Source organism: Megalopta genalis, chromosome 3 (genome assembly GCF_051020955.1).
Source record: "Megalopta genalis isolate 19385.01 chromosome 3, iyMegGena1_principal, whole genome shotgun sequence".
Lineage (NCBI taxonomy): Eukaryota > Metazoa > Arthropoda > Insecta > Hymenoptera > Halictidae > Megalopta > Megalopta genalis.
In genome coordinates, this window is record NC_135015.1 from 22,441,094 (window position 1) to 22,576,431 (window position 135,338).

Below are 135,338 nucleotides of genomic sequence, written 5' to 3' on the forward strand. Positions count from 1 at the left end.
TAGGATATTGGGATATTATTGGGATATATTATCCTTCGATGGGTCAATTTTGTCAACGAACGCGATAGCTTTTTATTTTGTTATCGTATACGGGTCGGGTACCGCGCGCGTTCGTCTCTTTAACAACTTCCATTCTTATAAAAGGTTATATCGTAGGGCTTGTTAATACCGAATTTTTAATAAACATATTTGTATAATATTTCGTACTCTGCGTATACGTTTATGAAACCTATTTCAATTACCCAATTAACTTCGTAACAACTATCAAAAGCTGTTAATAACTTGGGTTACCTTGTCACGATTATCGCAAGACATGCATTATGCATGCTCGAAACAACGTTCAAATGCATGTTCTAAACCAACGAGATAGTTTTGTAGCCTCGATAGGATAACAAACGCTTCTGCTATTCTTTCAAAGTAAATACACACGTATATATAAATATATATATATATATATATATATGTATGTATATATACATATCTATCGGACACGCTACACAGGCTCGTTAAAAAAAAATATTTCGAATTCAAATTATGCATCGTATTTACACGTACACGTATGTATGCGATATCTAAAAGTGTAATTATAGCAGAGAAATATCTTCCGGTCATCGAGATTCGCTGGTAATTAACGTTTCGAAAGGAAACGGCTAATGTGCAATAAAACGAAGAGTCGAGTCACGATAAAAAATCGTACGTACGACGTTCGTAAAACGATCGTAAAACAAACCTTCGTCGAGGTTATGAGAAATTTTGGACGTTAAAAATATTATTCGGTCGAAACTGTAAATTTCGAGCTTCAATTTCGATAACGACGATAAAGACGAGAGGACGAAGCGACGAGCGCGACCTCGAGGAACCGTCGGCACACCGCACGATAAATTATCTTGCAGAAAAATAAGAAACCGGTAGCGCAAGACCGATTGAAAGAAAAATAGAGAAAGACGCGCGAGAACGGCACGTGCGACGATACAGGTGAATCAAAGTATGCGAATCGGCCCCGTATCGGCGCGTAAAAGGCGATCGGAGTACGCGTGCGCACAGGGGTGTTGTGACAGGTTGTCATAGCGACGACATCTCGACGCCGTCGGACCGAACGGGCGCGGGAACCGGGAACCGGGAACTAGGAACTGGGAACGTCGGACGTGTGGCCAGACGTCGCGATGCATCTGTGAGGTGCGAACCGCCGTCGGTGCAACGGCTGACGGCTGACGGCTGACGGCACGGCGCCTCGCTGTTACCGAACATGCATCGAACACGCGAACGAATTTCTCGGTTTTTATCGCGTCGTTGCGATCCTGATCGCGGTCGCGATCGCGATCCCGAGCCTCGTCTCGTCGACGATCGAGGAATCGCTGTCAATTTCCCCTGCAGGCTGTGTTCCGTCTCCGCGAGTCGTGCGGGAACGTCGCGACGGTAGGAGTACGAGCGCATAGATAACGGTGAGTCTTCTTTTCGAATCGCATTCTCTTGTTCGAAGTATGTTGCAACGAGGGGTTATCGGCACGTTTCTTCTTCGAAGAAACCGCTTCCGTTTCACGGCCGTACAATCTCATTATCCGCGTTTCGAATTTATTTCGAATTCCTGGTTTTCCTGGCCGTATAATTCCTGCTTTTATCGGGGAGTCCGCGTATAATATGGCAATCGCGTTTCTTAGAACGCGCGGGTTGTAGGAAAAGAGAGAAAGTAAAAGTAAACACGGGGATGTAGATTACGAACAAACGGGTTTTTTAACGAGACGTCGGCCGGTGTTGCGTACGCGATCGTCCTCTGTCGCGGGGGTTATCGGCCGGTGTCACGGAAACGCGATTAAAACGCGTATCGTTATCGTTCTATCTTCGAGCGGGAGTATATTTTTAGCAACAGCGACGTCTCCGAAAATCGAAGCAACGAATCTTCTCCCGTTTTTATCGTCGGTAAGCTGCTGTTCCATTTTAAATCGATGAAATCCGATGTTTGCGCTATCTTATATCCACGCTGTTTCTCTTAGCATATTTTTAATCGACCGTCGTTGGTTCGCGGCCAAGATTCGAAACGACTTTCCGCTGGATCGCGGAATCTTCGCTCGAAGCGTTTCCAGCAGCGGTCGGAAGGCCGGAGAGTCGGAGCAGATGGGACGATGGAAAACGTCTTACCCGATACGTTTCAACGTACGTTCGTACGTTGCACGTACATTTTTCTCACCGAACAGTCGATCGAACAGTTTTTCGCTACGGGCTGGACAGAGGGACGATATTTGTCAAAGTCTGGTCGAAAATAGACGCGGCGCGGCGCTAGACCGCCGAAAGATCGACAGCGAGTCGTTCGTAGAGGCGAGACGAACGATTTGATCGGGACTCGAAGGGCGTAGGAAGGTAAAAGGAGCAATCGATAACCTAAATTACCTCGAGCTCGCAGAAGTTTTCGAGGGACTGCGTTACGGTTACGGACGTGTTCGTAATCACGGTTGTAAAGTGGAGCACGAACGTGACCCGGCAGACGCGCGTCGCGGCTCCGACGATGCCGTCCGCGGCATGTCGGCGAGCGACAACGGTTGTCACCTTTCAGGGGCGTTACACGCCGTCGTTTACGTACCGCCGCGACGACGGTCTCGTTGATCGAAGAAAGATGCACGCGTGTGCGAATAAAAATCACCTTAAGAATTACGAAGAATATAACTTTGATCCGAAAGAATCGATCGCACCGTATCGATCTCGCGTTGCCGTACAACCGCGTAAGAAATATAATATTTCTCGCGTGGTTGCGAGAAAAGTGGACGGATACCACCTTTGTACACGCGGTAATCTACAACTCCCGATAATCGTTGTCGCATCGTCGACCACGTTTGTTCGACGTTACGACGTTTCGTTAGAAACCAGTCATCGGTTTTCCTCGAACCGGATTACGCGGTACCTTGAAAACAGGGACTTTATACCCACGCGATTGCCCTTGATCGATATCCATCGTGCCGAGTCTTGTCGTTTCGTCGCGTTCTCGTCGCGTTGTCGTCGCGTTCTCGTCGCGTTCTCGTCGCGTTCTCGTCGCGTTCTCGTTGCGAGCGCTCGACCGACGCGCGTCCACGATCTAAAAGGATTTTCCAATTTTTCGGACGCTGCTTCTTCTTTTCTCGTTTTACAATCGGATCCAGCTTATCCGTACTCGCGTCGCGTCTTGGTTCGCGTTTTAAAAGTCGGGCGGTCGAAAGGTTACAGCTTTACGATCGGACGGACGCTCTTTCTCGCGCGCGTCGATTGGAAAATCGGGGCGCGTTCGATGCATCCGTCGATACCGCGCGTTCGCGCGAAATAACTCGCCTTCCCCTGGCACGCGACATCGAAGTCGAACCAAAACGTACACCGAAACTCGTTTCGCGCATAGAGCCGAGAGCAACGATAGCTCGAATTTCATCGCGTTAGATTCTAAGTTGTCGCGTAACCGATCCTCGAAAGCTGGCAAACGTTCGTTTCCGTGCGGACGATCGTCGATTCGCTCGTCGGCGAGCCGTCTCGACGGTAGTCGGTGGTCGGTCGGTCTCCGTTCGACGGTCGCTCGCGCGAGCAAACGACTCCGCGCGATAGACAAAGTTCGCCGGTGAAACGAGGTTGTTCCGTGCGCGCGATCCAAAGTCCTAAATAGATAGCGGCGCGGCGCGCGGCACGGTTCGTTCTTTCGGGAGCACGTGCAGGCACCTTCCGCTGTTTCATCGATACTCCCTCTGGTTACCGCATCCGCAATGGCACGGGCAGTTTCGCTATGCGCCGAACTTTCGTAGCCGCACAGGCGCGAACCGCGATCGTTCGCCGACGCTCGCCGACCCTCGATGAAAGCTCGTCGCCGCGCGACGTTTATGTAGGCCAGGGGGCCGACGCGATGCCAATATTTGCGAGCAGTCGACGCGATCGCCCGTCGGCCGCGATCGCCCGCCCAGGCGAGGCCGACGGAATCGTTCGATCGGATTTGAATTCCGCGCGGCTAGAATTATCTGGTTCGGTTGCAGCGCTTCGGCGGATGTTCTTATTTCCATAGCAATTGGCAAATGTAATCGGCAATTCCGTAGGTACCGCGAAGAGCGGCCGATCGAGAAAGGAACGTACCGCGGGCTCCTGCGCGCGGCAACCGGCGTCGACCGCCCCTATCGCGCGGCAACGCGCCGCACAATTTTCCCCGTCGAGCCGCGTCCCGCCTTGCGCGCGTGCACCGAAATCGCGTTTCTATTTATCGGCTGTAACACCGGGGCCGATCCGGCAACCGGCAACCGCGATTCGATTCGCGCCGTAATTAACATCGAGATCGTAATTACATTTCTGTCGACGTCGCGGCGTCGCAGGTGGCTCTGTCACCTTCCGTCACGGGGAAATCGGCTGCCGTTGGACCGTCGCGTCGCTCGAGGCGCGAGACCGATCGGCGCCGAGAACGCGCGGGTGCGTTCTCTCTCCCTTTCCGTCTCTCTCTCTCTCCGATAGGAACCGATCGAATCGTTTCGAACGTTTATTTCGACCGCGATCGTATAATTTTTGGTAATTCCTGGTAAATAAATCGCCGTTGTTTCGAAAACTCGACGTACAAAACTGAAAACGGTTGGAAACATTGCCCCGCTGTGCACAGTTCCGAAAATAGACCAAGGAATGGCTGGAGAATAGATCGCGCCGGTAATTCTTCGAACGAATTTGGACTCGGCGAATTTGATCCGTCTTTCTTTTTGCCCCGACCACGGTGCCCCCCTCGCGGGGGTTGACAGCGATCGTCGCGCGGACGTCGCGCGCCGATCGGCGGTCTACCAACCCTCCGTCTCGCCGACATTATGTATTTAACACAAGGTCCCTTTGTCCGCGGTTGAAATTGGGTCTGGGCATTCCGGTTTGCCGAGCCCACGAAAAAGATGATTAATCGCGTCGCGGCGCGACGCCGGTCGAATATGGCTCGATCGCGACACTCGACGCGGCCGCGCCGCGTCCCGTCGCGACACCGACCGATTGACAACCACTGTACAAACTCGGTAATTTAGTGTCACGGCCGTGTACGGCGAAACACGATCCGATCTCTCTCCCGTCTACTCGGAGGTCTTGCATCTTTCGCGCGATACACCGCGCCGCGCGTATCTCGATGGGCTACGCGAACGCTCTCGAATATTTATCACGGCATTACCGCCGAGCGCGGAGCGCCGAGCGCGGAGCGCCAAGCTCCGTTGCACGGAGTGAGACGGCCGACCGAAACGGTCCGTGACATCACAGGCTGCAAATGCATTCGCGTTCATCCCCTTCCAGAGGCCGGCTTTCGATTCGCGCGTCCGCTTACGGAACTTTTGCCTCGGATGCGACCACGAGAGAGGCCCTTCTCCTTTTTCCTCCTCCGGCGACCTCCGAGGCCCAGCTTCCTTTTAACGTAAATCGATGCGACGCGGGGACGTCCTCGCTCGTGCTCGCCGATCCGAGATCGACCCTCCTTGGCCCACTCTCGCGGTTTCTGAGCTCGCGCTTTCTTTCCACTCGTCGTCAACGCGTTTCTTACGGCACGGTTAAATTACTTCCGAAACCTACAGCGGTGAAAACGGAGCGGCGAAGCGTTCGCGCTTTACGAGACCGGTCCGGATCGCGCGGCGTCGAGCCACGCCGAGCAAGAGATACGGTATCGCGTATTTTCGAACCTCGACGTCCCCCCCGAAGGGACACGGAACGGCAAGGATGATCTTGGCAACTTTTTCTTCGCACCGTTTATCAAACCGGTCGAGCCGCTCGACCGTCGTCGCCACGGCCGAGGCCGGCCGAACGCGGATCCGTTCCGCCTCGTTGACCACATTATTGCGCGATTTCCGCGGTTTGCGCAGTAACGACATCGGTGTCGGTATCGGTATCGGTATCGTTGTCGTTCGGCGATGCCCTCGACGACTTCGTTCGTTATCGCGAGGCATCCGTATCGCGCGATCCGAAGCGTTCGGTAATTCGTAAATCGTAAACCGTAAACTATTCGGAAAATCGAGTCGGATCTCGCGGGCGCGTACTCGCTCGTCGAACGTTCCAACGCGGCTACTGGAATTACGATGGACTCTGGCCGCCGGCGACTCGACGACAACTACCCTCGACAGCGGGTCGATCGTCCGCGAACGCGTAATTTTAGGAGGATCTCGATTTCGGATTGCCGGGTCGCGAGTTTCGAGAACGGCCGTCCGCGTTTCCGCGAAGAGCGAAGACGGGAGAACGGGTCGGAGCACGTCGCCGTCGTCTTAAAAGCGAAATTGCAAAAGTTTCCCTTTCAACGTTGATCGATGAGAGAACGCGCGCCGTACCGTGCTTCGTTACGGCGCGATCCGTTGCGAGGCAGGGACGCGGCGCGACGGAGAGCGGCTGGCAGAGGGCAGGAGAGGGGCAGGAGGAAGGCGTCTTTCGAGTCGACCGAGCTTTCGATTCCCTCGGGAGCGGCGGAGAGAGTCTCGGGGCTCTCGGAAAAGGGTAGCCTGATTCGCGCGAGGCGATTGACTTTTTCTTCAAATATACTTAACCCTGTTAACCATAAAGATCGACGGCCACCCGTGAGAATCGATCGATTTCGATACCGCGCACGTAACGTTGCGACAGATAGGCGTCGCGAGAACTCGCTCGATCGAGGCGTCGCGTCGTCTCGCCTCGCCTCGTCTCGCCTCGACTCGCCTCGCCTCGCGGCCGCGGCCGCGACGCGCTGGAATTCGATCGCGGCCTTCCCAACTCATCGGGGAATCCGCGATCTCGGCTGCCGAGAAGGAATCGGAAAGAGATCTTTTCTTCTCGCCGGATCGATCGGCCGGTTCGCCGCGATCGAGAGTTCGAGCGCCGAACGTTTAAACGCCGCGTCGGTTCGGGTTCGCCTTGGGTCCGTTGCTTCCAATTTTCTTCGCGCGAAGCGTTTCAAACGGGCACGGTTTCGCCGTTCCTCTCGGTCGGAGAGTCCCGAGGAATCTAGGCTTTCGGTTCGGTACGGTCGGTTTCGTTTCGTCGTTTTTCCACCGTACGCGAAGAGTTTTCGCGCAAGCTGTCCCGCGAACGGCGCGATTTCCTCGACTCCTCGCTACGCGTAAAACGCTTCGAGGTACGGACTGCCTTAAAAAGAAGCGGTTCCGACGATCCGACTCCCTCTCTCTCTCTCTCTCTCTCTCTCTCCGCGGAGAGCGCGACTTTTCGAACCTTTTTTATACGGAGCGCCTCGACCGAATAGGTTTCCTTTCTCGAATACGGGGCACCGAATCTGGAATAATCCGGATCACGGCGACGGTCGTCGTTTTCGCATGCGCGCCGACGGTCGTTGATTTACCGTGCGCCGCGTCGTGGCTGATCGCGCCGTTAACGAGCCAGAAGACACGAAGGAATTGTCGTCGGATCGCTCGGTACCGGTGCTCGAAAAGACTTATCGCCAGTGTCACGGCCGCGTTTCCGGGAACGCCGAAACCGTGGCCCCTGCAACTTCCATCGACGTTCACGGACGAGCATCTCGGTTCCCGTTGCATAACGTCGTTGCGCAACCGCGGCGATTTCGTCGGGTTCGACGATGGCATCGTCGGGCGTCGGGCGTCGCGTCGCCGGGCTTTCGTTGCGACCGCGCCGTTGCCCGTTTCGTTTCGATTCGATTCGTTGCATTGCGCGAGAATCCGAGGAAACGCGGAAGAATCCGACCTTGCCGCGGAAAAATCTGCCGGTGACGCAGCAGGAAACGCGTTCGACGCTCGAACGGCCGACGGAACAACGCAACTCGGATCGCGATCGTCGCGCCGATTTAGCGACGGCTACGCGCGGGCTGCGGCACGACGATGATCGCGATCCCTCTTCGGCTATTCGGTACCTTTAACCGTCGATTCTCTCAGATTTCTCGGATTTCGATGCACGCACCTCGAACATTCTTATTCCACGTCCTCTCGAGGCAATTACCGCGAGCTCGGCGATCGTTGTTTCAACCTTTGTCGACGCAAAAGATAATTGACCCAAGAAAGAACGTGTATTCTCTCTCTCTCTCTGCTAGATCACGGTACAAAGTAAGGAAAAGATCGAGGTCGTTCGCGCGCGCGCGATCACGATTTCGGCGAAAACCGCGGACGCCCGATAAGGCGGCGTAGCCTCGTCCTTTGGAGAACGCGTCGCTACGCTCGCGCTCCGGAGCTCCAAAAAATCGGGATCGCCGAGTGCATACGATCGATCTCGATATCTCGTCGATCGAATTCGATTAAGGAGCGAAAGTACCACGCCCGTCCGCGCTCGTTTCCCGTAAAAAGCGTCGTCGGGTCACGGCGTGGGTAGGAAGCCTGCGCGCCGCCATGCGCGATCGAGCAACTTCGGTGCTCCGTATTTGGCGAATGCGTCGAAGACCGTGGGCGAACCGGTAACCGGCGACCGGCGACCGGCGACCGGCGACCGGCGACCAGCGATCGACAACCGCTCGGCCGCGTCATCCCAGGGAACCGCACCGGACGAACCTATCCGCTCCGCCATTGCTATCGTCCCGAGCAAGCGCGGGCCGAACGAATCCCGACCCGCTCGCGTTCTTCTTCTTCTTCTTCTTCTTCTTTTTCCGCGTGGTTAGGTAAACGCGTCGATTTTCCTCGAATTGGCGAGTCACCGCCGAAAATGGACGACGCTCGAAGAAACGATGTTTCCAATTTTATTCCCGACAACGAACGACGCGAAGATGATCGCGTCGGGCGCCTCGACGCTTGGAAACCGAACCGATTGGCTCATTTTTTACGAGGCTCGCGTTCGGAATTTAGTTTCCCGAAAACGTATTACTCGTTTCAAGAAATTCGTTCGTAGCCTGGACTACGGACAGAAAAAGTCCAAGGTTTTTCCAGAGGCGTCGAGAAGGACCGGAAACTGGTCGGCAAAGATTTCGACGAAATTCAAAGACCAGCGGCTCGCGCGAGGAACGGTAACGATCGTTTTCTTCCTCCGATTCGCTCGCGGCTCGGACACCTTCGAGTCTCGAGGATCGAGGAGACGACGCAGCTGGTTGCAGCCTGTAAACTAAACTGTAAGGCGAGGCGTACGTCATCGCTCGGTTTACATAGCCGCGACATCACCGAGAGCGAGACCGAAGCGACGCAGGGACCGGTTCTTCGAAGGCTCGAAGGTGTACCCCTCGATCCTCGCCGCGCCTCGCCTCGCCGCGCCTTCGTCGGAGAATCGGAGCTCGTTCGTTTCGTATTCCGGCTCGATCGCGAGCCGCGAGATCCACGTTTCCGAAGGCTCGCGGAGAACGCCTTGCCGCGAATAACCCTGTTACCATTGGACGGTTTTTCCCAAATTCGCGCATTTCGCGATAGTCGAGCTCGCTCGACGTCCTCCGACCGAAGGACGACGCGTTCCATCCGTCGACGATTCTTCGGATCGATTCGCGAAGGGCTCCCCTTTGTTCGCTCGCGTGCAAGAACAGCCGCGAGGGAAGTTTAAATCGACACCGTCCGAGCAGCGCGATCTCCGTTCTCTCCGGCTCGAGGAAGTAGCAGCAGCAGGAGAGAGAGAGAGAGAGAGAGAGAGAGAGAGAGAGAGAGAGAAAGGGAGAGGGAGAAAGAGAAAGCGAGATCGACCGAAAGGACGCAGTCGGCGGGTCTCGCACTCGACGTCGAATCGCTAAAGTCTCGCGCGGGGGCGAAAATTGCATCGGACGTGGGCGACGCGCGGTACGCGGGCTCGTCGCCGACGCGATCGCGGCGAAAAGCGAGGGAGACGAACCCGGTACCGCGGCGGAGAGCGCTCTCGAGCCCGAAAGAGAAACCCGGAGCGTCGAGTACTTTGCGAGAGCGGAACGAGCCGCGTAAAAATAGAGAGCCGCGCGTTTGCGAGCCGCGTTCGCCGCGGAAGAGACGCGCGTCGCGTGCCGTAAGGTGCAAACGTTTCGGCAGGGGTAGCTCGTAACCGCGATCCGATGCCGGACGGAACGTATTTTTCGCCCGCCGACGGCCGATCCGAGGTCTCGGATCGTCGATCTTCGAACCGCTGCCGTTTCGCGAGGACGAACCGTAGGAGAGCTTTCTAGAGCTCGTTTCGAAGCGCGAAACCTCTGCTTTTATACCATCGAAAAAACCCCGAACGATCGACGAACGATCTTTTCTCCGAGTTTCTCGTCGCCCTCCGAACGAAATTCCTCCCGTCGGCGATACAGCCGAAGAATCGTCGCCAAATTTCAGTCGCGACAACTCGTTCCAACCCTCCTCGACACGGAAGTCGGCCGAGTAGGATCGTTATAAATTGGGAGCGCTACAGGTGGAGCGGCGCGTCGTTGGGTTATGCTGAGAGGAGGTACGCGACGGGTGTCTGGCAGCGTTACGCGATATCTCGAACGAATCCACGATCGACGACGCGCGCTCTCGTCTCCGGCGCTCGACTCGGGTCTCGAATCGTCCCGAGTTTCGAGTGGGTCCGAAGTCGAGCGCGAGACCGCGAAAACGAAAACGAAAACGAAAACGAAAACAAAAACGAAAAGGAGAAATAAAAGAAAAAGGCGAACGAGTCGCGAGATAGGAGAACGCGTGCTAGATACGTTCGGCGAGCGATCGCGAGCATCGGGAGAGCCGGTTATACAATACTGTTGACACGGTGTTTGTACCGTGTACTCTGCCGACGCGCGACGGTGTCGAGCGTGTTGCGCGTTGCGTGTTGCTCGTCGCGTGTCGCTCGTCGCGTGCACCGGCCGACCGTGCCAGCGAGACGTGTTCCGCGGGCATCGATGGATCGGTGGTTCGACGGATCGACGGATCGACGAATCGAGGTCGCCGAGGACCTAGGAGTCCTCGACGCTGCCGACGCTATCGCGGGGTCGAAGCGTCCGGTTTCGCGCGATAAATTCGTCGATTCGAGCATACGTCGACGACGGAAATATCGAAAAGTCCGAATCGAATCTCGAGTCGCTGTCGCGGCCCGCGAAAGATTTTGGGACGTTCCATTAAAAATTAATGGAACGACGAAGCAGAATGCAGCGGTCGATCGAATTTCCGTGCGAGCTCCTCCGGCCGAACGATCGACGCGTCGCGATCTTCGCCGCGGGGTCGGCACGGGGTCGGCGCGGGTTGCCGCTCTCTCTCTCTCTCTCTCTCTCTCTCTCTCTCTCTCTCTCTCTCGGAGAAAGTCGTGTTAGTTTTATGCGCCTCGTTGTACGATGTCGGCGCCGAGAGCGCGCGAGTTCTCCTCGTTAATTGGCTCGCTCCTCGCGAACGGAGCGTCTCGCGATCGCGCCTCGTACCGTTCGAGACGATTCGACGCGAGAGTAAAATCTAGTTTCTCGCTGCGTCCTTCCTCGCGAGAGCGCGCACCGATCCGTCGAAGACGTTCCGTCGGCGTGGAGCGCGCGAACAACTCGGAGCAAGGTTGCATCGCGGACGCTTCGTCGACGAAGTCGATCGCGAATTTTGCTCGTCGATCGACGGTTGCTCGCTCCGCGAGCACGTTTCGACGTTTCGTTGGAACAGCTTTGTTTACAAACAATCGGTGCGCAAACATTTCCGAGACGGGAAGCGACGAGACAGAGTACCCGCGCCATCGTTCTCCCGAGCGTTCGAGCGCTCGGCCGCTTTTTCAACGAGACGCGCGCGTCGCGATCGAGCCTCGTCTCGAACGAATTTAAAAACGATAATTACGGATTTCTTCGACGAATCGTTCCGTCGAAAGGGCCAGCTTCTACCCACGCGCGCCGAGCACGATAAGACTGCGAGACTCGGGGGATCGTGCGCGCGGTCCGAGGCGGGTACGACGAGGGGGCCGCGGGCACGGGATGTAACACGGTATGGTAACATCCCGCGTCCCACGCCGCGCAGCGCCGAGCCGAACCGAACCGACTCGGCCGAGCCGTGCGACACGCGAGAGAGAAAAACGGAGAAAACGGAGAAGAGAGAGCGAGAGAGAGAAAAAACAAGAGAGAAAAAAGAGAAGAGAGAGAGAGAGGAGACAACGCGCGGGATCGGGATGGAAAGAGAGAAAAGTACAGCGCGCGAAGGAGGGAGAGGCCGGTAGGATCGGCGTTCTCCAGGCAAAAGAAGCGTGTGCGGTTCGTGTACAGGCGCGGAGCGTACGCCGTTGGCGTTGGCAATGGTAGCGACAGAGAGGAACGTAGCACGGCGGTGCGGTCACTAGGGCCAGCGAGCGATCGCCGATGCCACATCGACTCGCGGTACCGGACCGAGAGCATCGGTTCGACGGTAACACTTTTGCCATTGGTAACGCTTCGACGATTCGCGCGCTACGCCATCGCGATCGCTTTCCGCGGCCGGAACCTTCCGCGACGCGCACGAGCCTCGAACTTCGACAGACTGAGAGACACTGTGAAACGCGGGACTGAAGCGATAGAAAGAGAACGAGAGAGAGAGAGAGAGAGAGAGAGAGAGAGAGAGAGAGAGAGAGAGAGAGAGAGAGACGGCGGAACAAGAAACGAATCACAGGTACGCACGCCGAGCTAGCGGCTCTCTTCGGGGACGCAGGGGAACGAGTTTGCAAACGGGGCCGGTCACGGCGCGGCCTCAGTCTGAGCCGGGAGATCGCCGCAGTTCACAGGACTACCGAAGCGCGTGTGACTCCAGTAACCGTTCCATCGAGTTTTCGTTCGTCGTCGCTCGCGTTTCGTTTCCGTTTCCGATTCTGTTTCCGTTTCGGTCGCGTTTCGTTTTCGCGGGGTGTTCGTTTCGCATGAGAGTTCGCGAAAAGCCTGCGAACGCGTCGGCATGACCGTACACAAGAAGACCGGAGGCTCCTCGAAGACGAGGAGCGGCAAAGGCAAGGAGACGGCCACCGTCGCGTCCGGCTCGTCGGGCGCGACCACGACGGAGACCGTCGAGGTGGTGTCGTCGACGAGCGTCGTCGAGGAGGCGACGCGGGTCGTCGAGAGCGAGTCGAGGAGCAGCGTGACCGAGGTGACCAGCGCCAGCAGGGAGACTATCTTGGACTCGAAGGGCGACGCGATCGAGAAGATCGAGAAGATCGAGAAGATCGAGAGAGGAGGGCCGCGGAGCTTCGGGCAGAGCAAGAGCGGCTACAAGACGGGGAAGAGCTCGCAGGATTTGATCGCCGCGGAGCAATCGCAGGCACGGACGCGGACGCGGTCGACGAGACAGGGCAAAAAGGTCGACGGTCCGAGAAGCAGCGGGGAGACGACGATCCGCTCGGACCTCGTTTACGGCCAGACCGGCGAAACGTCGGAGAGTCGCAGCGAGTCCCGAACGGAGATCGTGCAGAAGTCGACCTCCTCGGCCACCGTCGTGGAGACGTCCTCCGCGGAGGACTATCGGCACCAGCATATTTCCAAGAGTACGATCGGCAACGGCAACGGCAACGGCACCGACGGAGCGGCGGACCGCGAGCCCCGGACGCGCGCATCCGTCAGATCTTACGAGAACAGATCGGCCAGCGAGGAGGTTCGCGAAGAGACCACCAAGGACGGCCAAACCGTTTCCAGCACGACCAGGATCCGGGAATCGGACGAACGATTCGACGACAACGGCAGAACCACCGGCTCCCGAAGCCGCTTCGTCGACAGAGAGACCGCGGGAGTCGACGACAGGGTCGAGTCCTCCGTCGGTGAAAGCCCGAAGAGCGGAGCGAGGGAAATCGTCGGCCGCTGCAACAAACCGGGCCAGTCGGCGTGGGACGGCACGTTCGTCGGCGAAAGTCCGTCGCCGACCAGAGACCGCGGCGTCGAGAGAAACGTCGCGACGTCCGCGCCCTCGGCTCGCCGCGGCGACATTCGCGGCGACATTCGCGGCGACATTCGCGGCGACATTCGCGACGAGGCGAAAGCGGATCGGTCGGTCTCGAAAGCCGAAGCGCGGTCCGTGTCGCGGACCACCGAGTCCAGCGTCGAAGTCTCCTCCGTCTCGTCGGTCTCGGTCTCGGTCGCCGAGCAAGCGGCGTTCCGGGACTCGACGAAGATCCTCGTCGACGGGACCGTCGCCTCTTCGGACCGGCCCGGCCGCGAGGACGAGCGCGCTCGGGAGACGCGGAAGCTCGGGACCAGGACCGCCAGACCCGGCGAGTCCTCCTGGGACGGCACTTTCGTCGCGGAGAAGCCTCCGGAGTCCGGCACCGTCTTCCATCGTTCCGGAGGCGACAACGTCGTCGAGTCCACGCGGAGATCGGACTTTCGAGAGAAGAGCGCCGACGGTTCCTACGAGAAGAAGTCCTCCGACGTCGTTCACGTGGTCCACGGTGCGACCGATTCCTCGAGGTTCGTCTCCGAGGAGCGCCGCAACGTTACGGAAGAGTTCCGCGTCGATGGAAAATCGGTCGGCGAGGAGGACGGCCCGAGCCGGAGAGTCGCCAGACCCGGGGACTCGGCGTGGAACGGTCGGTTCGTTCGGGAGCAACCTCGCGACGGCCCGAAACGATCCGGCGAGACCGTCGTCCGGAAGAGCGATCGCGGATCGGACTCCGTGGACGTGCGAGAGCTGTCCGAGGAGCACGTGTCCAGCACGTCCGAGTCGTTCTCGACCTCCTACGTGGTGGAGTACGCCGGCACCGGCGACGAGAAGGCGAGCAAGGTCGAGAAGGCGACCTCCGTGTCGGAGACCATCGTCGAGGAGGACTCCGGGGACGCGAGCTCCCCTCGGAGCCCGGCGCGACCGGACTCGACGACCAGGGCCTACGGACCCGGCCGGTCGACCTGGGACGGCAGCTTCGTCCGCGAGTCGCCGCGGCCGTTCGACCGTCGCGGGAACCTCGACGGTCGCAGAGCCACCGATACCGTGCTGATCAGGGACGTGACGGAGGATCGCGCGTTCGACGAGACCGAGATCTCCTCGGCTTCCTACGTGGTCGAGCATTCGTCCAGCCAGCAGAGCTTCTCGGACGTCAAGGACTCCAGCCTGTCCTCCGTCGAGATCGTCTACGACGCGCAACCCGCGAAAGGAAAGACCGTCGGATTCTCGTCTTGGGACGGCACGTTCGTCTCGGAGAAGCCCGCGGAGCCGATCCGACCGCCGAGCAGGGAGTTTACGGTCGAACCGGTCGAGGTCGGACCTCCCGGAAAGCATCCCGCCGACTCCGCCACGTTCTCGACGGACCGGTCGACGACCGTCCGAGAGAGCTACTCGGACTCCGGCAATCTCGACTTTTCTGCCAGCTCCGCGGAGACGGTCGTCGTTCGCGGCGGCGCCGTCCCCGCGACCGCGAGAAAGACCGTTACCATAAAGGAGCATCCGACGAAGAGTACCGAGGAGGAGAAGAAGCCTCCGGAGAGTTCCGAGAAGATCGAGAAGAAGACCGAGAAGACCGAGAAGACTGGGAAGACCGAGAAGACCGAGAAGACCGACAGGTCCGCGCGACCTACGAAACCAGGAGCCTCCAGCTGGGACGGGTCGTTCGTTCGCGAGAAGCCGGCGAAGGCCGACGAGAGCGCGCCCGCGGACGTCTCCGGCCCTCGTCCGGATAAACCGAGTAGTCCCGACGGGACTCTGGCACCCGACGCTCGGAAGACTCCGGCCGACGGAGTCGGGCGCGCCACTTATCTCACCGAGAAATCGATCGTTTTGTCGGACACCTCGAAGAACGTTCGAACCTCCGAGTTTCTCGCTTCCACCAGCCTCGAGGTTTCGGGCACGAGCGAGGTGTCCTCGACGATCGCGTTCGACGCGGAAGTCGCGAAACGTCCCGGAGAACCCGAGAGATCGCCTTCGGAAGGCGCGCCGCCAACCCGGGCGTCGCCGGCTGGAAAACGGCCCGAAGATGGCAGAAAGTCCCCCGATAAGCGTCCCGAGAGTCCGGAGAAAGCGGACAGGTCGAGCAGGCCGGCGAAGCCGGGTGCCTCCACCTGGGACGGCTCGTTCGTCTACGAGAAGCCGCTGGATTCGAAGAAGAGGCCGGCCGATCGGGACGAGAGACCCGCCGATCTACGAAAATTCCCGAGCGATTCGGTGAAAGACGAGCCGAAGGAGAAACCGAAGGACGAGCCGGAGGATACGTCGAAGGGTAAACCGAAGGACGACGGCGTCGCACGGCGCGTGTCCGTCGCGAAGCACGACGCGAAGGACAATCTCGAAACGATCCACCGATCTTCCTACGAGATCGATCTGTCGTCCAGCTTCGCCTCGACGCGGAACCTCCGCGACGTGCTCGAGGAACGCGTCATCGGTGAATTCACGACGGACGTCCGTAAAGACGCGGTGAGTAACCACCACTCGTCATCGTCGAATCTACTCGTTCGCCGGCGAACGAAGTACGCAGCGAGCCTCTCGTTCGTCCGTTCTTTCGAGACTCGCTCTTCCAACGATCGCGCGCGCGCGCCGATCGTCTAGAAAATAACGCGTCGGCGTTTCGGAGGAAAGGAGGTAAAAACCGAGTCGAGAGCAGCGCACCTCGCGGAAGAGGCTCGGTCGGTGCACGGTGCTCGTTACTTTCGCTTCGAAACCGGGCGAAGGTCGTAGATTCTCGCGCGTTATCCGCATCGAATATAACGCTGACGTAACCGAGTCGGCTCGGAACCGAGAAGAGATACGGAGAACACCGAGGGTTCCGGTTCCGGTTCCGGTTCGCGATCGATTCCGCATCCGTTCCCACAGGTGCGAACGCGCGATCCTCGGACGTTCGGGTCCGTCGTATCGGAAAATGTCGCGAATCCGATTTACTTTCGAACGATCCGCGATTCGTTCGACCATCCTCGGCCCGAGTTACGCGCCGAACCGGCCGGCGTCTCGCCTCCGGATTCCCACGATGGCAATTTCTAATTTCTAATCGCGTCGCAGGGAATAAGCAAAGTCAGTTTCCCTTCGACTTCGGAGTCGCGGACCAACGTTTGTTTTCGCTCCGCGTCGGGTCCCGTCCCGTCCCGTCGCGCCGTCGACGGAGTTTCTCTCGGACGACCTACTAACGCGAGACGGCCCCCGACGCGTTGCAAAACGGAAAAAACTGTCGAGTCGGTGCTTCGTATTCGACTAATTATAACTTGGCGTCACGGACCGTCTTCGCGATTGCGAAACACGTTCCGAACGCCGATAAATCCCGTCCGCGATCCAATTATCTCGAGAACGCGGTTACCCCACGCGGTGGGGTCGGCGTGCAACGGGTTCTTTACCGTTCTCGACAGGGTTGCCGACCGAAGGGACGACGAAAGACTCGTCGTTCGCATCGATCGTCGAAATCGAACGGATTCCCTTCGAGCAGGTTGTTTCGGGGTTGGTTCGCGTTCTCGCGCGCGGCGTTCGAACGGACTCGATTACGCGAACGGGAGAGCAAAGCGATTTCTGTTGCCGCGCGCGGCACGGCAAGCGTCTCTGTTTACAACGATCGTTACACCGTCTCGAACGATTTTCTTGCTCCGAACCGAGTCTGCCGCGACTCACCGTACACACAACACGATTCCGAGGATTTCGGCATCGGAACGGGCGAACAGTCGTCGGACTCGCTCCTACGGGAACGGGCCGCGAACGGGTACCGAGATAACGCGAGGGTGCAAGGGTGCCGACGAAATGGGCGCGTGCGTCTCTCTGCTGTGGCGATTCTCTCGAATCGACAAACTTCTCCGCGACGTCCTGCGCCGTGCGGAGGCAGCGGCAATCGCCTGTAATCGACTTCAATTCGGAGTACGTGGAGCGACGATAATTGCGCGAGTCGCTGCCAAGTTCGGTAGTGATCTCATCGGGTTACCCCGGTTGCCCCGCGGACCTCTTTGCTCCTCGCTCCTCCTCGCTCTCGACGCTCCCCGGTCGAAACGGATCGTCGTCGTCGCGTCGTCGTCGTCGTCGTCTCTCCGGTTATCCCAGGTATCGGGATAATATTCAACGCGCGAGCTTCTCGCGAATATACGGCGGAGTCGTTTCGCGAAAGGTAGACACACGGTGCCTTCGAGAAGAAACTCGTCATCGACGCGTCGTCTCGCGACAGATGCGCGGTGTTTTTAAGAAGGAAGCTTAAGTACGCGGTGAGATAATCTCGCGAAAGATACGCGGGGCGTGTCTTCGAACGTTCGCGGTCGATGGATCTTGGAAAAGATACAGCGTGTCCCGTTCGAAACGAATCTTTCGAACGGCGAATCGGAAAAGTGGCTCGTCGTTGAGACTTCGTTCGCGGAAAAACGTACGATTCTGCACGGAGAGACGCCGTCGATTCGTACGCGGAACGCGTTTTCGAACGCGAGACGCGCCGTAGATCGAGCCGACCTCGTGCGCGCGCGCGCGCACCGTCCACGATCTCGCGATCGACCCGCGTCCGATACGCGAGACAACCTTTGACCCGATTCGTTCGCGACGCGACGGTTTTTTCGCTTCCGTCACGCTCGGATCGACACCGACGCGACGCTCGCGCGCCTCGCGAGCTTCGTCGCTTCGTTTCGCGAAACGATCGATTCGAGTTCCGAATTTCGAAGGGTTCTCTTCGACCGATTCCCGCAATTCGATTCTAGCAAGTTTCTCGGAATTCCTTGAAAGACGAGCATCGAGATGCGCAATTCCAAATTTGGTACGCTCGTCGATCGACGTTCGAAGAATCCGCGCCTTTTTGTCGCGCGATAATCATTTTTCGCGGAAAATACAACGGTGTTCGTAGATACGAGGAAACATCCGTGTACGGCGGTGACCAAGTTTGGAAGCGACGTAATCGGCCGCCGACGGGTCGTTCGATGCTCGACCAATTGGATTTCTCGGCACGATTCGCGATTGGCTTTACTTAACCCATTATATATCGTTGCGATCATCGGCGACACGCTCGGAACTTTTCCCTCGCCGCGCCTCGACCATTGTTGCTCGCGTTCGAGGCCTGCACGTCGACGAGGCGAACGTCGCGGTCTCCAAAAATATCGGTATTTCGAATTTCCAATCTCGAGCGCGTGCCGCTTCTCGCAACCTTGCTCGCGCCGATAATGCCGTCCGTTCGTCGACGACGGAAGAGCCGATCGCGGAATTTACGAGAGCCGAGACGGTTCGACGCGTCGACGCGTTGCCAGTCGGTCGGCCGAATCGCGTACCTTCGACCTCGCGATCGTTGCGCTCTTCGCTGGAAACTCTGCTGGTCGCGCGAACGTTACCGAAGCAGGCCGGAGAGCGTCGCGATCGCGTAACGCGCTAATCGCGCTCCGATGTTACCTCGTACCTGAAACTCGCGTATTCTACGCATACCTTCTACGCGATACCTTTCGTGCTCGATAATTCTCGAATACTCGCTCGAGAAGACGATCGTCGCGGGTCGCGCAGCTGCCGGGCTTCGGAAAACGAAGGACGAGAAGTCTCCGATAAATAGCGTCTCGAACCGATCGAGACGTCGGATCGAGCGAACGGTCGACGAAACGATCGGTATCGGATTCCCCTGCCGGCGTCGCGAATATTCGATCCTCGGAGGGCCTCGATCTTCTTCGCGTATTCCAAAGAATTCGCAATATTCGCGTCGAACATCGGACACCGGACGTCGGTTGTCCCCGTGTACTCGCGTCGCGTTTCGTCTGGTAGATCTACGCGCGGCGCTCGGCGTCCTTGTTAAAACTCGACGCAAAAGACCGCGCTACCATCGCTCGTCGAAGCTCGCAAAATTTCTCGTTCGACGAATTCACGGGGTCGCATCGAATCGCATCGGGTCGCATCGGGTCGCACCGAGTTTCGAGGAAGCCTCGTCGAATTTATGGGAACCGAATTTCCACGCATCGTTTATCCTGCAAGTAAATTCCCGAGTAAATTTTCGTTCGGTTTCGGGAAAGCTTCCGGACTGGACGCGCGAGGCGCGTCGAAAAAACGCGACCGTTTCCATGAATTTCGCTCCGATCGAGCGACCGATGCGCGGCTTAAATAATTCAACGAGCAATTTCGGCGAGCGTATCCCGATGATCGATACGGGGCGTAACCTTCCTGTCTCCGAATAACGATAGAATACCCGCGCGAAGGCGACCCGACATCGCCTTGCTCTAGAACCGATTACAGCCGTTTACCACCCGCTTATGTCCGCTCGATGTTCGCGAAACTGTACTCGTAACTCGATTTTCTGCGTTTACGAGCCCGCACCTACGTACGGGTGTCCCGGTGCGGCGAATGCCGCGGCGACGGCGACGGTTCGATCCTCGCTGGTCGGCGCGAGGTTTCGTTCGTTCCCTTCCACGCGTTTCCGATCGTTTCAACGGGGCCGTCGTCGAGGACGCTCGTCGAGAGCGGCGCTAACCGGAAACGAAGCTACCGAGAAAGAACGTCGCCGCGGAGCTCGTTTCGTCGAAACGAAATCAAATGCGGGAGCGTTGCTCGATAAGCCGTGCGGCACGCGTTCGCGCGAGGATGCGTTCGGCGGCTTTCGACGGCTTTCGACGACGAAACAGAATCCTCGGAGAGAAGTTGCTCCGGGTTACGCGATACCGTATGCCGTGTCCCATCTCGGTGTGCGGCGCGCGGTGTGCAAGCGTACGCGTAGACGCCGTATGCGCCGATCTCGCGTTACCCCGCGTTCCGTTTAGCCAAGCACCGACGTCGGCTTTTCGACCTAGGATAGACGAGAGGCGCTCGTTGCACGCCGTAGCCCGATAATTAACGAGGCAGGAACCGAACCAGCCGATTACCGCTCTCTCGGCGCTACAAAACCCGAAGTAGCCTGTTAGACTTCGATCGGCGCGCGATTCCCTACCCCGATTTTCACCCTTTCCACCGGTGAAAATGAATTTCCTCGTTGATACGCGAGCGCGTTGCCCAGCCTCGACTCGACGGCGACAACGAGAGATTCTATGCATCTCGAATTATGAACTCGCGAAAACGCTCCTCCTCTTCCTGGACGACGAAAGAGATCAAAGATTCGATCGAGTCGAATCGCTCGGTCGACGAGCAAACGAGCGAATCTCTTGCGAAACAGTTATTAAATCCGAGGAGCGATCCGACGATTCAATTGGAAATCGTCGGAGGCGGACGGAACTCGGACAAAAGGCTGTGGACGGCTTTTCAGCGCGGCTAAACCAAGCGCAGCGCGAACCTGCCGAGTGCGCCGAGGAAGGTGTTCGTTGTCGCGCGCACGCGCTCGATTTCCCAGATACGAGCGGTTCGATCGGTTTCCGCCAACGAACGCGACACCTCGACGTTCTTCGCGATCGCAGAAAGAATCGCAAGATGCATCGTGTCGCCTTTTTGTTTCCAGAGCGATGTCACCGTATCAACGACCGAATTCATCGACAAAGAGCAGGCGACTAGCATGGTAGCGCGGGATGTCGTCGACGACGCCCGGTTCGACAAGTTCCCCGGCTCCGTCCCTAGGTCTCCGGCGGATTTTCCACGGAAAAGCTCGCCGGACGGACCGGGTTATCCTCGGGGAATCCCTGGACTCAGAGAGGACGATCGACCGAAGCCGATTCCAGCCGCTGGGAAACCCAGTCGCCCTCCTCGACGGGACGACAGTCCCAAAAGGTACCGTTTTCATACCCGTGTCTCGGCGAAACCCGCGAGACCGGAAAATGGAAGCGAACCTTGAGTTGACCGCGTCGAACCGAATCGAATTTTTACAGAAGCTCCGTCGCCGGGCCGCGATCGCCGGAGAAGCCGCGCGATTATGTCTCGCCCGCGAGCAGACCGGCGGCTGGCAAGCCGAGCAGGCCCGAGTCCAAGCCCGAGCCCGAGCCGGAGCCGGAGCAGAAGCAGGAGCCGGAGGAGAGGCCGGCGGCCGAAAAACCATCTCGGCCGAAGGAGACCGGCGAGAAACCGAGAAGGGGCGATCAGACGCCCGACTCCCTCGAAGAGGACGACGCTGCACGGCCTGGAAAGCTGCCAGACATCCTCTCCAAGATCCCGCTGAAGGAGCAGTGCATCTGCGAGCTCTGCACCTGCGGGTGAGTTCGAGAACATCCGCGATCCACGGTTCACGAAATCGTACCGAACGCTCGTTATCGCGAGTTAGAAGCACCGAGGAACCTTAAAGTCGGCCGGACGCGCGCGCGAAGCTCCCAAAGGGCTAAAAGCGGAAAGATCGCCGACCCATCGGCGGCGTCCACTTTCAGCGGCCGCTCGCGATTAAATTCCACTCTCGGAGTTTGTCTATTAATAGGGACGCGAGTCGAGAAAAAAGTTGTTGTTCGCGCGGAACGTGCTTGGAATTAATAATCGGTCGGTCGAGCGCGGCAACCGAAGCCCGCAGTCGCGGTTTTAGTCGGTCGCGCGGCTCGGCGCGTTGCAGCGAGCTTTCGTCATCGCGACCATGCGTGCGTCAGCTTTTTCCAAGATTCTCCGTCGCTGCGAACGAATACGATACCGCGAGACCGATGCTACAGGACGATTCGCGACGATCGAGACTCGTTCCCGATTCGTCCTCGACGAACGATTTACGACGCGAACGCGACACCGAGGAATTATGGGAGGCGGAAATTATGCCTCGCGCCCGCGGCTCCCCGCCGATCTATTTTCCCGCCTTTCAGGGAACCTCTCGATCGAGCTCGTCGGGGCTCGTTGGTTCCATTCGCTCGTTTACAAACGATCCTTCGTATCGTACGCGTGCCTCCGCCGATTACTCGGTGTAAACACGGTCGCGGAGATCTCGGCTCCGGTTTCCGATAAGAACGTCGCCCGTTGGTTCCGCGTCTTCGCAACTCGCGAGCGCATCCCCTGCAAAAACGGCGAACGATCCGCGCTTCTTTAACCGAACCAACGAAACTTTTCTTTCCCTTCCGATCGAATCGAACGCGTTTATAGCCGCGCGTTTCAGGCCGCGGAGCGTCCAAGATCGGCTCGACGCAAACATCGGTGGGTCGATCGAAGCGATCGAAAGTTTATCGTCGTTGCGTCGCCCGCTTCGAATCGGCCTGTACGCGCGTATCGACGCGAACGCGGCATACGAAGGGAGCGCGCGCGCGCGGCAAAACAGCGAAAAGTGGGACACGAGACAAGCCCTTCTACGGCAGGTTGTTCCGAGCCAATCGCGATCGGCTGTTCGGTCATCTTCCTTATTCGACCAAAAGCCTCGAGGCGAGGCGAGACGAGGCGAAGCGGGTCGTGCCGAGACGATCCGAGTCTCGCCAAGGCAAGGTGATCCTGATTTCGATTTAAGGCGATCCACCCGTGACAGAGTCCGTTTCGTCGGGACCCGCGAAGGACGGGCCCATTGTTCGGCCAAAAATCAAGGATATCGAGGCGACGGCGGCGACGGCGGCGACGGCGGCGACGACGGCCCTGGCGCTTCTCCTTCTTTGGAAATTCTCGAGCGCGCAGAGTCGACCGCGGCTCCTTGGACCAACGCGTTCGACGCGAGAACCGAGCCAATATTTGCGAATTGGGTCACCGTCGAGCTGTTCTCGATCGCGAAATTGATAGCCGTAACCGGAGAACGTACGCGCGAGTGCTTCCGCTCGCAAACATCGATTCCGAAGCTTGTTGTCCCGCGGAGACTCTTTTCCGTCGTTCCGGAGACTCTTTTCCAACGCTCGCACGCGTGTTCGGCGCACGAGGACTGCGCGATCGCATTTCTTCAAATCGATTTCGATCGCGGTTCGAATCCCTTCGTCCTGAAAATTTCTAGCTCGTCGCATTCGGTGCCGTTCGATGTCGCGGATGCGGCAACACACCGACGACCTCCGTCTTCGACGCGAACGCGGAGGAACTTGGCGTCTTCGAATTTTCGAATGTCGGCATTTTGGCAGGGCGCGCTCGGCCTAATCGACGCGGAGATTGCGGGAACGCGCGACTTCCTCGGCTCGTTAATTGCCAATTACGGGATCGCGCGCGGTTCGTCGAACAGCGTTATTCGCCGGTGCCGATGGAATTCGTTGGCCGTTTAAAAACATCGTTGTCGCGCGAGCGCGGCCTCGTTAAAATCCAGCCGGATTTTTGCGTGCAAAAGTCGACTCTACTTATCGAGGCCGGTCAGCACGGAGAACGGCGAAGAAAAGAGCTTCGAACAGGGGGGAATCCGCTCGCTCGGAATCAATCGACGCCGTGGCCGGCCGATACGCGGCGAGGCGATTCGTTTGTCAGCTTTTCAGCCGATCGGTCGACGAACCGTTCAAATTATTGTCGCGACCGTTTCGTCGCTCCGCGAATCCATAGGGAAACTCGCGCTAAACGCCAGAGAAATCGGATCCGATCTTTCGAACGTTTCCTCGCGCGACAACTGTTCCCATTTCCACAGGAATCGATTCCTTCCTTTGAAACGGACCTGTCGCGTTTTCCGACGAGGCGCCGAAACATTTCGGAACTCGATAGATGGAATTATAGTCGAACTCCGGAGCACGGTCGCGGCATCCGATAATTTTTTCGGCGCGCGTCGAGGCTCGGATCCCCGTAATCTTAGTTTTTCCCGCTCTCGTCGATCGATTTCTCTCGCGCGGCCGAAAATGCCGAGGAGGAGCTCGGAAACGATCTCTGTCCCGTCCCGTAATCGTCGGTGACCAGCGGAACGATTCGGTGTACGAGAGAGCGGTCGTTCGAGCAAATGTGTTTCAATTAGGCTTCCTTAACGTGCGGAGCGCACGGAACGTAGCGGACACGGGACGACGGGACGACGGGACTCGGACCGTGACAATGATCGCGTGCGCGACTCCTACGACGTAGCCGTGCGGCCACGGTACTCGCCAGTTTATCAATGGATTAACGGCGGTTATCCACCGGGGAAGACGGTCGTGAATATTCTCGAGCGACGGTTAAATTGCCTCCGACGTCCAATTAGGAGTATCCTGTCGCCTGTAAAGGACCAGCGGGGCGGACCGCCTCCGGTTTCGCGAAATTCCGAAGGATCGCGTCGAACCGCAAACTATAATAACCGAATATCTCCGAATACCCCTCGTCGACGCGCGTACAGGTACGAGCACGGGCACGGGCGCGCGGTAACTCGTGGAAACGCGGTACAATTAGGACGAGCCGTCCGTCCGCGTCGGTTCGTCCAACACCGGAACTATCGAGCACAAATAATACAATTTTACCGTTTCAAATCCTCGGATGCCGATCTTCGCCCTTGGTTAGAAATATCCATCGAAACGCCAACGAACCGGTAGGCGGTCGAAGCTGCTAGGCTATCGTTGTCTAGTTCGGCGAGACGTCGAAGTAGTAGACGCAGGAACGCGTAAAAGAAAATCGATGCGTCAAAATTCGAACTCAACGTAAAGGATTCGATGTACGGGGATTCGATATACCTGCGTACAACGATGTTTTCCTCGTCTCGCTTCGTTTCGATCCGACGCAATTTTACAGATTTTTATCGAGACGACGGTGGCGCCTCTTGCGGCGCAACGTCGAAGCTCGGGTCGGGGACTCGCGCAACGCGAATCATCGTTGCATCGAAACGCTCGAACCGTTGACCAATAACCGAGTTCGAGCGTTTCGCCGCTACCCCGACCGGCGCTGCACGGTACTCTCACCGGAGCTTCGAGATTTCGCCGCGAGTGGCGCCACGAGTCCACGGCTGCGCCATTTTACCACGTTTCGATATTTCGATATTTCGAATAAAAAGTAAACGTTGTCGTCGCGGCACGGGTGCGGGACGTTCGGGTCTCCCTAACGTTTCCGTAACCTCGGATCTCGTTCTTCGGCCGTCGAATTACTCTCCGATGGAAGAGATTCCGCGCGAAATCGTCCAACGTTTTCTAAGACATGTTTTCGCGACGAAGCGCGCGCACGTGTACGGCGCGAAAGGTAAATTGTCTCGACGACTTCCTAATATCGGAATCTTTGGGACTCCCTCCGAGAAAATGTTGTCGTTTCGTTCCAGGCGTCACCGTTGTCCCCACAATCTGGTCCCGCAGGAACATCTAGAGATCCCTCGGGAGTCGGTTCACGCGGTCTCGTCTTACCGCGAGGAATTCGACGAGAAACGCGTCGAGAGGCAGACCGTCTACCACCATGAGGATCATCTGCGGATGGAGGGCGACTTCGTCGGCGAGCGGCGCACGGATTACGTAGCGACGAGGGGCGAGAGGGCTCCGGTCAGGAGACCGCAGGACCACCTGAAACCCGAGGGCGAATTCATCGGCAGGCCGAGGGAGGAGGCGCCGAAATATGGGGACCGTGCGCCGGTCAGAAGACCGCGGGACAACCTCAAGCTCGAAGGGGAATTCGACGGTAAGCTCTCGGTCTCCGTAGAATCGTTCCGAGACGGTAGCCGAATAAAACGGCCACCGTCGAAACTCGCTTCCGTCGTAGAAGTCGACCGCGAACGTGTCGCGGTCGCTCGTTTCGCATATTATATATAATATTATACACGGTCGTACAATATTAAACGACTTTAGCGTTTCTACGACGAATCGGCGACTTCCGGTCGCCGGAAACGGCGTCTCGCGAAACGTTGGCTCGTCGATCCCGTACGATCGAAAGGTAATAATCGCATCGCGGCTGTATCAGGCACGACCACCACGGAGCTGGTGTTCACCGGGACTCCCGGCGAGCGACCGAGCCCGGTTCGTCGGAACACGTACACGAAGGTCGAGGGTGAATTCGTCGACACGACCACCTCGAGATCGGAGTACGTCGATCATCGCTCGGTTCAGCGGACAGAGATCGTCGAGCGGACGGACAACCTCACGGTGGGAGAGGGTGAATTCACGGTAAGCGGGATCGGGGGGAAAGACGTTTCGCGTCCGATTCCTCGCGTCGCGAGGCCGCGCGATCTATCTATCTCATCGTGCTGGAAATCTGCCGCAGGGTGCCTCTCGTTCGAAGGAGGATTTCCACGATTACGACAAGATCGAACGACTGCCTCGGAGGCGGCTGGAGTACACCGCGGACGAGGAGGATCGGTTCTACGGCAAGACCGACGCGATCGAGACCGTCGCGACGACCACGCAGGAACAGTATCGGAGCTTCGATCGGACCGACTACAGGAGCACCGCGGTGATCAGGCGCGAGGACGAACTCCGGCCGGAAGGTCCGTTCGATGGCGTGCCCAGCTCCAAGGACGATTATCGGCTCCCGGCGCCGACCGCGAGGCCGGAGATCCGAAGGCCGAAGGACACGTTGCGGCCCGAGGGGCCCTTCGAAGCTCGACCGAAGGACGATTTCTCGCCGAAGAGGGCCGAGCGGCCGGAACCGAAGAGACCGCGGGACAACTTGCGTCCGGAGGGCCGGTTCGAGGTTCCCGAGAAGCCCGCGATCGGGCCAGTCGAGAGAAGGACGCCGATCAAGCATCCGGACAATCTGCGTCCCGAGGGAGAATTCGAGCGGCCCGAGCACGAAGCGTACAGGCCGGCCGAGCGGCCCGAGCCGAGAAAGCCCGAGGACAACCTGAAGCCCGAGGGCGACTTCGAGCGTCCGCGGCAGCCCGAGAAGGTGGCCCCGGTCGAACGAAGGTCGCCCATCAGGCATCCGGACAATCTGAGGCCCGAGGGAGAGTTCGTCGGCAAGCCGAAGGACGACTACGACGGGACGGTTACGAAGCCCGAGAGGGCGGTGGCGAAGAGGCCGGAGGACAATCTGAGGCCCGAAGGACCGTTCGAGGCTCGGCCGAAGGACGATTACCGACCGGTTCGCGGCGAGAGGGTCGAGACGACGAGACGAACCGACAATCTTCGAATGGAAGGGGACATCGAAACCTACAGGACCAGGGACGAGTTCGCGCGGTTCTTGATTCGCGAGAGGGCCGAGGTGACCAGATACCAGGACAACCTGCGCATGGAGGGCGAGTTCACGGACACGAGAACGAGGGACGACTTCAAGGTTGTTACGAAAGGGGAGCGCGCCGACATCGTCAGGCACCCGGACAATCTGAAAGCCGAGGGCCCGTTCGAGGGTCGACCGCGCGACGATTTCGGCCCGAAGAGAGCCGAGAGACCGGAGGTCAAGAGGCCGGAGGACAACTTGAAGCCGGAGGGAGAATTCGTCGGCCGGCCGAAGGAGGAGGCTCCCGCGAGGGGCGAGAGGGCTCCCGTCGTCAAGCCCGTGGACAACCTGAGACCGGAAGGGGAGTTCGAGAGACCGGAGAAGGCGGCGCCGATGGGGCCGGCCGAGAGAAGAACGCCGATCAAGCACGCGGATAATTTGAAGCCCGAAGGGGAATTCGAGAGACCGAGGCCCGAACAGTTTCGGCCGGCGGAGAGGCCCGTCGTCGAGAAGCCTCGGGACAATCTGCGGCCCGAGGGCGAGATCGAGATGCCGGAGCGCGAGCCGGTCGGTCCGGCCGAAAGGCGCACGCCCATAAAGCATTCCGACAACCTGAAACCGGAAGGCGACTTCGAGAGGCCTCGTCCCGAAGAATTCCGGCCCGCGGAGAGACCCGTCGCGAAGAAACCGCGGGACAATCTGTTTCCGGAAGGCGAGATCGAGATGCCGGAGAGACAACCTTTCGGCCCGGCCGAGAGAAGAAGTCCTATCAAGCGCACCGACAACCTGAGACCCGAAGGGGACTTCGAGAGACCGAGACCCGAAGAGTTTCGGCCCGCGGAGAGGCCCGTGGTTAAAAAGCCCCGTGACAATCTGCGACCCGAGGGCGAGATGGAGATGCCGGAGCGCGAGCCGGTCGGTCCGGCCGAAAGGCGCACGCCCATAAAGCATTCCGACAACTTGAAACCGGAAGGCGATTTCGAGAGGCCCCGTCCCGAAGAGTTCCGGCCCGCGGAGAGACCGGTCGCGAAGAAACCGCTGGACAATCTGCGACCCGAGGGCGATTTCGTCGGTCGGCCGAAAGAGGACGCGCCGACCAGAGGCGAAAGAGCGGAAGTGAAACGACCGGAGGACAACTTGAAGCCGGAGGGAGAGTTCGTCGGCCGGCCGAAGGAGGAGGCTCCTGCGAGGGGCGAGAGGGCTCCTGTCGTCAAGCCCGTGGACAACCTGAGGCCGGAAGGAGATTTCGAGAGACCGGAGAAGGCGGCGCCGATGGGGCCGGCCGAGAGAAGAACGCCGATCAAGCACGCGGATAATTTGAAGCCCGAAGGGGAATTCGAGAGACCGAGGCCCGAACAGTTTCGGCCGGCGGAGAGGCCCGTCGTCGAGAAGCCTCGGGACAATCTGCGGCCCGAGGGCGAGATCGAGATGCCGGAGCGCGAGCCGGTCGGTCCGGCCGAAAGGCGCACGCCCATAAAGCATTCCGACAACCTGAAACCGGAAGGCGACTTCGAGAGGCCTCGTCCCGAAGAATTCCGGCCCGCGGAGAGACCCGTCGCGAAGAAACCGCGGGACAATCTGTTTCCGGAAGGCGAGATCGAGATGCCGGAGAGACAACCTTTCGGCCCGGCCGAGAGAAGAAGTCCTATAAAGCGCACCGACAACCTGAGACCCGAAGGGGACTTCGAGAGACCGAGACCCGAAGAGTTTCGGCCCGCGGAGAGGCCCGTGGTTAAAAAGCCCCGTGACAATCTACGACCCGAGGGCGAGATCGAGATGCCGGAGAGGGAACCGGTCGGTCCGGCCGAAAGGCGCACGCCCATAAAGCACTCCGACAATCTGAAACCGGAAGGCGACTTCGAGAGGCCACGTCCCGAAGAGTTCCGGCCCGCGGAGAGACCGGTCGCGAAGAAACCGCTGGACAATCTGCGACCCGAGGGCGATTTCGTCGGTCGGCCGAAAGAGGACGCGCCGACCAGAGGCGAGAGAGCGGAGGTGAAACGACCGGAGGACAACTTGAAGCCGGAGGGAAGCTTCGTTCGACCGGAGAAGAAGCCGATGGGCCCTGCCGAGCGAAGAAGTCCGATCAAGCACCCGGACAACCTGCGGCCGGAGGGCGAGTTCGAGAGGCCGGAGCACGAGGAGTACAGACCGGCCGAGAGGCCCGAGGCGAAGAAGCCGCGGGACAACCTGAAGCCCGAGGGAGAGTTCGACAGACCGGAGCCGACGCGGGTCGTCGGCCCGGCCGAAAGAAGGACGCCGATCAAACGCGCGGACAACTTGAAGCCGGAGGGCGAGTTCGTCGGGAAGCCGAAGGAGGAGGCTCCGAAGCGCGGGGAACGCGCCGACGCGAAGAAGCCGAGGGACAATCTGCGGCCCGAGGGCGAGTTCGAGCGACCGCGGCCGGAGACGTCGCCCGCGAGGCCCGCCGAGAAGAGGACGCCCATCAGGCATCCCGACAACCTGAAGCCCGAGGGAGAGTTCGTCGTCGAGCCGAAGGACGACTACAAGCCGACCAGGGGAGAAAGGGCGGACGTGAAACGACCGGAGGACAATCTGAGACCCGAGGGTCCGTTCGAAGGACGCCCCAAGGACGATTTTGTTCCCGTGCGCGGCGAGCGGGCCGACGTTACGAAACGCACCGACAATCTGCGAATGGAAGGTAACATCGAGACTTATCGGTCCCGGGACGAGTACACCGATTTCTTGATCAGAGAGCGGACCGAGGTGACCAGATACCAGGACAACCTGCGGATGGAGGGCGAGTTCACGGACGCGAGGACCAGCGACGACTTCAAGCAGCTGGTCAAGATCGAGAGAACGGACGCGGTGAAGCACGAGGACAACTTGAAGCCGGAGGGGCCGTTCGAGGCTCGGCCGAAGGACGATTACTCGCCGCCGAAGAGGGCCGAGAGGCCGGAGATCAAGAAGCCGGAGGACAACTTGAGGCCCGAGGGAGAGTTCGACAGGCCGGAGAAGAAGCCGGCCGGCCCTGCCGAGCGAAGAAGTCCGATCAAGCATCCGGACAACCTGCACCCCGAGGGAGAGTTCGCGGGACGGCCGAAGGAGCAGGCTCCGAGGAGGGGCGAGAGGGCGGAGGTGAAGAAGCCGAGGGACAACCTGAAGCCCGAGGGCGAGTTCGAGCGGCCCGAGAAGAAGCCCGCGGGCCCCGCCGAGCGAAGAAGTCCCATCAAGCATCCGGACAATTTGCATCCGGAGGGAGAGTTCGCGGGACGGCCGAAGGAAGAGGCGCCCACCAAGGGCGAGAGAGCGGACACGAGGCGTCCGGAGGACAACCTGAGGCTCGAGGGCCCGTTCGAGGCGCGACCGAGAGACGACTTCGCCCCGAAGAGGGCCGAGCGGCCCGAGGTCCGCAAGCCGCGGGACAACCTGAAGCCCGAGGGCGAGTTCGACAGACCCGAAAAGTCTCCGGTCGGCCCGGCCGAGAGGAGGGCGCCGATTCGCCACGAGGACAACCTCCACCCCGAAGGAGATTTCGCGGGTCGACCCAAGGACGACTTCGGGCCGAAGCGGGCCGACAGGCCGGCGCAGAAGAAGCCGAAGGACAACCTGAAGCCGGAGGGCGAGTTCGCGGGCAAGCCCAAGGACGATTACGGGCCGACGAGAATCGAGAGGAGGACGGACATCGTGGTGCACAGGGACAACTTGAGGATGGAGGGCGACATCGAGGTGCGCAGATCGAGGGACGACTACAAGGCGGTCTCGAGGATGGAGCGCGTGGACGCGGTGCGCCGGGAGGACAACCTTCGGATAGAGGGCGAGTTCGTGGACGTCGCGAGGCGCGACGACTACCGGGCGACCCGCGGCGAGCGCAGCGAGATCGTGAAACACGAGGACAACCTGAGGCCGGAGGGCGAGTTCGAGAGGCCGCCGGAGACGGCGCCGCTCGGTCCCGCGGAGAGGAGATCGCCGATCAAGCATCCCGACAACCTGAAGCCCGAAGGTCGGTTCGCGCAGAGGCCGAAGACCCCGACGCCCGTCAAAGGCGACCGGGCCGCGACCACGAAGCCCAAGGACAATCTGAAGCCGGAGGGCGAGTTCGAGAGGCCCTCGAGATCTCCGGCCGGTCCCGCCGAGAGAAGATCCCCGATCAAACACCCGGACAATCTGCACCTCGAGGGAGACTTTGTCGGCCGGCCGAGGCAAGACGTTGTTCCGACCAGGGGAGAACGCGCCGACGTCAAGAAGCCGAAGGACAACTTGCACCCGGAAGGGGAGTTCGCGAAGAGGACGCCGCCGCAGACGGTGGTCCCGGCCGAGAGACGCGCTCCCATTCGTCGCGAAGACAATCTCCATCCGGAAGGCGACTTTTACGACTTTGTCCCGAAGAGGGTCTCGCCCGCGAAGAAGCCTCTGGACCTGGATCTGTCGCGGCCGGAGGGCGAGAAGGACGAGCGCGGGTACTGCGCGAACGGCGAGCGCGTCGAGATCGCTCGTCGTCGTCGCGAGGATCGTTCGCGGACCGAGAGAGAGACGTCCGACGTCCGTCGGACCAGAGAAGACTACGAGAAGGTCGAGCGGATCGAGCGGGTCGAGCGGCTCGAGCGGCTCGACGTGCGCAAGCGCGAGGAAAACCTGAAGATCGAGGGCGAGTTCGTCGACGCTCGGCGCAGGGACGATCGCGTCCGCGCGGTCGAGAAGCATCCGGACAATCTGCGGCCCGAGGGCGAGATCGAGTTCGAGCGTCCGCAAAAGTCTCCGACCGGTCCGGCGGAGAGAAGGACGCCCATCAGGCATCCGGACAATCTGAAGCCCGAAGGGGACTTCGAGAGGAGGACGCCGGAAAGGATGGGCCCGGTGGAGCGTCGCGCGCCGATTCGTCGATCCGACAACCTGAAGCCCGAGGGAGACTTCGTCGGAAGACCGCGCGACGATTTCGCGCCGCAGAGGGTCGAGAGGGTGGAAGCGATTCGTCGGGAGGACAATCTGAGGATGACCGGCGAGTTTCGGGACAGCACGTCGCAGAGGTCGACGTACACGGTGGTGCGCGGCGAGCGGGCCGAGATCAAGCGGCACGAGGACAACCTGAAGATCAGCGCCGGCACCATGGAGACCAAGACCACGAACAGGGACGCGTTCGTCCCCGCCCGAAAGGAGGACTCGCCGGCCGGTCGCGCGATCGGCCGCAGACACCACATGGAATCTTCGATCAGCTTGGGCGACGAGGCCGCGACCACGACCACGACCACGACCACCCAACGGAACTACAACACGTTCACGAAGCGCGCCGCCAAGGAGGTGGCCGCCAAGATGGTCTGCTGCACGGAGACGGACGCCGCGAACGTCTCCGCCGAGTCCAGGAGCCTGGAGAACGGAACGACGACGACGACGTCGACCACCGTGAGAAAGATTCAACCCCACGGCGAAGAACAGCCGTCCGACTCGCCGACTTCTCGTTCGGACTTCCGACGGTCCGTCCAGTCGAGCGACCATCGCCAGAGGATTTACAGCAGCGAGCAGCATTCGAGGTCCGAAAACGTGGCGCATTCCCGCCGAACGACGGAGGACAGGTCGCTCGAGCAGCAGAGTCGGAGACAGTCGGAGAGACAGCAGGAGTCCGGCAGGAGGGACTACGTGAACGTCCAACACGCGGAGTCGAGGCAGTCGGCGGCCAGCCGGCAGAAGCAGCTCTACGAGCAGCACACCGTCTCCAGCCAGGCTCGCTACAACTCCAGCCAGAACAGCAGCGCCGAGTTCAGACAGGCGATCTCGGGCCAGTCGTCGGCGGCGGAGAGGTCGCAGCTCGAGCACGCGACCGTCGCGAAGACCAGCCATCACAGGAAGAACGTGATCTCCTGTTCGTCCGCCGACGTGACCAACTCGGTTCTGCATCGGCGCGGCGTCGCCACCTCCACGGAAGCTTTGCACACCATCTCCTCGACCGCCGCCGACCAGAAGAAGAGCATCTCGAACCTGGCGGAGAGCGGCCAGTACATCAGCAACTCGAGCCAGAGCAGCGACAGGAAGAGCCTGACGTCGCTGCACAGAAGCGCCAAGGACGGGAACCCCTGGGCCTCCTCCACGTACGAGAGACCCCAGAGAATCGTGCGGCAGGACAACCTGACGGTGGGCGGTGGCAAGTTCTACTCGCACAGCGAGGCCAAGAGCTACGGGAACTTTAGCAGCCAGAAGGTCGAGCGGGTCCACAGGCAGGCGAACGTGTCCCACATCAGTCTGGGGGACGGCTCCGCCGTCGCCTCGAGCATGTACAGGCGGGAGTACGCGCCGAAGCACGCAGGACCCTGTCCCGCCGCCCTGATCGAGGCCAAGCAGGCGCCGTTCAAGCACACCAGGGACACGCGGAAGCACAAGTTCTACATGCCGGTCGTTTCCAACTGAACGGCTCGCGAGCGCGCGCGCGCCTCTTCGGTACGGTGGTGGGTCGGGTCGCGCAGGCTCCGGGAACCTCCCGTTTTTCCTTTCCTTTCGCTCCGTTTAGCTTAGTTTAGTTTTTAGTTCGGCTTACTTTAAGTTTCGTTTCGATTTTCCATCGAGCCTACTTTCGGAGAATAATTTATTTTACTTTCTCGCGATCCTCCGCGTCCCGCGCCACGATTCAAGATCGCTCCCCGAGGGAGGAACCGCGCGGGGCGCGAGCCGATCTTTCGAACGTTCGCGCTTCGCCCGCTTTGTATCCGTACAAAGGATTCGGGTCTCTCGAGCCGCGAGAGACTCGGCCTGGCCGATGGGAAATTTCTCTTCGCGCTCCGCGGGAAGGATTCCTCCTCCGAGGAAGGACGCGGTCGGACCGCGCGGATCGACAAAATTCAGTTTTCGTTAGCGTTTTCGTTTCGTTTCGTTTCGTTTCGTTCCGTTTCGTTTCGTTTCGGAAAGTCGATCGCGCCTCGTTCGAAAATCCACGGTCCGCGCAGGACGCTTCCGCGACTGCGAATCGTCGCGCGCGTCCAATCCTTTCGATGAAATCGCACCTGCTTTTGTCCGGTCGACTCGCGATCGCGGATTCGACGGCCACCGTCGTCGCGTCGATTCGAAGCGAGACGAACGTCGGACCGCGAGACCGCGACGATCCAACTCGTTTAGGATTTCGTTGATCGCCTTAAGCCACGTGTATTACGAAGCAATAACTAGAGCTTAAATCCGTGATATGGACGGGCCCGGTCCGCCGCCGGCTCGGGCCCCCGTTCTCATACTTACGATTAGAGTAGTCGTAGGCGTTCCCCGTCCGCTTCGATTTTATATTCGATCTTATTCCACGTTGCCGATATATTCGCGTCGCGTCGATCCCCGCCACGCTCCCCTAACCCCGCGGGTTTCGTATTAACCTACCTTCTATATATACAAATATATAGAATATGTTCGGCGAACGCCGCGCGCGCGCGCGCAAACACACACACACACACGCGCACACAGCAATTATTATTTTTCTCGTTTCCTCTATATTTTGTTTCTCCGATTTACTTACCAGATTTATACTCGTATGTTTCTCGATCGAATAAAGATGTTTCGCAATCGATTCGTTGGCTCTCCATTATTCCTTTTCAGGATCGCGGATCGCATTTTTCGAGGGTCCCCGCGCGTGGCGTACATTTTTATAAACGAGCGTCGCGCGCGCCGTACAGCGTTTTCGCAAACGGATTCGCGATCGTCTCTTCGTCGTAGGATAGTCGCGACCAGGAGCTGTTCGCGGACGGCGCGAACAACCGGAGCTCCGTGGGCCGCGAACGAACGATTTCTTTCCGCTTTCGTTACAGACCATCGCTCGTATATGTATGCCGGATTTACGTATTACCGAGCGATGGGGAATCCAACTTTGCGTTTACGAGAAACAACGATACCAGCGAGACGCGCGCTACTCGATCGTCGATGCGCGTCCGCGTAGATATCGGTGGCTTCCGTTTCCCATTTCCTCGTTCGAAGGTGGTAATCTACGATTATTTTCGATCGCGACGGGTCACCGACGCGTCCGAAATGCGTCCGCGTCGAAAACTCGTCGCGTACGTATAATATGTATGCGCGCGTGTACGGAGCACCGTCGCGCGACGATAAAGAGATTATTTCGCGTAACGCGGTTTACTCTCCTCGTCGAGTCCAAAATCCACGATTCGCGGGTTTCCGATCGTTTCCAATCGGCGATCGGAGCTGCGGTATTCGGACGAGCGGTAAGCGCACGACACAGCCGTGCGAAAATCGCGTACGAAATAATCGTCGATCGGAACAAAAGCGTTCTTCTCGATCGACCACGGCTCGTCGCTGCCCAATTCACGCGGCACCGTTGACAGGCCGACACACGCACACGTTTCCCTTGAAAAAGCCCAAACGAATATGAGAGCGAGTTCGCAAGATCGTTCACAGGAGCCGAATCTTCCGCGCTACGATGACCCGTCGACGAGATCATGAACGAACGACTCCGGTACAAACGAGCGCTCGTTCTCGTCCTCGCGGTCGTTCTTCACTCGTCCTTGCCCTGCCGCAGCTTCGAAATTTTCGTCGACGCCCCTAGGTACTCGTTTTTTCCTCCTTTAGCCTCTCGTAAACCAAAAGTTGCGTCGCGACGACCGACGTCTCGACGATTACGATCGAACGGAAGTTGCTCGCGACGCCGAAGTCTTCGACCGTTTTGCCGGATCCGCGATCCGACACCGAGGTCTTCCGCTGCGCACGGATCAGGATCGTTCCGTTTCCTTTCAGCGCTCCGGAGATCGATTTCGCGGAGGAGCAACGCGACGTCGCGGACTCTGCGATCGAGCGGATCTTCCAGAGCCCGAAGAACAGGAGGAACGCCGCGAGCGGGTCGAAGCACGAGATCGGAGCGGAGACGGCCGACAAGGTGGTCTCGCGACGATCGCCGGCGGGCGAGAACCTCGTTCGAGCGAAACGCGAGGGCGCGAGGACAGGGGGGGAACGGAAGGGCCCGAAGGAGGCCGCGAAGGCCGCGGAGAAGCGCTCGGTGGCCGGCCGATCCTCGCCGCGAGCCGTCCGAACGGCCCGAGTCGACCGATCCTCCCGGGACTACGAGGCCGGCCTCGACGACGGGTCGGACTACGCGGAGGAATTCGCGGACGACTCCGTCGCGGGATCGGACTACAAGAACGACGACTCGAAGCTGGCCGAGGACGGGTTCATCGATCGGGACGAGAGGTCGATCCTGTACGACGATCCGGAGGAGAAGGACGTGGCGAAGAGAGGCGTCGCCGGAGCCGAGGACTACGAGGAGCTGAACGATCGAGTCGACGAACCGGAGGATGGCATGGAGGATAGGGGTTCCTCGGAAGAAGCTGCGGAGAAGGGGAGAGCTCGCGGCGACGCCGGACTCGAGAGGGAGCACGCCTCGAAGAAGAGGGAAGTTGCCGCGGCGCCCTCGGGCTCGGATCCGGGCACGGCCTCGAAGAAAGAGAGCGCGGTGGCCGAGGACTCGGCTGGCAAAAAGGATTCCCGGCTGGCCGAGGATCGGCCGGTCGACGCGGAGAAGGAGGTAAAACTGGGCGAAGACCGGACCAAGCCGGACCGGGCGACGACCGGCGACGAGGCGGACCAGTCGAAGCGGAACGTCGTCGTCGACGAGTACAAGCCGATTCCCGACGCCGACGGTTCCAAGCTGGCTCTCCCGGCGAACGATCGGGCGCGGCTGGCGACGGAGGAGGCGAAAGCGCAGGATTCGAGCCCGTCGTGCGACAAGAAGGCGGCCGCCGCCGCCGCCGCCGACGACGAGCCGCCGGATCCGAGCGGAGCCTCGAAGCTCGAAGAAGCGAAGGTGGCCGAGGAGTTGGCACCGGCCGCGGTCGCGGTCGCGGCCAACGCCGAGACGAGTCCCGGCAATCCCGAGAACTCGATCAACCCCGACGGTCCGACGGCGGAACGATCGGCGGAACGGTCCGACAGGGACTACGAGAAGCGAGTCGAGGAACAGATCCAACGCAAGATCGACTCGATCAAGGAGGAGATCAAGCGCGAGATCGCCGAGAGCGAGAAGCTCGAGGAGATAGAGAGCAACAACGCCAAGTTCGACGAGCTTCTCGACCAACGAGAGGACGAGCAGGACGCCGAGCAGGAGCAGCCGGCCGCCGCCGCCGCCGAGGCAGGCACCGCGGAGAAGAGGGCGAATCCTTCGAAAAGGTCTGCCGCGACCTTGGACGGATCCCGGAAGGGAGCCAACGGCGACGAGCGATCGACGAAACGACGAAAGAGGCAGGACGCGGCTAGCTCGGAGAACGTCGGAAGCTCCGCCGGCTCGAGCTCGAAGCTGGCGAAGAAGTCGACCGGCGAGGGAGCGAGCGGGAAACGATTCGTCGCTCCGAGCCTCTCGGCTCGAGGTACGGACGCGATGGCGCCGAGAAAGCGCGACGCGCCGCGCGAAGCGTACCTCGTCGAGAGAGATCGAAGCAAGAGAAAGAGAAGAAGACGATCGAAAGAGTACGAACGGGGAAGCTCGCGGGAAGCCCTCAAGGTAGAGGACCGAATCGCTGTTTAGCGCGTAAGTCCGGCGACAGGACAAGGTTGTGTGTATCGAAAAACCGATCTTTCGAAACGTTCGTTATCGGCGTCGTTCGTCCCCCACAGGCTCGATCAGCCTCGCAGCCGACCGAGCTGGACGCCGCGTCGAACGGCGAGTCGAATTCCGTTGCTTCGTTGGCGGAGAACGCCGAGGAGGAGCTCGGTCCGTTGGCGAGCGAGTACGGAGAGGCTTTCGGAGGCCTGCAAGGAGAGCCTGGCCTGGCTCTGGCTCGGTTCAAGAGGATCAAACGGGTTCTGCGACCGCGATGACCTCCGAGGCCTGGCCGGATCCGGCGGGCGAAACGGGTGAATTCGCTCGGCTCGAGGGGTACGAACTTCGAGGACCGAGGAGAGCTCTCGCGTTTCGGCCGGAGAACGAGCACGGCGGCGGCGGCGGCGGGAAAGCTTTCGAGTCGCGTTCGCTGCGAATCGAAACGTCGAAGAGACCCGGGGACGCCCCTAGGCTCCGGCAGGCCGCGTAGTTTCCAGAGTCGTTCCGATGAATCGAACGCGCGTCCCGGCGCGTCCCAGAGGCTAATCTCTAATTTATACGTAGTCGTAAGCGATCGAAGCGTTCGACCGAGTCGCGGAGGACCGTCGTCGATCCCCGTGGCTACGAAACCGACCGTTGGCGATCCTGTTACGCGTTGCTCGACCCCCAACCCCCGCGCCAACGGGTCGGAACCCGTTATCTGCTCTCGTTGTACATAAAAAGAAAATAAAGTAAAAGCTTCGGCATCGAAACTGCCGGTTCTCCGGGTTGGATCATCGTTCACTGTATGGGAGGATAAAGCGAAGAAAATGGATGCGTGTGTGTGTGTGTGTGTGTGTGTCTGTCTGTGTTTACGTGAGAGTAAGAGAGAGAGAGAGAGAGAGAGAGAGAGTGAGAGGTGCCCAGGCAAATACACAGAGACGCATTCGTAGACGTTCAAGATTTAATAACAAAGATACGATTTAACACGAAGAAGACACATAGATCGTTAACCCTCTTTTTTGTGCGCTTACATTAACGGGAGGGGGGGCTGGGGTTGGAGGGGGGTGAGATCGACGTTGGTTCTCGGCACGAGCGAGCCCCGCCCTCCCCTGCTGTTATCATTATTTTCTCGGTTGTTCGTTCGTTTCGTTTGTTCGTCGTCGTCGTCGTCGTCGTCGTCGTCGTCGTCGTCCGACTCTCCTCGAATCGCCGTTCTACTTTACAACAATATGAAACAATTATTTACACGTCGACGGGCGATAGGGCCACGGTGTCGTGCGAGAAATGCCAAAGGTGTCCGTTCAACGTTTTCTACATTTTTCCCCAGGGTTCTCTTCTCCCGCAGAGTTTCCGGTCGGGGTCGAGGTCTCGCTACAAAAGGGCAACGATCGCGACACCTCGATTCCGACTCCGAGCTCGTCGAATCGATCGATCGATCGATTTTCCTTTTCCTCTCGCTTTTCGTTTCCGTTCCGTTCCGTTCCGTTCTGTTCCGTTCTGTTTTTAGTGTACGTCGATAGAGATTTTTCCTTTTATTTAAAAAAATCGATGTCTGAGAAATGGTGTTCACAATAATATGGTACAACAACGTAACGGCATTACAGACTTATCGATATTTATACGGTCTCTCTCTATGTATATATACATATATATACATACATATCGTACACGTGTATATATGTATGTACATACGCGCGTCGCGTGGGTTTGTTCTCGCGTGTGTTTCCTCGTATCCATTGTGTATGTGTGTGTGTGTGTGTGTGTGTGTGTTGCGTAGGGTGTTCGCGTGTTTGTGTAATAATAATAATAAAAATAACAGTAGTAATAATAATAATAATAATAATAATAATAATAATAATAATGATAATAATAATATAAGATAATTTCTGTTTACCACAATAACATGGCTATATACAAATATTACAAGGTTTCCTTCGTTCTTCCCCAAAAATTGTCGCACGTTCGATGCGAGCGCGTATCGAGCGGAGTTCGAACCGGCGGTGCTTCCACGGTTCGGTCCTTCCTCCCGTTCGAGTACGACGATCGATTCGGCCGCTTCCACCTTCGCACACCGTGCGGATCGATTCGACCCGGAAGCGAACGTTTCTCGCTTCTCGCTTCTCGCAGTTAAATTCGTCTCGTGAGTTTTTGAGTCGATCGAGCGGTCGAAAACAACCGCGCGTTTTCTAATAGGCGAATAGGCTCCGCCATATTCGTTTACCAACGAGTTGTCGGTAATCGCTCGCGACCAACGACGAGATACAAAAACGTGAAACGTTTTCCTTTGGCGCTCAAATCCGACAACGTCCCGAACAGTGTGCAAAAATTGAGAAGCCGCTCTCTTTCTCTCGACGTAGAAAGACCGTGCGTACTTAGATTTGTACGAGAGAGAGAGAGAGAGAGAGAGAGAGAGAGAGAGAGAGAGAGAGAAGAAAAGATAGAGAGAGACAGATTGGTAGAGATAGAATGTGTGTGTGTGTGTGAGAGAAAATGTCTTGAAAATGGCTCGCGACATTTCTACCTTCTACTCGACGCTTACGCTCGAAGCATATCGGTTTCGGTGATGCTTTGGTCGTTGGACGATCTCTTCGCGCCGAGAACTCGGATCCGAAAGATCTTTCGGAGCAGGATAGATTCTCCGACCTCGAAGAGACGTCGATCTACGATTCCGCTAAAAATTCAAGCCGAACGCGACCAACGCGACAACGGACAACGGAGTCCTTTCGAATCGAACTCGACCGACCGTCGCGGATCGCCGATCGACGAAAACGGCCGAATAGGCCGCGCCTCCTCGAGGCGAGGAAATCGTTCCTCGCACCTCCGAGAGTACGTTCACGTTGGAGCCAGGGTAAACGACGAGCGCGGAGAATCGATGCCGTCGTTTCGTACGAAAGCGTCCGCGTCGACGCGTTCCTCGATACACGGTATCGTTCTCGACGTCCAAGTCGGAAGATCGTTCGGATCGTTCTTCGTTCTTCGGTGTTCGGATTCCAACGCGAACGTATCCCGAGACGTCGGCCTCGAAGACGAAGCGCGCGTTCCGAGCGGTTCGCGGTCGGCGCGACGGCCTCGGAGAAGAGGCTCTCCGACGACTCGAGATCCGAGCGATCGAAGCTATCGGACTCGAGACGAGGGTAAAATTGGCTCGTCGACTCGCGTTTCGAAAATTCGGATCCGGAGCGACGGCTCCCGATCGATTCGTCGTCGTCGTCGTCGTCGTCGTCGTCGTCGTCGTCGCCGCCGCCGCGATTCGACGAGAGAGGGTTCCGACGTCGAGCGACGTTAAGTACTACCAACGGTTTACAAAAGAGGGAGAGAGGGAACGCCGCGGAAAGACCGAGAGATCGATCCTCTCTTCTCCGGAGCAAAGAAATCGACGCTCTCTCGACACCGGCTCTCTTCTCGAGTCCCGATAGCGGCCCGTCGGGTCCAACTCGGTCGCGCGGTCGCGTTATCCCCTCGGTATCGCGGTTCACGGTCTCAATTATCTTTACGATCTAGAGCGACGAACGTCCACGCGCTTTGGCACAGTTTCGCGTTTCTCGACGAGAGCTTTCGCGAACGTTTCCGCGGGGGAAACCAACGACTCGAAGGGAAGAGGCGATTCCGAGATCTCGCGAGCTACCGCGCGACCCGCGCGATTCTCCGTCCAGCGACATGGCTTCGACTCCGCGAACACCCCGGCAACGATCGGATCGTGCCGGACATCGGACAACCTCCGATCCCGATGCCAACCGCTCGCGTCGCGCGTTGCGCGTCGCGCGTCTCGCGTTTCCAGGTCCACGCTACGGAAAGGTTTTACCGCTTTTCGGAGATCTTATTTCCATTAGGATTCTTCCGTCGTTCGTAATTTTGTTTTTCCTACGATGGCTGGACGCGCGAATCGTGGCTACAGAATTTGTTTTCCGTCGTGGTTACGCGAACGGTGTTTCGAGAACAACGACGATGGGCAACGACGCGCGAACGCGGACAGCGCGCGAGCTCCGTGGAAACGACGAGGCGGGGCGAGGCGAGGCGTAAACTTTGCGAACAACTTTCGACGACGATCGCATCTCGATTCGTGACTCTATCAAATTCAATTAGTCGGAGCTCTCTTCGCAGAGATCGATATCGCGCGAGCGCGATCGTTCGATCGAACTCCGCGTCGCCGCCGAGACAACGGGGCCTTCGCGAACCGATCCTGTCCAGGAAATTTCGAAACTCGGACGATCGCGATCGTTGGCACCTCGAAACGCGCGCTTCCGTTGCCGCGTCGAAGCTCGCGAGCGGCGCTCGGACAAAGATCGGATTTCGCCGCTGCGCGCGTACAGGGTGTACGGTACGCGGACGTCGCGTCTCCACGTCATTTCCGTTTCTCCTTTATACATTTCTCCTTACACGTATACCTTTTAATCGAATTATTCTAGAACGCGTTGCCGCGTTGCCGCGTTGCCGCGCGGCGGCCCGCGGGATTTATTATTTCAACGTTGTCGTACAAAGAGTACAGCGTATTACTTTCAGAAAACAATTGACGAGCGTCGCGGGCTCTCGACCCCCTACGCGTTCTCGTTCCAGCGTTTCCGTTTCACCGTCGAGAAAGGCCGGCGCCGTCGAAGAACGAGGGAAACGTCGAATCGATTCCGTATCGTATCTCGCGAGTCGCGACGCGCGATGCCGCGCGGTGACCTCTTTCGGAGGAGCTGTTTCTTTTCGATCGTTTTCGCGATCGCGTCGATCGAGAACGGTTTCGACAAGGCTTCGTCCGCCCGTTTACTCTGCGACGGGCAAACGTTTGGAACGAAACCAAAGAACGAAATCGACGCGAAGCGAATCGATGGGTACATTCTGTTCGAAATCCCAATTACCGAGTCCGATGCGGTATCGCGATTACAATTTTCTAATTGAAGTTTGAACTTGCGAATCCAGGCGACGGAAACCGAAACCGAAACCGAAACCGAAACCGAAACCGAAACCGAAACCGAAACCGAAACTGCATCCGCGAAAAGGATCGCCGTGGCGAGCGGCGGTTCCAATCCCGAGGGAATTTTGCTCGACGAAAGAGAGATCCCGCGGCGAAAACGAGCTCGGAACGCTGGCCGGTGCGCGGTCGAAAGCTTCTCGATCTTTGTACTCCGTCTTCAACCGTCTCCGTTCGACGCGCCGATTCGGTCGAATTCCGTCGAGCGTTTTTCTTTCTAAACGATATTCCGTTACCGAACGATTCGCCGTTGCGGAACGCGGTTGGACCGTGGCGGTGGTCGAGGAACGAACGGAACAACCGGTCGCGATTAATCGACGGCGAAGAAAAGATCGAGGTAGCTCCGAGTCGGCCAACGTTCGCGGCGGAGCGACGTTCGATGGGCGGTGTCGCCCTTCTATCTCGCGTCGATATCCGAATCGGTCCGTATCCGAACTCGCCCTACGATTCTCGGGTTCCTCGATCGAGTTGCACACGCTCTCGAGTACTCCGCGCGTACGCTTTCTCGCAATTCGTTTACATTCTCGTTCCCGTTCTCGTTCTCGTTCGTCGATATCGGCTAAACGTTAATTTCTGTTTTTCTCGCCTAAACGGTAGATCGTTTTTTACATTACTAGAATCGTATATGACAAAAGCATGTATAAATCAGTAGACGTTTTGTTTTGTGCTTCTTAGAGATCATACATGATACAATGTACAAAGTAGTATAAAATAAAAAAAGGGTTAATAAAGATTTGTATTACTTAATCCTCGATCAACGGTTTATCACGAACGGGTCTGGTCGCCGGCCGGACGCGTCCAGCGGGAACCGGTTTCCGGTTTCGTCACGGTCTCGCTAGGGGGACGACGCGACGACGTTTACTCGAACTCGGGACGAGTCGCGCGCGCGCGCGCGCTTTTCTCCCGCGACGTTTTACCGGCGACCGGTTCCCGTTGGAGGCGTTCCATCGACGATCGCGTTCCGACGATCGAGCCTCGCAGCGCCGCGCCGCGGCCCGTTTGTCTCGAAAGTGCCCCACAGAATTGGTTTCCTCGCGACACCCGGGACACGTCAGAATTTGTATTTCCCTAGGTAATATAGTCGGCGCGCGATTCGCAAATGAGTAAAGTGTTCTCGCCTTAAAGTCGATCTAGCCTAAAGTGGGCCTCGGCGCTGGGATCGGATATGACCATGTTCGGGTCGGTGAGCATTTGGAGACCGTCGACGTCGATGGGATCGAGGCCTTGCCTCAGAGCGTCGTCCGATGGGAAGAGATCCGGGTCGAAGTCGCCCATCATCGCCGTCCCGAGGTCCTTCACGAACTCGGGATCGTCGGCGCCCGAAAAGTCTGCAACCATTTTCGCCGAACGATCTCGTCAATTACGCGCCAAAGTACGCGCTGGTCTCGTTTCGGTCCAATTCGGTCCGTTCTCTCCCCGATTCCTTCGAATCCGAATCTGGCTGGAAGTCCTCGAAAAGGGTCGTTGTTCTGTGCGGAACAAGGTCCCTTCTGCGAACCAACGCCTCTTGGGAGACCGAGACCGAGACCGAGACCGAGACCGAGACCGAGACCGAGACCGAGACCGAGGCCGCGATCGCGAATTTCATCGCCAAGTTTCGTCGGGAATTTGATCGCGAACGCGATCGCGGGAAACCCACCGGTAAGAATGATCGTCGGCGTGTTCGGTGTCTGCGGCGTGAGCTGCTGCGCGGTGGTCGCGTTGGTCGAGCCGGGCGTCGTAGGTTGATGATAAGCCATTTGCGGGCTCGTGCTGAAATAACCGGCGTCTCCGCTTCCCAATTCACCTCCGACATTTATCACGTCGTTCTGCAAAAGAAATTCGGACGGACCGGATCAGATCGTCGTTCCGATTACGCGTACCTCGGAAATGCCTCGATACGATACGTCTACGGTATAATGCCTCGACGAGTCCGCGAGAAGAGACGGCGAGAAGAGAGACGAGCGATCGATGTTCGCGGAGAAGATCGACGGAGGAATAATTTTGTCGTCGAAGAAATCCCGAGCGAGAGGCTTCGTTCTCGTCGTCAACGGTCGCGCTCGCGCTCGCGCGCGGCAGGTGTACAAATTCCATGCAAGTTTCTGCTTTATTTTCCTTCCAAGATTTCCTTTATTAATAGTCGCGGCAGGCTAAAAGTAACGCGAACGAGATCGAAATTCTGCGAGAGAGCCTCCGCTTCGTTCTACTTTTAAGATCCCTGCAACCTATAAATGTAATAACGCGGACGCCTCGCGTGGGAGTCGAGCTAAGACCGTCGACATTTTTTCATCCCGTTCGACCGAGAACGCCGCGGCGCGATCGAAGCCGGCCGATCGAAATTTCATCGTTCGTCGGCACCTTTCGTCGGCACCTTTAGTCGGCACCTTTAGTCGGCACCTTTAGTCGGCACCTTTCGTCGGCGAAAAACCTCGGAAACGCTCTTTCTCACCTGCGCGTAGGTCGTGGTGTGGTTCGGCGATCCGATGTACGATCCCATTGCGTTGGTCGGCACGGGGGTGTCCATCTGAAGTTAGAAAAGAAAAGAAAAACGAGAAGATAAAATCGAGCGAACGAACGCCGACGGCGCGGCGCGGAAGGCGTCGCGTCGACGGGCCGCCATTCCGGTGTGGGCGAAAGGGGGTATCGGGCTGTGGATATCCATGGGGTTCGATCGAATTGGAGGAGCAGTCGGGAGATTCGCGGCCGATCGCGCGCCGCCGCGATTACCTCGGCAGATTTTCGTTCCTCGTTCGATTCGAATCGCAAAGTCGGGGACAGAGGGTGGACCGAGCGTGGACCGAGCGTGGACCGAGCGTGGACCGAGCGTGGACCGAGCGTGGACCGAGCGTGGACCGAGGGGGCGGCCCGTAGATGCTGGCCGATGCTAAGGGGCGGAAGAAAACGAGGGAAGCGGAGAAACAAAAGGCGAAGCGAACCGTGAACGGTTTTGTTCGCAAAAGGATCGGTTTCGGTTTCGGATTCGGGTTCTCGGGGCTGCTTCGCGTCACCCGTTACCGCATCCCTATTCCCCGGGCCGGTTCTCCTCGTCGCGGCGGCCCTGTCGGCCGAACAGGAACCATCTTCTTGGTCTCTCGCGTCGCCCGATCCGCTGCTTCGATTTGCGAACGCTGCCGTCTCGATCTTTGTCTCCGTTTCGGCTCGTCTCGGCTGCGAGAGGTGTACTCGATCCAACCGGTACTCGATCCTCCGGGCCGTGTTTCGTCAACCTATAGGCGACTCTCGCGCGTTTTCGTTGCTCCGCGTCGAATGCGACAAATAATTTGGTAACCGTTGCCGCTATCGTCGTCGTTCGAACGCGAGAGAGTCTCGAAAGGTTTTTTTCTCGAAAGGAAACTTTCGCCAAGGAAGTCGGGAGAACGAATACGGATGAGCGGCAGCGGAATCTTCGCGTTATCGGCGACGGGTCGGTGGACGTTCGCCTCGGCGATAGCGGACGGACTCTCGCGAGACCGTAACCGAGCGTCCTTACGGTTCGTTTCTCGCCGATATCCGTAAACCGAGAGGTCGTTTCGCAAATTTCGTATGCGAAATCGATCGCGTCGGCGGATTCCGCATCGAGGACGGCCGAAAGGCGAACAGACGGAGCCGGAGAGGAAGAGGGAGAGGGAGAGGGAGATGACGGAAAGGAAGACGAGAGAGAGAGAGAGAGAGAGAGAGAGAGAGAGAGAGCAACGAAAAAAAGAAACTCGGAAAGGGGAAAGCTCGCGAAGAAAATTTAGCGGGGCTGGTCGTTTGGCGGGGATCGATCGTATAGAAAAAGAGCGAATGCTTTGAAATAGTTTAGCTTAGCACAAGGGCGTTGTTTCACCTCTATCTGCGTGGTCCAACCAAGTTCCATGAGCTGCTGCGCGAATTGCGGCCAATCCTGACGGATGCGGGCAACAGATAAACATCAAGGCTTAACATTTCAGTGTTACGCGGAACGAGACGTTGGAGAATGAGAGCCGGGCGAGAGCGAGTCGTTCGCTTTCTCTTTTCGGGAAGAAAAAGGAAACGGCCGGCGCGTCTCGGACGCGACGAGATTCGAAGTCGCGGCAACTTCGCCAGAGTCCGGCGATCGGGACAAAGAGAGAGGTCGCGCGGCCCGAGATCGTTCTCGCGCGAGGATCGCGGAATCTCGCCCTTCGAGCGTCGTCGAACGATTTCCGAGCGGAACCGAGTCGAATCGGATCGATGCCGGAGGAATCGTCGACGTCGTCTCGCGGCTCGTCGAGCCTTTCCGAAGGAAACTCTGTCTCGGATCCTCGTTCGCGAAAGCTCGGAGGGAGGATCGACGAGACGGCGAATCGAACTCGTTTCGATCGACGGCGTTCGGACCGATCGGAGAAACCGGGAAACTCTCGCGCTCCGTCGAGAGCTCGCGAGAAACGGTGGTCGGGGACGACGAGCGAACTCTCCTCGCGAGCCGGCGATTCGAGATTCGCCGCTCGACACGGCAAGACGACGTCTAGACGCTCGACGCGAAACGACGCGTGGGCGAGAGCCGCGCCGGAAGCGGCGGAAACGGCGGCCGCGGATTCGAACGATCTCGGGGGGTGGGCGGGGGCCGAACGAGCATTCGGAAGGAGAGAACGTTCGTCGAGAGAACGCGGAGCGGAACGCGTTGCTCGCTACGATCGAGGCTAGAAAGAGAAAGAGAGAGAGAGAGAGAGAGAGAGAGAGAGAGAGAGAACCGAACCGCTGGAGCGTCGCCAAGTTGCGAGCGATCGAGAGCGAGCGAGTCCTCGCTCCGGTGTACCGGAAACGACGACGTCTCGACGTTTTCTACTAACCATCGTGAATTGCTCAAAGTCCTGTTGAAGGGTTGCCGCCTGCGCCTGGTTCAGGAAGTAGGTCTGGTCGAGGCCGTCCGAAGTCAGGTTCGGTGGACCGGGGTGTCCCGTCGGACTGGGCGGCGCCGACGGGTTGTTGCTGTAACTCAACGGGCTTCCCTGCAATCCGCGAGAAAAACAGCCTTTAATCGTTTCGAGGAGCGGACGAGCGACGAGCGACGAGCGACGAGCGACGAGCGACGAGCAACGTCTCTCCCGCACCGATCGGCGGAACGCGCTCCCCTTTCGGGCTATCGCCGGCCGCATCAATCTCGGCCGACGCCGACGCAGACTTGGAAAGTTCGCGGAACGGTCGAGCTTTCCGCGCGTTCGGCGTTCCGACGAGTCGACGTCTTTGTCGCGAGTTTGTCGCGAGTTCGTCGCGAGTTTGTCGCGCCTCCGCGCTCGAGACGAGGTCGCGCGGCCGAGTCCGGCGCGTTCGGACGAGCCGGTCGAAGGTCCGCCGATATGCTCACCTGAACGGTTAGACTGGGCGACGACTGCGGCGACGGCCTGTTCACCTGCTGCGAGGACCTGTACGAACCTAAGTTGTGCTGCTGTTGCTGCGTCTGCGACGACTTCTGCGCAAAATCAAATTTTTCAGATCCTCTTCTCCTCTACCCTCGCGCTCTTCCGCTCGAAATTCCGACGAATCGTATTTCTACGGAAATCTCAACGATCTCGTTGAAAACGCGCGTCGAGATTTCCGAGAGACCACCGGGAGGGTGTCGTCTTCCGTGGATCGGACGACGTCGAGCCCGTTCTCGTTCGTTCGAGAAGCCGACGACGCTTCGTTCGTCGATCCACGGAATTCGGGTGGGATCGCTCGAAATTGGAAGACGCGATAAAGGAAGCGCGAAAGATCGCGCCGCGATACTAACTGGACTTTGCGGTGGCACGGGACTGTGCGGTTGCTGATAAATGTAGTGGCCGGCCGGACTGTGGGACGTCGCCGTCGGCGGCGGCGGCGGCGGCACCGGTTGTTGCGAATAGCTCTGAGGATCTTGTTGCGAAGTACTTGTGCTGTTTTCCAGCGCCACACCCTGTTTCACAGCCATCGCTATTAACGATCGGTCGCCGTCGGTGACGGCTTTCTCTTCTTTTCTTTTCTTTTCTTTTCTTTTCTTTTCTTTTCTTTCCTTTACCTTCCCCTTTCCCTTTCCCTTCCCTTTCTTTTCTTTTCGTTCGTTCTTTTTTTTCAGTTTGTTCGCACAGCCAGCCCGAACGGGATGCGCCGAGCCGCGGAGCGAGTTCGCGAGAGAGTCGATCTCCAACGTCGATTCGGAACGTTCGAAATCCCGGAAGCGGTTTGCCACGGTCGAGAGAGAGAGAGAGAGAGAGAGAGAGAGAGAGAGAGAGGCGAGAGCGACGGATCTTCGTCGCGGACGGCGCGGCGAGCGGCGAGCGTGGTCGATTTTCTTCGAGCCGTCTCAAGTTTTTTCAAAGTTCGTCTCCGTCGGTAGCGATAGTTTCAAGACAGCTCGGCCAGTTTTCTTTTCGATCGGTTTCGTTTACTCTGCTTTTAGCCCAATTCGATGAACGAAAGTCCGGGCGACGAGAATTGGAAAAGAAAACTATGGGAATAATATAACCGCGGACGTTTCGCGGCATCCGAGGGACAAATTGCTCGGGGGACCCGTCGCTCGACTCGCCGGCCGGTTGTCGCTATTAACCGTGCTCTCTCCCTCTCTCGAACGGTTATCTCGTTCGCCGAGCCGAGCCGAGTCGGCCGCGACTTTTCATCCGCCGACGATCTTTCGCTCGGAATCGAATCCGTCCGGTCCGAAATTCCGTGGCTCGCCGAACGACCGACTTCGCGTCTCGCCTCGTGCCGAGCCGCGAGCGTCGCTTCCCACGTCCCGACGCGTACGCCGAACGAACCGTCGTCCCCGCGTGTTCGACGAGCTTCTCGCTGTACGATATACGCGTAACGAGCGAAACGACGGAGACGGGTGGAGCGAGGGGAAAGACTCGTGGAACGAATGGCGGAGTTCGACGAAAGAATAGAACGAGCAACAACGTACGGAGCGAGACGCGATTCGCGATCGAGGCTGAGAAACGATCGCAACGTTTTCTCTCTTACCTGAAAATTAGCGCGAGGCTTTCGCCGTTCTCGCGAGTCGCTCCGACGAATCGAACCAAAAATAATACAGGGTATAGCCGCGACGAAAAATAAAAACGTTCGCGCGTCGCTACTAACCTTACACTTGTGAAGGAATCTAGAGTTAACGGGCACTGATAAATGGTTCTGCAAAATAACAAACACAAAACAAAACGCTACAACAAAGGCAAAATAAAAAAAAAGGTGAAACGAAAGTAAAACATGGCCGCTAAAGCAGACGGAAAGACGCGGAAAGAAAGACGGGCGGAAAGAGAAAAAGAGAGAGAGAGAGAGAGAGAGAGAGAGAGAGAGAGAGAGGGTGGGTGCGAAGAGGGGTGGGAGGAGGGGGGGAGGTGAGAGAGGACGCACGGTGGGCCTGGAACGCGCGCGGTCGGTTCGAAGAGGACGGAGAAAGAAGCTGCAACCGTTCTTTCGCCGCCCAGTCCTCTCGCGCGTCGAATCGAATCGAGTTTCCGCGGAACGTTAATTTCTTCGGTCGATCGCTCGCGACACCGGTAGATTTTCTCTCGCGCTTTGCCAACCACTGGAAACCCGTTACCAAGTATTTTACGTTTTCTCGAGCGATCGACGAAGATTTCTCGCGATCGGAGAAAACGCGATATAGAATTTACAGGACCGCGCGCTTCTTACGCCACGGCGCGGCGCAACGAGGTTTCGACGTCGGATCGAGTCGCGTCGGTTGGTTTCGCGACGCGTCCGTCGGCTGCGAGCGCATCGGCGTTCTCCGACGACGCGTAAACTCGACGCCGGTACCGAGATCGCAAGGATATTTACGTGAGCGCTGGTCGAATTTTGATCCTGCGAAAGAGACACCGTCCCAGCTCGAGCCAAGCCGGTCGGCGACAGGTTCGCTGGGCTGCTCGTTCGAGGACTCTGGAATATACCCGGCGATACGACCATTTCAGAAATCAAATAATCCGTATCGATGCTCGAATAACAACTACCTACCCTATTGGCTTTCGCACCGCGCGTGCACGCGAACGAGAGACGCTGCTCTCGAGACTTTACCTGTGCCAGCGTGCGCGGATAGACGGGGAGGGGAAGACGAGACGAGACGAGGCGAGACAAGGCCGTCGAAAACCGACAAAGACCGACAAAAACAGAAACTGGGAGAAAGAGAGAGAGAGAGAGAGAGAGAGACAGAGAGAGAGAGAGAGAGAGAGAGAGAGAGAGAGAGAGAGAGAGAGAGAGAGAGAGAGGTATACTATAAAAGCGAGTCGCAAAGAGAGAAAGAGCGACAAGGGTATAGCGAATGGCCGATCGATCGGTGGAGCGAATATCGCATATTTTCACGCGTGCCGGGCTCGACTCGACTCGACTCGACTCGCGACGCGAATTACGCGGTCGAAAGGCAAGGCGAAGCGAGACCGCGTTGAAACGCGTTACGACGTTCCATCGAACAATCCTTTGTCTCCGGTTTTGAGATTCGAGAATCGAAGTCGGCGTCGAAACGGTTTACGAAACCGATGACTCGTTGTCCGAGGTATTTATACTAGAAGCAAAAAAACCAAGTATCGATCGTTGCCGTACTTTCGAATCGTTGGCAACCTAAATATCCCGGAGTTTCCTATGAATCATCGCTCGGTCAGCCTCCGAACCGAGAAACGGTTTTCCGCGCGGCGCGCGACGGAAGCTTCCTCGCGCGCCTCTCGACGATTCGAAAGACCGGTGTGGACGCGAATTGGAAAGGCGAAGGCGAAGACGAGTCGTCGAGAAACCTGCGCGACCTCGCGTCCAAACGACTCGGGCATCGGGTCGACGCGTACGGAGCGTCCGGATCCGTTTTTATCGGTCTCGTCGATTTTAACCGGCTTCGAACTTTCGCGCGCGAACGTTCGCGATCGAACGAGGAAATTTCGGGTTCCAAGGTCTCGCGGAAACCTGTTTTCGATATTCTATGCTCGGCGGTAGCCCGACGAACGTTACCGGATCGTTTCTAGAAAGCGAGTGGGAGAAAAAGAGAGAGAGAGAAAGAGAGAGAGAGAGAGGGGGGGGGGAGAGCGAGGAGAGGAACGCGCGGATCGCGAAACGATCGGCCAGACTCACGTTGCTAAACGGCGTATTGCTCGAGTGATCCTCCTGGTCCAACGGGGTGTGAAGAGGCGACGTGAAGTTGACGTTGCTCAGGTCCGGCAACGATCCCGTGTTGTTTCCTATGGGGATTTGCTGTCCAGGCGGCTGGGAACTCGGGTATATGCTGCGGGCAAAACGAGGAAATTCGTTTAACGGTTCGGCCGCTCGCGCGACATCGAGGCAAAATATCCCGACGAAGAACGCGAACAGAATTTTCTAACGAGCGATTCGAATCGGACACTTCCCTTCTGGATATTCGCGCGTCGGCGCGAACGTCGACGATTAAAACATAAATTATCTTCTCGCGAAAGCGTCTCCGATCGCTTCGGCCACGAACGACGCGTCGTCGGATTTTACAAAATCTTTCGATTATCTTTCGGAAATTATAGCTTTTTAGCAAACCGCGTCGATCGACTTTGGGTTTCTCGCCGAAAAAACGCGACCGTTTTCGGTCGCCGCTAAAGAGGCCGAAACGGACTCCGTCGTATCGTCGTCGTCGACGAATCTCCGCGCAAATATCCGCGGTGTACCGGCGAGCCGTTACGTTTTCGAGAGACCGAAATACGCGATTCGGAGTTTAACGATCGATCGATCGTTCGCGGCTGCGGCCCGGGAACCGAGAGCAGAGAACGGAGGACGGAGGAAGGAGGACGGAGGACGGAGGACGGAGGACGGAGGACGGAGGACGGAGGACGGAGAACAGGGGACGGAGGACAGAGGCCGGACGGCGTCCATTCTAACCGGGCGTCTAAATAATGCATGATAATGCGCGAAGGCTCGCGACAATGGAACAAGTGGTACCATCGGATACGAGAGAACACGAAGGAGGGGGGAATGGTCGACGATTCCGGGAGAATCGCGAAATTTCCGCGCTGCTCTCGACGAACGTCTCGAGTTCCAGCAGATCGCGTTCTTCCTGTCCAGGCGAGAAAGGTGAACACTCACTTGATCCCGGGTACTCTGGGCATCTCGCAGGACGATCTCGGTCGTTGCATGAATCCGTGGTGCAGGTCTGGGTTGTCGCCCCCGGATCCGCTCATCGTGTGCTGATCTGTACGGCAAACGAAGCAACAAAGAACACCGTGAAATCGTTTTACGTCGAAACTTTCGACGTTGTTTCGATCGCGCTATCCGTTGCCGTACCCGCCGGTCGACTTCTTTTTCGCGTTGCGCGACGTTCGATCGTTTTCGCAGATTTTACACGGTCGGTGGAACAGCGATTCGTTTCGAACGGCTCGAATGTCGAGGCGCGCGTGGCATCGTTTCGCGGCAGCCGCGCGTTCGCGGACGCGATTTATCGGCGCCGCGAGACGCGGAGCGCGCGGATCTCGAGCATACGAGCCGAGTCGGGGCGTCCGATTTCGCGACGGCAACGCGACACCGTGTAACGCTGCTCGGTTGCGTTGCCGCGGGTATAACGTTTCGGTTCGGATCCCCTCGTGTCGCCGGCCGGTGTCCGGATCGAGAGGGAATCGTCGGAAGCGCGAGCGCCGTATCCCGACCGCCGACCGCCTATTCCCGAGCGACCGGAATCGGAAAACCCGCCCGATCGGGGTCGACGACCGGTTCCGAATCGCACACGAGTTTCCGCGATTCCGACGCGCGAACACGAAAACGATCGTTCGACGACGATCGGCGAAAAGGTCTACGATTTTGGAAGAACGTCGAGCGCGGGTTGCGACGGGTTTCGAGCGGAAGCAAGGAAAATTATTGAATCTTTTTCCGGATTAGCCATGGAATAATATATTTGCAGCGGAATTAATTTCCATCTTGGAGAGCGAGAGGGAGAGGGAGAGGGAGAGGGAAAGAGAGAAAGAGAGAGAGAGAGAGAGAGAGAGAGAGAGAAAGAGAGAAAGAAGGCGAGGTCCGACCTTCGACCCCGAACGAGACGAACGAGTTACCTCGCCGATGGGATATGGCGGTAGCCGACTGGCAGGCTTCGTTCGCGCTCTGATGCAGGGCCGAGTCCGAGTACGTTCTCCTCCAGGTGGTGTCCGGCGTTGGTGGAGACAGATAGGAGACGCCGCTGTACGGCGAGGTGTCGTGCCTCTTCTCCATCGGACGCGCCCGCATCGGGCCTACTCCCATGTTTTTGCTCCTGTCGTTGTTGCGGTACACCATGTTTTGCTGCATCTCCTCCAGGTTGCTCAGCGCCGTCTGAAATCAACAATCGCGCGATCAATCCCGAGCATTCGTTTCGCGCTTTCCGGTGTCGCGGTGTCGCGACGCGCTCGATCGTCGCCTACTATTTCTTCGCGGGCCGTCGGCCCGTCTTCGATCTCACAGCGCGCGCGCCTCAACGGCGACGGCTGGAACCGGACGATAGGAAAAACGGGGTCGGTTTTGGTCGGAAAAACTGTGCGGTTCTGACGCAGTTGCGCACGCCAAAATAACGTCCGATCGAGCGACGAGCGATTTTCTCCTTTCGCGAAACGAAAGATCTACCGCGTATAGCGTACGCGTTGCGCGAACGCCAAAATTAAAAAGCCATCGGAGGGTGAATCGTGTACCGCGTATACCGTGTACCGTGTACCGCGCACCGTGTACCGCGTACCGTGTACCGTGTACGCAACAGATACGTCCGTCTCGGATCGTTATCGTAATTCCGAGGTATAATTTGCGAACGAACACCGGGTAATCTCGTCGGAGATATCCAGGATATTGTTGCAATCCAAATTGCTGGGAAGACTTCCTGTCTCTCGATTGGTAGCGTGCACAAACTTCGTCGGAACCAACGTCGCAGAACGTGACAGAACTTATTCGCGAACGAGTTACATCCTCGGACGCGTTCCACCCGCTTCTCGATCGTTTATTTCGATCGCGCGAAGCGGCCGGATACCTCGCCGAACGTTCGGTACTTTGCATCGCGCGCGACCCTCCAAAAGCTACCGGCCGATACACGTTCGCTGTAATCTGAAACTCGCGAACGCGGACCATCGACTCGAATAAATTGTCCGAGGCTCGTTTCTACGGATTTCGCATCGTACGCGCATCGATCGACGAATCTCGGTTGGCCGCTGCGCCCCGCGTCCTCCGTGTCACCCGTGTATCGTGAGAATTCGAAAATCGCGAGATCCCGGACCGATCGACGCGGAAAGCGCGCGGAAGGCGTCTGCGAGATAATTCGAGGCTTCCTCGCGGGGCCGGGCTTCGCGATCGCGTATAATATCAGGCTGGTCCGCGGTAATCCTCGATCCCCGCAATCGTATTAGATAACGTCGGATCGAGCACGGATTCGGCCCGACTCGGCTCGGCTCGGCAGCGAATCTCTCGTACACGCTCGACTAATTTTCGGTCGTCGCGAGAGCTGCGAGAGAGAGAGAGAGAGAGAGAGAGAGAGAGGCGCGCTCCGTTCGAGTACGAAAGGCGAGAGAGAGAGAGAGACGCCGCGCGATCGATGACGATACTATAATTAAAGTATCCTTCGACGTTTCGTTCGGAAACAAGGCGCGCGGAGGAGCGTCGCGTCCCGTCGCGTCCCGTCGCGTCCGTCGCGTCGACGACAGGCGCCTCTCCTTCCTCGACGACGCGCGACGCTCGCAGAGCGACTCGGAATGAGAATACGCGATTTATAGCGCATCGAGATAAAAACGAAGCGGCCGTGAACGTGGACGCGGAACCGCCGCGAGCGTCGCTTCTAATAGCCGCTACCGATAGCTCGCGGACGTTTATTCGTGGCTCGTAGGTTCGAGTTTGACCCGGGACCGGCCCGATCCTATCGCCCGACTCAAATTTCCGGTCGGACGAGTTCCTCGCGTATTCCGGCAAAGCCGAATTATTTTCGAGAGCGTCGCGATACCCCGTTGTCATCGATACCGAGCTCGCGACGCTTCCAGCGCTTCCGTAACGTTCGGCAACGTCCGTTGAAAACGAGCCTACGCAGGGAATGCAACTTGTAAAAATTGTCGCATCGAATTCGTCGGTTGAACGCGTTCGCCGTCGGCGTCGCGATCGCGCGATCGAATAACGGCGAGTCATCGGCCGATGGGCTCCGTTCGCGGGAGATAAACAACCGGTGGGTGGAGGCGGAGAGGGTGGTGGAAGTTCGCGATCCGTTATCGATGAAAATCGTTGGACGTCGCGCGAGTCCAGAAGCCGTCGAGACGGAGCGTCGACAGAAGCGTCGTCGCGTCGTCGCGCCGTTTCCGAACGCGAGGGGACGAGACGCGACGAGGCAAGAGCCGACGCGTTTTATTAATTATAACACCGAACATCGCCGCGCGGCGCAAGGTTCAAGGAAAACCGCATTCCCCGCGCGGCGCGATCCTATTTGTAAACGACAAACGACAAACGGCGAACGACACGGGACGAGCGGACGACCGTGCGCGAGCGTGTCCGCGAATAATTTTCTTCGAAAGATCGCGTTCGTCGGACGTCCGAAATGCCTCCGATTATTATTCGTAAGCGGTTTTGGGCCGTTGATCTCGCGCGAGTTCCAAGACGCGACGCGTTTCGAACAGAGACGAATTCGATCGGACGATAAAACACGGATCGGACTTCTCGGTCTCGATCCGGCGTAGCAGCGACGCGACAGCGGCATTCCGCTTCGCGATTCGCGCGCGAGCCTCGTGGAAATCTCGCGAGACGGCGCTGCGTCTTCGCGCGAATAAAGCGCGCGTAAACTCGATCGTCGCGATTTGGCAGCGAATCGCGGAATCTCTGCGTCGAGCCAACGGCAACCGGACGGTAGAGACCGAGAGTCGCGAGTCGCGAGTCGCGAGTCGCGCGGGGAGTCGACGGGAGAATCGGACGATCGAATCTGAATCGCGATCTCGTTGTCCTCCGATGGTCGCGTCGACTCCCTTTTATACCGGTTGCCGCCAAGTGTAAATTTCGCTTCTTTCGAATGGAAATCGGCAGCGCGAGGTGTACAGCGAAACGCGCGCTCTCCGAAATATTCCATCGAGATCGAACGTTTGAAAAGTTTTCGATTTTCTGCGCGAAACCGGTCGCGCCCCTCGCATTTCCTGCGGGATGCGAACAAAGATCGCGAGAGAATTCGGGTACGATAGGAGCTACCGATAATTCACGGAATCCGAAAAACGAGGCGAGGCGAGGCGCCGCGACGCCACCCGTCGCGTCGCATCGCGCGTCGGTCGTTCGAGCGGCTAGTCTCGCGGTCGCGACGATCGGGCTTGCCCGTACCTTTCCAATTTTAGCATCGCAAGAATTGTATGGCATAACGATATATTTTTAGTCGGTACACAGAGCGGCGAGTACGCGGCTTCGAGTGTCGTCGGCGGTCCCAACCACGCTGTAAACACATGGGCCGGGTACCGGGAACCGATTCCATCGCGACACGTGCTCCAACCGCGAGTCGTCGGTGGCTCGGCTTCCCAAGGAAACACGCCTGGCGTTCTCGACGTAAACGATCGCGATATTCTAGTCGATGAAACCGTATTTCGCGTTTACAACGACCCTTCGAAGGAAATCGGAGAAATATCGAGCATAGAGAAACCCATGAGGTGGCGAATGGTTCGCAGGAACGTGTGCGCGTCGAATGCTCGGCGCGAGATCGAACGCGGAAAAACGCGCAGCAATTTTCGCACCACCGCGCCGTCGCGCGTCGCCCGCCACCCGTCGTCCCGTCGCCCGTCGCCCGTCCAACAATAAGTCTAAACGAACGAATCGAGTTAGTCCGCGAAGGCAAGTTAATAAGCCGGTCGGCCGGTACGAACCGGTATGAACCGTGGGTTAAATCGTCTCATTCGTTGCTCGCAATTAGCGCGATTCCACGGTTGTCGCGCGATCGAGATCGAGATCTGCCGGGACTACAAGTTACGCCGGCCCGAAATCGTCGCGGCTCCGTTTCGTCTCGACCGAGAAACGCTGCTCCTATTAGCGGGAGCTTTCCCTTCCGATAGGAAACTCGTCGTTCGTCTATAAATTCGTCCAGCCGATGCAACGTTTCCCAGCGTAATCTCCATTAGGGAACGAGCACTGTCCTCGACGAGAAGCAAGCTTTCGTATCGTACGATTCGATCCTTCTTAGGACGTACGGCGACCCCCCCCCCCCCCCCCCCCGATATTTCTGGCCCGCTTCGTAACCCGCGTCGCGATCCCTTTTCTTTCCTCTCCTCTCCTCTCCTTCCTTACCATCCTTCGCCGTACACGAGCATTCTCCTCCGTTTCTCCGCATCGATCCGCATCGATCCGCTTCGATCGTATTTTGCACCGTCGTACGGCATTCAATTTCTTCGATCTTTTTCGAACGAACGATCGAAATAAACGGAGTTCGAGGCAACGCGCGTGGGTCAGTTCGCGGTCACCCGCGAAGATCGGGTGCCGCTTTCGAGATTAACGACCGCCGAAAGCGAATCGTGGACGAGCGATTCTCGATCGAGGCGATCGAAGCGTCGATCGATCTCTGACTCGGGGCGAATCGACTCCTCGAAAGCAAGAGGATGCCGCGCCGGGTCGCGCCGTGCCGCGTCGTCGCGTCGGATCGTTCGATAACCAACGTCTACGAAATATTGATTCGAGTAGCAGGAAAGTGCAGAGAGCGCGCGCGATGGTCCGCGACGAAAGAAATCGAGCAAACTGAAACGTGCTCGCGCGCTCCCCGGTTCGTTCGCCATCGGCGATCGAAGCGCGTCCGGTCGCGAGGTCGGGGAGCGAAGGGTCGAACTCGCGAATTCGCTATAGTCCCGATAAAGAGATCGAAGCCGCGGTATCGCGATCTCCCGATACGCGAGGCCCCGTACGATCGAATCCGCGACGCCGGGAATAGCTCGCGTTTCGTTTTAAACCGCGCTCCACGGAAATAGTCTCGGCTCTCCGGTTCGTCGTACGGTCATTTTTTCAAAGTCGGGAGACGAGAGACGAGAGAAAGGGAAAGCGGGACCGACGCGCGGGGTTTCCCGTGGGAGAGACGGCCGCGAAACAGTCGGTCTTCGGTCTTCGGACGTCGGCGAAGAAATTTCGCGACCGTTCTCGGTTGCTGCTCGCCATGTGTCGTTCGAGCACGATTCGCACGGCTATTACCTAATATCTGTTGAATTATACGCAGTAAACAGGCAGCGTTTCTCCCACGGTTCGGTTCACGGACGACACCTCGTGGATCACCGCGTGGGAAATTCGCGGTTTCTCCGCGATCTCGCGTGCGCAGGAAAACGCGGACGCGACCCATCGATTCCGATGCGAAAAATTGATTTTCGGCTTCGATCGACGACCGGGCGAACGGCTGGCAAAAAATGCAAGGTCCGAAGCGCGACAACGGTGGTCTTTGGACCGCGTTATTTAGGCGACGCGACGTCTCGTTTTCTGGCTACGATCATGGACAGAATACTCGGCGCCGAACACCGTTTTTTCTCGTCGCGTGGGTGTCGTCGGGATTCCCGCTCGCGCCGCGATAATCCGCAAATTGTTTAGCGTTAGGCGACGATTGGACCGGGTCCAACCGGCTAATTTACGATGCGCGCGCTCACCGCGCCAAGCCGGGCCGCGGCCGCGTCGAGATCGTTACGATCGGAGGGAAATGTTACGCTCGCGAAACAGAGATCCCGAAATTCGCGAACAACGCGGCTTATTTTTTAACGCTCTCTTCCGACCTGCTCGGTTCTTCTCCCGCCGCCTCTCTCTCTCTCTCTCTCTCTCTCTCTCTCTCTCTCTCTCTCTCTCTCTCTCTCGGCTCTGTTAATAATAGACAAGTTTCGAGAGGCGGGTAAACGGCTCGTTAGATTAATCCAAACGGATTTCTACGTCGATCTGCATTGTTCCCTCGAAAGGGCCGACAGCGTGCAACGACGCGACGCGATGGAAGGAAATTAAGCGTGCCCTTCCTCTCGGCCCATTAAGCCAGGCGATGGACGCGGTTGATACCGCCAACCTCTTCTTTCAAACGACGAGCCGGTTAACGCGTTTCGGCGAGCGATACGCTGTAAACTGTAAACACCTCGTCCGCGGTGGCATCGAACGATCGGGTAAAGGATACGGAGGACGGACCTCGACGCGCTCGCCACCGGCGTTCGGCTGCGCGGATCGGATCGATCGTTTTCGCCGAAAGCATCGTTACCCTCGAATTTTTTCGGCAAAGTTAGCTTCGACGAAAGTAAAACTGCGCGCGATCTGCAACGAACGTGCAACGGAAACGGTAACGAAAAGGAAAACGAAAAGAAAATCGAGTCTGCGCGGTCGGCAGGTGGAAAGACGATGCGCGCGCGCGCGAACCCTTTTCCTCGGCGAGCCCGAGCCCGAGCCCGAAACAGGCAAATTCAACGGTTATTATATAGACGTAACTCGATTATCGATAATACGGCGATGCATTTGCGTTCCAATTAGGAAAATGGAGAGAGACGGGACGAGGACGTGGCGCGTAGAAGCCTCCGTGCTCTCGCTCCCATCGGGTTACGACGCGACGCGATGCTCGCTACGTACGACCGCAGTCAAGATTACGAAGTAAATTATCAAGGGACGCGGTAAACGCGTTCCCCGACAATGTCGTCGCGAGACGTTCCGTGCGTCGCAACAGCCGAGCGCGTCGCGTCGTTTCGATCTCGGCCATCTCGGTCTCCGGAGCTCTCGTCCACGACCGCGATTATCCCGCGGCATCGGCGAACAGAGATTCGTCGGTTCGCGAAACATCGACGCGCTCGTCGCCGCGATAGATTCCTCGAAATCGAAACGATTCGGTCGATCGCGCGATAACCTTGGTCCGCCGCGTTCTTCCAATCTTCTTAAAACATTCGCAATTTCTTCTCTTCGAGATCATTCTCGTCGTTCTTTCGATCCGTCCTCGTCGAGCCACGATGCGTCGAGCACGGATCGATCCGGTTCTTCCTACGCTATCTTTCCGAGGCGACGATTCGGTTTTCTTCGGATCCGAAGTTACCGTCGGACGCGTACGATCGACCGTACGAAAACTCGGCAGTTGTTTTTCCACGGCGACCGACGGTCTAGCAACGAAAGACTGTCGCGCGAGGATTCGAGAACAACGAGAAAACACGGGCTCGGACGTAACTTCGGAATTGGAACTCGACGAGTGCTTCCGAACTTTTATCGGGACTTATTTTCAGCGAGCTCGCGATCCACGGCGCGGCGCGGCGCGGGTTTCAAGAGGTTACACCGTCTGGGGCCGCCTCGCCGCGCCGCGTCTCGTCTCGGCTCGTCTCTGCTCGCCTCGCCTCGTCTCGCCTCGCCTCGCCTCGCCTCGCCGGATCGGTATAATCCTACCGCTATTTGCATACGGTAATATGCAAAATGTGTATCGGCAACTCGGGCAGTGACGATGCAAGAATAACCTCGCCGGCGCCTTTTTTACAACGCACGCATACTTCGAGGACGCGATCGCGCGCGCGCGCCGTCGAGCCAACGCGAACGGGTCTCTCGCTTCGAACGATCGCGCTCGGTCCGGTATCGCGTCGAGCGCGCGAAATAGAAACGAGGCTGTAAACGATTGTCTGCCGGCTATGAAATGGAAAGGCTCGGCGCGTGCTCGGTACTCGCCACCTGCGAGAAACAAGAACGTAGCTCCAACCGGGAACACGAGTCCGATTAACGAGCGTTCCGGATAGTTCCACCGGAGAGTGGAACGAACCGTTTATCGGCGGCGAGAGCGAACACGGCGGACGTGGCGGTGTTTCGATGCGATAAAATAAAATCGTAGAAAAAAATGGCTCGGTCCGCAACGAGTCGGTCCGCGAACGGTAGCGATTTTTGAAACGTCGATACACCGGCCGACGCAACCTCCGCGCAGTCTTCCCTCGTCCCTCGAGACGTCGAGACGCGAGTTGGAAACGTCGCGCGCGTATGCGACGACCGGATGCAAAAAGCGGACGCCGCGTCGGTAGTCGCGTCGCTCGATGCAACATCTGGTTAAACGGAGCCGACGCCGACCAAGGAAAACAATGTACCCTCGACAAAAATTGCCGGAGGACGGGTTCCCGGTACCCCGGACTCGCCTCGTCCAGCGATACCGTCGTAATTCGCGGAGGAAGAAAATCTTTGTTCGATCGGCTCCGCGGCGCGACCAGGCGTTCGTCGAGCTTCGAAACGAGTACGATGTTCCTACATATATGTATGCACGTTGTCCGACCACCGCGCGCGTCCGCATCTACCGCAATCGATACTCCGCAACCTCGGCAAAACGAAGAGGAACGCTTCGCTTTGATTTTCATTCGAAACCGATCGCGGGCCACCGAGCGTATTCCCATCGAATCGAGCGGATTTCTCGAAAAGGACGAGCACAAACGAGGCGATCGAAAAGACATCGCGTAACACGTAACTTCTTCGTCGTATTTTCTTCGGCCAGCCCCCGTCGCGGAATCGTTCGAATAGAACTCGAGAGACGACGGCCGTTCGTTGGGCGAGAACAGCGTCCCGTGTTATGCGCGCAGTTTGTTCGCGAAGACGAATATCTGTCGCGTTGCGAGCTCGCCGAAGTCGACGAGCGTCGCTCTCCGGTCTCGACCGTCGAATCGCGACTCTCGAAGAACGGCCGGCAAAAACGGAGAAAAAAAATGGAAGTAAGCGAATAGGATGGTCGCGGCTCGGCGTTGGATCGGCCCGTCGTTTCGCGACTTCTAGTTCCACGGATCGATCCCAGTTCCGCGCGTCTCGAACAGAACATTCTCCGAATCGAGCCGACGGAGAAGACGAAGACACGAGGAACGTCGCGCCTCGTCTCCAAAATCCAAATTGCCGGCACGTGGCGCGTTCGTCCGGGATTCTTAGCTCGCGTCGCAGCGCCATTTGAATACAATGACGCGCGCCGAGAGGCACGTGTGCGAGCGAACGAGCAAACGAGCGAACGAACTTCCGCTCCGCTCTCGAAAGGATTTTCCGTTTCCGCTCGATTCGAAGGCCGAACGTTGTCCCGATCGAAAGACCCCGGGCCCGATTCCGCGAATCCGACTCGAGTTTTCTTCTCGATCGGTTCCACCGTTTGGGTTTAGGTCGACGACACACCGCGTACTACGACCGTAACAACCTCTTCGATCGATCTTTCGCGTTGCTTCGTCGTTGTTCGAGCGAACGTCTTTTTCGTCGGATATTCGAAGCTCGAAGCTCGAAGCTCGAAGCTCGAAGCTCGAAGCACGGAGCATCGAGATTCTACCGTGCGCACTTTTCTACTTTTTCGAAACGGTAATTTCTCATTTTTCTTCGTCGACGCGTCTCGTCGGCCGTTGAAAACGTCCGCCAACGTTCGCCGAAAGCGAAGCGAGCGTCCTTCCTCGCGCGTCCCTCGGCGAGCGTGTAAACAGCGAGGTTGCGCGCAGCGGCACGGCGCTACGATACACGGTCGCGAGAAAGCGTGCGCGCGGACCGCCAGCCGATCGAAATTGCCGGTACGTGCGGCGATTTTGAAAACGATCGCTTCCTTCCCGTCGCAACGAGCTCTCCTCGATCGCTCTCGCCTGCCTTTTGTACTTGAATCGCAAGGAACGATCGACCGATCGGAGATCCGTTTCGCGAGACGGATCTCGTTCTAGAATCGCGCGCGAATCACGGGGAACCCGGTCTCGACGAATGCGACGACTTAAAAAACTGTCCGTTATCGGTTCGACGGCAAATAATTTCGCTTTTTCCTCGGTAGACGCGAGACGCGAGACGCGTCGATCTTTCCAAATAGGTCCGAGGAGAGATTCTGTCCGGTTTCTTTCGATCTTATAGGAGAAAACGAGTCGACCGATCGCGGCGGATGGATCGGAACCGGGATTCGAACCCGGACCTTTCGCTCGCCTCGTCCGGCCCGGCGATCGCTTCGACCGTTAACCGATGACCGTTAACCGATAGAGCTACCCTTCCTGGCCGCATTCTCTCCCAATCTTTCCCCAATCCAGAAACTTCGGAAATGCCGAAGTTGCATCCAATTGTTTGTTCGACGATACGGTAGGTCGAATTCGTCCACCGTTCGAAATCGTTTTCGTCGTAAACGCGTAGATCGCATTTTTCAAGGTTAAACGCGTCTTCGCAACGACGGCCAGGCATCGAACCCGCGAACGCGTCTCAATTAACGCCGAGGCTGATCGAAGGCGAGCGAAGCGACGCGGATTCGACGCGACTCGTCCGCGAACCTGACATTGAGGAAGCTCTCGATGAAACGGTCGATGGTCGCGAGTCCCGAGCAAGACCGAGCAACGTTCGCGCGGTGCGACGGCCCGGCGAACGAGCACGGGGCGAAACGAGATGAAAAGAGGGAAAAGAGAGAACTTCTCCGTTCTCTCTTTTCCCGAGCCGAAACGGCCGAACGGGTTGTCGGTTTCCGTTGCGGGAGAAGCGTAACACGCGAAACGCGAAACGCGAGACGGCCGCGTATCCCGAGTCGCGCGACAGACTGTCGCAAACGCGTTCGGCGAAATAAACGATCGCGAGCTCGGGTCCCACGGAACGCGCGCTGCCAAAGAATCGCGACGGTCCCTAAAACCCAGAAAGGAGATCCGTTCGCATCGACGCGCTTCGTGCTTGGGGAAGAGGAAGAAAATACGAGCCGAGGATTCCGAGGATTCCGAGGATGCCTGTACCGAACGCCTTTCCACGCTCGGATAGCCCGTTCTCGTGGGTAGTCGGACCTCTTCCGAGATCGTGGCGCTATCGAAAGGTACTTCCAAAGTATCGAGTCGACAACCCCCGGCACTGTAACAACGAATTACGCGAACGAGAAGAAATGTGCGCCGATACCCGAATCGGGATGCACGGTTTTTACGGCCGCAGAAGAAACGGTTCGCGAGGCTCGTCGGATCTCTCCCGAGGTTCGAAAACCTTGGAAAGAACGTCGAGGTCTTGCAATGCCTGCGCAATGGTATCGCGTGGGTGGAGTTTACACGGTGATACGATTCGTATAATTAACTTCTAAAAACGAGTCTCCCAGCGAGTTTCTCGAAACATCCCGGATTCGTCTCCGACCGGATTTCGCGAATTTGCGGGAAAAATTGTCGCGCTTTCGAACGGAAATAAGAATTTCTGGTAGCGCGGCGAGTCGAGTCGAGTCGAGTCGAGTCGAATCGGGTCGGATCGGGTCGGATCGCGATACGAAACGAAAAGCCTCGGTCGACGAATCGCGTGCCGAAACCGAGGAAGCGAAAAGTTTGCGAAAACGAAAGGTCGTCCCGAATTCGAGAAAGCGTAAAATTTGGTCGATCGAGATTCGAAGAGCGGCGAGGTCGCTGGGAACGCGAGGCCGGTCGATCCCGTCGCGTTGGATATTCATCGGGTCCGAGCGTCCTTCGGCTTTTCCGCGGATGATGTTCAAGGACACCGGGGCCGATCGAACGCCGACGACACTTTCCACTTTGTAATTTTATCCTCTTTCGACCCCTTGCGCGCATCGACCGCCCGGTGAATCGAGTCGCGTCGAGTCGAGTCGTGCCGTGCCGTCGTGCCGTGCCGTGCCGTGCCGTGCCGTGTCGCGTGTCGCGTCGAAACGAGTCGAGTCGGGGACGGTGCGGTGGAACGAGGAATTATACATAGGCCGAGAGACGGGAGGCCCTTGTTGCGCGGGCGCTGCAACATTCTCGTAGAAAAAACAACGACCTTCGACATTATATCGGCCCGGCGTTCCTCTCGACGCGACGGTCTCTCGACGCTGGAAGCACCGTGTACTAAAAGCGGAACAAGTTCCGCTTCGGTATTTGGTAAATCGAAAAGCGGTCTCCGCCGTCTTCTCGCGGCTTCGTTCAATTTTAATATCGTCGTTTACGAAGACGCGGCGCGACGAGACGACGCTGTCGCCGCATCGGAAAGACAAATCACGGAAGAGTGTACGAACGGGTCGATTCGACGACCGCCTCGCCGTTCGCGGAAACGCGAGAAACGCTTTGGACGCGGAACGCGACGCTTGCGCGGGTTAGGAAATACGATCGGGAAACGATCCGGATCGGCGATTCCGGGCTCGCGACCGCGTCGATTCGTTCCCCTCGTTCGTTTCTCCAATCGTTCGGGCTCGGTCGTCCAACCTGATTTCGGTTGCAGAATTTTTATAGAAACCGAACGAGTTTCGCCGCGTTCGAATCAAGTTTAACAAAGTTTGCGGGACTGAAACGAGTCGTCGAATTTCTGGCGCGCACCGATCGCTCGTCCATCGGATGCTGGAATTTACGCCGAGACCGAGCTCGGCCCCCGAACCTGGCGCGGCGCGATTCGGCGCGATTCGGCGCGATTCGGCGCGATTCGGCGCGACACGGATACGTATTTCGCCGTACTTGTTGCGTCGACGTTACACGTACCTCGGGCGCGTGCTCGTCGAGAGCAAAAAAGATCTGAAAAATCTTGGACGCTCCCGATTTTCAAGAGTCGGCCAATCGTTTGTCGAGGAAGCGTTCGAAAGTCGTCGACGAACGGGGAATCGATATTCGGTGCGACGAATGTACAACCGCGGCGTTAAAAATATACGCGTCTCGCTCGATCCTGTTCTCTCGAGATAATTTCTCGCTCGCCTGCTCGAGCCGGCATGCCTAATTTGGAAGGATCCGGTTCGCCGAACGAGATCCGTTCCGCTCGCGGGCTGGAAAACGGCGAAGGAGGCGCGGCGCGGGCAGGTGCGAGGGAGGGCGAGAACGAGGGTGAGGACGGGCCGCGTCGATTCGATCCCCGGCGAGCGTAGGCGAAACGAACACGCGGAACCAGTATGAATGGCGAGAAACGCGGAAGACGTTGGAGAGGTCGGGAACCGATCGGCGGCGAGAGAGGGTGGCCTCCCTCGCCGCACCTTCGACCCTTCTCCCTCCGTCGTCCGACCGCGCCCTCCCCTCTCGCGTACTCGCTCTCTTTCTCTCGCTCCAGTCCTTTCGGAAAGACTTTGCTCCACCCACGCAACGTCTACCGTCTCCCGTCGCCCGTCGCCCGTCGACGATGACCTACTTCCGAGGGGAAACCCCTTGCCATTCATGGCTGCGCGACGCTGGAACACGCGACACCGGTCGACCGGGTCGCCGCGAACACCTCTCTCGACCGGACTCGATTTCGTTTTTGAAAACGCTTTCGCAGGGACGATGCCGGTGACGAACGACGGTCGAACGACGGTCGAACGACGGTCGAACGACGGTCGAACGACAGCGTAGCCGCGACATCGGATCTGTCCTGTTCCAGAAACAACGAGCGTACACGTATGCGCGGACGTTCGATTATTTAGGATGCGATTTACGTATAGAAAAGATCGGGCTATAAATATATCGCGCGGTTCGTATTTCCAATTATTCGAGTCTTCGAACATCCGCGTCGATATTTTCGTCGTGCCGACGAATCGGTTACGGTCGCCGTCGATCGAACGATCGCAAGTTTCACCGGTTTCCAGAGTAGAGAGAAAATGGATTCTAAACAGCCGACGAGGTGTGCTCCTTTTTCTCGCGAAGAGACGACCCGGCGTTGAAACAGTGTTGCGTAATAAATCGCGGCCGCGGATCGGTCGTCGGCCGATGCTCGCAGCGTTTCGTCGATCCGCGCTCGTTCCATCGAATGCTTTCCAATAGACTCCTATTCGCATAGACGAACGAGTCGAATCGTCCGGATAAATTTTTGCTGGTCTCGCCTCGCCACGCCTCGCCTCGCCTCGGCTCGCCTCGAGGGACGCGCGGACGCAGCTCGGCACAGCTTCGAGCAGCTACGGATAGCTTCGCGCCGATTCAAGTAACCTTTCAACGACCCCGATGAACGGCTGTGGAAACGCGAGAATGCACCGACCGACGCGCGACGCCTACGCGCGAGTCCTGTTTCTCCTTCGTTATCGGGTATAACCGTTTACGCCGCGATTGCCACAAATTTCTTGTCTCGGCGGCCGCGCTCGCGTAATCCGCGATCATCCGATGTACCCGGCCGATGACGCGCGGAGACCGCGGAGAAGCGCGATCGGTCGCCGAAAACGTCGCGCCACGAAAAGACGCTACCGGATCGAGTTATCGATGTTTCATGGCGTCGCAGCGAACGTTTCCGCTGGATCGCCGTAACCGTAAATTACTCCGTGAAAAGCCGGATTTGCATAAACATCCGCAGTCCGGTTGTTGCTACATCAATTCCAGGAGAAGGTTACGCGTTTCGAGGTCGATCCGTCGCGTCGCGGGGCGAACACGACGCGGCCCCAGCGCGCGTTCGGCCGCGAAAAATCCTACTTCCCGATCGCAGAAGCACCACCGGCGAGCCAAAGTCGATTCGCAAAGGACGAGGACGCCGAAGCGAACGTACGAAAATGGCGAGGAGGAACGGGACGGAGGGCCCCATGGAACGCGGTAATTCGTCGACGGAGTTGGAAATTTCGGGTGCGCTCGCAGTCGCAGTCGCAGTCGCAGTCGCAGTCGCAGCGGCGGCGGTTGCGGTGGTATGGCTGCTGCAGGCTGCAGTCACGGCAGCCACTAGCCATCGACGTGCTGCTAACGAAACGGGCAAACGAGTACCCGCGGAACGCGATCAATACTCCGTACACGAGTGCACACTGGTCGGAGCACGTGTTCCCGTTTGTTTTGTTCTTTGCCCCTGCAGCTCGCGCGAGAGCCCGAGCCCGAGCCCGAGCCCGAACCAAGCTGTTACGGTTCGCCTCGCGACCCTTCGGCCCTGCTACCTTCTTTCCGATCTTCCTCGACCCACCAACGTTTTCGCGTCTTCCCAGCATATTCTCGTCGCATTCTCGTTTGCTCGAAAACGCTTTCTATTCGAGAAAATTATCGCTCGTACGCGTCCCGTCGAAATACGATACCGACCGAGTTTCAGAAATCGAACAGAAAATAGAACGTCCAGGAAATCGCAACGTTTTCTCTCGCAGAGGATGCAACCGAACGCGACAGAAAGTTGCAGGAATCGTAGGTCGCGTCGGTGGTTACGCGTGCTCTCTCGGGGGGAGCGTGTCGTCCGCGGGCTAAGAACGGGGACCGCGTTACGGCCAGCAACAAATGGAACGCGTTTTCCGACGAGATTCTTCTCGGTGAAATGGAACGTTTATTCGGTGAGAGCGCGGTGGAGGGAGAGGGAAGAGACGAAGTGCGAGAGAGAGAGAGAGAGAGAGAGAGACTCCGCGCGCCGGATATAGAAAGGGGAAAACAAAGAGGAGAGGGAAGTTTGTATCTGGAGCAACGGTATCAATGTTCGGGCAGCGCTCGCTCGGGTCCAAGAGGTTAAGCCGAGTTTGCACGGCAACGTAAACTCGGGCGCGCGCCGCAGGTGGGCCACTGCACGTGCGCGGCCGCCAGAAATCCGGCGAAATTCGATCGATTCCGGCGAAAGGAGGAAGGTTCGACGTACATTCGGGTGCAATCGAGCCACCCGTCGCGGCCGCAGCCAGCCCGGCCGCGGCCGTTTGCACCGTCCTGGAATCGACCGTCGACCGTCGACCGTCGACCGTCCACCGTCGAGCGTCGAGCACCGGAGCGCACCCTAAGAAACCGAGTGGTCTCTTGACCCCGATATATCGCCGCCGGGGTGCGTTCTCTTCGCGCGATCGAAACCCGACCTTGGCTTCGAGACCGATGCGCCCGGGTTCGAGAGCAGCGCCTCCTGCTCCTCCTCCTCCTCCTCCTCCTTCTCTCGTCTTCTCCTTCGCGGCGACGTCTCTCGCGCCGTCACGATCGCGCCCGAACGAACCGATCGCCCTCGGCTATCGAGAGCCGGATACGCGTACAGGACGACGCCACCTCGCGCCCGGAAATTCTGTCGGACTGCGGTCCGCTCGCTCGAAATCTTTCCGAGCCAGCCGGCTGGCTGGAATCTCTTTCGGAATTACGCGATACGCCGTTCGCTGGTAGGGCGCTCGTTGGATTCCGGATTCCGGGTTCGACGCGTTTGCGGGAAAACCGGGTAGGATCGATCGCGAAACAGCGGTACCGTTTAGCGTCGCGTCGACGGTTCCACTTATACGAATATACGCGGTACCTCCGTCTTCCGATCGACGCGGAGAACCTTGCGATCGCGGAGATCGCTCGCGTAGGGAGGGACAACCGGCCGATCGGGGGGACTTTCAACGAAGAGCAGCGATACGAACCGAAATAAATATTCGTCGACGTGCACGGAGTTGGTCTCCGACGCCTCGAAACTCGAAACGCGTTCGCGCCGGACACGCGCTGTCCGGTTCCGGTGCTCGCAACGCGCGCGTCTCCGGAACAGGTTCCTGCGACCGCAAAGTTATGAAAAGCCGCGCGATGAAAAATTCATTTCGAACGGACGATGAAAAGTTAAACGACTCCGATAGGGTAGCGCCGAGACTCGAGCTCGGACTCGAGAGACGGGCGATCCCGTGGAAAAAGCAACGGTCACCTTTGTGGCCGATCCTCGCCGAGCCGTCCACCTCGAGCCGCGCGCGCGCGCGCGCGCGATTCGATCGAGAACGAAACGATCGCGAGAGCGAGAGGAAGAGCGAGAGGGAGAGCGAGCGCTCGCCGAACCGATCGATCTTCTCTCCTCTTCCGCCTACCGTTTCCACGAGGAAACACCCTCCGGCGCTTATTACGCGCACGGTGATCGCGATAGATTCGGCCGATTTTCTCCGCGCGCCGTTTCCCAAAAAATCGGATAGAAGATCGATTCGATTCGTCGTTGTTGCGAGGTTGCGTCTTCGACGAGTCCGTTAGGAGTTCCAGGATCGATCGTCGATCGACGAACGCGGATATTCTCTTTCCACCGAAGAAAAGTCGCCGAAGCCTCGATCGTCGGTTCCAATCGTCGATTCCGTCCAGCCGTGTCGCAGAGGTCGAACACGCTGCCCGGCAGAGTCCCGTGTCGTTTTTCGAAGGCGATTCGAAACCGGAGTATGCCGATTTTTCGGTTCGATCGAGGACCGATCGAGGACCGATCGAGGACCGATCGAGTCACCGACTCGCCGCGCCAATCTTATCCTTCTTCTCTTCGGAAACCGCGCGGCAACTAGAAGCGGAGCCGCGATAAACGACCGCGCTCCGTAGAGTCCAGCCAGCCTAGATCCGGAATATTTCAGCATTCACACGCTTTTCGACGATGAATCAACGCTCGAACAAGAGTCGAAGATGCAGGAAGACCGTGCGCGTCGGCCGAGAGACGGTAGCAGCAACGTCGCGCTCCTCGTGCTCCTCCGACCCCGGTTCGTTTCGTTCTGGAAGAATCTTCGAACAATGCCGACAACTCGCCGAGTTGCCGAGTCTCCGATTTCCGACGCTTTCCGGCGATTTTAAATAAGATATCGAGCTGGTTCGGTCGCGCGGTCATTGGACAAGTTTTCTAAGAATTCTGGAACGGGGCCGGGAGTCGAGCGTACGCGAGGATCTAACCGATTTCGCGATAAAAAGCGCCCAGGCGCGAGGGTTCGGTGTCCGATCGGTTCGCGTTTTCGCAGAGGAAAACGCAGGACACAGGATGCGGACAAGGTCGCGGTCGATGGGTAATCGCGCACGTAATCCCAAGCGCACTTCCGTTATGCAGTTGAAAATTAGCCGGCCAGTGAATGGAAGAGGCGGTGTTGGTGTTGGTGTTGGTGTTGGTGGCGGTGGTGGCGGTGGTAGTTGTGGTGGTGGTTATTGCGGTGGTGGTGCTGGTGGCGGTGGTGGTGGTGGTGTCAGAGCCGTCAGAGGCGGCAGCAGAAGCAGCGACGGCGGGCTTCAATCAACTCGCGAAGAATGATACAACTGCGACTAAACCCTCTGTTATACGCACGCCCACATCCCGTGCGCCCCGAACCATTATAAAAACGGCGGAACACGCGACATCGGCGCATACTGTGCTCGCGAAAGTGTCGGACAACGGTCGGAAAAGAAAAAGGGAGTCAAGCCGGTAGATTCGAGCCGAGACCGAAGACGACGACGACGACGAGGACGACGACGAGGACGACGACGACGACCGCGACGACGACGACGAGGACGACGACGAGATGGCTAGCAAACACGGACTGCTGTTCCTCGGCCTCGTCTACCTGCAGGCCGCCCTCGTTCGCGCCGTGGTAAGACCTCGACGAGGGTTCGGACACGGCCCCCGCTCGACCCCGCGTCAGCCTCCGCAGAGGCGGCACCATCGCGATCGGTATCGGGGACCGGGGTCTCGAAGGGACGTTCTTATCTCGGATCGCGTTCCATCGTTCCGCGCACGGCCGGATCGAGCCGAATCGTTTCGATTGTCTCTCCGATCGTTCCTTCGACGCGAAGATAGCTTCATTCGGGACGCGTACGAAACGGTTTGCGCCGGACCGATTCGTTCGCGACGATATCGAGCCGCGCGCCCGGAAATAACGAGACGAATGCCCGTTGCGAGTTGCGAGTTGCGAGTTGCGAGTTGCGAGTTGCGGTTTCGAGTTGCGAGACCCCGCTGATCGATAATCGGGGGCAAGTGGGTTCGACGCGTTGGAGTTAGAGGGGAACCCCTAATTGGAGCGTGTCGAGTTTCGCGGTGCACGGTCGCATCGACGCGAAGCGTCGCGCCGATCGCGGGCGCCGCGTCGACGAAACCGGTAGGGTTCGCGTTTTTCCGGATCTTTTCTCTCGCCCGTTGTTCCCGTTCCTCTTTCCTTTTCGACTCTGATTTCGATTCCGGTTCCTCGGCAACGTTCGCGCGACGTCCGTTACAACGCGGCGCATCGATCCGCGCGCATCGACCGAAATTCCTAATGGACAGACTGCGCGGGGAGCGTCGCGTAAACCGCACCCGGAAACGCGGACGTTGGCTCGGTCGATTCTCGTTTCTTTTATTCCAACGCGCCGATCCGAACGCATCGCGGCTATCGACGAAACTCGCTCGTCTCGGAACGCACCGACCGCGACCGACCCCGACACGGGGCTCCATCGATCGCGACAACTTTTCGCTCGGCTTTCGCGCACCGATTTTACGAAACGCGTTCTTGTTACTCAAATTCGATCCGATCTCTCGGACGTGTTCGGAATGCCGAGAAAATTCTGTAAAAACTTGCCGTGGTAGCGACCGATGCCCGATTTCAAACTGTACAAGAATAACCTTGTACTCGAGGATCCGTATCGACACCGAGATCGATTCTACTCGGAGATCCCCGAATAATTGCCGCGTCGGGCTCTTCTTCCATCCGCGTTCTAATCGCGAGCTTTCCAGATCTCGTTGCCATTGTACGGGGTCGACCGAGCGAATCGCGGTCCCTCCGTCGCATTTGGACCGAGCGCCGCGCCTCGCCGCGCCGAGTCGCGTGTACGCGTTTGCGCGCGCGTACCCGACAATGAGATGGCCGGACTCTGGCGAGTCTGGCTGCCAGATGCGTCAGAGTCAGCGTCGACGTTACCGGACCCGTCGGAAGCAGGCTCGCACCGAGCCTGCGTAAAAATTCTAGCAACGCGACGAGAACGAGCGTCGGGATTTCCCAGAACGCGACAACGACCGGCAAGGTTAAATTTTCCCTTGGAAAATTTGTAAATTCTGGTAGAACGTTTCTACCGCATACCGTAAATCGTACTTTTGCACTTTGAAATACGTTTCGTACCGCGGCTCCGTTTCCGTCCCTTGTTTCGCGCGGAATCGATCGACCCGATCGACGCGCGACGAAGGGACGATAAGATAACGAATAGAAACGAGATAAGTCGAAAATAACGTCGAGCGGCGAGAATCGGAACAGAGGTAATTTCGCTTCGAGAGTAGAATCGGGCGAAAGGCGAACGCGAACGCGAACGCGAACGTGAACTCGAATTCGACGCTCGTTCCGTTTCCCGTTCGATTCGAAAATCGCAACCGCCCCGATCGTTTCGATTCTGTCGACAGCCGGACTGGGTGCCTCCGGAGATCATCGACATGGTGCAAGACGACAAGCAACGGTGCATGGAAGAACACGGCACGTCGGAAGGTTGGTATCGAAACTCGAACAACTTCTCTCGTCCAAGAACGGGGGACACCGTACCCCGTTTCCCGGAAAGCTGCGACACGCTCCGAAATCCGTGAAACTTCGGAGAAACTGGTATATACTCGGACGCTCTAAACGCGCTTCGAAACTCGCCGTATCGACGACAGCGATCTTTGTTCGTCGCAGAGTCGAGCAGCCACCACCCGGTGCAAGTTTTGATTATTTTTGCTTTCGCTTTTCCTTCCCGAGAACCTCGCGATTATCGATGGCCCGAAAGAATATTTGGAGCAGCGAGGCGCTCGGATACGCTGCTCGACGCGAGCGAAACGACTCGAGAAAATTCGAACAGAGTCGCGTTTAAGAACGCGTCGCGGTTCGACCTTCGCGCGATTTCTGCGATTCGCGCGACGCGACCGATCGCGGGACGACTTCGAATTTGAAATAATCCGCGATTTCGTGGCGCAGCGATGATCCAAGAAGTGGCCCAAGGGAAGATATCGTCGGATAGGTCGATCACGTGTTACATGTACTGTCTACTGGAAGCATTCAGTTTGGTAAGACGATATATATAACCTTCGAACGAACGACGTTCCATTCGAACCGATCGATTCACGAACGAGCCGTGTTCGGTTTAGGTCGACGACGAAGCCAACTTGGAGACGGACATGCTGATGGGAATACTGCCGGAACACTTGCAGGACCTGGCGGAACAAATTTTGGGCAAATGCAACCCCGCGGGTACGCGTCCGCTCGTCCATCCGGCTGCCGCGCCGAGGCCCTCGTGGACGCCTCGCCTTCCGAGCGTCTCGCGACATCGCGGATGCTCGCCGTCGCCGACCGAGAATAATGGATATTTCGGCGTTCTCGAGACCGAACATTTTCGGATCCTAGATTCGAGCGTTCGAACCGGAGCTTCCTAGAGCCGCCTAGAGCCGCCTAGAGCAGCGCCTTTCGGTGATACCGCCTAGCGGCGAAACAAAATATCCGGAACCCTTGCAAGTTGCTCGAACGGCTTGCGAGCAAACGCGTTTCTTCCATGCGTACACGGAGGAATGAAAGGGCCTCGACGCGGTAGCGGATCGACGAATGCCAACCCTCGAGCAAACGGACAAAATTCTAACTCGTGGATCGCCGTTTTCAGCTGGCAGCGACAACTGCGAGAAGATGTACAATCTCGCGGTGTGCGTCCAGCAAGCTGTGCCGGAGGTGAGCGAAATCCAAAGTTTCCGTTATTACTTCGAGACACCGATTCTCGACCCGACCTACGTGTCCGTGACATCGAACGGCTTCGTTCGCGAACCTGCGGATTCGAAAAGAAATCGCCGCGAAAAGTCTCGAGATGCATCGACGATCGAGAAATCTGTCCCACCCCGACTCCTACGATTCGTTCGTCGATAATACGGAGACGCCGCGGACAGTTTCTATATCGCCGTATCGGTGTTTCGTCTCGTGTTCCGGCATTCCGAGAAATCTAACGATTACTCCGAACGTATTCCTCGACGTAACCGTGTAGAACGTACTCGGTAGGAGGAACACGATTCGAATAACTCGCAAAACAGAACTCTAAGAAACGCGCGCGGTTTCGTTTCAGATGTGGTTCATCGTCTAAATCACGGGGAGCGTCGTTTCAACCGGACCAGCGAGAGGGAAGTCGAATCGCTAAACGAGAAACCGATCGAAAGGATTATACTACCCATCGACGTCGACGGCAACGGAATCGGAATCGGAATCGGAATCGGAATCGGAATCGCGATCGGAATCTCGATCGAAATTAAAATGAAAATCGGCGCACGCGATCGCATTCGGCGAAGCAAACTCGATTATTTGTACGAAACAGCGTGTATAGACACTGTAGTTCATTTAGGATAAATAACTCAACCCACAAGCTGCCGTACTGTAAATACGACTCTCGAAACACAAAAATGTATTAACGAGCGAACGAGAGAACGACCGCGAACGAACGAACGAACGAAAGAGAGATCGACGACGAACAACCGACGATCGAAATTCGTTCGTTCGGCGACGTGGATTTCGAGTTTCGCGTTCACGCTCCGTCCACCTTCGTTTCTACGATTCGATACTTTCGATGCGACAACGGACGGAACGTGTCTCCGACGACGAAATCGAGATCCTCGCGCGACGTTCCTCGATCGAAAATTAATCGATTTTCCGATTCTGCCGGCCGGATCCTCCGTTCCTCCGGAGTTAATTCGTTCTTTAGAATCGGGAGAGAGAGAGGGGGAGAGGGAGAGAGGGAGAGAGGGAGAGAGAGAGAGAGAGAGAGAGAGAGGGGAATAAAAAACGGACGGCCGATTCGTTTGACCGACGATCGCGTTACGCGATCGAGATTCGATCGACGAACGGCGCGGGTGAATCGGCCGATCCGGGACGCGTTGCCGCTAGAATTTTCCGTGACAATCTAATTCGCGAGTCGTTCCGGCACGCTCGACCCAGATTACATGTTTACATGTTTTCGGGCCGAGTTCCCTTCCCCTCCCACGCCCACCGTTTCGCGAGAGTGACACGCCGGGTCCTGCACGCGGCTTCCTCTAAGTGGTATCCTCGGTATTGGGATAATTTTCCGACGACTCGTCCCGCGGAACAACGCCCGCTCTTACGCAACACGTACGCGTATCGGCGCGCGGCACGCGAGAGCAAGCGAGAGCGAACGCGAGCGGAAGGACGTTACGATTCGGCGCGTTTCTCCTCCTACGACGAGAAAATTCGTCTAGGAGGCGCCGCGACGGATCGTCGTTCTTAGACAACCAACAACGACAAGCAACGTGCTACGTACACGCGGCAGCTTTCTCGCTCTCGGCCGAGTCCGCGAGCTTTTCGATCGGGTCGTTCGCCGCGTACAGCTTTGGAACGCGAACAAAGATCTCGAACTTTGCCATTGGCTCGATTCTTATCGTTCGTTGGATTCGTATCGTCGTTTTATCGGATATCGAACGAAATCTCGCTGGATCTCGAACGTGAAAACTCTCTCGCTACCCAAAAGCAAGTTCCGCGCGCAGTCGCTTCCACGCTTCCACGCTTCCACGCTTCCACGCTTCCACGCTTCCACGCTTCGACCGCCGTGCCAACGAGTACTTTGTTCGAACGAATTCGAATCGACGAATCCAAGTTCTCGATCGGTTCGTCGACGTTCTTACGTTTCGACATCGAAGATACCAGCGGCGATGGTGCGTTCGCTCCGGGTGGAACGAACCGCGGACACGCGTCGGCAAAGTTGCTCGACCGTTCGCGAAGCCGAGTCGATATCTCTCGGTCTCTCTACCGAGGGAAACTTTCGCCGCGAACTTTTCGCGTTTTATCGCGGCGAATGCGACCGATCGAGGAGCATGCGAGGCGAGGCGAGCGGACTTTGACCCGAATTCCTGGTTGCTCGTTTAAATTCGAATCGACCGCGCCTCGACCGGGTGACCGCGCCTCCGAAACCGTCGCGTCGCCGTTTCCCTCGGCCAAGTTCTCCCAAGAGATCTTTGCTTCCTACCGCTCCTACGCAAACGTGCCATGCGTGATCGTGCAGAAACATCGCGGATCGCGACGTATAGGTGAAAAGGCGAAGGAATCTGGGAAACGGTTCGACGTACCGAGGGAACGGGACGGGCGATCGGCGGGTCGCGGTTCGTTGCGCGCTCGGGAAACGCGACAACGCGTACAGGCGTTTACGTTTGCAAAAATTAATAGCATTCGCGATTTATAGTTTAGCTTTGCTGCAACGAATCTTCCTATCTGCGCAACGAATTCCGTGTCGTTGGAGCAGAGAGTAGCGCGCGAGCGAAAAGACGACAGAGTCTGTGCGCGCGTAGAGAAAAGGATGCACAAATGGGAAGAGATACGTGGTCGAGTACAAAGAAAAGGAAACGCGGGAAGCGGGAAGCGGGAAGCGGGAAGCGGGAAGCGAGAAGCGAAGCTACGCGAGTTCGGGGAGAAAGATATACGAGTCGAGGGAGAAAGTAAAACGAACGGAGATAGGATAATGGAAATAAAGAGAAAAAACACGAGCACGAGAGCACGAGAGCACGAGTAATTCGAGTATAAGGAGGAAGGCGCGTACCGGTAGAGGAAGCAAGTCGAACGAATAGAAATAGAAATAGGTTCCGAAGAAAGTACGCGAGCGGAAAGACGAAGAAGGGATTCGGAGTTCTCTCCGCGTAAGTATCGAATCAAATATCATCGTTGTCGTCGTCGTCGAATTCCGCCGGATCGCGATCGAAGAACGGAGAAATCGGAGTCGGAATCGGAAGAAGCGTCTGGGGTCCCGTGCACGGAGAAAAATCTTGAAACGTCTATTTTTACGCGGCGGCTGGAAATAGTCGGTTTTAATGAAAAGAGGCACGCGATCGGTGGCCCGTACGTTGCTCCAGTCATGACTCACGCTTCGAACGCGAACGCGAACTCGCAACAAGTATAGGGCATAGGTCCCCCGCGACGCCCGTGCCCGTGATATCCCTCGCGATCGATCGCGGCGAGCCGCTCCTAATATCGTCGATTCGGAACTTGCACCGTGCGGCGCGTCGCGTTTCCTCGCGATTCCTCGCGTTTCTCAAAAGCCGAACGGTCCGACGGTGCAACGACCAAGATCGTCGCGGGAGCTACGATGCACCGATTTTCTAGAAAGATGCTCGGCGAATCGATCGTTCGGTCGATGGAAACCCGATTCCGTTGCACCGGTATTTCTGGAAACCAACGTATCTTTCGTACGGATCGGCGCGAGCGGTCACCCTGGCGACGAGCGATCCAACGACGCGCGGGCCACCCGTTGGACGCGACGTCGGATCCTGTGCGCGCGAAACCGTGCTCTCCGATGGGAAAGTAACTCGTTCGGTGCGCGAAATCGTTTCCTCGACGGAAGATGGATCGATCTTTGTCCCGAGATCGTTTCGATCGATTTCCACGAAGACGAAACAAATCGTAGAAAATTTAGCGTAGAAAGTAAAAATTGGTGTGTGTGTGTGTGTGTGTGTGTGTGTGTGTGTGTGTGTGTGTGTGTGTGTGTGTGTGTGTGTGTGTGTGTGTGTGTGTGTGTGTGTGTGTGTGTGTGTGTGTGTGTGTGTGTGTGAAAGCGAGCGAGTATTCCAAAGTTTGTTCGAAATTCTCTTAGAGTCCCGATTCGATCCGTTTCGAAATCCCAACCGACGCGACAGCTACAATTTCTGTTCTTCGATCGGATCGCAAAATTACAAAGCGGCTAGCTAGTTGGCGCTTTTCGCGCGCAACGGTATGCCCGCGGTAGTCTCGATCGATCATTCGCGCAACGAGCATCGGACCGTGGCAAGGTGTTCTCGAACGGAGACGGACGCGCGACGATGAATTCGTTTACCGCAACCGGAACGGAACAAAAAACCGATCCAGTCTGTTAGCAGCGTTGCGCGTAAAACAGAGGCCTCGTTAGACTTTATCGAAATTTGTGCGCTCGTGTCCAATCCGTGTGGTAAAAGTCGCGGCGACCGCGGTGCAACCTAAACCGTTCGACGTATACTCGTTTGCTCGTTTATTCGTTGATCGTCGAATAAATATCGCGGTAGCGTTTGTAAACGGATGAAACGGATTAAATAGGTAACAAAAAAATAGTGAGCGTCGAAGGACGATCGTCGCGTCGCGGCGCACGAAACGGCGAGCCGAGGAAGTGGCGGGGGTGTAGGCGGGTGAGAGCAAAAGGTGCGCAACAAAAGAAGACGAAAGGATAATATAGAACAGCTACACAGCGACTAAACTCGATGTTAGATGGGCAATTATACCTGAAGGTCGTTCGGGAGAGCGGCGGCGTGCGTCGATGCGTGCTCTTTCGCGTCGTTTCCGCAATTCGCGTTGTTGTTTACGTTCGGCAGAGAGCCGCCCGCCCTGAACTGATTCACCAGGTTAATGTACAGGTGTTTCCCGTTGGACTGCGGTGGGCTGCCGCCGGCACTCTGCACGGACAGCGGGGTCTCCAGTACCCCGGACGATCCCGTGGGGCTGGCGGCCACCGAGCTGCTCGCCGAGGCGACCTAAGCAGGTCCATCGTTCATATGGCCGCCGGGCATTCCGAGTAAAATGAGTAGATCGTCGAGCACGATGCAAGATGCACGATGCACGATGCACGATCTACGATTTACGATCTACGATTTACGATCTACGATCTACGAACTACGATCTACGATCTATGGCAATCTCTCGTCCTCGCACCCTGTGTAAATACCTACTTACTACGTGCCATGTTGCTCGAGCCGATGCGACCGTTTCGCGCACACGCGCATACTCTCTCTCTCTCTCTCTCTCTCTCTCTCTCTCTCTCTCTCTCTCTCTTTCTCTCGCTCGCACGCACGCACGCACGCACACTCGGTCTTTGCTCGGACTCCGCGACACGCGTGCACAGTGGCGCAGAGGACTGCGAACCGATCGAACGGTTTCGCGTGTACGTACAGACAGTCGTGAAAGCGATAATAATCGAGTTCCAAGACGTTCGATTCGACGAAAGACCCGCAAAATTGTTAAAGACGATTGGGTCGAGTCGCGCGGGCCCTCGATAATCGAAAATTTAACGAGTTCGACCCTTAATCGATACGATGCGCTCGACATTTTTTTTTGTTCAACGTCGTTTCCCGGTAAAACTTTCAATTTCATGTTCTTACTATTTTTCAAGCCAGAGTTTTTTAAACCCTCGAGTACTATCGCCGGTACTATAATAATAAAGCGAGACCGCTACCAATTACTCGTTCGTCCGCGGTGATAATATAATCGTAAGAGACGATGTTTTATTTAATAGTTTCGCGTCGATGGTTACGCGATAAACGCTGGCTGTCCGCGAGACCGCCGATAGCGGTTACATAAGTTCGAACGGCTGTAACGGTCGAGGGTTAAGAACCAAGAATCGATGGATACCGTTAACCAGAATCGGATCGACGCGTTCGTCCGCATTTTTGATTCGGGTTCGCCCGGTACACGCGTATAGAAGCAATTTTTTGTGAAAATCGCTCTACCGGCCGAGGGTCGATCGCGCGCGTTCGGCCATCGAAAAATCCAGCGTCGCGTCTCGATTCGTACGGAATCCGACGCGCGTCGTCGCGAGAGCGACCCTCGGTCATCCCTCGTGACGCTTGTAAATTTCAACCGCGAACGCTTCCGATCGCGGCCCGCGCCTTCGATTCGTTCGCGCTCGCGTTTCTACAATTTCACGCGTCGAATCTCGCAACTTTCTTCCCTGCCCGTTCGCACCTTCGGCTCGTACTTTTACGAACGACGGTATTTTATCGAGCATTCGGCGACGTCGTCGATATTCCGCGAGCAACTTTACGATCCGAGGCGACGAAGGGTACGCGCGATACCGTATCCGAATTATCGCCGACGACGACCGCTCGTCGGCGTTAGGAGTTTCGATACCGCGGGCCCGATCCGCGATTTCTTCAACTTTTTTCACCGACGGAACACGCTCGCATCGAACTTTCAACTTTCCTCGTCGCCAACAATTTTCCAAGGTCTTTCCGCTTTCCGCTTTCCGCGAACTTTCCGTCCACCGGCAGCACGCACCGTGTGCCAACGAATCGATCGATTTCCAGAGGTTGCGGAACTTTCGTGGCTGGGCTAACCTGTTTTTCGAAAGAAGAAACCCGTGTCCGACGCGGACATCGTCGCGATATCTGTCCACCCCTCGCTCGTATTACTCAACAGTTTACAGTTTACAGCTCGTAGCTTACAAGATAGCGACGATAGGTCGAATCGAGGCGAGGCGGACAATTATTGCGAGTATTCCAGGTGCCTTCCTCCGAGGACCAGATAATAATCGACGCTTTCGCGAGGCGATCGATGCGCCGAGAATTCGAAATCTCCCACGGCTCCGCGGAGCGAGCTTCTCTCGGATCGGATCGAGGCATCGAGAGCCGTTGCGCAAAGTCGTCTCTCGAACAGCACCTTTCGCACCGTCGTCCGTGAAAACCGTGTCTCGCCTTGGACAACGCCTTTGGTCGAACGCGCGAGAGCGTCCAGAGTTGCTCGATTGCGAAAAGAAAGAAAAAGACATCGTTTTCCGAAGCGACCGGTCGCGAAAAACCGATCGATCGGCCTACGCGGAAAGCGACGAAGCTAAACGATTTCTCGGATGCGGCGCTGGAACGGCTTCCGTCGAAAATTTTCAAATCCGGCGGTTCCGGATATTCCGTGAAGAGCAACCGCGAGCCTCTGTCTCGAAACGATCGGCTGGCCCGCGGTCGCCGAGCCAACCTGTACGAGACGCCGTGTACTCGGCCCGCAACGATAGAGAACACGGTCTGCGAGAAAGCTTTCGTCTTCTCGAACAACCGTTCCAATTGCTCCGGGGATTATTCGCTGGAACTCGGCGAACTCGCGGCCGGAAATCGATAATATCCGGAAACTCGAACGATCGGCCGCGCTCCGGAGCGACGAATCCGCGAACTTGGATCGGGAGATGGTACCACCGTTCTCGAGGATGTCCCACGCACGGACCGCGTTTTCTACCGCAACCTCGGCATTCCGCTTGGATCGTGATTCGATAAAACAGGTTGAATTCTCTCCCTCCCCCTCTATCTTTCTTCCATGGTCTCGACACCGAATTCGTTCCACGGCCGGATTCCAGCGCGCGATCGATCCCGTCGCGGTCGGCCACAGAAATTTCGGAGACTCCTGGGACAATTTTTGGAGGAACGTAACGGGGCCCGCGGCGAATCGTACGGTGGCCGCGCGGACGTCTAGCAAAATTGGCCGAATCTCCGGAACGCGTAAATTTCGCGCGAATTACCGCGTGCGAGTAAATTAATCGACCGCGTGCGAATACCATCCGGCACGATACGCGCGGAGCGTTCGCCGAATTCGTAACTTTCCGGTTGGCAGCTCCAGCTGCAGTCGCAGTTGCAAAGAACCGCCGAACGAACGATCGTACTTTGAAATTTTCGGAAAACGATGGGAAGATCCGGATCGATGAACGCGAGTACAACGATGCGCGAGCACACGCTTCTCCCGGACTGCGCAAATATTCTGTCCAGCGAAATGCTGCGCCAACGAAACAACGTTTATACGCTCTTTCGTGTAACAGGTCTTTCGCGCGATCGTCGGAGCGGCCGATCGTTTGCCGCGCGAACGATCGATATTTCCGTACGATCCGAGAAACGAACGATTCTACGGAATCCGCGGTGGCGGGTCGGGTGTACCACGGCAGATCCGTGATCGGACTTTCGTTCGTGTCGCGTTCGTCGCGACGAAAAATCTCGCTGGTCGAAACCGATCATTTCCAAGGAATCGAGTAATTTTTCAAGAACGTCCGCAGCTTTCTCGGCGCTATTACCAAATCGAACTGCTACTAATTCCAAGTACGTATTCGATCGTTTCGAATCGTAACCGCGTTCGACGTAACGATGATATTTGCAAATTTTGATCGCGATCGCGTCGACGTGGATCGAGATATCGCGCGTTCGCACCTATCTACTGTTTTCAAATTTCTCGTTTTACGATAAACCTCTTTCAGAATCTCCGTAGTTCTCGAATCGAGCGAAATTCGCATTTCAAACTTTCATTTTACAGACCACGAGCCAAGTTCGAGCAAAAAGACGAGCCACCGCATCGTTGCTCGTTGGATAATTTGGTTCGAGCCGCTGGGGGGCCATCGAAAACAAATAAAACGGCCGTGCCGTGCCCCGTGCCCCGTGCCCGATCTGGCCCCCGGTCCGGTCTCGTCGCGAACAATTCGCGAACAATTCGACGCGGACGAAGCTGCTCGCGCGCGTCGCGATAACGCGATCGCGGTCGCGGCGTGGTCGTGCCGGCGATCGAACAACGAGTACCGAGTTACAACGTGTATCGCAGCTTCCGCGTTCAACGGAACGTTACATAATGGCAATACGGTTATCGGCGGCGAAAAACGCGGCAATTCCGCGCGATTCCAGCGGCGTAATAACCGAAGCAACGCGTGCAAGAGGGCGCTCGAAGCACCGGATACGAACCTCGCTCCTTTTCCTATCCATTTTCCATATTTTCCATATTTTCCATTTTCGATCGAATTACAAGTTAACGACCGAATCGTGATAATATTTACAACCATTTCGGGATCGGTATTCCGAACGAATTTTAAAGCCCGCGCGATCCGCGTACGTGCTTGTCAACACGGGTGTACAGTTATTTTTGGTCCTTCCAAAAATTGGACCAACGCGTTCGAGGACATTTCGAGGATCGAGTAGGTACCGATAGGTACATACGTCGATCACACGGACGGAAAGTTGCACCTTTAAATAAATTCGATAAACGGAAGTCGAATAGAAATACGACTCGCCTCGATTCTTCTTCGGTTGTTATCGCGATCGCGCCTACGGAACGGATCCTTCGAGGTCCAAAGTGGTCGGAGACGTTGTTTCGGACAGAATCTGCGCGTTCGAAAAACGTCGCGAGTTCGTACCCACGGACCGGAAGGCGTACGACGAAAGCTTTCGTAACTCGTAACTCGAGTTTGCCCTCGCGATCGGTCTCGCGTGCGGCCTTTAAAGACACGTGGTGTGGCGTCGCGCGTCGTCCACGTGGGCTCTCTCCGGCGACGCGACCCGACCACCGAAACGTAAACAACGGAACGGGAGTTTCTCTTCTCCGACGCACCGACCGATCGGAAACGAAATCGCGTTGCCGCCAAAATAGAAACGCGATTTCTATCGGACCGATTCGAAACGGAGAATCGCTGAAACCGCAACGAATGAAGCAAGGTTATATTTCAAAATTCGAATCGTCTTGAAACCGAATATATCGCAACGCGCGAAACCGAACGAACCTATATCGAGCGCAAAATTTGGCGAACCGATCGCTTCGAGGACCCGACATCCTCGATCCGAACCAATTAGCGATCGAGCCGCTGGTGTCGAACACCCGACAGCTCCGTCCCATATCGATGCACGATAATATACTTCTTGTCGCGCGTCGCGTTTCCTACGTTTCCGGACTTTTAACTGATATTTCAAACTAAAACGACGGTTATACATCGTCGTCGTCGTCGTCGTCGTCGTCGTCGTCGTCGTCGTCGTCGTCGTCGTCGTCGTCGTCGTCGTCGCTATCGGAAACGGAGCGATTCTCTGTTCTGTCGTCTGTTCGCGACACACCGAATCAACTGCCGCGTGTTCGTTCGAACTCGAAGCTTCGTGCGAACAAATTGTACTCCACATTTTTTCCTGTCATTTTTCCATCGGGTATGCTACGAGTACTGGAACGTCCCATAGATCTATCTTTCGGTTGGTCCCGGAGTTTCGTAAATCCGTTGGCCGTTACCATATACGAGTCGCTTCGTAACGATAATCGATCGACCGAATTGCCTGTTCGCCGATACGACTTGCAAACGTAAAAGTCGCAACAACCTGTTCCATTCACGCGCGAGAAAATTCATTTCGAACAGATACCGTCCAGAACGTTAACCGAGACACGTGAACACGAAAGACGCAGTTTCAACGGTTTGGCGTGCACGTACATACATATATCGCTCTCAGCCGAGCACACACGTAGCGAACCCAACCTGACCGACACTGCCAGTCGGTGGAAATACCTCGAGGGCCGGTGAACGATAGGACACGAGAGACAGACAGACAGACAGACACACATACACACACACAGGGAGAGAGAGAGAGAGAGAGAGAGAGAGAGAGAGAGAGAGACAGACAGACAGACAGACAGACAGACAGACAGACAGACAGACAGAAAGAGAGAAAAAGTCGAACGGGTCGCGCACATTTTCGTCGAGCAACAGTTCATTCGGGTCGGATCGATCGCAGACGGCAAAGTATGTCGCGCCTGATAGAAAAATATGAGCGCCGTTTTTCGCGCGAGCCACGGAACGTCTGTCATTCGATTTCGATCGCAAAGCGCCACGTTGGATGAATCCACTTCGATCGAGGTATCGAGACGATTCGTGTCATGTGAAAATGTATCGCATGCGGCGCAGTCGATTCTCGAATGTGTCAGCAGGATGGATGGGATCGACGATCGTATGCATACGTCTGCATTTATTAGGAACTTGCAGGACGGATGTTGGCTGACAAGCGCACAACGCGTTCGGCATACAGTACACCGGGCAGCATAAATTTTACGCATATACGCGTGTTCGTTTATCCTCTTCGAGAGAAATGCATAGGAGACGCGCACACGCGAAGAGGGCGAGGGCTAGGGCGACGACGAGTACGACGACGAGGACGACGGCGAACACGGATTGTCGTAACTACTACGACGACCACGACGACCACGACGACCACGACGACCACGACGACGACGACGACCGCGACGACCACGACGACGGAGGATAAGAGGAAGGGGGATGGAGGGGATGTCTCCGCGTGTGCGTGCGTGTGTGTGTGAGCGCGCGCGCCCGCGCGCGTGTGTGATGTGTGAAACAGTGTGGCAGCGCGAGCGAGTACACGTATGTAGATAATCGTGTGTAAACCTAGCCACGCACTCATGTACACGCACATCTGTACAGCGAGGATACCAAGACCACAGTCGCGTAAAGACATAGATATCTACACATAATCGGACAACCACGGCGCAACGAAGAAGAAGAGGGAGAAAAAGTGTGAGCGAGAGAGAGCACTCGTTGTTGTTTACGTTCTTAACATCTGAGCCGAGGATAGCGTACAGAGCAGCAGCATACCACGGCGTGTCCCCCTCAATGGCAAGGACCTACTGGGATTTCCTTACTCTGCTTGTGACGTCCGAAACCTCTCGCATGATCGCCTCGAACGCTGCCCTCTCCTGCGCCTCCTTCTGTTTGTGCAGCGCGATCTTGTCACTGAATTTTCGTGGATTCGCCATGATGGCTCGGGTCACCAGGTTCCCCTGACACACTCGCGAGTTTCTATGCGTGCACCCACTCGACCCGTGCCCGTGGCGCGCCTCAGGCTACTCGCGCGCGCGTCTCCCTTTTCCCTACCGATCGCACCAATAAGGACTCCACTAATTTATAACACACCGCACGATAGAACCCGTAACCCACTGCCTTCTGGATGGCACTGCCGATCACTGATACGCAAGATTATGCGGCGCAGCGCGCCACGCGCATCGCGCAGGAGCCGCTTTTCGCGGGCCCATTGGTTGCATCCGATCCCCACCACTCTGTCGCAGCCGGAATAAAAAACCAACGACAATTTTCCGGGGTGTTCCGAAATGTTAGTTTGCTTCGCCTTCGCCTTCGTTCGCTTTCACCTTCGCCTTCGCCTTCGCCTTCGCCTTCGCCTTCGCCTTCGCCTTCGCCTTCCTTCGCCTTCGCCTTCGCCTTCGCCTTTACCTTTGCCTTCGCCTTCGCCTTCGCCTTTGTTCGTCTCTTCGAAGCTCTTCTCGACTTCGACCGTTTGTCGCAGACGTTCTACGCACGGAGGGTAAAACAGTTGGAATCACTGCGACGTAAAGCGTACATTCTGCAGCCGAAACTTCTATCGTATACAGAAAGCATTTCTACAGAATCGACAATTTTCGTGATTCCCTGATTTCAAACCTATTTACGGATTGTATTACTACTTTTCTAAGTTGATACCTCTTGTATATCGATATCAATCCGCGAAAAAACTGCTCGAGAGAAATTGGGAACGGTGGAAAGCGCGGCAATATTTGAAACCCAATAATACAGGATACGGTAGGGAATTTTATGAATTGAACACTCTACTCGACTGGTTATTTTCTATAATTCAACGTTATTACACATTTCAGATGAACTTTCTATTTATTTTGTACACGTAATTAATCACCTTGTGACACAACGGTGTACACATGTACATAGTGGATAAAACAAATTGAAGAATACGATCTGTATATTATGTATTGGTAATCGCTATCTCTTTATGTATTTCTTTGTCGTATCTCTAGGCTCGAAAGCAATTTGTAAAGTAGGTTCGGTTCCTTTTTCATCAAATACAATTATTTATCAATTATTCTCACTTGAAATTTAGTCAGAATTCTATTTACGAACTACAGAATTGTTACGTAAGTTCTAATTAGCCTGCTCATGTTTATTCATACGCTGATTTTATTTCCAAATGAATATAAATATATGCAGAAGGTGTCGAGAAATTAAATATTACAACAAAAATTTATTTGATATATTTTATTTTTACATGGAAATACGTACCTATATATGTACGCATGTATATATGTATGTATGTCATTATATAGTATCTATCTAGTTTAGTTGCAATCATTGCGATTGATTGACTTCGCTATGCGATTATGCGCATCTACCGTATCAATTTAAAAGAAGGTATACATTTATTGACACATGCCTATGTATATGTATTTGTGTATGGTATTTCATTTCCATTCTGATTTCGAATTCCGAATTCCGAATTCCGAATTCCGAATTCCGAATTGTTCTGAATTCTGAATCTGAGTCATGCTAGGTAATAAAGATTAAGGTCGTTTTTTGCATTTTCCTTGTACGCGGTGAGGAAAGTGTAAACGATGACGAAAGTATATTCATTGAGAAAACTTCCAGAGGAGTAGTCTTCGATTAAAATACAATGCATATTTAATATTTGACGATGTTAACAATGGCACAATTCGACGAAAACGCAACTATTGAATGTTTACCTGTGGATGTATATAAAGATTTAATTAATGCACTCGACAAAGATTCGGCATGGATAACATTAGCGAACCATGTAGCTGAACAACTTCAATACCCATGGTAATAAGAAATTATTTCTATGGTTAAATGGTAAAACAACACGAGTCAAATTTTCAAAAATTTCTACTTCTTTTTTAACCAAGATCTTTAACTGGCAACATCTTTGAAATGAAAGTGGCTTCTTATGTTGTTTTATATCTGTCTTATAGCACAGTAAAATTTTGTTCGATCAATTAAGAATTTCAATATCATTCTATCGTCCTGGATTCACAGTGCTCTATGGGTGCAGACTTTGAAGGAGACAAAAACACCGCACGATACCCCAGGAGAAAGACTGCTTTTCGAATTGAACATTAAAATGTGCACCGTTGAAATCTTGCGTATATTATTAGATGACTGTGGACTTTATAACGTTCTATCTATTATAGCTGATTCAGGTATACTTTTAATGGTTTAACTTTTCCAACATTGTAAATTAATGCAGTAACCTTTAGAACACCTTCAGAACCTCTGCAAATTATTACACATCCAACCGAAGGAATAGGAACCGATATCTTAAATATATCGTTCGGACAACATCTTCGCTTGATTTGTAAAGCAGTGGGAATGCCACCTCCGAGTTATTCGTGGTATCATGAAAGTAGGCAATTGCAACGTTCCACCTCCCAGGAGCTAGATATTATCGTCGATAGGTATAACTTTCTTAATGTTATGTCAAGGTTATCCAAGTCCGAGTAGTTTTCGACCGTGCAACAAATCTAATTCCATATATTTCAAAGTGTTTCCCAAGCAGGAGAATATCGATGTAAAGTGTCTCAAATTAAACACAACGGTATTCTTGTATCCACCTTGACTTCGAACGCTGTACGTGTACAAATATGTTCTGTACCTGTTAAGATAGAAGAACAACCACATCCAATTTTGGAAGTCAAAGAGGGAGAAGACTTTACAATATACTGTAAAGCTGGAGGTAATCCAGAGCCACGATATCAGTGGTTCCAAGACAACGCTAAATTAGAAAGTGAAACTACTAACGTATTGCATGTAAGCAAGCTGATTAATTCATTTATAGGCTGCATTATGTGACGTTAACTCGCACACATCCAACTATGTATTGTTCCAGATAAAACAATTTAGTTCTAAACACGAAGGAAAATATTATTGTCATATTTATAACGATGTCAGCGAGATTTATACGGATAGATCTCTCGTTATGGTAATAGCTATAGATATGTACCAGATGTCCTACATATAGCATATTTCAACACATTAATCATTCGATATCAACATTTTACAGACGTATCTTCCGAGATTGAAAACAGTTGCAAAAAGAGCATTAATTATCGCGAATGGGGACTATTATACCCAAGAACCCCTTTCAACCCCTGAAAACGATGGTGCTTATATTGCCACTCTACTCAAAGAAATCGGTTTCGAGGTGATTTGTTTGAAGGATTTAACGATAGCTCAAATGAAAAATGCCATACAATTGTTTAGTAAACTATTGATTGGCGGTGCTTATGGTAAGATATAGTAAGTAGTACATTTTCAAAAACACAAGAAATATAAAATTAAATCATTTCTCGGTTTTGACAGGCTTGTTCTATTATGCCGGTCATGGCTTCAAGATGCAAGAAAGTTATATGCTTGCAGTAGATGCTCCAGAAATATATTTAAGAAAAAATGCTATATGTGAAAGTGAACTATTAGCATCGTTTCTTCAAAATGATCCAGAATTATTAATTGTTATCTTGGACATGTGCCAAGTATCACCATCGAAGCAAGTTATCTTTCTTTCTTTCTTTCCTTCTTTAATTATATCCTATTATCTCCGCGTTAACGTAATCATTTTCAGGGAATTCAATTCTGAGATATATAATGAAGTTCCGATCGTGACTGAATACAAGAGTAAGAAGAATCTTCGAAATTTACTTCAAGCATATTCCACGTCCGGTCATAGACCCAGTTATGAAAGATTAAACAGTAAATACGGTTTATATATGACTCATCTCGGTAAATATATTACCAAGGACATACCAATTACAAAATTATTTGAAAAAGTCGGGAAATGTATGTCAATATGCTATTACATACGTTATATCGTATTGTGATCGTGCTTTCGATCTGATGATCATCTTTATAATTTCAGCTATAGATAGTTGTTTCCAGGGTATGGAACGCAATCAAATTCCAATGTTTGCATCTTCTATTACAAAACCATTTCGATTGACCGATGCTGTTCATAAAAGTAATTTCAATTATATTTATATTACAAAGAGATCGTTGCTTCCACTTATACACAATAAAACGTTGCAGATAATCGTCTGCCAGACATTAGTGATTTCGATAAACTTACATTACTTCCAACAACGACGTCCGAAGTCACTTTTCAAACAGCAAATATATGCATAAAAGTTACTGTATCATTCATGGAGCCTTACTTGAATGTAATAAAAATTCACTCAATTAATTCTCAACATTTGCAAATCAACTATTTCAATTCCGTTCCTGCGACACGGAACAATTTGTATCAAGATCAAAAGAAAAATGAATGTTGGATTCACAATCCTCAAATTAATAAGGTAATGCTTCTGCTCCCTTTTTTCATCTTCATAATTGGAGACATTCTTTCATGACTGTAACATTTTTTTAGGGGCCGCTAATTATTTCTATATCGAAACATGGAACACATCTTAGCGCAACAAAATTGTATCTACAAAATTACATACCCCCTTTACTGAAATACATAAGCTCTTGACTGTACATATCACAAACACACATGCATATGTAATTAAATGCAATTAGATAAAACTACTAAATTTCTGAGTAGGTGCACACATTTCAGTTTGCTGTTTTCACATTTAATGCCAATGTGATAACTACGCCCATTCGAGTTAAGAGGAAGATCATGAAGTCTGAAAAATAAAAAGAACAGACTAATTTTTGGTACCCATAAATATAAAATCAATGATATTCGCTCTACTCTAGTAGAGCCAATATGTTACTATATTATTTTTCAAAAGATCTATTTACAATTGTAAAATGATTGACTACTGTAGCTATCCATGGTCCTCCCGCGTCATTATAATAACACCTTTGAAATGTATAGTTAAACATTAATATATGTATAACTCTTCTTCCAATGGCGTTGATGACTGTTTTCGAGTAATTTTGTCGATCCGTGAAATCCACATCTAATTCACGAGAGTAATAACCTAATAGTGACACCTCGATAAGAGTCTCGCATCCTGTAATAAACCCGCATAACATGAAAATTATTAAATCCAAATAGTATCATTCTCTTAAGGTTATATACGTCTAGATGCCTACGCAACATAACATTTTCTATAGCTTACTCTTTCCAAGTGCGACTCTACAATCTTTGATATCCATATCATAAATGTAATACCAGAACAAATTCTTATCAGTTACAGGAATTAGTTCTCTCTGTTCCGTTGTTAACAGATCAACCCTCTTCTTTAGCATATCTATAACAAGCTCGTCTACAAGACCATTTAGTTGTTCATAATCTTTTGCAGCTAATGCCTGTGATATCGTCGTAATTGCCTACAAAAAAAAACCCACAAAATAGATTAAACTAAAAACTATGAAGGTAGTATAATAAATTGGTAAATACATCGTACATGCAATGATCCAGCCGTGAACTCCTCGAGGTTGAACGTATTGTCAATAGCAGTACGAAATTTATAGGTACATACGATTCGATTTAAGAAGCTATGCATCGTAGGAAGCTTATATAGCGGAATATTCATTAATGGTGGTAGATATGTAAATTTATCCATCGTACTACTGAATGGCCGGTAATAAGTTCTATCATCTCGATTTATTAAACCGGCACAGTTTATATTTGTAAAACGCTTTATTACTTTTCTGTTGATTCGATTCATACTATTAATAAGAATGGTTGCAAATTCACGCGTTTGAAAACGAACCGCACATTTTTTGAATATTAAAGAGAACATTTTGTGTAATATTTCATTTCAATACAAACGAAGAACCACGTATGTAAAGTAGTTATCTAACCTATACGATTTGTTTATTACTGTAATGCTTATTCTCTAGAATATAACACACAAATCTCTAAAGGCAATATAATCATATAAAATATTTCAATCAACAAATTTGTATTTTGAAATAGGTATATTTATTCGTATCTTAGATTAGATTTCATTTTATACAAAACCATTAAAGACATTAATTTACAAAGGTATCACAAGCACGGGACTCTTGCGCATACAGACTTGGGACTTGAACAGACCTCCCAGCATCCTGAAATTTTTCGTTCGTGGAATTCCCACCCAAGACCAGTGTGTTCATTGGTGTCTAATGTGTCCAATGGTGTCAGGGATTCTGCTCGGAATCTGTTCCAAGTAGCAGAGAGGAGACCTCACAAATGAGATTGGACGATGGGTAATTCTCTCACTCCTATTTTCCTGGAAGATAGTCGTAAAGCGGTCAGGATGCTGGGAGCTCTGTCTGGTACTGAGTATCGAGCAGTACATACGTACACACTTACATACCGATGCGGGGTTATTTACGAAATTTACAACGAAATTACAACCACAATTTGACGACAGGTGGCAATGCCAGATGTCCAGCGCAATATGACCGAGGTATTGACCACGGTCCACTCGTTCGTTTTATACCCCATGCCCGAAAGTCTAGTTTATACTCAGTCCTCTAGATTCATGGTGTATATACATACAATGTACAATAATCTCAAGCTCAATTCTCAACTTCTGCAAACCTTTCTGGCCGCGGCTCGCTCCGCAGGCATGAGTAGGAGTAGAAAATGTTTTGCTCTGATTGACTGACGATACAGTGCTAAAACAGAATTCACTGCGGATTGGATGCGCAGTAAAAAGGTGGGGATAGAAACGCTTGCTTAGAGAGGAAGGAAAACGTGCTGGAGTTGGAGCTGTGTACATGCATACATAGAATGTACATATGCCCATAGTTATATGCATACATATCCTGTGTACATGTATGATGGCTTTGGCTAGGGCTCGGACAACCAATCGCGACTACGCAGTTACCGCTTACCGCGTCGACGATTTTGCCGCGCAAACGTTACGACCACTTCTCGTAATATTCTTAATTGAATGTTGTTTGGCGTTTTAATCTTTTAAGTTAGTTCCTGTGTTTAGTTGTTCTAATAGTTTGTTTCATTTAAGTAACCAACAACTAAATCTCGAAATATTCTAGAATTATAGAAAATTCATGGTAACTATTTACTACATTTATAATTCAGTGATAATATGTTACTTAATTGTTGATATACGTTCAAAATAAGAGTCTATACTTAACGAAAGCAAGTCGTAATTTTCATAATAATCTGTTGTATTAGTAATTCATATTGTTAGATTTTTTAAATCATTTTAGGTTGTGAATATAGAGTGAAGAGAATTTAACATTGTGTACAAATATTGTATAATCATTCCAACAACCTCGTATTAAATTATATTGTACACAGTAAAGATATTACATTTCATAAATTTGTCGTCATTTCAACGTGTTTTGTGTGTAAAATTTATATACATATACATACATATATATATGTATATGTATATATAAATATATATATATATATATATATATATTTATATGTATGTGTATATATATATATATATATATATATATATATATATATAACTTGCTGCTGTTTCAGATAAATCTGTAAAAAATGATCGAATCTGACCAAAGTGATAAAGACAGTCTTAATGATTCTTTGGATATGAATGAGCATACAAAAAAGAGACCACGCGAAGAAAGTGTAGAGGATGATAAAGCACATTCGTTTCCCAAAAAGTTATGTACTTCCAATGATAAAATCACATTCGAAGAAAACAAATCTGAATATAAATCAGAAATAAATGGCAGCGTTGCAAATAATGAAGAAGATGCAAAAGATAAAAGCATTTCCGTAGGAAGTATAAAAGATACAAATATTTTTGTCAATAGAGAAGATACAAAAGACACAAATATTTCTAGCAATGAAGATGTAAGATGTGCAGACGCAAAAGAAAAAGATATAAATAGAGATTCGCACAAAAATCTTGACACAAAATCTGAAAATGAAAAAGAAATCTATACTATTGATAACGTAAGAGAAACCGATACTAAGAACTCAACTGATAGCAAATACAAGGTAAGAAATTAGGCATTTAACAGATATCTTAATTTTATATATCGCATTTTATAATACTTTTCCTTTGTTTCATACATAAGGATAATATTCCTGTAGAATCTGAGACAGATGACAACAACACAAAGGAAGTAAATACAAAAAATGAAGAAGCCAAGGAAGATGAAAACAATACTAAGCCAAAAAAGAAACGTGATAAATCACAAATAGACGATGCAGAAGTGGTAGAAGGATTAGAACTTTCAGTGGAATGTGCGAGCGATAGAGAATCATCAAGTTCTGAATCTGAACATGAAATGGAAAAAAAACCCAAAGCAAAGACAATAATTGTTAAGGCCAAGCCTAACGATTCGGAGCTCGACGTTAGTTCTTCCGAGGCAGAAAAATCAGATTCGCAAGACACTTCTGAAGTGAAATCCAAACAAAATATAAAGAAAGGGAAAAGGAAGGCTCGAACTTCTTTAAGTAAATCAACAGACGGTAATTCTGAAGAAAACGATGACGTTTCCGATGAAGATTACAGTCCTCGAACTAAAAGGAAACTTAAGAAAACGCATGCAAACAAAAGGAAGTCATCGTCTGAATCAAAAGGAAGTCATGATAGAGTTAAAAAAATGGATCAGCAAGTAGATGAAAAAGTGGAGGAAGAAGAAGAGAATTCTGATACAATAGATGATCAGAAAACAGAGCAAGTTTCGAGCATGAAAAAGCTGAAATCAAGCGATAGAAGAATAGAAATGCTGAAAAAGTACATTAGAACCGCAGGAATACGTGTTAAATCTTACAACACTGTGTGGGCTGGATGTAAGTCAGGTGCTGCTAAGGTAAGGTGTCTCCAGGAATTACTAGAAAAAAATGGAGTCACCGGTAAGCCAACGCTAGAAAAGTGCAAAAAGGTTAAAGAATTGAATGAGAAACTCAAAGATATTGCTGAGTTGAATACAAGCAACATTATATCGGAAGGTTGAGAAATTTATGTTATTTATTTTATATAACGATAATCTAAGTCAGGCGTGGGCGTTCTTCGCACACTCACGCGACACGAGAAACGATATGGCATTGTTTCTTTTGTACTTCACGCGGGGCTATCCATGTTATGTGTAGTAATGTGCATAGATAGAGTAGTAGTAGCAGTGTGTAGTAGTAGTAGTAGTAGTAGTAGTAGTGGAGCTTGTGGTCCGCGGCCGAAATGACTCGCCCATGCCTGATCTAAGTATATATATATATATATATATATATATATATATATATATATATATATATTAATTATGGTGTATTAATTTTTCAGGACGTATTACACGTGCTCAACGGAAGAGAGAAACTCCCACGGAACATCGTGAAGTACGCAGTACTTTGAAGAGAGTTTTAAGAGTTGTTGATAGCGACTCGGAATAAAGTATAACAAAACTTTAGAATAAACACTCGGGAAAAATGTTTCTATAAGATGTATATGCATTGATTATTCATTTATCTGAACACGGTAAATATACTTCTCTATAATTGGTTATGATGTGGATAAAAATGAAATTACAATATAAAACTGAATGTATAAATATAATTATATAATCTCTCCTAAAACAGCCGTAGGTACCAAAACAAACTTCACCACAGAGGTATATATTGTCAGATTAGCAGGAAATTCATTTTATTTTTAGCAGGAAATTAATTTGGTTTACTTAAGAATCACTATACGATGGAATTATTCACATACAACAAAATCTTCAGTGTTTGAATAATTGAATATGTATGCAAACAATTATTCTATTTTCACTTTGAATTATTAGTTGTTATAGATCTTCGTACGAAATGTTGCAGAGGCAATACAACAGAATTTAGACCTTTCTTGTTCAGAGCATTCTATCTATCTATCTTGTAATATCTTGTAATTTATACATTATACATGATTTGAAGCGCATGTAATTGTAGGTCACTTTTTATAGAAATATCATAGATTTTAGTAATAATATATTTTAATAATGTCAAAAATTGTGAATATACAAATTATGTATAATTAAAATAAACGTTTTTACTAAATACAGTTTAAATATAGCTTATAAATGTCACAATTTATAACGACATTCTGAATATGTTGAAAAATGTATAAAAATGTCTAAAAAAATTGTATAAAAATGTTTATTCATATATATTCTTTTCTTGCATTTAGTTAGTAAAAGAAAATAATAAAAGATAAAGTAATGGTTATGTTGTTGGCCGCAGGAACATTGCAATACATTCTTTACTGCAGAATAATTTCTTATCTTTAATTGCTGTTCGTGCTTGTAGTAAATTCTTTTTACAAATATAACAGCAGAAGCAAACTCCTGTCGCATGAAAATTTAAATCTTTCAGAGCAACACCTTGTTGATCCGCAGCAATTACATTGTTGCACATGCTACATGTTTTGGCATATGTCCTTTGATAGCATGGAAGACACAATGGACGATCATTTTCTGTGGTATATTGTTTCCCAGCTAAAGGAATATCGCAATCCCAACAACAAAAATGTTTTACGTGATAGTTGTGCCCTTCCGCAACAGTATACTCCCGTAAGAAAATAAGCTGAAAAATTGACATGAGAATTACACGCAAAGTCCAGAAATGATTGGAAGTGTTATTAGAAAATGCGATTACTACCTCATCACAGGCGAAACATCTAGGAATCCCCATAAGCGATGCCAAATCTCTTCCACAATATAATTTATTTTTATAGTAGAAGTATACTAAATCTACTAATAATTCGTTACATGTATGGCAAACGAAACATCCAGGGTGCCACATAGCGTTTTTAGCTTTTTCCGCAATTACAGCCACATCCCCGACACGTATTATTTCTTCGCAACCATGACATTTCTGTTGCTTAGCAGAATTCTTTGTTAGATTTTCCATCGTACCTGTTAGGTGTCCTGTTTGGTTTGTGTTTGTGCTAACACCATAAACAGTACTTTGACAGGGAAATACATGATTACGTAATTTCTCGGAATTAATGACAGTAGATGGTATTGTAAAGTTGTTTAATTTTGCTTGATGGTTGCTCGAGTTAGAATATTGTGTACACGTTTGAGACAGTGGATCCGGTGTAGATGTATTTTCCGTTAAATCAAAGTGCGACACCATTGTATCGAGCGGAGTTGACTGAAGACTTTGTGACATAGTTGTTACTGCTTCATTTTTTGCTTCTATTTCCTTCGTTTCAATAGCCTTTTTTCCCATTGAATTCTGTCTTTGATCTTGAATATTGTTTTGCGACAGCGCCGATACACTGGATGGATATTTTGTAATAGAAATAACAGCTTTTACATCATTCTCGTTATCACTATTTATACTTTGCGACGTAACGTCATTTTTCAATGAACTATTGGCATCAAAATCTCTTGCAAAACTGGGTACATTACATGGCATTTGCGTTCGATGATTTCCTTGATTACCATACTTGTTTGTAAGCTTCTCTCGTATAAACATCAAATCCTTTTGATCTAATGTACTACCAATTATGTCATTGGAATGTACTACACTAGGTGGAAGTAATGCATCTGCTAATATAGATTCTGCAATATGGGTATCATCAACCAGTGATTTCGAATGTGAGGGAGAAATAGATAGATTCTTAAATTTACTTGATTCTTCGAAATATTCCAGCGAGTTCTGTGAAAGTGTTACGTCGGAATCTAAATCATTGGCCGTTAAAATTTCTTCGCGTGTAGTATTGTCATAATTAGTATTGACTTTTTGAGAATCAAGCATAAAAACACCCTTATTATATACTCCGATCTTAACCGGTTCTGACTTTGCTATTTCGCAATTACTACTAATTTTATTACATTTCTCACGAATCGGAATCATGCTGGAATTATTTAATGTTGCTGAGACAGGCAACAGTGATTCATAGTTGTTCAACTTTGCGTGTAAATCTTTTTTGTACGGTGTTTTGGACATGAAACTACTTGGTGTACGTAATTGAACTATGGTAGTTTGTACGTCGTGCTTATTCTGTGGATCGTAGAGTTGCATATCGGTGGCATTAGCAGGTGTCATTAACAAAAGATCGAACGGCCGAGCACTTAGCATCTGTAAGGTAAAAAATCAGTTGGTATAACTATATACATACATACATACATACATATATATATATATATATATATACGATCGGACTTTTAATAAATCAATATTTACCTTTGTCACTGCCCCTTGACCTACGTATTTCTTTATGTTTTCCAAATACTTTTCAAAATGTTTCTTCTCTTGGTCGCTTAATTTATCACAAACTTCATAATCTATATCATGAAGCGGCAACTGCTTTTGCAATAACTGTCTTCTCAAGGCTGCACCTGCTGACCCTTTGATAGGTAGTTTCTCTACAGGTAAAGCTTTCATATATTCTGCAGCAATTTCTTTCGTTGTATCCGGTGGAATCCATTCGAACGCCTCTTGCACCTGATCCTTTCGATTATGTATATGTAATACTAAAAGAGAGCATAGCCCACATTATATTTACCAAAATTATTTACTTTATACTATAATATTAACGAATTTATTTACACGTTGATTTTTTCTTATATTTCTTGGACGATCCAAACAGCAGATCAAATTGTGGAAAATCTTCGTCGATCACATCGTGATCGTCTTTGCTGCATTTACAGTTTTTACAAGTTTTTCTCCAAAAATGTAAATCCAAACCTGGACATGTATCTTTGCATATCACACAAGAAGCTCCTGCTCCAGCTTCGTGTGCCAATCGAGGCTAAATAAAAAATAAATACATTAAAAATTCTAGAAAAGATTATTAATCTATTAATGTAACAAACACACACACAGCATTTAGCAAATTTTTTGACATTGTGGCGATCAATAATTTCATAAAAGGAATCAGGCATTAATTAATTAAAATCTGTAAATAAATTGATCGATCGATGCTTATGATTAAAAAGGCTGGATCATCGAAAATCGCGACTCATTAAATTACTCGACAAAAATTAGGCATCAATTAACGATTATAAATATTAAGCGTTAATTATCGATTGCTGATTAAAGATATTAATTATCATTGCTTGTTAACTGCAAACTTTTTTTTCGAAATATATTTATAAGTTCTATTATAGAATAAAATATGAATAATAGATAAGATAAAATTTTTACATTTTAGGCTCACCTTTCTCTTTCGATTTTCTAATTCTAACAACCATTTCGGATGATCACTTGTCTCTGTGTCAGTCATACTTAGTTGATCCGTTGTTCAAGTATTCAACTCACACTTATTTAACTTGACGACTTGACCTAAATGAATGTAATCGTGAAGATTCTTTAAATTTGAGACACACGCTTATTCGGTTTCTTCACTTTTCCATAAACGCATGACTCACCAATGATGTTTCATACAAGATCACTGTGTTATCGTGTTTTTCCTCGAACCATTTACTTTTATACCATTTGAGTATCTCGCACACGTAAAGATATTTAGTACATTATCTATAAATAACCACGCATCGAATATTAAACTAATTTGTCGTTCAGGTACATAATGTGTATCTTGAAATTTATTACTTTACAAGGCCACGGAACTCCCTGAACCACTTGTGTTTACAGTACAGCAGTGTAGTAGTAGTAGTAATAGTAGTAGTAGTAGTGTAGTAAACATAGGTGGGGTACGAGCAGTTGGAGGGGGGAGGGGCCTGATGGTATACCAACAAGGTAACAGGGATTTATTTTATGCTGTTAATCGGTAATAATTTTTTCATGAAATATGAAAAAATTATATCAAACAGATACTTTTTTTGATCTAGACCGACAAATCTTTTCATTGGGCGTAATTATGGGCAGTATCACACATGTACATATACGTACAATTCCAAATTAAATTTCAAAGATTCATTAAGAAATGCTATAGATCTTTTTATCGATATAGTAATACAGTATTCGGTATTATTAATTCATCTTTCCCCAAGTTCAACTATTATTTTGTATAGTAAACAAATTTAGATTCATGTAGACTGGATTTTTGGAAGAAAGCAGGGTATTTCAGTTAAATAGAATTTTATTTAAAAATTGATCTGAAGGTTAAAAATTGATAACAAAGGTAAATTGACCTGGAATTAAAAATCATTTATTTCAAGTTATTATTTTCTCAAATAATGTAACTTCGTCCGAGGAAGTTCTTTTCATACAACAGTGGCTGAAGCAAATATATTTATGTTATTCCATTTAGCTGAGGCACCCTTTATGCAATATTCTATCACCTGTACACTTATCTTCACATGTGCAAGACAATGATTCATACTGGATATATGGAACACATTGTCTGAAGGTAACCTGGTTCAGTATCGCGGGAGATTTATACCCGGTACCCTCCTACAATTGTTTACCGTCTTGATTTTACCGGATGATAACTTTTTGAATACGTATGCGAATAAATTGATAGTAGTTAAACAGACTTTTGTTTCACGCATCTTTCACTGTATTTAAACTATTCAATCAATTCCAAAAGCTGTGTCAAACTCTTCTTGTGAAATCTAAAAATGTTTAAACGAATATAAATAATTGTCAGAATGATAAAAAAATTCTATATATTACGAATACCTTTTTTTTCTTTAGTTTTCTTATCAGCGCTATGTCTTTTGCAAGTTCCTCTATATCCTGCTGACTTACTTTTCTTTTTTGTTTTTTTATTAAATTCGTAGACATTTTTTGTTTTATTTTTGTTTCTTTTCGTTTTTTACGATTCTCCTGCTTTTCTAATTTCCTTTTCTTGGTTTCGGACCAAGGTTCAGTTTGTTTGCGTTTACGTTTGTACACTGTGGGCCATAATCCACTGTTTTGAAAGATCTTCAACTTTTCTAAACGATTATGTTCTTTTCGTTTATTTAAATAGGCGATTGAATTAATGTCAATATTTTCTTGTACAAACGATGCTGTATCTTTTCCTTTAAGTTCGGGCATTCGAGGCATACGTAACAAACCAAAGCTCATTGCAAGTTTGCCCAGATCGATATCTTTTAATCTCAATATTAAATTACATTCGTGTTTATTGTATGCTTGTATATACGATACAAACGCTCTGTTAGCTTTGTCGAAAACTAATCGATCTCTCTTCTGTAAATCTCTCATGCATTTTAAACATTTTTCATGTAAAAGCATAGATGGTTCTACATGTATTTTCCTTAAATCCACCTTTTGATTTCGTTTAATGAAATCTACATATGCATCTTCTGTTTCCAGAAGGAATATCAGTGCGCTTCCTTCACTTCCAATTCTGGCAGTTCTACCACATCTGGAATGCAAAATGAACCTTAATCTAACTAATTTAAACAACTAAATTATTCATTGTAACAGGTATTATATTTTAGTTATTTCTACCTGTGGACAAAACTACTAGCCGAGCAAGGAGGATCGTACTGTAATACCCAATTGATTTCTGAAATGTCTACACCACGAGCCATTACATCTGTGCAAATTAAAATGCCACTTTCGATACGTCGAAACTCGTTAAAAATTTTATATCTCTTATTTTTCATTTTACCATGTATCGCAAGTATTTGAACCGACGGCAACATTCTAAAAATTCAATATGTTGTTAAATATATTTTTGTAAGTTTATATATATATATAAATTTAATGGCAAGAGAAAAAGTCCGAAACATGCATTGCTTGTTTGGAAAATATGAGAAATATACAATTTTTTAGTTATTATTACATTTGCTACTTTCAAACAGATACTATTTGCCTGTAATGTTATATTCTTAATCATTCAGGACAAACGAGTAAGTAACATATATTACAACATAACTTACTCTTCAACAATGCGACTGAAATAGTCTACGCAAGCACAAGTAGATAAAAAGATCATGTACTTTAACTTAGTTCCCTTTTGTTGTATAAAGTCTATCATTGCAGAAAATTTGTACTCTACATTCACAATGGCATAATTATTTACTAAATTCGAAGGTGTTGAAATATTTGGTTTTTCTTTAACAGATACTAAAGCTGGATTTCTCAATCCTGCTCTAATTAGCTGCTGCAGTTCCTTTGTTTGCGTTGCAGAGAATAAACCCGTTCTTCTGAGACGAGGCAAGTAGCTTAATATTGTATCTAGCGTCGCAGAAAAGCCTAAATCCAATAATCTATCTGCTTCATCTAAGATTAATATTTCCTGCAAATAAGATAATCAGATTTTCATGAAAAGATTGCAAGTTTCTGATTTTTATGTCACTTACCAATGATCTTAGACGTGCAGCCAAATTGATAATTTTACAATTTGATATTATATCTTCTAATCTACCGGGTGTTGCTATAATAATGTTAGCCCCAGTTTTAAGTCTTGCCACATCTTCTGCGATCGTTATGCCACCGACAAGTAATATTTGTTTTAATTGTGGAAGGTTATTTAAAAATTTTTGTAATACATCATATATTTGTATTGCTAGTTCTCTTGTTGGACTAATTATTATTGCTCCAACTTCTGTTGATTTCCATGTCACTTTTTGTTTCTGTTTTCCATGGAAAATAATTATTTAATTACAATCCTCTCTGTACATTGAACAAACAATATTCATAAAATAATTATTATGCGTGAAAATAATGTAGATACCTGTAAAATTTCTAATACAGGTACTATGAAAGCAATCGTCTTTCCACTACCTGTTACTGCTTCCGCTGCAACATCTTTACCCTTTAATAATAGCGGTATGGAAGCAGCCTGTGTACAATTCAACCAAAAATATAAGTAGTATTTCACATTTTATTACGTTACTTTAATATTAATATTAGAATTCTGGTACGTAATACTACCTAAAGATATAGTTTTTCTTGTATAAATTTTACCTGCACTGGTGTCATATATGGATATTTCAGTTCTTCAATGGTTTTCAATATGGGATCACTTAAAGGTATTTCTAATTCTCTCCAATTTTGTGTCTTCATTGTAAATTTTGTTTATCATTCGAACAAAAGTATTAAAAATCATGCACGGTTAATGTAGATTAACCTAACGATAGGTTACACTTTGATGATTATCTTCAGTTATCTTCGTACTTAGGTTATATGTCGGCACCATGTATGAATACACTATGCGCATATCCATGTAAATGCATATATACATACTATGTATGTACACACTTGTACACTACACACTATAGTGATGGGACCTATTCCTGCACACCATTCCTACCATTTTACTGTGCACCCAATTCGCAAAGTAGATCCTGCCCCAGCAGCAAAATCGACCCTGCGGGAATAGGATCGGAATATTCCTGTGCAGGAATAGGACCCATTAGTGTAAATGACAGATTTTCAATACGAAAATGTGCATCCATATTTCTGCAATACAATGGACAACACATACTTCGACAAATGACGATAAGAAGGAAATACGAATATAAAATGTAACGTTATGGTCATAATTTATGCATATGAATTCCCATGAAATTCCTCGATGAGAGGAATTTAGTTGGCGAGACTAATTGAGGAATGCAGGAGAAGATTTCATGTAAACAGAGTCGAAGAGTCTGAACCCTTCGGGACAAGAACCTTATTGTATTGTAGCAAATTTTGTTTTAATAGAAATTTAGATGGTTGTAATTGGATTTAAATAGAGGTGAATTCAATAATAATGGGTGTCTATAATAATAGGTTTGAATAGAAGTTTAATAAATTCAGATTTATTGGATGCGATTACAAAACGACTGTACATACAATAACATGTGCGTTTAAAAAAAGGGGTTAGTCTCGCAGATCCCCCCACCCCCACCCCCACCCTCACTATTAAAAACTATACCATCTTTTCGTGGACGGAATATGTATACGTACTTATATATTGTACTTTGTACCTTAGTACATTGTATTGTATATATTATAGTGTCTATTCTATTGACATCGAAGATGAAACAAACAGATAATTAGTTTCTAAAGAAGTCACCCTTTGTACCACCAGTTTTTGAAATTAGCTCTATATCAGTTATCTTGAGCGCGGTCGGAGAGGCCGCAAACTTGCACATATCGTAGACAGTTAACGCCGCGATACTTACGGCCGTTAAAGCTTCCATTTCTACGCCAGTCTTGCCGGTACATCGAACCTCGGCTGTGATTTCTATTCGATTCGATTCCTCGTTTAAACGTAGAAACACGTTTGCATAGGATAACGAGACCGGATGGCAAAGCGGTATCAAATCAGGAGTACGTTTCGCTCCCATGATACCGGCCAACTGTGCCACGGACAACACGTCTCCTTTCTTACCGTTATTCTCCACTATTAATTTTCTTATCTCTGTATCAACCTGTACGACTCCTCTCGCTATCGCGACGCGTTTGCTTTCAATCTTCGAACCGACATCCACCATTCTCGCTTTGCCATCTTTATTCACATGCGACAACGAAGAAAACATTCTTCTTCTTGTATTTGAAAATTTGTTGGCTCGTGGTGTGTCTTTACAACTTTTTCTTGCTAAGAAATTCATTTTCACTGCAAGTACAAACAATCGATGTTACGGTTGAAATTCGTCGACAGTAAGATAAAAACACTGTCCAACGTATTCGAGCTTTTCCCGTTTTGCGTTCCGGTAACCAACAGGTGTCAATTTGTAGTCACGCAAGATACGCTAAAGAAACAATAGTTTTATTCAGTTTGTAACAAGGATCTTACTATTTCTGAAAATCGTGTTTAGAATATGAAAGTTTGCAAAAGTTTCCACCTACTACCGATTACTGGAACGCAAGATAAATGAATAATCATCGATCACATATTACATATATAGAATAGAGCGATAACGTTTATACGCGAACTCCCGAGGACAACAAAGAAACCGTTTGAACCTGTGTGTAAAATTTCCAAAATAACAATGAGATTGATTAACCCCCGATAAGTATCATCGGCCTGTTTTCCATCTTGGATAGATTGAACATTCCTGAAACATATACATTATCGGATAGGATCATGCAAACGTTATCGCTTTGCATATTATATTTTCAATGTTACAGATGAGATAATCTTTGACGATCCATTAGCAAAGATCAATAATTAAACGTACCAGCGTGTTGCTTCTTTTTACGTCGTACCGCGACACCGATTATCTCCTTCAAACTCTCGTCGGACGCACCACTCCGCAAAGCGTCGCGTAGAGATACTTCCCCCTTTCCTTCGAACAGACAGACCTTCAAATTTCCATCCGCCGTTATTCTCAATCGATTGCACGAATTGCAAAAGTGTTCGCTCATTGATGTAATAAATCCGACCTGTCCTGTGAAACCAGGAATGTGATATGCCTGTTTCAAAGAAACAGCACTTTTCTCAGTTACACACGGATTAAAATTGGCAAATTTTTTTTTAATAAGATCGCAATAAACTGCTACGCACTTTGGACGTATCATTGTACTCGTTTGAACGACGCTGTAAGTCAGGATACACATTCCTTATCATTTTCTTCATCGAATCAAAAGATACCATCTTATTTTCGTTCCATTTGTTCCCTTGGAAAGGCATGTATTCGATGAAGCGTACGTCGATCGGACGATCCTTAGTCAAGTTAACGAAATCGACCAATTCGTCGGTATTGAAACCATTCATTACCACACAGTTCACCTAAAAAAAGAATATGGATTGAAATTATTTATCATCATTCGACTGAGATACGTCTTGTTTTTCAAAAAGTTCTACTATTTTCTCACCTTGACAGGATTGTAGCCCAATTGAATAGCCAAATCTATTGCAGCTACGACTCTAGACCAACCTTTTCTACGAGTAAATTGTTCGAAACGATCTTCTCTTAATGTGTCCAGAGAAATATTTATCGCATCTAGCCCTGCTCTTTGAAGCGATGGCAATTGACGCGTTAATGTTAAACCATTAGTAGTAATAGCAATTTGTTTCAAACCAGACAATTCTTTCAACCCAGCTACAATAATTGGAATTGTTTTCGATATATTAAATAATTTAATGTTCAAAGATTCAATGTTAAAAAAGATCATATTGTTTACCGATAATATCGACGATATCCTTTCTAACTGTTGGTTCGCCACCCGTCAGACGTACTTTGTGCACACCTTCTTCTACAAATAAACTTGCTATTTTAATGATTTCCTCTGTCCTCAAAATACCATTGTTCTGTGTCAATGTAACACCTTCTGCTGGCATGCAGTACAAACCTATGTAAAACATAATACCTTCTACATTTACTCTATTCAAAGTTGGAAATTTTGGCAGCCATAAGAAAGCTTACATCGTAGATTACAACGTTCGGTGATAGAAATGCGTAAATAGGTATGACGCCGTCCAAAAGAATCTGTAAGTCTATCATTGTAATCGCTTTTATTTAACAATTTCTTGAATTGTTGCACCTGTAATAAAAATATATAGAGCTCATCCAAAGTACACACTTGTATGCATATATGTACATAGCATACATACATACATAATTACTATCGTATAAATTGTAATGGTACATTTGTAATTGTACATGAACATGTACAATATATCAATACAGTATGAAATTGAACAAATAAAAAGTAAGACACACTTACTCTGGACGATGTGTTTGACGCTACGGATGCATTCGCAGACGAATGCGCGCCACCGAAGATCGTTTTGACAGTGTTAATTTTACGAAACATTTAAATGAATTTCAAACACGTTATTTAAATCAGGTCAGTGTATAACCTATATGCGATGTCCTGTTCGCGCGAGGACAAAATTATATTATGTAATTTTTTCCTTTTTCACCATGTATCTCCGAATATGTACATACTTATCTACTCTATGACTTCATTAGAACTGCGTTGCGAGTTAAAACAATCAATCATTCATCCATCCACCCCATCTATTCCCGGAACAATCGAGATACATAATCGCCTTTTTCTGTCCTTGAGCTTGACAACATCTATCATCCAGTTAATTCGTATCATTGTTACAAGTTACAATTCATTGATTCAAGTGTACATACAAAACATCGTCGTTATTTCGCTTCAACCAATCACCACGTACATAATTCCTCTCTATCACGAGCCGTAGATTACGGTCATGTCACTACACTAGCAGCGAAAGCAAAGAAAATTCTTCTACAACGTTATGTATGTATGTACATAGTATCTATATATGTACAATACATTTTTTTAAGGATAATATATATGTATATGTATGTACGTATGCAGTACACACGTACGCACATGCCTGAACTGGTGAATGGGCAAACAAGGAATACGTAAAGATGGAGAGGAGAGGGTAAATGTGTTTCGAGATGTTTTAATACAAATTTCAATATTGTGTACTATTTATTTAGATAGTAATTGTTTTTGAAGGAAAATTTCTTTCTTCATAAAAATTCATCTAAAAGTCACACCAGAATAATTATCTCGTTATTTGTTGATATTACATAAATTATATTTTTATTGGTCGTTTCACATAATGTTAAACGCTAATAATTCAATTGTCAAACTTGTTCTCCATTAATTTGTGTATAATATATCGTAAACTGGTTTTGGGAGATAATCGCTACACAAAGCCTGTATCCTCTCTTTACGGGAAACTGGTGTGTACCTTCTCATTGGAAAAGTTTTTATTATACCATCTGTTAAAGCTCTAGTTACCGGCGTCAAATCTGCTTCTGGACCTTGCGTATATTTTTCGAGAGCCAACATTTCTTTCTGAAATAATTCTTGACCATATTCTTTACGAGTCTGTGGATCTAACTGAGTCCACATATCTCTTGCTTGTTCAAGTAATGCGCTATTATCTTTTAACCATGCATTTCCAGATACGTATTCACCGGTTTCGATAATTACCACATCTACGCCCCACCTTCTCATCTCCATTCTAAGACAGGTTCCCCAAGCATCGACTGCAGCCTGTTAAGTAAATTGTGTCTTTCAACTCGTCTAACCAAAGGATCTTATCGATGCACGAAAAGTCTCATTCAATTTAGAAAATTCATTTACCTTGACTGCACAATAAATCCCACGAACTGGGCTGGGTATACGAGCTAACAGGCTGCTAACTAATACAACACGACCTTTAGACCTTCTGACGAGTGGTAGGAAAACCTTTGAATAAAATATCATTGGTACCTTTGTGTGCTCATTTCATAGATTATGTGCTTATATATCTGCATTAAAATTACCTGAGTTAATCGAGCAAGGCCAATAAAATTGATGTCTATACTGCGTTTTAATACAGAAGGAGGTACCCATTCGCATTCACCTAAGGTCACCCAAGCTGCAGCATGTACTAACGCCCATAAACCTAATGTGTAACACGATTTTCAATGTAAAGAGAGAGAGAGAGAGAGAGAGAGAGAGTATAGAGAAAACGAATTTATATTTGTTTATTTATAGCAATTAAGTTTACACACCTGGTGCACCATCTGGTAAATTTTCATTAATGTAAAGAAAGGTTGAATGAATATCATGTTCACTAGTAACATCTAACTGTAATATATGCAACCTGCCAGATGTTTCCTGTTTCAATTTCTGCATTGTTACATCATTTTCTGCTTTGTTACAGAATCCAGCAAACACTGTAAATCCCTTAAAAATATATGTATGTGGACATAGTATAATATAAATATAAAATGATACCAATAGTGATAACATATAGTAAGTTAATCTTACCAATTCATCTAATTGTTTACTCAAAGTATATCCAACTCTCGAATCGCATCCAGTAATAAGCACAGCTTTTCCAGCAGCTGTTACCTGTACATTTTGTGTTAATAGATGGTTGCTCCATTAATAAGAAGAAATCTATGTTTCTATGATTAAAACTTAATAGCAATATTTTTGCAGATTTTTTATAATAGATTAGTAAATTGAAAACAATGTTGCGTGAGTATTAGTTTACAATTGTGTTTGGATCACTTGCATACATACATACATACATGCATGCATACATAGTCTGAGAAACGTACCTTCAAGTTATGATAAAACAATGTAGATCCTATGGATATAACCAGAAGTAAGAGAAATAGCACAAAACTGGATGTTTGCGATATACCTAATGTATTCAGTATAGTTGCTAAGATAACTGCAACTGCATGAGAAAATGCAATTGGAAGAAAACATCTTTCTGCTAATTCCCATGTTTGACTGTCATCCGGTTCTTTATTCCCACTTGGTAAAGGCATCTCTGACCGAAAGTTCTTCAATTTTTATACACATACAATCAGCTCCATTCGAATGAGATTTGCGGCTAAGCTAAGAGCCCTAACTGGGCTAACTCCGAGCTAACTTTAAACTTAAAACAGTGTCCAGTCTCATTGATCTATATTTAACCACAGTGCTGTGTCTTAAATTCTGAGATCCTAGTAAAAGTGAACATGTTACCACGATAATTATAATAATTTCATTTTAGTACTATATTTATAAAATAAAAAAAATTCTTACCAATTGATCGTTAACACATTTTGTTGTTTGGAAACAAATGCGAATGTTCAAATATTTCTGATATGTCTGAAGTCATGTCATGTTCCAATGTAAAGTGTAAAAATTACTTATAAATAAATGTAGCTAGATAAAAACAGTATTTATGTACATTGCATGAATGATTTTCATTGGGTTTAAAATGTAATATGTATACACATGGGTAGTGTATACAACTCTCTTTGGTATTTTCATAGAAAATTAAATATAGATATAATATGTTCAAAAATAATTGGTCGGTTATCCTTTCTATATTTTATAAAAATACTACATATGTACAACAAATATCGAACTATACATATATGTACATACATGCCTATGTATGATTGATGATACATAATGGATGTTATTATGTGCAATATAATTCATTTGAAATTTATTGTATTGAATTATTATCGTATTAATATCGAAGAAATAATTTTCCTGTAATCTAAACAGTTTAATAGTAATAAAATAAAAGAAAAAATAATATTACTGTTAGAGTAGGGTTGGTTATTGATTTCCGCGTAGGTGCCATGTTGGGAGGGAATACGTGAGTATACGTGAGGCTGTCTCTCAGTAGCACCGTACGCGATAGTCTACAGAGAATATAAATAGGAGGGGTAGTTGCACCATTGACCCAGTGTTGAGTTGACATACGGTCAGTTCAGTCACTCGAACGTTAATCATCTTTATAAGCTTTTCCAAATTTTTTATTCGTAATCTGTAAATTGTTAAACATCGTAGAGAATCTCAGTAAAACTCAACAATCTAACGCAATCCAAACCACTGCCCTTTCTTTGAACTGACATTCAAACCATACAACTTTATACCTAGTGCGTTCAAGTATCGTTGTAATGTTTTTCTAACGAAAATTCTACGAAGATTCTTTGTGGCCAATAACGAGTTGACATTTGCAAATATAGTGCAATTTGCAAATTGATTTGACGATACTCGCCAACGTTGATAAAAAATAATGTGCAACGATAATCGAGCCTTAGTAGCAGTCAATTCTTTTAATGAAAGTATACTTTCGATGCCAGAAATTTAATATATATCTATATCTATATCTATATATATATATCTATATATATATGTATATATATGTATATATATATATATATATATATATATATATATATAAATATATAGTTGACCTACATTTGTTTCGCCTAGAAAAACATACCGACATTCCAGTGAGTTGTTTTAAGATTTTTCTAACTTGTAATTTGAAACAGCAATGTCGGAAACAGCAGGAATATCACAGGGGCTGGGCAACCCTTACAAAATTGTTGATCATGCTAGAGAAAAGCGTAAGGGCATCACTGCGTCTTCTCTGAAAGAATTAACTAGTATTGCAAGAAGCCGTTTGTCGTTGCCCTTGGATGCAGAACTCACAATAGTTTTAGAACAAGATGGTAACGTAATAATATCACAGTTTACTTTGATTCAAATTTTCCTTGATGCCACTGTACAAACATGGATATCGTTAACACATTTTTCACTTGTTTCTTTTTCTTCTTATAGGCACAGAAGTAGATGACGAAGAATATTTTGCAACATTAGAAAGAAACACTAGTTTAATGGTTCTGCATGGAGATCAAAAATGGATAGCAGCTGGAAGTAGTAAAGCTGCTTCTCGGTATATTGTTGTAGATGATGTTGACAACATAGAAAGTGGTTTAAGAGGAGATGAGTTGAGAAGACATAGACCACCGATAGAACCATTGGTTTCATCATTGCACGGTGACCCGTCGCATATATCGTTGCTAGGTGGAAGCGATCTAGAATTACTGAGCGATATGGATCCAGACAGCTTAGCCGATATAGTACCAGACAGGTAAACGAAATCAAATTTCATAGTTGTTTAATTCATATAATTCCAAGAGGTATCGTTATTCGTTTTTAACGAATTATTTCAGAATCTTCTTGGAGCAGTTGAAAGAAGCTTCGGGCAGATTTTTGGCTGAAAAGCGGCAAGCACAAGAGTCTATGGCTCTTCTTCAGATGTATGCTAGTGGTGGGGAGATGGAGCGAGCGTAGGCCATGTGGGGGGTGGGCGCCCTCACATTGGCCAACATGTACCGAGTGCGACGTCGCATATTTTACAAAGGTCGCCAACTACAACAAACACTAATCCTTTTCTGGAATTGAGCCCGTAACACATTCATAGTGCAATATTCTATTGCGCTACCTTCTACCACCGTGTACCATTCATGAAAATTGAATGTTTGCATCAATGGAAATATTGAGATTCTTCTATTTGAAATGAGAATAGACAGAAATGCAGGAACTATAAAGTTCCTATGTCTCTGGCGGATGGCCGAAAATTATTTCTGAAGTATTTGCAAGTATCTACTAAATATGTGGACACATAAATTTATTAGCAAAAAAGGAAATCCATTGAAAGTTGATGCTTGTCCATACTATAAGTTAATATTCTAACAGTATGTATAGTTATACTTTACATTAATAGTAAATTATTTTTAGCATCTTCCTTTTTTATTTTCTGCAAATCAGTGGCACAAATATGCGTCAGTGTTACTTATTTTATAGAATGTGGCATAAGGAATTGCTTTCCTGTAACATGAGGTCTTAAATACACACGCATAGTCGCGTACAATGCAATTTAGCAGTTAAATAATCTGAATGTATCACGTAAACCAAAACTATATAGAAATATTATGTCAAAGAAAACATTCCGTCACGATGTTGTCATATCAGTATTAGCAAAAGGCCGACACGTTTGGTTTATGAACTTTTGTACGTAGATATATTACACCAAGCTTTAGTTCAACGAAGATTGATGAAATGTTTAAGACTGAATTTATAGAGAAAGAGTGCATCCCCATTACGATCACCAATTCATTATACACTAAATTTAGTGTTGTAATAGAAGAGAAAAAAGAAACAATATCAGCCTTTGATACCAAACAAAGTTATGCATTTAATAAAAAAAAAAAAAAAAAAAGAAGAAATTGCAGGAAATGGAGAAAACATGTGCGCAAAACTTGTGTTTCTGAAAAGATTAGGCATATGCAGAGTAAGCCATATAACAAGATAAAGATTATGTCGTTGTATCTGTACTTATAATAAGAATAAGAAGACAATTTCTTCGTATTCTAAAACACTAACCTACCATTTAAAATCTATAAAAACAATACTATGGATCTGACGAACGTCAAGTCCACGTTGCTTATGTTTACTCTTTACAGAAACATTCTTATTAAAATATCGTGACATTCTTTGATATATACCTCAATATCTGTATATTACGAAATAATGTCCAGATTTATTGTCATTCGGATATTTAAAATGCAACGATCCAGTATGCGAATGCGCAAGTACATTTCAAATTTGTTCTGTACGTCGTGTTTAACGATCTTTCTTTACGATACATCGGAAGAAGCAATGTTTTAATTAAATTTTAAGACGCGCTAGGAAACAATTAATATATTTAATAGAACTGCCAATGAAAGAGAACAACTAATGCTCAATATAATAATATATCCTACCCACCAAATCCTGTGAGAATAGCACGTGTATATTATTTTTCTTTTCTCTTAATTGCATGGTGTCCAATATATTTATACCGACTCATCGTATTACACTATCCTCTTTTTCTCATATTATCATTGTTACCGCTATTATTATCTTGTGTTCCTTCTTAAGTATTATGTACATTATACATATATGTATATACTTGTGAAAATTAAGTTTTAACAGAATGTAGAAAGTTGACATCCATAAGCTGATGCAAGACGCTTGAAGTATCTTTTGTTCGAATGCAGGCACTACGCAACTGACAGACCGCTTCTTGAAGAATCAATTCACTTTTTAACAGTTGTCGATTAACGCATGACAAGTCTTGCGTGGCGGCGTCGATTGTACCCTCGATCATTTGCACAAGATCTTTGTCCAATGTTTTGTTGCATTCGTCTGTTTCATTACAAGATTTATTAATTAAAATATCAAGTACCGCGCATTTCTTTGGAAAATTCAATGTTATAGACTATCCGTGTAATATGAATATAAAGTAATTCAAATGCAAAATGCTTGTAAGCGATTGATGTTGATAGAGTGACAAAAATCAGCCCGAAAAGAAGATTAAATTAAATTACGTTGCAATACATTCTTTCGCATCAGAATTATTAGATGATATATTAGAATAGTTCTGCATATTGTATTACTACAGTATTAATAAAATGATATTAACGAACTTTAATATAACGAGAGAAGTTGCTTACTTACATAATTTCTTGTGTAGCAAACTGTTATATCTGATGGAATATTTTTTTGATTTTGGTATTTTGATGTCAGTGTAAGGCATACACGCTATAGCATCTACTGCTCCGCTAATGCTGCTTAAACTTGTTCCATCTGGTCGGAGTAATTATGTGTTAGGGTAAAGTTATTTTTAGAAAAAAGTACATTACGAAAAGAATAATCTTACCATCGTCGGATTCAGGTGCTTCACCAGAAATTATAGTGCCACAATAATTAGGATTTCGCGTAGAAGAAAATTCCATACCCTACATACAGCATTACGATTATTCCATGATTTTCTTTGTATACTTATATTTTTGATTAACATAATTTGTAAAGTAATATAAAAGTATCATACAGTGGCAACATTTGCACTATCATCATCGGATTCTGGAGCTTCTCCAGAGACAACGACAGCCTTCATATCCATGTTGTATAATAGTTCCAAAGACGAAACTTGGAAATATTCGTATATCTTCTCAACAAAGAATTATAAATTGGAATTTAGAAGTCTTCTATGCTGAAAGAATCAATTGCAAATTAACAAGGCAAAAAATTACTTTGCATTTTATTATATTTATATGGTTCCTTGAGCAATGTATAACAAAATGAAGATGATTTTTTTTTTTACGTAAGTAATTAATAAAGACATTGCGATGCAGAAATTATTCACAATAAAGATTAACTTAACCTGTACTATTCTCTATTGAAATTCAATGATTCGTGGAAGAAAAGACTAAGGTTTCCATATTATATTGCATATATTTCTATTCTTAAATACCGAAATTATTTTCGAAGACCAATCTCGATGTTAACTTCCTTCGTATACAAATTGTACATTTACAAACAATTGTATATACAATACACTTAGTATTTCTAACCGCGATTCCCTATCGCGTAAGTCAACTGATTGCTACAAAACTTGATTCGATAAGAGTCCAAAGCCAACACAATTCGTCTACTTACTTAGAAGTATCATCGTTGTTAAGGAGATTATGTAGTTAATATTTTCTCAAGATTCCATAATGAGTACAATAAGTAAATAATATGTAGTTTTTTTGTTTATAGGCATTTTAATCAAATACATTTGTATATACACGCGCGCGCGCGCGCGCGCACAGTAATAAACTTAGAAAATATTGATTAACTAAAAGAAATCCGGAAAATTATGTAACATAGTAGAAATAGTAACTATGTAATATGTATAGAAAATTTTTGCTGCTCAAATTATATACACCAAGCTTTTATCATTTTCTGAATCTCCGTGCTTTGTATTTTCCCCTGTATGAACATGAAATCTCAACCACGTAATATGTCCAATTCTTCGGGAGTAACATGCATTCTTAATTCTTTTTCGCGTATCACATCTTGAATTTGCGTAAGTAGTTGAGGTGCAATTTCAGCTGCATCAATATATATGCTTCTAACCCAGGGGCATTGCGCTACACTTTTATGATACACTTCTTCTCCCTTTTTTTCACATAAATTACATTCTCTGAGAAGGAGCATGTACAATCTCCATAACAAGGGGCAACACCTGGTTGTTTGTTCTCTGTAAATATGAACACTTATTTCCTATTATTATCTAATATCTATACATAAAGTGCAAAAAATGAAGAGAAATTTATTGAAAACATACGATGCAAGAATTTGATGAAAATTAAATAACTTATTTACTGCTGCATTCATACCGACAGAGTCTTCACGTGTTCTTAAGAAATGAATACGTTTACGAATAGCTAAACACATAGCAAATGCTTTCCACAACGACAGTTTCGTGCTCTGGCTATTAAACTTCCAAATTGGCGAGTTACTCTGTTGGATAAAAACAAAATTCGTTGAGAAATAAAATGTTGGACATCGAAGGATACTTTTTGTTTAGAATGTAGTAGTCTTTACCTCGATACATGCCAACATCGAAAGAGCAGAGAAGTTGTTTGGATATATGTTTAACATTTCATTTAATATACTTTTCAAAATGTTTACTTCTCGAAATCGTCTGTAATGCAATTGCAAGATTGCAATTTGACTTTCGTATAATATTTCCTGAAACACAAATGTAGCATATGCAATATATTTAATGTATATAGAGTAGTCTGATGAGTGAACCGCATTACTACCTGCATACAACGACAGTTTTTGAAGTGATTTATGAAATCTGCAAACAGATTTGTTACTTTACTAATATCAAAGTCCTCTGTGTACAACAAGTACGCGTAACATACGATCGCGTCGGATTTCAGATTTGGTAGAAAGTACGTGTCGGTTTCATCGTCTGCAGAAATTTCTTGTAAAAAACTTTTCACATATTTTTCTAAATATATTTTGGCGCGTTGCAATTGATTTCCATCGGCCTCGATAACCATTTGTTTAACAACATTCAATATTCGAATTTTATGCGTATCTTTGTACGTATTAGTGTCAAGTAAAATTTCAATGAATGTTCGATATAAACTGAAGAGTGCCGTTTTCTCGTCGGAATCAGATATTGCCGACGGGCAGGAGTATTGAGACTTAATCGCCGTTTCCAAAATATTTACACAATTATCAAATCTTCCCATTTCTTTTTCTATTAATGCATATTCTTTGTAAAAATGTAAGTTGTTCCTATTCTCCTCTTTCTTCAAGAATTCTTTTAACGTTGTTTTCAATTTCTTCCATCTATAGAATAAAACAAAAACATGTAATATGTATATTTCTACTATGTGTGAAGTTGTTATATTAAATGGATAAGTGAAAGGAATTGTACTTGTTGTCATATTTTATAGAGTCATCTTTGCGAAGAAAAATGAGCAATCTCTCAAATCGTAACCACCAAATATATATGCTTGTACGTTGCAAAGGCGGTAAATTTTCGGCTATCGTAGAAAACGTGTCTCGTATAAAATCCAGATAAGATTCCTGTGCCGGATGAAACTTGAGATATTGAGGACCCGATGTTAATCCTCCTTCTAGTATACCATTCAATAATTCTCTTCTTTCGTTATTCCCAGTCATTTCACCGGCTACAGGATAAGCAAATGGAAGTAGTACTTCCGAAGTCTCTGTGCTCCATTCAAATTTGTTTAAGCACAACATCTGTAATGCAACAAAACATATACATATATAGATAGCATGATTCTTTCTACAGTACCGAAAGCAAGATATCTATCTATACTTTTACCTGTAACATGTAATCTCGAGTAGGTAGAAGTGGCACTTTAAGTAGAAGTAGCATGTGTACCGACATTTGGAAATTCAAATTTCGCGATAATATAGGATGTACAAAATCGGCAACATCGTCGGGCAAGACGAATCTTCGAGAATCTCCAGTTAATTCCAATTCGTCCCTGCTGACACTGATCCAGTGACAATTTTCTCTTAACGATTCTGTTCTTTGCCACAGTTGATTGAGTGGTAATCTCGACATTAATATTACCTCTTCCATTCCAACTGTACAAATCGCAAATCGCAAATCAGTAGTAAGATTGAACAGAAAAGGAGTGATGTTAATATTTTTTAATGATCCATACTTAATTTCTTTTCATCTATTGTTTTTTGAAAGGATAGACTGTCCTTTCCTAAACTGAGATTCAAACTGAGATTCAAACGTATCGTTTCCCACATTTGTTCCCAAAGTCCGGTGTGTCTCAGAAACATTAGGCACCAACACAACATCTCTGTTGGTATAAAACAAAGTTTAAATAATATTATCTAACCGAATGCCTTGCAAGAATCTAAGTAAACCATAGGTTTTTGCATAACTTACCTAATAATCCTTCGTCGTATACTCGAGGATTCATTCTAGCTTTTTGTTTCAAAACACAAAAACATTTTGAATATAAATCCAATACTTTTGGTACAGTGCATATCGCTATGGAAGCTTGTGTAGCCATGATTAATCCTTGCCATAAAATTATGTTTCCCGAATCCTTGTTTACTAATGTTTCGAGCTGTTTTGAAAATTCATCGGCTGGTAATAACTCTTCCATTAAAGATAATTTCAACTTTAGCAACCGAGTGGAGTCTATATTTTTTTCTAAAGCCTTCTCGACAATAGATAATTTTTTCATTGTTGCTGCTCTACGAACATCCTTTGTTGTTTGATACTTTTGAAAGTACTCCAACGTGTCCTGTCGCATCGTACACGTTACTCGTATAAAAGACATTAACAATACCGAGAAAATAATAAGAGCCACGTACCTGAAATTGAATGTATTCGATCCATAGTTTAACATTGCTTGGATCATCTGTCAACATTTCATTATATTCTTTAGTTTTAGTCTTTTGTAATTCTACAGAGATACCATTCGACAAGAAAGGATATTCTATTTCTTTAAACGAATCGTGCACGGATTCCTTTGTAATGTTATTACTTTTTCGTTTCTTATGTTTATCTATAAGATCTATGTTATTCGCATAGTATCTTTCGTAAGAATCCTTTTTTCGATGCTCATAGGATATAAAACCTATGGAATTTCTCCGAGTATTGTAATACGGTCTAGCTCTAGAACAAAGCGTCTCTACCGTACTATTTCCCTTATCTCGACGTTTATCTTCAAAATATACATTTTCCACTTCTTGCTTGTAATACGTTTTCTCTGTTGTTCCATACTTTTTTCTTTCTTTCTTTTTCTTTTTAATATGTTTGCGATGTTTTCTTCCTCTATACACAGACCTCTCTTTACTCGACGATATAACATTGTGGAACGTCTGTTTTTCATCGGAGGAAAACACTCTGCTTCTATCTTCATTCGAAGACTCTGAAGAGAAATCTATAAAATTGTAAGATGAAATCTGATCCAAACAACTACCATTTTGTAACCAACTGCTCGATACATCGCCTACAATTACAAAACAGTTACATTATATGAAAATCATATTATAAGTTTGAAGTAGAATGTGAATCTTCATGCGTTTATAACATGTACGAAACTAACAAATGCAAGAAAGCATTTGCATGCAACAAGATGCGGGGAATTGGATAAAAATTCGTCGTTTAATTATAAACAATAACGCGCGCGATACGATGTAAACAGGTTTTACTAACCTTGTAAAAGATTTTCTGGTTTACTCGATGTTATAGCTTCGTTTGTCTCAATGGAATAAGCAGGAAATAAGGACATGACTTTGGCAATGTACACTATCAATAGTTGTGTAGAAGTCGCATGGAAATGATATTCCTAGCAAGGAAACGGGCGACGAAAACGCATGTGTTATACATGAATCGATTTGTTTTACAACATTTATCGCTTGCGTTTGTGGCAAGCGTTTTCTGCGATTAAAATCTTCATACGGTTGTCAATATTTCCAATATGGAAGTCATTTTTGGTTATATTACATATGTACGTATGTATGTATATTGAACTACGATAGTAGTTACATTACCAACTACAGATATACTTGTTACATTAGGTTAAACAAACTATATTAATATTAGCGGGCATAGACTATATCGATAACTTACCTTATGTAATTATACTTAACGCTACCGTAGTTTGGGTTTTCTTACACGATATCGATGCAGCAGATTCTCCCGAACAGTTCCATGTACTTGATTTAATTTCTAATGCCTTAATTTTGCCATAATTAACGGTTTTTTGGTTATCCTGCAGTACACGCTGCATGTAGCGCCTCTGTCGAGGAAAAGATGAAGCTCCGTTCCGATATCCGTACAGCGCCAATCGATGAAGTGACAAAAGGCTCAAACTGCTAGCCAAATTATCGATATTGCGGCGGGGAGGGGGTGTCGCCGAGAGGGGGGGGGCGCCAAAGGGGGGGGTGCCGCGCGAGGGTCGTGGGGTGGGGAGAAACGCGCGCAAAATGCACTCCTTGATTCTTCTATATCACAGTTCGTTATTCTTTTGTTTATATTTATGGGTCTTATTTCTATGTAAATTTATTGAAAATAAAATAAATATTCTCAATTGTCATAACATTGATTTACTATTTCTTCTTACCTATATCATTATCCGATGTGAATATGAAATTATCCATTGTTGAAGGAAAATAAAATAAGTAAACTAAAATAGTAACAATTGTGAAGCCACCGGTGGCCACTAACCCGCCACCTGTCTATGGAAATTGGAATTGTACCACTTTCATAATCAATGGTTACGCAATTTCTTTTACCGGCCTCATGTTTCTTGTGTCAAGTTCATAATTCTCTACATTCGTTTGAAATAACCGTTATCGATGCGAAACGTTGAACGTTAAACGTATCGGGGGATTCGAGTATGCGAGTTTGCAAAATGAATTCGAGGTGTCGATCTGTACAGGAGAACTATATTTACTCGACAGACGGTGTTTGCCCCCCATCTAGCGGGAAAACGCTGAAACCGGTAGCCAAAATTTATCGCCGATAATTTGGCTAACAGTTTGAGCCTTTTGTCACTGCATCGATTGGCGCTGTACGGATATCGGAACGGAGCTTCATCTTTTCTTCGACAGAGGCGCTACATGCAGCGTGTACTGCAGGATAGCCAAAAAACAATAATTATGGCGATTCATTAATAATAACGATATAATATAGCAAAGACGTTAAAAAAAGCAGGTAAAGAGAACGTAATTCTAAAGAGTTATCCTATTTACAGGTATACTTGTTATATTAGGTCGAACAGACAGTACAGAAGGACTTCCGACTATCGATACATAAATATTATTGTTTAATTTTTGTACCGAAATCTATGATGAGAGACGTAATAAAACTATGAATTTAAAGTAAACCATGGACGGTGGGTAAAGTATCGTTAAGCAGAAAACAGTAAATTGGTTGATTTCTAGAATGCTAATTTCAGGTTCTAGCTTCTATAATTACAGGACTTGCCATAGCGGAGACTTTTTTTGTAAAGATTACGGAATTTTCGCGTTGGACGAACCAAGAAGAAGTTTAGATGAATAAAAATGCAGACAGTTTAGGAAATGCATTAGCCAGGTATGTTGCAATGATTAATATTAAGATGAGTTTAATCGAATAGATGAATGGTGAAGGTTGTTTTCTATTACAGATTGGTGAAATGAAGATAGTTTTGATGAACTATTCCTAAAGAAGAATAAGTATGCGTATGATAAATGTTTGTGAATATAAATGTGATTTGAAAGGTATGGTATGATTACAGTTTTCTGAATTCCGCAGTGGACTCTCGGCAATTAGATGCTGTGAAGTGGATGATGCGAAGGAAGATTTATGGTTGAAAGTTGAAAGATGGGAAGAAAGTAGGGAAGACTTTGCATAAATAAGAAAAAGAAAAAGAAAAAGATGTATCGGGGAGACTGGTAGGGAAGAAGACAGTGGAGCTAGTTTCTGTAAGAATAAATATGGAGCGTTTGTTTTGAAAGCGGTGCAAGTCCAGTTTGTTTGGTTTGGATAAAATTGAATGTTGGCAGATGTTGTTCCATCGGGAAGGAAGAAACACGTGGAGTTTTTGCGAGCAGTTATGACACGGACGTGACCAGTGTTGGCGTCCAGATTGTCTGGACGTCGTCCCCAATAGTCGGACATATGATATGTCGAAGAATCCAAGAATCCAAGAACTGCTTCTATGGTGGTAAAAGGTGTTTGAAAAATGGTGTACAGTATTTAGTTGATTAAAATGTATGATTTGTTTAATAAATAAATGTATTTTTTTTGGAAGAAAGACAAGGAAAGATTTTGATTACTTTTCGGTTGACTTAATAAATTTGTATTGCTAGGACTTTTCGGTTGACTTAATAAATTTGTATTGCTAGGTTATAATGGGTTACTTTGAATTGAAAATTCCTAGTTTGACTATATCTCCGATTCTAGATACGTGTTTGTATAAATTGTAAGAGGATATAATTGATGTATTTGATATGATGCACACACATTTGATTATTATATAGTTTAATAGCTAATTAGTATTATCATTAATACCTCCTCCCAAACGTCATCTCAAGCCGCGCAATGACAAGATTTAAGGGAGGGGGGGGGGGGGGGGGTGTCACAAGGCGCGGGGGAGGGGGGGTTGCCGAGCGAGGGGGAGGGGGGGGGGGTCGCCGCGCATGCGGCGTTGTGGGGGGGGTTTCACGCGAAAAACGCGCGCTGGGGGGGCGCCGCAAGGGGCATGGGGGGGCGCGCCGCGCAAAGGCGAGGGGAATGGGGGGCGCGCCGCGCGAAAGGCAAGGGGAATGGGGGGCGCGCCGCGCGAAATGGCGAGGGGGGAGGGGGGGCGCGCCGCGCGAGGCTCGTGGGGCGGAGAGAAACGCGCGAGGGTCGTGGGGTGGGGAGAAACGCGCGCAAAATGCACTCCTTGATTCTTCTATATCACAGTTCGTTATTCTTTTGTTTATATTCATGGGTCTTATTTCTATGTAAATTTATTGAAAATAAAATAAATATTCTCAATTGTCATAACATTGATTTACTATTTCTTCTTACCTATATCACTATCCGATGTGAATATGAAATTATCCATTGTTGGAGGAAAATAAAATAAGTAACCTAAAATAGTAACAATTGTGAAGCCACCGGTGGCCACTAACCCGCCACCTGTCTATGGAAATTGGAATTGTACCACTTTCATAATCAATGGTTACGCAATTTCTTTTACCGGCCTTATGTTACTTGTGTCAAGTTCATAATTCTCTACATTCGTTTGAAATAATCGTTATCGATGCTGTTGGGACGTCACAGCGTCGTCAGTAATAGCGACGAATTATGACGCTATATATGTGGACGGTATAAAATAAAGACTGCCATCTCCCTCCAACGCACCTCCAATATTCGACGATTGGCCCTGCCCGATATTTTTGGGGCAATAGTCAATCAGTGAGTCCGTTCCAAAGCACACGTCCGCATCGCCCCGGCAAAGGCAGGAAAGTTCCTCCAGGCATTACCGTCATAATACAATGTCAGGCTGACCCTTTGGAACTTTTCCTTCTTTATGACTCGTCCCGGCCATCGAGGCCGAGAGAAGCGAAGTCCCAAAAACCTAAACTCAAAAAATAGCCGGCTAGGCACGTCCGTGTCATAAAGACATTAGTGCTGTGCACTAACAGATGCGAAACGAACGTAAAACGTATCGGATGTTTCGAGTATGCGAGTTTGCAAAATGAATTCGAGGTGTTGATCTGTACAAGGAGAACTTTATTTACTCGACAGTGTGGCGGTTTGCTTGGTATTATGTTCTCTTAAATTGGATTCTCTGAGAACTGGGGACGATGGCTTTTCGGTAATAAAGGAAACAGTTAATTTGGCTAACTTGTAACGTGTTTTATTTAACTTTATGCGTACGTCTTTAGACTGTTTGTACGTCTTTACTCTCGGGAGGTTGCTATTAGACTGTACGTCTGTACTCTCGGGAGGTTGCTATTAGACTGTACGTCTACACTCTTGGGAGGTTGCTATTAGACTGTGAGAGAGTCCAGTGGTTTGCGTAGCAACAGCTAGTTACTAAGTTGTAGGTGCCGCTGTGTGCCGCTTGTACGAGCGTACGCCACAACAGACGGTGTTTGCCCCCCATCTAGCGGAAAAACGCAGAAACCGGTAGCCAAAATCTATCGCCGATAATTTGGCTAACAGTTTGAGCCTTTTGTCACTGCATCGATTGGCGCTGTACGGATATCGGAACGGAGCTTCATCTTTTCTTCGACAGAGGCGCCACATGCAGCGTGCACTGCAGGATAATTCAAAAACATTAATTACGGCGATTAATTAATAATAATAACTATATAATACAGCAAAGACGTTAAGAAAAAAAAAAAAGTAAAGTTGGTAAAGAGGACGTAATTCTAAACAGTTATCCTATTTACAGGTATACTTGTTATATTAGGTCGAACAGACAATAATAATATTAGGGAGTGTTGAAAAAAAAGGAAATTTTAGCCTCGAACAAAAATTAATCTATAGTTTACTTAATACTAAGATACTAAGATATCGGTTTACATTTTTTCGTCGGTTCCGTCAGCGGGCAACGACGGTGATGTAAACTGTATATAATAGATACCGCGAGACATCATCACCGGTACCATTAGATACACATCGTGCCCTGACTGTTTGGGGATCCCAGCGTCACGTATACAATGTGAAACGCGACAAATAAACGTCTCTGATTGGTGGATAAGACGAACCCAAGAAGGATATAAAAGAAGCGTCTTTTTTTTCTTACCGGACTCTCAGTAGAGTTTGGTTGCTCGATCGTTTTCGCCCATATACCTTCTCTCAATAAAGGAATAAAAAAATAAAGTCTTTTTAAGAAAAGAATTAGAATCATATTCATTTTCATTCCATAATCCCAACAGGGAGGATAGACAGTACAGAAGGACTTCCGACTATCGATACATAAATATTGTTTCGTTGTATGACGGAACCCCTATAAATCAAGCGAGAAAAAATGTTGTCCTCGAGTCAAACATTATTTACCATCCACGTTCGTCCCTGGGAAGAGGAAAATTGCCAGATGTGGATAACCCAGGGACCGAAGGCCCTAGGAAATAGCGTATTTTGGACGAAGCAATCGAAATGCCAGAACACCCGTAGTAAGCAATTTCGTTGAAAGCCATTTCCGTCTTCTATTCAAGTATTTCTTTTATGATCCACAGTTGGTCACCAAATGTCATTCCTAGTCGTTTTTTTTTTTTTTTTACGATATGCATGTTCCACCGAGAAGAGGCATTTTCCGGATCATTGTTTGCTACGGCTTATCCTTGGGACACTCGGATTCCTTCGCGGGCGTCACCCGAGGGCACGAGCACTACCTGCGGGTGACCCATAGTTTGGGGCGGTCACTTTCCTAATTTTGCAATCCAATCAGTCAGGGCGACTGTTTCCCTCACTCCTCGCAAGAATTGAACAATCCACGAATCCGACTGTCTCAAATTTAGAACACACCCACACCGAATTTACCTCCGAGAACACACAACACACAACAGTCATTCTACCATCAACCCGAACACGGAATAGTCTACTCTCTAAAAATTAAACTCTGTATCGATGTGAAGTTGAATGTTCAAATATATTCCAAGTTAAAGAAAAGAAACTCAGCTTATTATTATCCCTAGCATCTTGAAGAGTCGTAGGGAACCGCGAATATCAAATACGCGGAAAAACAAATATTTTTAGTTATGAGTTGTGTTCTTGTAAATAACTGGTGCGTGCGATGTAATTACTAACTTTATTGGATAAGTTGCGTAGAATCACTTTCGGGTAGCGTGACGTCGTAGCATGAGAGGTATGAGGAGTTTCAGAGGTACGAGAGGTATGAGGAGTATCAGAGGTATGAGAACGAGCGTCTCACTGCTGCTCTTTTTATATTATCCTGTTTGCCCCCGGCAAGGGCTCTGGACACCCCTGATTGGTTGACCCGCGAATGGGTTTTCCCAATCAGCGTTGTCCATCTCCTTCTCACCGCGTTGTCCCTTACGCCCTGAGCGCGTCCTTTTTTTTTTGGGACCGCGTGGTGATCGGAGTGGGGTGCGTTTTTTTTTTTTTTTTTTTTTTTTTTACCGAGAAGTAATGAAAATAATAATCCCCTTAAAATTTTTTAGCACTGAAGGGAAGGTTAGCGAATCGGAGAGCGTGTTTGAGGTTACTATTAATGCAGTTTATTGAATTGTTATCGATGAGCGCGGGCGCGACTAGCGTGGTGTCGTAGGACTAGCAACTTAGGACAGACTGAGCTTTTGGAGTTGCGCGTTTGTCTCTTTTATACTGGAAGAGAAGAAAAGAATAGATGGGCTTTCGTAGGAAAGGAGAAAGTTGGGAAAGTCCCGTGCGGGTCGAGGTGTCCAGATGTGAGGAGAATTGCTTTATTAGGGGTGCGTGATTTTTAGGGAATTTTGAGCATTAGGAACGGTACTTGTTTTATTGCTAGCGGCCGCGCTCAGGTAGAGGGATGCGACGCTACAATTTGTCCAAATAAATCTACCTTAGAACGTCTGAAGAATATTTGGAAATTTGTCGGACCCGAAATAATAAAGAATTTAACCGTGACGTCCGTTTTAATTTTCTAGTGTGCATGACACCTCGTGTGTAACATGTGAATTTGTTTTTAAGCAAGGTGGACAGTGAAGATTAACAAAGTACGCAAATATTTTTACGTACAAAGTACGTATAATTTACGTACTTTGCTAATCTTCACTGTCCACCTTGCTTAAAAACAAATTCACATGTTACACACGAGGTGTCATGCACACTAGAAAATTAAAACGGACGTCACGGTTAAATTCTTTATTATTTCGGGTCCGACAAATTTCCAAATATTCTTCAGACGTTCTAAAGGAAAGGTGAACAGCGTTTTTCTTAAAAATATCACTGCTACGTAGTAAAAATAATCCGGAAAGTTCTCGCTTCGTGATTTGTTCAATACTTCGAACGCGGCTCGAGTCCGTCCCGACCATCTGTCAAAGCCTCGTGCTGCGTACTCTTTCGCGGACTCTCTCTCTCGCACCGTCACCTCTCATTGGTTAGTGTTTTTCGTTAATAACTCGTAAACAAAGCCACGGATTGCATTTTCGCAAAGGAAAAAGTTACTTCAAATGACCTCAGCTACCTCTCATTTTCAGTTGTTAAAGTAATTGTGGAACACCCTGTATAGTACAATTTATTTCTTCAAGTAATGTGAAGTTAATTTATGAGAACCCTGGCGAAGGGTTTTTTTTTTTTTTTTTTTTTTTTTTTTTTTTTTTTTTTTTTTTTTTTTTTTTTTTTTTTTTAAAGATGCTGATAATATTTGGATAAACGACGATGGATGTGTAGCGTTAATGTTACAATATTGAAAGGTTACATATTCCGGGAATAAATGTGCGTCGTAATTTTCGGAAAGAGGAGGGTAAGAATGTCCGCTGAGTGTAACGCGATACGGGGGCAGTGTTTCGTTTAGGTTTCGCAGAACTCCTCGAGCCGCTTGACATTGTCCGAAATTAAGAACGCGAGAGGGAGTGAGACAGCGAATGAGAGCGAGAAAGAGGGAGAAACGAGAGGCATTTGTCACCAAGGCAAGGCAAGGCAAGGAACCCGGTTACGTCAAGGAACCCCCGGTTATGTCAAGGAACCCCTCGGTTATGTCAATGAAACCCCCCCCCCCACCCCATGGTTATGTCAATGAAAACCCGGTTATGTCAAGGATCCCCCGGTTATGTCAAGGAACCCCTCGGTTATGTCAATGAAAACCCCCCCACGGTTATGTCAAGGTTATGTCAAGGTTATGTCAAGGTTATGTCAAGGTTATGTCAAGGTTATGTCAAGGTTATGTCAAGGTTATGTCAAGGTTATGTCAAGGTTATGTCAAGGTTATGTCAAGGTTATGTCAAGGTTATGTCAAGGTTATGTCAAGGTTATGTCAAGGTTATGTCAAGGTTATGTCAAGGTTATGTCAAGGTTATGTCAAGGTTATGTCAAGGTTATGTCAAGGTTATGTCAAGGTTATGTCAAGGTTATGTCAAGGTTATGTCAAGGTTATGTCAAGGTTATGTCAAGGTTATGTCAAGGTTATGTCAAGGTTATGTCAAGGTTATGTCAAGGTTATGTCAAGGTTATGTCAAGGTTATGTCAAGGTTATGTCAAGGTTATGTCAAGGTTATGTCAAGGTTATGTCAAGGTTATGTCAAGGTTATGTCAAGGTTATGTCAAGGTTATGTCAAGGTTATGTCAAGGTTATGTCAAGGTTATGTCAAGGTTATGTCAAGGTTATGTCAAGGTTATGTCAAGGTTATGTCAAGGTTATGTCAAGGTTATGTCAAGGTTATGTCAAGGTTATGTCAAGGTTATGTCAAGGTTATGTCAAGGTTATGTCAAGGTTATGTCAAGGTTATGTCAAGGTTATGTCAAGGTTATGTCAAGGTTATGTCAAGGTTATGTCAAGGTTATGTCAAGGTTATGTCAAGGTTATGTCAAGGTTATGTCAAGGTTATGTCAAGGTTATGTCAAGGTTATGTCAAGGTTATGTCAAGGTTATGTCAAGGTTATGTCAAGGTTATGTCAAGGTTATGTCAAGGTTATGTCAAGGTTATGTCAAGGTTATGTCAAGGTTATGTCAAGGTTATGTCAAGGTTATGTCAAGGTTATGTCAAGGTTATGTCAAGGTTATGTCAAGGTTATGTCAAGGTTATGTCAAGGTTATGTCAAGGTTATGTCTCCAGATCAACTTGCATAGGTGTCGGCTAGCCCACGACCTGCTCCAGCAGGCCGTGCACGAGCTCGAGGTCGACGTTGTCCTCGTGTCGGAGCCCTGGACCGTTCCAGGTGACTGGCACAGGGACGAAACCGGAAAGGCGGCTGTCTGGGTCACGGGGAGGGGCGCCGCGGGGGCGGGAGCTAGGTATGTTGGTGCCGTTCGGGGGGCGGTGGCGGTCGGCGTGGGTGATCTCACCCTCGTTGGCTGTTATTTCTCCCCGAATATCCCGCTCACCGAATTCGGTGTCCTTCTCGGTGGGCTTGAGGCCCTAATTGGAAAAGTTCCTTTGGGCCAGATTGCAGTGGGCGGGGACTTCAACGCGAAGTCCCCGGCCTGGGGATCGGTCTGCTCTGATGCAAGGGGGCATGCCGTCCTCGAGCTTGTTAACAGGATTGGACTCGTCCCGGTGAGAAGCGCCGGGGCGTTTACGTTTGAGCGGGGGAGCCAACGCTCCCTTATAGATTTTATGCTTTGTGGCGGGGGCGCCTATGCAAGGTTGACGGAGAGCAGAATTCTCGACGTTGAGACTGCCTCCGATCATCGGTACATTTTACACAAGTTTGTAGACTGCGCTGCCGGGCGGGGACCGTTTAGTGGCCCTCCGCGCCGGAGCGTAGATATTAAACGTTTCATAAAAGAGTATCACAAGTTTGCGCATGAAGCTAACCCTCTCAGTATTGTTACTGCTGAGGACGTGGACGCGTACATAGACATGATTGTCGACCTGGCCGGACGAGCGTCTCGCACCCTCCACCCCGGGCTGCGCGATAAGCGTCCCGTGTGGTGGTGGAGTAGCGAGATCGCGACGGCCAGGAAAATGGTTTGTAAGGCCAGGCGAAGCCTGCAGAGGGCCAGGCGCGGTCGGGACGCCGGGGCCCTGGAAGTTCGTATCTCGGCGTATAAAGTCCTTAAAAAGGACCTGGCACGCTCTATAGCGATTGCCAAGTCCGCCGCGTGGAAAAAGTTTACTGATAGCGTGGAGGCTGATGTGTGGGGCCGGCCGTACCTGTGGGTCAGCGGCAGGGTCAAGGGACGCTCTCCGCCAGCATCCCTTAGTGCCGGCGAGGTGGCGGACGTCGTCCGCAAGCTTTTTGTAACGGAGCCTCCTAGTGGGGCTCCTTTCCCTCGAATTGAGGAGTTTATATCAGAGTGCCCTGCCTCTTCTAGGCAGTTTTTTACAGAGGACGAGGTCGAGGCGGCCATCAAAAAGGTCAAGAGGAAGGCGGCCGGCGTCGACGGCATAGCGTCCTCCGTGGTCTGGGCTCTTGGGAGAGAGGCGCTCAGCCACGTCGCCCACCTTTTCAACACATGCCTCGAATTGGGATATTTCCCGGAGGCGTGGAAGGTGGGCCGGCTGGTGTTGATCCCTAAGAAGCCTGGACCCGGGGGCGTGGTGTCGTGGCGCCCGCTTTGCCTTCTCTCGAACTTCTCCAAGGCGTTTGAGTATTGTCTCAAGGAGCGCCTGGCGTCCGTGGTGGCCTTCGCAAGCAATCAATTTGGCTTTGTCAAGCGCAAAAGCACGGTCGATGCCATGTGTCGCCTCATCGACACATGGGACGCTGCCAAGCGTACAGGATTGCATTGTGTAATGGTTGCCTTGGACGTCAGGAATGCCTTTAACACCGTAAGGTGGGACGGTATTTTGGGCGCCTTGGCGGGGAAAGGGGTCTCGGCTCCGCTGTTGCGCGTGCTGAGTAGCTATCTCAGTGGGCGCGTGGTGGAGGCGACGACCCCGTCCGGACCTGAGCGTTTTCCAGTTCATGCCGGGGTGCCTCAGGGCTCCGTTCTCGGCCCCTGGTTCTGGAACGCCCAATACGATGGCCTCCTCGAGATGCCTCTTCCCAGGCACTGTAGTCTAATAGGATTTGCAGACGACGTCGCCCTGCTCGTCGGCGCGCGCAGTGCCGATCGCGTGGTTGCGTTGGCCGAGCAAACGCTCGCCCGCATCCGCGCGTGGTTCAGGGACAACCATCTAGAGCTGGCGGAGGAGAAGACCGAGGTCCTGCACCTGACCAGCAGGAAGGCTCCGGGGCCCCTCCAGCTGGCCCTCGGTTCGGCGTCCCTTCGAGGCGGCGGATGCGTGCGCTACCTTGGACTGCTGATCGAGGGAAATCAGTGTTTTCGTGCACATGTCAGGCGAAGCTGCGAGAAGGCAGCCAAGTACGCGGGCCTGCTAGCCCGAATCCTTCCCAATATCCGGGGCGGGGGCTACTGGGCTCGGCTGCTCTATTATAGGGTGGTCGAGTCGGTGGTCCTCTACGCGGCCCCTGCCTGGGCGCACGTGGCGTCGAGGTGCGGCAACGATAAGGCCATTAACGCGGTCCAGCGTTCGATCCTGGCCCGAGTGGCCAGGTCGTACAGGACCGTGTCCCTCGACGCCGTTTGTGTTCTGGCGGGCGTGCCGCCCCTGGTGTTGGTGGCGGAGGAAAGGCTTCGCATTTTTCGCAGGCTGTCCACCCTCGACCGGGGCTCGGAGGGCTTCGTGTTGGAGGCTGGGCGGGTTAAGGCTGAGGAAAGGCTTGTCACGTTACAGCGTTGGCAAGACAGATGGGATGCTGCAAAGCATGGACGCTGGACCCACCGCTTGATTCCCGTTATCAGCGAGTGGGTCCAGTGGGGCCCTAAAATTCTCAGTTTTCACCTGACCCAGTTCATCACCGGGCACGGATGCTTCTCTGAGTATCAGTCGAGGATGGGCTTTTTGTCGAGTGATCTCTGCCTGGCATGTGGGCGTGGGCCTGATGGCCCCGTTCATGCGTTCTTGGAGTGCGGGCGTTTTGCTGCCGAGAGGGGCGCCGCCGAGGGTTCGATGGGAACAGCTATCGGCCTCGACAATTTTATGGCGCTTCTAAAAAACGACACCACCAGGACAATTCTCGTTCGCTACATCACCGGTGTTGCCAAGCAACGAGAAGAGCTTGACCGGATAGAAAAGCGACGGCACCGCAGGATGCGAGGCACCTCCAGCTGATCTGGTTGTGTCAATAGTCTAGACGTTCACTATTTATTTATTTAATTATTTATTTAATTATTTATTCTTTATACTTTTTTTTTTTTTTTTTTTTTTTTTTTTTCACTTTCTATTTATGTACTTATTTATTTTCTATTTTCTATTTTATGTCCCTTATATTTATAGATGTTTGTCCTAGACTTCGGTTCCCCTAGGTTTGTCTAGGTGCTCCATGTCTATTTTTTCTTGTCTCTAGGATTTTTAGCATAGGCTTACCGTGGCCTTTGTCAAACGGTCAAGACAGATGATCCAGACACCCACCGTGCAGGAATCCCGAGAGGGGACGCCGCGGTGGGTGTTCTGCGCAAAGGCTGAAGCCTGAGGAGGGGTTTAGTGGGTATACCAGGCATTGCACCTTTTTCGCCAGGGAGTCCCACACTCCCGCCCACCAACATCCAGGGGCGGCGTGCGCAAAGCATTCCCCTCCTCCTGAAAAAAAAAAAAAAAAAAAAAAAAAAAAAAAAAAAAAAAAAAAAAAAAAAAAAAAAAAAAAAAAAAAAAAATGTCAAGGTTATGTCAAGGTTATGTCAAGGTTATGTCAAGGTTATGTCAAGGTTATGTCAAGGTTATGTCAAGGTTATGTCAAGGTTATGTCAAGGTTATGTCAAGGTTATGTCAAGGTTATGTCAAGGTTATGTCAAGGTTATGTCAAGGTTATGTCAAGGTTATGTCAAGGTTATGTCAAGGTTATGTCAAGGTTATGTCAAGGTTATGTCAAGGTTATGTCAAGGTTATGTCAAGGTTATGTCAAGGTTATGTCAAGGTTATGTCAAGGTTATGTCAAGGTTATGTCAAGGTTATGTCAAGGTTATGTCAAGGTTATGTCAAGGTTATGTCAAGGTTATGTCAAGGTTATGTCAAGGTTATGTCAAGGTTATGTCAAGGTTATGTCAAGGTTATGTCAAGGTTATGTCAAGGTTATGTCAAGGTTATGTCAAGGTTATGTCAAGGTTATGTCAAGGTTATGTCAAGGTTATGTCAAGGTTATGTCAAGGTTATGTCAAGGTTATGTCAAGGTTATGTCAAGGTTATGTCAAGGTTATGTCAAGGTTATGTCAAGGTTATGTCAAGGTTATGTCAAGGTTATGTCAAGGTTATGTCAAGGTTATGTCAAGGTTATGTCAAGGTTATGTCAAGGTTATGTCAAGGTTATGTCAAGGTTATGTCAAGGTTATGTCAAGGTTATGTCAAGGTTATGTCAAGGTTATGTCAAGGTTATGTCAAGGTTATGTCAAGGTTATGTCAAGGTTATGTCAAGGTTATGTCAAGGTTATGTCAAGGTTATGTCAAGGTTATGTCAAGGTTATGTCAAGGTTATGTCAAGGTTATGTCAAGGTTATGTCAAGGTTATGTCAAGGTTATGTCAAGGTTATGTCAAGGTTATGTCAAGGTTATGTCAAGGTTATGTCAAGGTTATGTCAAGGTTATGTCAAGGTTATGTCAAGGTTATGTCAAGGTTATGTCAAGGTTATGTCAAGGTTATGTCAAGGTTATGTCAAGGTTATGTCAAGGTTATGTCAAGGTTATGTCAAGGTTATGTCAAGGTTATGTCAAGGTTATGTCAAGGTTATGTCAAGGTTATGTCAAGGTTATGTCAAGGTTATGTCAAGGTTATGTCAAGGTTATGTCAAGGTTATGTCAAGGTTATGTCAAGGTTATGTCAAGGTTATGTCAAGGTTATGTCAAGGTTATGTCAAGGTTATGTCAAGGTTATGTCAAGGTTATGTCAAGGTTATGTCAAGGTTATGTCAAGGTTATGTCAAGGTTATGTCAAGGTTATGTCAAGGTTATGTCAAGGTTATGTCAAGGTTATGTCAAGGTTATGTCAAGGTTATGTCAAGGTTATGTCAAGGTTATGTCAAGGTTATGTCAAGGTTATGTCAAGGTTATGTCAAGGTTATGTCAAGGTTATGTCAAGGTTATGTCAAGGTTATGTCAAGGTTATGTCAAGGTTATGTCAAGGTTATGTCAAGGTTATGTCAAGGTTATGTCAAGGTTATGTCAAGGTTATGTCAAGGTTATGTCAAGGTTATGTCAAGGTTATGTCAAGGTTATGTCAAGGTTATGTCAAGGTTATGTCAAGGTTATGTCAAGGTTATGTCAAGGTTATGTCAAGGTTATGTCAAGGTTATGTCAAGGTTATGTCAAGGTTATGTCAAGGTTATGTCAAGGTTATGTCAAGGTTATGTCAAGGTTATGTCAAGGTTATGTCAAGGTTATGTCAAGGTTATGTCAAGGTTATGTCAAGGTTATGTCAAGGTTATGTCAAGGTTATGTCAAGGTTATGTCAAGGTTATGTCAAGGTTATGTCAAGGTTATGTCAAGGTTATGTCAAGGTTATGTCAAGGTTATGTCAAGGTTATGTCAAGGTTATGTCAAGGTTATGTCAAGGTTATGTCAAGGTTATGTCAAGGTTATGTCAAGGTTATGTCAAGGTTATGTCAAGGTTATGTCAAGGTTATGTCAAGGTTATGTCAAGGTTATGTCAAGGTTATGTCAAGGTTATGTCAAGGTTATGTCAAGGTTATGTCAAGGTTATGTCAAGGTTATGTCAAGGTTATGTCAAGGTTATGTCAAGGTTATGTCAAGGTTATGTCAAGGTTATGTCAAGGTTATGTCAAGGTTATGTCAAGGTTATGTCAAGGTTATGTCAAGGTTATGTCAAGGTTATGTCAAGGTTATGTCAAGGTTATGTCAAGGTTATGTCAAGGTTATGTCAAGGTTATGTCAAGGTTATGTCAAGGTTATGTCAAGGTTATGTCAAGGTTATGTCAAGGTTATGTCAAGGTTATGTCAAGGTTATGTCAAGGTTATGTCAAGGTTATGTCAAGGTTATGTCAAGGTTATGTCAAGGTTATGTCAAGGTTATGTCAAGGTTATGTCAAGGTTATGTCAAGGTTATGTCAAGGTTATGTCAAGGTTATGTCAAGGTTATGTCAAGGTTATGTCAAGGTTATGTCAAGGTTATGTCAAGGTTATGTCAAGGTTATGTCAAGGTTATGTCAAGGTTATGTCAAGGTTATGTCAAGGTTATGTCAAGGTTATGTCAAGGTTATGTCAAGGTTATGTCAAGGTTATGTCAAGGTTATGTCAAGGTTATGTCAAGGTTATGTCAAGGTTATGTCAAGGTTATGTCAAGGTTATGTCAAGGTTATGTCAAGGTTATGTCAAGGTTATGTCAAGGTTATGTCAAGGTTATGTCAAGGTTATGTCAAGGTTATGTCAAGGTTATGTCAAGGTTATGTCAAGGTTATGTCAAGGTTATGTCAAGGTTATGTCAAGGTTATGTCAAGGTTATGTCAAGGTTATGTCAAGGTTATGTCAAGGTTATGTCAAGGTTATGTCAAGGTTATGTCAAGGTTATGTCAAGGTTATGTCAAGGTTATGTCAAGGTTATGTCAAGGTTATGTCAAGGTTATGTCAAGGTTATGTCAAGGTTATGTCAAGGTTATGTCAAGGTTATGTCAAGGTTATGTCAAGGTTATGTCAAGGTTATGTCAAGGTTATGTCAAGGTTATGTCAAGGTTATGTCAAGGTTATGTCAAGGTTATGTCAAGGTTATGTCAAGGTTATGTCAAGGTTATGTCAAGGTTATGTCAAGGTTATGTCAAGGTTATGTCAAGGTTATGTCAAGGTTATGTCAAGGTTATGTCAAGGTTATGTCAAGGTTATGTCAAGGTTATGTCAAGGTTATGTCAAGGTTATGTCAAGGTTATGTCAAGGTTATGTCAAGGTTATGTCAAGGTTATGTCAAGGTTATGTCAAGGTTATGTCAAGGTTATGTCAAGGTTATGTCAAGGTTATGTCAAGGTTATGTCAAGGTTATGTCAAGGTTATGTCAAGGTTATGTCAAGGTTATGTCAAGGTTATGTCAAGGTTATGTCAAGGTTATGTCAAGGTTATGTCAAGGTTATGTCAAGGTTATGTCAAGGTTATGTCAAGGTTATGTCAAGGTTATGTCAAGGTTATGTCAAGGTTATGTCAAGGTTATGTCAAGGTTATGTCAAGGTTATGTCAAGGTTATGTCAAGGTTATGTCAAGGTTATGTCAAGGTTATGTCAAGGTTATGTCAAGGTTATGTCAAGGTTATGTCAAGGTTATGTCAAGGTTATGTCAAGGTTATGTCAAGGTTATGTCAAGGTTATGTCAAGGTTATGTCAAGGTTATGTCAAGGTTATGTCAAGGTTATGTCAAGGTTATGTCAAGGTTATGTCAAGGTTATGTCAAGGTTATGTCAAGGTTATGTCAAGGTTATGTCAAGGTTATGTCAAGGTTATGTCAAGGTTATGTCAAGGTTATGTCAAGGTTATGTCAAGGTTATGTCAAGGTTATGTCAAGGTTATGTCAAGGTTATGTCAAGGTTATGTCAAGGTTATGTCAAGGT

At 50.0% G+C, this 135,338-nt stretch overlaps 15 protein-coding genes and 1 long non-coding RNA gene across 45 annotated transcripts in view; 8 read left to right on the top strand and 8 right to left on the bottom strand.

The window, feature by feature from the left end:
• Positions 1–199, top strand: part of LOC117218981 (microsomal glutathione S-transferase 1) — a 995-nt gene extending 796 nt beyond the window's left edge. The window contains exon 3 of the mRNA XM_033467774.2: positions 1–199. This exon is cut by the window's left edge and continues 387 nt beyond it. The gene's annotated coding sequence lies outside the window, so the exon portion shown is untranslated.
• An 11,693-nt stretch (positions 200–11,892) lies between these two features.
• On the top strand, positions 11,893–34,869 carry Sdb (SAXO downstream of blistered). Its single transcript, XM_033467758.2, has 6 exons — positions 11,893–16,076; positions 21,004–21,269; positions 21,368–21,688; positions 25,552–25,901; positions 26,181–26,383; positions 26,481–34,869. The coding sequence occupies exons 1-6, from the start codon at positions 12,645–12,647 to the stop codon at positions 33,732–33,734; spliced, it is 11,826 nt and encodes a 3,941-aa protein (XP_033323649.2). The 5' UTR covers positions 11,893–12,644; the 3' UTR covers positions 33,735–34,869.
• A 139-nt stretch (positions 34,870–35,008) lies between these two features.
• On the top strand, positions 35,009–40,245 carry LOC117218976 (uncharacterized). Its single transcript, XM_033467767.2, has 2 exons — positions 35,009–35,856; positions 36,045–40,245. The coding sequence occupies exons 1-2, from the start codon at positions 35,750–35,752 to the stop codon at positions 37,822–37,824; spliced, it is 1,887 nt and encodes a 628-aa protein (XP_033323658.2). The 5' UTR covers positions 35,009–35,749; the 3' UTR covers positions 37,825–40,245.
• Positions 38,765–86,587, bottom strand: Crtc (CREB-regulated transcription coactivator). 8 transcript variants are annotated; one of them, XM_033467762.2, is made up of 13 exons: positions 86,115–86,247; positions 79,205–79,453; positions 53,686–53,941; positions 52,730–52,835; positions 51,758–51,908; positions 49,790–49,837; positions 48,471–48,632; positions 48,066–48,170; positions 47,551–47,709; positions 46,587–46,643; positions 45,207–45,281; positions 44,418–44,586; positions 38,765–44,106 (listed from the first exon to the last, which is right to left on the bottom strand). In XM_033467762.2, exons 1-13 carry the CDS (start codon positions 86,226–86,228, stop codon positions 43,898–43,900), a joined length of 1,860 nt encoding a protein of 619 aa, XP_033323653.1. In that variant the 5' UTR covers positions 86,229–86,247; the 3' UTR covers positions 38,765–43,897. The 8 variants fall into 8 exon arrangements, with proteins under 8 accessions (XP_033323653.1, XP_033323652.1, XP_033323651.1 ...); XM_033467761.2 differs by lacking the exon at positions 49,790–49,837 and adding an exon at positions 50,486–50,584 and having other exon boundaries at positions 48,066–48,167; XM_033467760.2 differs by lacking the exon at positions 49,790–49,837 and adding an exon at positions 50,486–50,584.
• Positions 71,385–75,342, top strand: Obp1 (odorant binding protein 1). Its single transcript, XM_076520355.1, has 6 exons — positions 71,385–71,606; positions 73,379–73,460; positions 73,923–74,011; positions 74,093–74,195; positions 74,599–74,663; positions 75,049–75,342. The coding sequence occupies exons 1-6, from the start codon at positions 71,538–71,540 to the stop codon at positions 75,064–75,066; spliced, it is 426 nt and encodes a 141-aa protein (XP_076376470.1). The 5' UTR covers positions 71,385–71,537; the 3' UTR covers positions 75,067–75,342.
• A 58-nt stretch (positions 86,588–86,645) lies between the features above and the next one.
• LOC117218961 (mucosa-associated lymphoid tissue lymphoma translocation protein 1) lies at positions 86,646–91,175 on the top strand. 4 transcript variants are annotated; one of them, XM_033467730.2, is made up of 13 exons: positions 86,905–87,045; positions 87,120–87,233; positions 87,901–88,092; positions 88,306–88,469; positions 88,538–88,724; positions 88,812–89,076; positions 89,156–89,248; positions 89,330–89,555; positions 89,629–89,812; positions 89,888–90,102; positions 90,182–90,280; positions 90,349–90,614; positions 90,686–91,175. In XM_033467730.2, exons 3-13 carry the CDS (start codon positions 87,947–87,949, stop codon positions 90,788–90,790), a joined length of 1,950 nt encoding a protein of 649 aa, XP_033323621.2. In that variant the 5' UTR covers positions 86,905–87,045; positions 87,120–87,233; positions 87,901–87,946; the 3' UTR covers positions 90,791–91,175. The 4 variants fall into 4 exon arrangements, with proteins under 4 accessions (XP_033323622.2, XP_033323621.2, XP_033323623.2 ...); XM_033467731.2 differs by lacking the exons at positions 86,905–87,045; positions 87,120–87,233 and adding an exon at positions 86,646–86,791; XM_033467732.2 differs by lacking the exons at positions 86,905–87,045; positions 87,120–87,233 and adding an exon at positions 87,411–87,666.
• Positions 90,726–92,456, bottom strand: LOC117218967 (uncharacterized). Its single transcript, XM_033467742.2, has 4 exons — positions 91,677–92,456; positions 91,389–91,599; positions 91,066–91,280; positions 90,726–90,947 (listed from the first exon to the last, which is right to left on the bottom strand). Exons 1-4 carry the CDS (start codon positions 92,013–92,015, stop codon positions 90,939–90,941), a joined length of 774 nt encoding a protein of 257 aa, XP_033323633.2. The 5' UTR covers positions 92,016–92,456; the 3' UTR covers positions 90,726–90,938.
• A 599-nt stretch (positions 92,457–93,055) lies between these two features.
• On the top strand, positions 93,056–96,243 carry LOC117218965 (uncharacterized). Of its 2 annotated transcripts, XR_013032997.1 has the most exons (5): positions 93,056–93,276; positions 93,722–94,201; positions 94,282–95,161; positions 95,487–95,678; positions 95,780–96,243. XR_013032997.1 is itself a non-coding variant. In XM_033467738.2 (4 exons), exons 2-4 carry the CDS (start codon positions 93,737–93,739, stop codon positions 95,591–95,593), a joined length of 1,452 nt encoding a protein of 483 aa, XP_033323629.2. In that variant the 5' UTR covers positions 93,056–93,276; positions 93,722–93,736; the 3' UTR covers positions 95,594–96,243. The 2 variants fall into 2 exon arrangements, 1 of the variants encoding a protein (XP_033323629.2); XM_033467738.2 differs by having other exon boundaries at positions 95,487–96,243.
• Positions 96,244–96,315: 72 nt separating this feature from the next.
• On the bottom strand, positions 96,316–100,136 carry Tes (testin LIM domain protein). 2 transcript variants are annotated; one of them, XM_076520340.1, is made up of 6 exons: positions 99,556–100,136; positions 99,345–99,469; positions 98,735–98,936; positions 98,369–98,658; positions 96,833–98,263; positions 96,316–96,757 (listed from the first exon to the last, which is right to left on the bottom strand). In XM_076520340.1, exons 2-6 carry the CDS (start codon positions 99,408–99,410, stop codon positions 96,398–96,400), a joined length of 2,349 nt encoding a protein of 782 aa, XP_076376455.1. In that variant the 5' UTR covers positions 99,411–99,469; positions 99,556–100,136; the 3' UTR covers positions 96,316–96,397. The 2 variants fall into 2 exon arrangements, with proteins under 2 accessions (XP_076376455.1, XP_076376456.1); XM_076520341.1 differs by lacking the exon at positions 99,556–100,136 and having other exon boundaries at positions 99,345–99,549.
• Positions 100,137–100,273: 137 nt separating this feature from the next.
• Positions 100,274–103,448, bottom strand: LOC117218962 (ATP-dependent RNA helicase DDX55). The gene is made up of 7 exons (XM_033467733.2): positions 103,010–103,448; positions 102,777–102,884; positions 102,403–102,675; positions 101,980–102,338; positions 101,546–101,743; positions 100,769–101,459; positions 100,274–100,701 (listed from the first exon to the last, which is right to left on the bottom strand). Exons 1-7 carry the CDS (start codon positions 103,106–103,108, stop codon positions 100,660–100,662), a joined length of 1,770 nt encoding a protein of 589 aa, XP_033323624.1. The 5' UTR covers positions 103,109–103,448; the 3' UTR covers positions 100,274–100,659.
• A 375-nt stretch (positions 103,449–103,823) lies between these two features.
• Mocs1 (Molybdenum cofactor synthesis 1) lies at positions 103,824–107,256 on the bottom strand. Of its 6 annotated transcripts, none has more exons than XM_033467735.2 (9): positions 107,119–107,256; positions 106,924–107,055; positions 106,700–106,849; positions 106,399–106,516; positions 106,157–106,324; positions 105,848–106,074; positions 105,537–105,761; positions 105,211–105,445; positions 103,824–104,645 (listed from the first exon to the last, which is right to left on the bottom strand). In XM_033467735.2, exons 3-9 carry the CDS (start codon positions 106,787–106,789, stop codon positions 104,083–104,085), a joined length of 1,626 nt encoding a protein of 541 aa, XP_033323626.2. In that variant the 5' UTR covers positions 106,790–106,849; positions 106,924–107,055; positions 107,119–107,256; the 3' UTR covers positions 103,824–104,082. The 6 variants fall into 6 exon arrangements, with proteins under 6 accessions (XP_033323626.2, XP_076376461.1, XP_076376460.1 ...); XM_076520346.1 differs by having other exon boundaries at positions 107,160–107,178; XM_033467736.2 differs by adding an exon at positions 104,996–105,087 and having other exon boundaries at positions 104,523–104,645; positions 106,924–107,243.
• Positions 107,257–107,307: 51 nt separating this feature from the next.
• Positions 107,308–113,797, top strand: LOC117218968 (DNA fragmentation factor subunit alpha). Of its 3 annotated transcripts, none has more exons than XM_076520349.1 (4): positions 107,308–107,396; positions 110,806–110,985; positions 111,095–111,407; positions 111,490–113,797. In XM_076520349.1, exons 2-4 carry the CDS (start codon positions 110,808–110,810, stop codon positions 111,608–111,610), a joined length of 612 nt encoding a protein of 203 aa, XP_076376464.1. In that variant the 5' UTR covers positions 107,308–107,396; positions 110,806–110,807; the 3' UTR covers positions 111,611–113,797. The 3 variants fall into 3 exon arrangements, with proteins under 3 accessions (XP_076376464.1, XP_033323636.1, XP_033323634.1); XM_033467745.2 differs by lacking the exon at positions 107,308–107,396 and adding an exon at positions 110,114–110,228; XM_033467743.2 differs by lacking the exon at positions 107,308–107,396 and adding an exon at positions 110,274–110,403.
• On the bottom strand, positions 107,428–109,293 carry LOC117218966 (D-beta-hydroxybutyrate dehydrogenase, mitochondrial). Its single transcript, XM_033467740.2, has 6 exons — positions 109,078–109,293; positions 108,782–108,865; positions 108,523–108,697; positions 108,292–108,413; positions 108,110–108,214; positions 107,428–108,019 (listed from the first exon to the last, which is right to left on the bottom strand). Exons 1-6 carry the CDS (start codon positions 109,291–109,293, stop codon positions 107,621–107,623), a joined length of 1,101 nt encoding a protein of 366 aa, XP_033323631.2. The 3' UTR covers positions 107,428–107,620.
• Positions 113,006–114,935, bottom strand: LOC143259177 (uncharacterized). 4 transcript variants are annotated; one of them, XM_076520351.1, is made up of 5 exons: positions 114,800–114,935; positions 114,192–114,353; positions 114,021–114,099; positions 113,819–113,947; positions 113,006–113,506 (listed from the first exon to the last, which is right to left on the bottom strand). In XM_076520351.1, the coding sequence occupies exons 2-5, from the start codon at positions 114,261–114,263 to the stop codon at positions 113,280–113,282; spliced, it is 507 nt and encodes a 168-aa protein (XP_076376466.1). In that variant the 5' UTR covers positions 114,264–114,353; positions 114,800–114,935; the 3' UTR covers positions 113,006–113,279. The 4 variants fall into 4 exon arrangements, with proteins under 4 accessions (XP_076376466.1, XP_076376465.1, XP_076376468.1 ...); XM_076520350.1 differs by lacking the exon at positions 114,800–114,935 and adding an exon at positions 114,615–114,772; XM_076520353.1 differs by lacking the exon at positions 114,800–114,935 and adding an exon at positions 114,615–114,752 and having other exon boundaries at positions 114,192–114,348.
• LOC117218934 (nuclear exosome regulator NRDE2) lies at positions 114,877–119,437 on the bottom strand. Of its 3 annotated transcripts, XM_033467682.2 has the most exons (11): positions 119,280–119,435; positions 118,863–119,203; positions 118,016–118,656; positions 117,582–117,945; positions 117,346–117,492; positions 116,997–117,265; positions 116,583–116,911; positions 115,954–116,494; positions 115,733–115,879; positions 115,473–115,648; positions 114,877–115,400 (listed from the first exon to the last, which is right to left on the bottom strand). In XM_033467682.2, exons 2-11 carry the CDS (start codon positions 118,936–118,938, stop codon positions 115,133–115,135), a joined length of 2,958 nt encoding a protein of 985 aa, XP_033323573.2. In that variant the 5' UTR covers positions 118,939–119,203; positions 119,280–119,435; the 3' UTR covers positions 114,877–115,132. The 3 variants fall into 3 exon arrangements, with proteins under 3 accessions (XP_033323573.2, XP_033323574.2, XP_033323575.2); XM_033467683.2 differs by having other exon boundaries at positions 114,877–115,385; positions 118,863–119,433; XM_033467684.2 differs by having other exon boundaries at positions 115,076–115,385; positions 115,525–115,648; positions 118,863–119,437.
• Positions 119,438–119,957: 520 nt separating this feature from the next.
• LOC143259178 (uncharacterized) lies at positions 119,958–121,459 on the top strand. Of its 6 annotated transcripts, none has more exons than XR_013032999.1 (4): positions 119,958–120,365; positions 120,424–120,746; positions 120,820–120,868; positions 120,948–121,459. It is a non-coding gene; the product is annotated as an uncharacterized LOC143259178 (long non-coding RNA). The 6 variants fall into 6 exon arrangements; XR_013033001.1 differs by having other exon boundaries at positions 119,986–120,550; positions 120,610–120,746; XR_013033000.1 differs by having other exon boundaries at positions 119,988–120,546; positions 120,610–120,746.
• The last annotated feature ends 13,879 nt before the right edge of the window (positions 121,460–135,338 follow it).

Coding starts and splice junctions, on each gene's coding strand:
- LOC117218965 (XM_033467738.2), top strand. CDS start 93,737: ATGATCGAATCTGACCAAAGTGATAAAGACAGTCTTAATGATTCTTTG. Junction 94,202..94,281: donor CAACTGATAGCAAATACAAG/GTAAGAAATTAG, acceptor TTCATACATAAG/GATAATATTCCTGTAGAATC. Junction 95,162..95,486: donor AAGCAACATTATATCGGAAG/GTTGAGAAATTT, acceptor TTAATTTTTCAG/GACGTATTACACGTGCTCAA.
- LOC117218968 (XM_076520349.1), top strand. CDS start 110,808: ATGTCGGAAACAGCAGGAATATCACAGGGGCTGGGCAACCCTTACAAA. Junction 110,986..111,094: donor AATAGTTTTAGAACAAGATG/GTAACGTAATAA, acceptor TTCTTCTTATAG/GCACAGAAGTAGATGACGAA. Junction 111,408..111,489: donor GCCGATATAGTACCAGACAG/GTAAACGAAATC, acceptor GAATTATTTCAG/AATCTTCTTGGAGCAGTTGA.
- Crtc (XM_033467760.2), bottom strand. CDS start 86,228: ATGGCGAATCCACGAAAATTCAGTGACAAGATCGCGCTGCACAAACAG. Junction 46,644..47,550: donor ACTTTGAGCAATTCACGATG/GTTAGTAGAAAA, acceptor CGCATCCGTCAG/GATTGGCCGCAATTCGCGCA. Junction 44,587..45,206: donor ACACCACGACCTACGCGCAG/GTGAGAAAGAGC, acceptor TTTCTTTTGCAG/AACGACGTGATAAATGTCGG.
- LOC117218966 (XM_033467740.2), bottom strand. CDS start 109,293: ATGCCTTTACCAAGTGGGAATAAAGAACCGGATGACAGTCAAACATGG. Junction 108,414..108,522: donor TTTACCAGATGGTGCACCAG/GTGTGTAAACTT, acceptor GTTACACATTAG/GTTTATGGGCGTTAGTACAT. Junction 108,215..108,291: donor GCCTTGCTCGATTAACTCAG/GTAATTTTAATG, acceptor TTTTATTCAAAG/GTTTTCCTACCACTCGTCAG.
- Tes (XM_076520340.1), bottom strand. CDS start 99,410: ATGACTGACACAGAGACAAGTGATCATCCGAAATGGTTGTTAGAATTA. Junction 98,937..99,344: donor TAGAAAATCGAAAGAGAAAG/GTGAGCCTAAAA, acceptor TTTTTTATTTAG/CCTCGATTGGCACACGAAGC. Junction 98,659..98,734: donor ATATAAGAAAAAATCAACGT/GTAAATAAATTC, acceptor GCTCTCTTTTAG/TATTACATATACATAATCGA.
- LOC143259177 (XM_076520351.1), bottom strand. CDS start 114,263: ATGGATATGAAGGCTGTCGTTGTCTCTGGAGAAGCTCCAGAATCCGAT. Junction 113,948..114,020: donor AGCACCTGAATCCGACGATG/GTAAGATTATTC, acceptor TACTCCGACCAG/ATGGAACAAGTTTAAGCAGC. Junction 113,507..113,818: donor TTTGCTACACAAGAAATTAT/GTAAGTAAGCAA, acceptor GTAATGAAACAG/ACGAATGCAACAAAACATTG.
- LOC117218976 (XM_033467767.2), top strand. CDS start 35,750: ATGAACGAACGACTCCGGTACAAACGAGCGCTCGTTCTCGTCCTCGCG. Junction 35,857..36,044: donor ATTTTCGTCGACGCCCCTAG/GTACTCGTTTTT, acceptor GTTTCCTTTCAG/CGCTCCGGAGATCGATTTCG.
- LOC117218967 (XM_033467742.2), bottom strand. CDS start 92,015: ATGTTCTCTTTAATATTCAAAAAATGTGCGGTTCGTTTTCAAACGCGT. Junction 91,600..91,676: donor TCACGGCTGGATCATTGCAT/GTACGATGTATT, acceptor TTTTTTTTGTAG/GCAATTACGACGATATCACA. Junction 91,281..91,388: donor TAGAGTCGCACTTGGAAAGA/GTAAGCTATAGA, acceptor GGTTTATTACAG/GATGCGAGACTCTTATCGAG.
- Mocs1 (XM_033467735.2), bottom strand. CDS start 106,789: ATGTTTCGTAAAATTAACACTGTCAAAACGATCTTCGGTGGCGCGCAT. Junction 106,517..106,699: donor CGTCAAACACATCGTCCAGA/GTAAGTGTGTCT, acceptor TTTTTATTACAG/GTGCAACAATTCAAGAAATT. Junction 105,762..105,847: donor TGGGCTACAATCCTGTCAAG/GTGAGAAAATAG, acceptor TTCTTTTTTTAG/GTGAACTGTGTGGTAATGAA.
- LOC117218961 (XM_033467731.2), top strand. CDS start 87,947: ATGTTAACAATGGCACAATTCGACGAAAACGCAACTATTGAATGTTTA. Junction 88,725..88,811: donor CTAGATATTATCGTCGATAG/GTATAACTTTCT, acceptor TATATTTCAAAG/TGTTTCCCAAGCAGGAGAAT. Junction 89,249..89,329: donor CGGATAGATCTCTCGTTATG/GTAATAGCTATA, acceptor AACATTTTACAG/ACGTATCTTCCGAGATTGAA.
- Sdb (XM_033467758.2), top strand. CDS start 12,645: ATGACCGTACACAAGAAGACCGGAGGCTCCTCGAAGACGAGGAGCGGC. Junction 21,689..25,551: donor TGCGAGCTCTGCACCTGCGG/GTGAGTTCGAGA, acceptor GTTTCGTTCCAG/GCGTCACCGTTGTCCCCACA. Junction 25,902..26,180: donor GCTCGAAGGGGAATTCGACG/GTAAGCTCTCGG, acceptor CGGCTGTATCAG/GCACGACCACCACGGAGCTG.
- LOC117218962 (XM_033467733.2), bottom strand. CDS start 103,108: ATGAAGACACAAAATTGGAGAGAATTAGAAATACCTTTAAGTGATCCC. Junction 102,885..103,009: donor CATATATGACACCAGTGCAG/GTAAAATTTATA, acceptor AATTGTACACAG/GCTGCTTCCATACCGCTATT. Junction 101,460..101,545: donor GCTAGTAGTTTTGTCCACAG/GTAGAAATAACT, acceptor TTTGCATTCCAG/ATGTGGTAGAACTGCCAGAA.
- Obp1 (XM_076520355.1), top strand. CDS start 71,538: ATGGCTAGCAAACACGGACTGCTGTTCCTCGGCCTCGTCTACCTGCAG. Junction 71,607..73,378: donor CCGCCCTCGTTCGCGCCGTG/GTAAGACCTCGA, acceptor TTCTGTCGACAG/CCGGACTGGGTGCCTCCGGA. Junction 73,461..73,922: donor AGAACACGGCACGTCGGAAG/GTTGGTATCGAA, acceptor TTCGTGGCGCAG/CGATGATCCAAGAAGTGGCC.
- LOC117218934 (XM_033467682.2), bottom strand. CDS start 118,938: ATGTCCTTATTTCCTGCTTATTCCATTGAGACAAACGAAGCTATAACA. Junction 118,657..118,862: donor ACCAGAAAATCTTTTACAAG/GTTAGTAAAACC, acceptor TTGTAATTGTAG/GCGATGTATCGAGCAGTTGG. Junction 117,946..118,015: donor TCGAATACATTCAATTTCAG/GTACGTGGCTCT, acceptor ACGATGCGACAG/GACACGTTGGAGTACTTTCA.